Here is a 121,896-nt window from a genome sequence, read left to right as displayed (position 1 = left end):
CTATGCTCCATTTTGTGTTAATTTCTGTGAAGGATGTAAGGTCTGTGTCTAAATTTGTGGTGTGTGTGTGTGTGTGTGTGTGTGTGTTTGCACGTGGATGTCTAGTTGTTCCAGCACCATTTGTTGAAGAGACACCTTTGCTCCATTGTATTGCTTTTGCTCCTTTGTCAAAGATCAGTTGACTAGGAGGGGGAGTTAAGATGGTGGAGGAGTAGGGGGACCCTAAGCTTGCCTCATCCCTTGAGCACAGCTAGATAAATATCAAATCATTCTTAACGCCCAAGAAATCAAGCTGAGGACTGAGAGAACAAAACTGCAAGTCCACAGGTAGGATCGTGGAAGGTAGGAGTTGCGGAGAGTTGATCTGGGGGAGATAAGAACTGCAGGTACCGTGGGTGTTGTGGACGGCAGGGAGCCCTGCTTACAGAGACTACCACAAGGTATTATATGCAGCAGGACGCAAAATCTGGAGCGTTAGAAGTCCTCCACAGCCAGGGTCGTGCCTGGCGTAGTGGTGTTTCTGAGGGGAAGGAGGGAAGAGTCCCGTGAGCAGACAGCATGGTCTGAGGATCCCCTGGGTCACTAGGGGAGAAACAGGTCCTCTGTTTGAAGTGCATTTGGGAGTGGCAGCAAGGCTTCTCCAGGGACAGAACAGGTGGTGCCAGGTGCCACACTGTTCCCAGGCATAGGAGCAGGGATGCCGGCTGAGGGCATTGAGACTTGGTGCCAGCTCTCCGCTCCACTTTACCATAAACTCTGAGCCACTGAGCGGTTGTGGGACCACTTGCCTGGGACCAGCCCGCAAATGGCTAAAGCGTGGGGAGACCCTCCCCCAGAGGATCCGCGCGGGGACCCGCTGCGCGAGTCCCTAAAATTTGGGGTTTAGAAACCCAGCTGTGTGCTGAGATAAAACAGCTTGGACACCAATAGGGGGTGAAGGCAGGGATCTGATGGAAGCTGGGGACACAGGAGGGGTGACTGTTTGCTCCTCTTTGAGGACTTCCTGAGGAGTGGCAGGTGCGAGCTTTCTGCTCTGGGGATGACAGAGCAGGGTGAGGCCAATTTGCCCCCTGGCCATCAGCCCTGACGGACCCCAGTGAGCTAAGCAGCACCACCGAGTGGAGACTGGGGCCTCTTACACCAAGCCCAGCCCTCCTGCACTCTGCGGGGGCATCTCCATAAGGGCAAGTAGGGGTGAGAATCAGGACAACGGGTGCATCTTCCAGAAGACCACCACAGACCCCTCACATGCACCAAGCCTACTGATCACAGAGTGCTGCAAAGCTTCAGCTCTAGGGGAAAAGAGGATCTAGCTTCCTTTTTGCTTTTATTTTGCAATATATCTTATTTTTGATTAAAACTTTTTTTTCTTATCTGTGCTTTTACTTTTAATTTTTAGATCTAGCTTCTTTTAGCAAGCAGACCAAAACACACCTAGGATATCCCCCCCCCTTTTTTTTCTGGACAAAATGACAAGCTGGAGGAATTCACCCCAAGAGAAAGAACAGGAAGTAGAAGTAATGGCCAGAGATTGAATGAACACAGTAATCAGTCAGATTTCTGGACTAGAATTTAAAACAACAATTATAAGGATACTAGCTGCTTGGAAAAAGTACAGAAGACCCCAGACAATCCCTTATTGCAGAGACAAAAGAGGTAAAATCTAGCCAGGCCAAAATTAAAAAGCTATAACCAAGATGCAAACCCGAATGGTATTGGATCACAAAGGTATATGTAGGGAACTCAGCGACTTCTTAAAACATAATAATATTTATATCATAGGAGTCCCAGAAGATGAAGAGGGAGAAAGAGGGGAAGGAAGTTTATTTGAGCAAATTATAGCTGAAAAGCTCCAACTGGGGAAAGACACAGACATTGAAATTCAAGAAGCACAGAGAACTCCATTAAATTCAAAAAAGCCAGCCATCACCTAGACATATCATCGTCAACCTCACAAAATACACAGACAAGGAAAGAATCCTGAAAGCAGCAAGGAAAAAAAAGCTCTTAACCTACAAGGGAAGACCGATCAGGTTTGCAGCAGATTTGTCCGCAGAAACTTGGCAAGCTGGAAGGGAACGGCAGGATATATTCAACGTGCTGAATGGGAAAAATATGCACCAAGAATCCTTTATCCAGCAAGGCCATCATTCAGAATGGAAGGAGAGATAAAGAGTTTCCCAGACAAAAAAAACTAAAGGAATTTGTGACCACTACCCCAGTCCTGCAAGAAATATTAAAGGGGACTCTTTGGGGAGGGGGAGACAAAAAGCAACAAAGACTAGAAAGGAAGAGAGAACATCACCAGAAATACCAGATGCCATTAAACTCATATCTTTCAATAACCATTCTGAATGTAAATGAACTAAATGCTCCAATCAAAAGACATAGGATATCAGAATGGATTAAAAAAAACCAATACCCATCTATATGCTGCCTACAAGAGACTCATTTTGACCTAAAAACACCTGAAGATTGAAAGTGAGGGGATGGAGAACCACCTATCATGCTACTGAATAATGTCTTTCAAAAGAAAGACAGAATAGCCATACTTATACCAGAAAAAACTAGATTTTTAAAACAAAGACTATATAACAAGGGATAAAGAAGGGCATTATATCATAATTAAGGGATCTACCCATCAAGAAGATCTAACAATTGTAAATATTTATGCCCCCAACTTGGACACATAGATCAATGGAACAGAACAGATAACCCAGAAATGGACTCACAACTATATGGTCAACTAATCTTCGACAAAGCGGGATAGAGTATCCAATGGCAAAAAGACAGTCTCTTCAACAAATCGTGCTGGGAAAACTGGACAGGAACATGCAGAAGAATGAAACTGGACCACTTTCTTATACCATACACAAAAATAAATTCAAAATGGATTAAAGACCTAACTGTGAGACAGGAAACCATCAAAATCCTAGAGGAGAATACAGGCAGCAACCTCTTTGACCTCAGCGGGAGCAACTTCTTCCTAGACATGTCGCCAGAGGCAAGGGAAAAGCAAAAATGAACTATTGGGACTTCATTAATGTAAAAAGCTTCTGCACAGCGAAGGAAACAATCAACAAAACTAAAAGGCAGTCTACGGAATGGGAGAAGATATTTGCAAATGACATACCTAATAAAGGGTTAGTATCCAAAATCTATAAGGAACCTATCAAACTCAATACCCCCCCCCCCCAAAATATGCAGTTAAGGAATGGGTAGAAGACATGAATAGACATTTTCCAAAGAAGATATCCAGATGGCTAACAGGCACATGAAAAGATGCTCAACATCATTCATCATCAGGGAAATGAAAATCAAAACCACAATATGATACCACCTCACACCTGTCAGAATGGCTACAATTAATAACACAAGAAACAATGAGTGTTGGTGAGGATATGGAAAAAGCAGAACCCTCTTGCACTGTTGGTGGGAATGCAAACTGGTGCAGCCACTTTGGAAAATAGTATGGAGGTTCCTCAAAAAGTTAAAAATAGAACTCCACTAAGGTCCAGCAATTGCACTATTAGGTATTTACCCAAAGGATACAAAAGTACAGATTCGAAAGGGCACATGCACCCTAATGTTTATAGCAGCATTATTACCCATAACCAAACCAAAGAGACAGCCCAAATGTCCATTGACGGATGAATGGGTAAAGAAGATGTGGTATATATGTGCAGTGGAATATTACTCGGCCATCAAAAAGAATGAAATCTTGCTGTTTGCAATGACATGGATGGAGCTAGAGAGTATTCTGCTAAGTGAAATAAGTCAGTCAGAGAAAGACAAATACCATATGATTTCACTCATATGTGGAATTTAAGAAACAAAACGGATGAACATATGGAAGGGGAAAAAAAAGACAAAGGCTAACAAACCATGAGAAACTCTTAAAGATAGAGAACAAACTGAGGGTTGATGGAGGGAGATGCGTGGAGGATGGGCTATATGGGTGGCAGGTATTAAGGAGGGCACCTGCTGTGATGAGCACTGGATGTTATAAGTGAGGAATCACTGAATTCTCCTGATACCTGTATGGCATTGTATGTTAACTAACCATAATTTAAACAAAAATTTGAAAAGATAAAGATCATTTGACTATTTTATGTGGGTCTATTTCCAAGCTCTCTATTATGTCCCACTAATTTATTTGTCTATTCTTGCACCAATACCACCCTGTCTTGATTATTGCACCTTTATAGTGAGTCTTGAAGTTAGGTAGTGTTAGCCCTCCAACTTTCGTCTTTGTTTCTTATTGCGTTGCCTCTTCTGGAACTTCTGCTTCTCTATATAAATCTTAGAATCAGTTTATCAATATCCAGAACATAACTTGCTGGGATTTTGATTGGGATTGCATTGAATCTGTAGATCAAGTTGGGAAGAACTGACATCTTGACGATCAAAGACTGGAGTTTTTAACTCTCAGACTTGTGCACACTAAGCATCCAGAAATTTGTCAATCATAGTTCAGGTTTTTCTACCCCATTCTCATGGTGGTTTTCTATCATTAATCTCTGCTCCAGCAAGCCATGCCTCGCTGTTATTGACCTATGTCTCGCTAATCTTGGGGGTAGTGGTTTGCCCTGTGTCCTCCCCTCACTTATAGATCCAAGAAGAGTTGTTGATTTTTCAGTCTGTTCAGCCTTGTACTTGTTGGGAGGGAGTAGCAACTTCCAAGCCATGCGGGACCAGAAACCAGAAGTCAATGATCTTTTTTTAAAGTTATTACACTTCTCAAAAAATTTAAAATAAAATTATCATATGATCCAGTGATTCTATTACTATTCTATACTATTACTCAAAGAAAACAAAAACACTAATTGAAAAAGATATACACTCCTATGTTTCCTGCAGCATTATTTACAATAGCCAAGATATGGAAGCAACCCAAATGTCCATCGATAGATGAAGGGATAAAGAAGATGGCTATGTGGGGGGCGTGTGCATGCGTGTGTGCAATGGAATATTTTTCAGCCATAAAAAAGAATGAAGTCTTGCCATTTGTAACGACATGGATGGAGCTAGAGAGTATTATGCTAAGGGAAATAAGCCAGTCAGAAAAAGACAAATATCATATAATTTCACTCATATGTGTAATTTAAGAAATAAAACAAATGAACAAAGGCAAAAATACAAAGAAATAGCCACTCATTTTTTGGTTTATTTACTTTGAGAGATTAAGAGAGAGAGAGAGAGCAAGGAAGGGGCAGAGAGAGAGATAGAGAGAGAGAGAGAGAGAGAGAGAGAAAACAGACTCTTAACTGTAGATAACAACCTGGTGGTTGCCAGAGGTAAGGTCAGAGGGGGATGTATAAAATAGGTAAAGGGCATTAAGAGTACACTTACCATGATGAGCACTGAGTAATGTATAGAATTGTTGAATCACAATATTGTACATCTGAAATTAATGTAACACTGTGTGTTAATTACACTGGAATTAAAAAAAAACATGACACTTCATAATTTTGCATGTCAGGAATTTGAGCAGGGCTGAGATGGCAACCATTCTGCTCCATATGGTATCACGTGGCATCAGATGGCACCTGGACTGCTCCAGAGCATTCTGTTGTTGCTGTTGGTGTTGTTGCAAATTACACGTAAAATGTACCACTTTACAATTTCCCACTCAATGGCATAAAGTTGTGCAACCCTTAAGGAGCTCTCTGGTTCTAGAACTTTTTTATTCTCGCAAAAGGAAACTACACTGGCAGTCATTGCCCATTTCTTCCTTTCCCCACGCTCTCAAAACCAGTTATCTATTTTGTGTCTCTATGCATATGCCAGCTCTTGATATTCCGCACAAGTGGAATCACACATATGTGCCCTGTTTTGTCTGGCTTCTTTCACATTCTTTCTTCCACAATGCTTCCGATGTTCATCCATGCTGTGGCACGTGTCAGTACTTTATTCCCAGCGATGTATGAGGGCTCCAGTTACTCTCTATCTTCAACACACTTATTTCCTTTTTGACGATGACCGTCTTGGTAGATGTGAAGTGTTCTCTTATTGTGGTTTGGATTTGCATGTCCCTGATTACATGTTGGCCATCTTTTCATGGGCGCGTTGGCCATTTACACTTCACGTGCTCCTTTGTGTGTGTTCTTTGGAGATGGGTTTTTTCAAAAGTTTTTTGGCCTATTTTTCCTTAGATTGTATCTTTGTTGTTGAGTGGAAAGAATGCTTTTTATATTATGGATACTGGACTCTTATTAGATGTATGTGTTACAAATATAAAATACTCCCATCTTATGGATCATCTTTTCACTCTCTTGATAGTCCTTTGAGGTACAAAAGCTTTTAATTTTTATTTATTTTGAGAGAGACAAAGACACTAAAAGAGGGGGAGGTGCAGAGAGAGGGGGAGAGAGAGAATCCCAAGCAGGCTCTGCGCTGACAGCCTCACAAAGTGTGAGATCATGACCTGAGCCAAAATCAAGAGTCGGACACTCAACCAACCGAGCCATCCAGGCGCCCCTAAAAGCTTTTAATTTTGATGAAGACAAATTATCTATACTTTTCTTTTGTTGCTTGTGCTTTTGGTGCCATATTCAAGAAACTATTGTCAAATGCAAGGTCATGAAGGTTAACTCCAAAGTTTCCTTCTAAGAGTTTTAGGGATTTAGCTCCTATTGATTTATTGTTCATTGATTTTTGTGTCTGGTATGAGATGAGTATCCAACTTCTGTTATTGATTTCTAGTTTAATTCCATTATGGCAAAGGAGCTACTTTGTATGATTTCCATCTTTTAAGATTCATTGAGACTTGTTTTATGGCTTAGTATACGGACAATCCTGGAGAGTACTTTGTGAGCACTTGAGAATATGTACCCTGCTGTTGTTGGGTGGGCGCTCTACAGGTGTCTGTTAGACCTAATTGATGTATAGCATTGCTCAAGTGCGCTCTTTCCTTACTGATCCTCTGACTAGTTTATCCACTATGGTGCTGAGCCTAACGCTTCACCAGAGGTGAAATCTTATGGTCTTCTCAGGTCTTTTCGACTCTGAGCCCTGCCCCGGGCATGCACATGGTTTTCTAGATATCCAGGTACACACACAGGAGCATTTCAAAGCCCTCATTCTTCAAGGTAACTCATTCCCCAGTTTCTCCTTCCAGGAGTTGGGTGAACCAGAAGCAATTGCCCCCCTTGTGTCAATCCTTCAGGGAGCTCCAGACAGGTTCAAACAGACAAACATAATTTCTTGGGACTGAGGTCCACTCCCCTCCCTCCAGAAGCGAGAACCGACACATAGAACGTAAGCTGTCATCCTCAAGACTGGGGGGGGGGGGCAAGAATACGTTCAAATGCCACAAAACTCTCTTATGTTTCACTGGCTTTTCTCCTGATTCAGTGTTCGCTTGGTTGCTATAAACCTTTGCTATCTTCCAGAGTCCTTCATTCTGACAGGTGTCTTTTTCAGTGTTTTCAGTGTTTCTGGAGAGAGACTGACCCCCAGAATACCCTGCTCTGCCATTTCCCCCAACATCGCTGGGTTCTGTGAGTGATGTTTTGAAGTTTCAATCCTTATGTTAACATCTTCACTTTATAATGTGCACTCTGTTTTCTGAAAGGAGTAACAAGTCACAGGAAAGATCAAACTAGAAATGTCTCCAGCATTAACAAACTTGTGAAAACCAATAAAATGATTTATTTTATATATGCAAACTCAAAATCTCTTTGTACACTTAAATTTCTGCAAATTAATCCAGACAAAACAATACTGCTCCATATAAACCTTTGTATAAACCTTAAAGGAAATATATACATTATTTTTTTTTCTTTTAGTGCTCCCAAAGCACAGAACGTACAAGTCTGCCTGAAGCCTTTCGGTCATCACACGCAAGAACAAATGTCAGGGTTGGGGTAGCCTCAGGTGCACTTTGTAATGTCTCTAGACAAAATAGAAGAGAGTTGGAGGTAGATCATTTGTGACTCACCCTGCCCCCTCCCACAGAGAAATAAGTTACCCGAATAGCAGCTTTCTTACTCTTTGTTTCAAACTGTCCTGAATATTGCATGGTTTAAAAGGCACAACTAGGAATTGTTGAAAACTCTGTTCGGCACACACAAGATGACCACCAAGCAGTGCTCCACGTTACAGGTGGCTCTTAGTCACTCTGGAAATGCCCAGAACAGCAAAGTTCATATGAGGAAACCCTTGTCACATCTAGAAGGGGCGACAGCGGGGCGCCTGGGTGGCTCAGTTGGTTGAGCGTCCGACTTCGGCTCAGGTCATGATCTCGCGGTTCGTGAGTTCGAGCCCCGCGTCAGGCTCTGTGCTGACAGCTCGGAGCCTGGAGCCTGCTTCGGATTCTGTGTCTCCGTCTCTCTCTGCCCCTCCCCTGCTCACATTCTGTCTCTCTCTCTCTCTCTCTCTCTCAAAAACAAAGATTAGAAGGGGTGACAGTGCTTACTGAAGTTGACCTGCTGAATTAATAATATCGTCTTCCTCAACTGGGAAAAAAAAAAAACCAACAAAACAACAAATTAATACTTTCAGAAAAACCCTTAGCCAGCTTTTACTTCCAGAGAATCAAAAAAAAAAAAAAAAAAAAAAGCTCCATGGCTTTTTCTTAGCTTCGGGAAGGCAATTCCCTTGCCTAGAACATTCTAGGAAGCTTTGACAATATCATCTTCCACCGTACAGCATAGAAAACTTGCCCTTTTTTCTCCTTGGTCTTTGCATTAACATGATGATCTTCTGTTGATGTGATTAACGTTGTTGAGGTGGTGGTGGGAGTCTATCTTTTCTAGTACCTTCTCAAGGTACTGGATTAAGACTCGTCTTTTAAACCTAGAAATAAAGAGAAATTTTATTAACCAAAAGATACTCGAAGCCTTTCCAATGTGCAAGGCACTGTGCGGGGCACAAGGTGGAACTGGTGGTCTACGTGCGGCTTAGCAGGGGCGCCCGGGTGGCTCAGTCGGTGGAGCATCCGGACTTCGGCTCAGGTCGTGATCTCGCGGCTCGTGAGCTTGAGCCCCGCGTCGGCTCTGTGCTGACAGCCTGGAGCCTGCTTCGGATTCTGTGTCTCCCTCTTTCTCTACCCCTCCCCCGCTCATGCTCTGTCTCTCTCTGTCTCAATAGACACTCAAAAGAAATTTACCAGAAACAAACAAAAAAAGATGCGGCTTAGCAAATACTGACAGTGCCAGCTTGAGGGCCTGAGCCCACCTCAGGCTGTGGTGAGCTTAGAAGATTCCACAGACGTGGATGAATGAGTTGGACTCCGATAATACCAATCTCAGTGCCTCTGGAGACAGCCTTAACTACGAGAGAGGGCCAGGGTTTGAGAAAACCGAGGGACAGTTCATTCCGCCCCCCGCCCCCCATTCTGCATTGGGCCCTACCGCTTAACGACAAGCGGAGACGAAGGTCTCCACTTTACACCCACCTTGCAGCTTCCTTGATGGTAAACTCAACAAATTGTTTCTTGACTGCAAGAGACCCTTGCACTTCTTCAAGCAGAATGAAAATCCTTTCATACTCTGAAGATATTTAAAAAAAAAAACAACAAACCCCAAACCTCAGTATTCTTAAAAAATACGAATAGGAAATAAAATTCAATCCTTACACATCCTCAGTAATCAATCCTCACAGGTGGAAAGTTACCATTTGTGTTTTAAACACTCGAACCCAAACATCCGCGCATCAGCTACTAAGGAAACTCTTGTAAACACTGAACAAACGTGGCAGACTGAATAATGGCCCCCAACGTTGTCCACATCTTACCTCCTGGAACCTGTGAATATGTTGCCGTATACGGCAAAAGGGACTTGACTTTGCAGATAGAATTGAGCTGTGGATCTTGAGATGGGGAGATTATCCAGGCTTATGCATCAGTGTAATCACAAATATCCAAATAATAGGAGGCGGGGAGTAGAATTGGAGCCAGAGAGAAAAGACGTAAGGATGGGAGCGCGGCTAGACAGGAGAGAAGGCCCTGACGTTACTGGCTCGAAGCCGAAGGAAGGGGCCAAGAGCTAAGGAGCACAGACAGCCTGTAGGAGCTGGAAGGGCAAGGAGACAGATTCCCCCTGGAGCCTCCAGAAGGAACACCTTTCTGTTAGCCCGGTGAAAATAATTTCAGAATTCCGACTTCCATGAGTGTAAGGGGAGTACAGTTTTGAGCCACGTGGTTTGTGGCAACTTGTTACGGCAGCAAAAGGAAACTATTACGATCAGTAAGGTGCAAAAAGAGGAAAGGGTGTACTGGGTCCTTTTATTTTTTTTTTTTAATTTTTTTTTCAACGTTTATTTATTTTTGGGACAGAGAGAGACAGAGCATGAACGGGGGAGGGGCAGAGAGAGAGGGAGACACAGAATCGGAAACAGGCTCCAGGCTCTGAGCCATCAGCCCAGAGCCCGACGCGGGGCTCGAACTCACGGACCGCGAGATCGTGACCTGGCTGAAGTCGGACGCTCAACCGACTGCGCCACCCAGGCGCCCCATGTACTGGGTCCTTTTAGTTAAAGCAAGAGGAATCACTTTAAATTATGTGAAAACCCAGGGTGCTGGGTGGCTCAACTGGTTGAGCGTCCAGCTTTGGCTCAGGCCATGATCTCATGGGTTCATGAGTTTGAGCCCCACGCACGTCAGGCTTTGCGCTGATAGTGCGGAGCCTGCTTCATTCAGATTCTCTGTCTCCCTCTCTCTCTCTCTGCCCCTCCCCTGCTCGTGCTCTCTCTCAATCTCTCTCAAAAATAAACATTAAAAAAATAATAATAAATTATGTTGAAAACCCAATACTTCCCCAATACCTCCAGAGATAGCATGAATCTATCCTGAATCATAGAATTATGAGAAGGACCTCCCATTGTATTATTGATACTTGTGCTTTCATTACTTACTTCGTCCAAATTTTCGAACTTCCTTCATTAACTGATGTTTTATATCAGCATTGATTCCTTGCGCCATAGCAGGAGTTATTTGCAAGGTGTTTGGTACAGTTCCCAAAGTGGGTGTCACCGAGGCTTTTCGATCATCTACAGAGACACTGCAGTGTTTGCCTCCTCCTAGAAGTGCATGCGTACCAGGTTTGTGAATCAGGCCGTCTTTCCTTAGACTAGTGAAGTCGTCAGATAGAGAATCCAACTGGTGGTGGTGTGGAATACCATCTCCTGCCATATTCATAAGCTCTGGGGGAGCAGATTTTGACAAGAAGCCATCGGGTGGGATCTGACCATTTTCCCTCTTCTCCTCATGGACATCAGGAATGACAGTGACATCTGGAGGCCAAATCAAGAAGGTAAACTGTGAGATGGGTGCGTTATATCAACCCCACAGGCAGATCTTCACGTTTGAGGAAATCATTTGTCTCAAAAAACAAGAAGGTGTACAGATGGGAGGCTGAGACCCCTCAAACCGAGCCCAGGAAAATAATACAACAAAACCACCTTCTTTTCTTCACGACACTCCCAATACATATGGAAACCGAGTCGGGCAAGACAACTACTGAGCGTTCTCAGGTCCCTGGCACCCGTGGTTTAGTGGCTGCTTGTGCTTTACAAGCTTAAAGGCAGCAAGTCTCACTTGATGTCATGATTTCTGTCATTTACATATAAAATGCCATGCTTAAGAAAATAAAGAAAATGCCAGGCTTCACCGAGCTTGGCACCAGACTACATGGGCCCCCTTCAATTTCTCTCCTATCTCAAAAGTTCTAAGAAAACAGAGGTGGCCGTTAGGCCTCGAGATTCTACATGTAGTCCGTCACCAAAAATCTTTGTATGTGATTCTCATCATTCCCTTCTGTGACAAGGAAATGGGTTTCCTTTTACTCCAGGCCTGACACCTCTACTTCATATGCTCTGCCTCCTTCCTGCCAGGCACTGAGACAAAGCTGGAGGATCGGCAGTGAATGAGACAGACAAGAACAATCCCTATCCTTACGGAACTTACATCCTCATGGGGAAGTCAGATGGTATGCGTAATTTGGGCAAGGGGAATAATACAGTTTGAATTCTTGTTGGGAAGGAAGGTATCAGGGATGTGACAGGGAGCAGGAGGGGGAGTGTCCGTGACCCCGGGGTCGGGCAGGGCCCTCTGAGGAGGTGAGCCGTGGAGCAGGAGACAGGGCGGCCTGTGCATGTGAGGAGGACTTCTGGCTACCGCGAGGGCCAGTGCAGGGCCCTAGGAGGGGACGAGCCGGGGCCGTGGAGCAAAGAACTGAGGCAGAGAGAACAAGGAGGACACCCAGAGGACGCGTGCAGGAGAGGAGGGCAGGCCCGGGTCCTGCAGAGCATGTAGACCAGCGTCGGGAGCTCCGATTCTGTTCTGAGCGCTCGGGGGAGTTGGTGGCGGGTTTCGGGATGGATGTGGCAGGATCGGATTTCCGTGCGCACGGGGTCAGTCGGGCTGCAGGGCGGTGATGGGTCAGGAGGGTCAAGTGGGAGAGCAGGGAAATCAGATGAGAAGCTGTTGTAGCAGCTTGGGGACAGACGGTGGCAGCACAGACTAGAGGGATAGAGACACAGGGTGATCCAGGAATCGGACTGGGTGTCAGAGTGTCTGCACTTGCTAAGGGATGGAAGTGAGAGAAGAATAAAAGAGAAATCACGGTGACTCCGAGGATCTTCACTGAACCCCTGGGGAAATAATGGTGCCAGGAGTGTGCTCTTCCTGATCTGGCCCAGTGACCTCACGTTGATGGCCTGACAGCGATCACGTTGGCATCCTTTACACCGTGGAAACCTGCAAACGTTATAATCCAGGGCTTCACCCCCCCGGCCCCCACACACTCGGACAGCTGGCTGTCGCACCTTTACCAGCATACTGCCGGATGGTGTCACTTAACATTAAGAGTCATGCCTGTGGCAGGCGGTAAGCAGAGCTGTTTTGGAGAGCGCGAAGGTTAGGGGTTCTGATGAAACACGTGAAACCGAATTTTATTGGTCTATGGGGCACCTAAGTGGAAATACCATGTCCATGGTTAAATTTAGGTCTGGAGTTTGAAGCAAGGTGTAAACACCCAAGTTGTTGACATGTAAATGTCCTGGAAAGCCCAAGACTGCATGGGATCACCTGGGGTGGGGGGGTGGTGTCTGGAATCCAGATTTGGGTCCCTACGCTATTTACAGGTGGGAGAGAAGGGGAGAAACCAGAAAAAGAGGGTGAAGAGGAGTTGCCATCAAAGGGAAAAGAAAACTAGGACGTGTGGTGTCTGGGAACCTGAGAAAGTTTCCAGGGAGGAGGGAGTGAACAACTGTGACAAGTGACGCGAAGAAGCAATGGCAACACGCAACAGACCCTGGGGGCCGTGATGACGCCTGTCTCGGTGCGGTGGGGAGACAGAGCCAGACCGCACTGGGCTAGAGCGGGAGCAGGAGTTGAGGACACAGAGAGCCAGTGCAGACCCAGCCTCGTATTAAGCTGGTTTGCTCTTGCTGCGTCGAGAACTTGCTTCCTCGTTCTGACTCACGCAGCAACACGCTCCTATCCCCATGTCTCCCCCTTGTGCTAGTTACTACATAAGTATGGATCTTCTCGCCTCAGACAGTGACTCTGCTCCCCACGGGGCCCTTTGTACCTACCACATTGATGATTTAATAATGGTTTACTTAACGAACAAAAAGCGGATACAAAGGAAATGAACACAAAGGAAAATAAGGCTGTTTAGTGTTAGTCTTCTAGGAGCCATAAGGAAATCACAACCACTACTCTATACCTGTATGTACAAGGGTGGGTTTTATGAGGTTTGGATAAGATGGGAACCACGAGGCTGAGGGTGGTCCCTTTCCGCCCACATGGTTAGTTACAGTGGGTGGTGTTTGTGGTTTCGCCAACAGCAGGGACATACTCCGCCTTCTCTTAGATGACAGAGGACTGTTGGGTTCTCCGGGGCGCTTCACTTTGTTCTGTGGCCCTGCCACGAATTCATCTGCTTCATCAATCATCATTCCCTAGAAAACACCAATGAACACTCTCCATTAAAGAGCACAGCGCCCGCACGCGGCACACGCACACTCAACCAAACATCCTGTTACCAACACACGTCTTCATCACGGGCCAGAGATTTACCGTGCCCCACCTAGACCCTGTTCTCAGAAAGTGCTACTCCAGTCCAATCTTGACCTAGTCTCGGTGGAACAAGGAGGAGATGAAAAGATAACGTGTTGCCAAGGTCAAACACAATACAATCATGATTAACCAGAAAGCTTGAGAAATGAGCAACTCGCATCAACCGAAGAGGTTACTTTTCGGAGGAAGTACAGACCATTCGGAAGCGACCCTTGGCAAGTGAACCGATTCCCTTTTGTGTGCTTTTGTGCTTTAAATGCATCATTAAGAAATATTGACTATCACTGTACAGAACGCTGCATGTGGACGGTAGAGAGCAGGTTGACAGAAAATGTCACTGCCCCAACAGCAACCTCACGGAGGTTCAAATATGTCCACCTTGGGGGCTTCTCATTCTTGGGGGTAGGTAAAGGATGACAGCCAGCAGTGCAGAGGGTTAGCTAAAAGCTGTTCCCATCCAAGGATAACCCGAGAATATGAAAATATTTTCATAAAATCATGATAAAAGACTCTTCCAAGGCATTTTCCAAAGCAACACGGTACAGAAAGGGGAAACCATACACCCTGAGCATTTACTGCATGTAGGTCATGTTTGAAATGGGTACATGCACTAACTCAATACTGCACAGGACTCTGGTAAGTGTAATCATTATCCCCAGGGGTTCAAATGAGGAGCCCAAGGCACAGAAAGATTAAGAAAAAGTCCAATTAATTGAGGATTGGGGTGAAGTGGAATATCTCTCAGTCTAGTTTTGTTACCAGACAGATTATTATATGGTCTGCATAACACCAATAGTCTTCTCCATGTGTGCAAAGAGAATCCCCATTTGTCTTCATCCTTAGATGGTCAAATCGGCATCTCTCTCTCTCTCTCTCTCTCTCTGTCTCTCTCTCTCTCTCACACACACACACACACACACACACACACACACACACACCTCACATTTAGATCTCTACTAGGACAATCCAAAGAAAGCAGCATCACGTAGTACTTCCTATTTCAAGATGAACACTTCATCACCGTCTGGCTAGAGCACTAGAGATCCGAGTAATGGAAACAGGAAATAACTGGTGATCTCAATATTAAAGGAATTAGTGTGCAGAGGTGGGAATGAATACAGACTCTGGAGCTGGAAAGATGTGGGTTCAAATCCTGGCTCTTCTCAGCTGTGCTACTCAGAGCACACCACTTGACCACTGTGAGCCTTGATTTCTTCTTATGAGAGAACAGATGGTAACACTCATCTGCAGAACCGCTGTGGCCATTAAATGTGATCGCGTAAAACAACAGCTCCTACCAGGTACTCAGTAAATGTCACTTATTCTTTTGTTCAAGCAACACACCTTTGTATCAGGAGGCTCCCACTTTCCATTTATGGAGAGCCCTGGAGTCCTATTTTATCTTGCCAACCAACAGAGGGAGAACCTCTGACTTATATTCACCTTGCCCAGAAGAAAGGAATTATAGCAAGACTATCACAACTTGGGCAGACTTAGAAATAGGTATCTTACCTTCTTATCTTGTTTGAATGGATTGCCAAAAGTATGTAGTCTTTTTGGTTGATCTGGATCAATCTCTCGAAGCGGAGAAGCCAGCGTCTTTAGATATTCCTGATAGTTACCCATTTGTGCGACTGGAACACTATGAAGGGAATCTGTGAAACCACCGGCAAAGAAACAAATGGTACACAGCTGCAGTGTATGCATCAGGAGGACAAGGGGACACGATCAGGGACTCAGTAGGTTGAGCATCCTATTCTTGATTTCGGCCCAGGTCATGATCTCACGGTTTGTGGGATCGAGCCCCGTGTCAGGCTCTGCGCTGACAGCATGGGGCCTGCTTGGGATTCTCTCTCCCTCACTCTCTGCCCCGCCCCTGCTCACATGTGTGCATGTGTGCTCAATAAATAAATAAATAAAACTTTAAGAGGGCATGATCATAGTCTGGTTTGGCAACGTGTACCTTGGCATCCAATAGTCTAAAATCTCAAATTTTGGGGGCACCTGGGTGGCTCAGTGGGTTAAGCATCTGACTTCAGCTCAGGTCATGATCTCACGGTTCATGGGTTGGAGCCCTGCGTCAGGCTCTGTGCTGACAGCTTGGAGCCTGGAGCCCGCTTCTGATTCTGTGTCTCCCTCTCTCTCTGCCCCTCCCCTGCTCGTGCACGCGCTCTCTCTCTCTCAAAAATAAATATAAACAGGGGCGCCTGGGTGGCGCAGTCGGTTAAGCGTCCGACTTCAGCCAGGTCACGATCTCGCGGTCTGTGAGTTCGAGCCCCGCGTCAGGCTCTGGGCTGATGGCTCAGAGCCTGGAGCCTGTTTCCGATTCTGTGTCTCCCTCTGTCTCTGCCCCTCCCCCATTCATGCTCTGTCTCTCTCTGTCCCAAAAATAAATAAACGTTGAAAAAAAAAATTTAAAAGCACTTTTAAAGTGCTTTTTAAAAATAAATAAATAAATAAATAAATAAATAATATAAACATTTAAAAGCATCTCAAATTCTAAGATCTAAAATTATCTCTCTTCATCCCACTCACTACTCAGGGTACCATCACTACTCCCTACAAGCTCAAATCACTAGGCCAAGTACAATGTCCTTAGGCCTCAAACCAGGTTTGAAAATGGGCTGACATCCTGTATGTCACCACCCAGCCTGAAACACCATATTTGTGCTGCATTTCAAAGAGCCTGGCCTCCATGGTTCTCTCTTATCATCCAGAGACCTTGGTTAGTAGGCCTTCCATTCTTGGGGAATGTGACTAAATCTATAGGCTCCCTTCCTAGAGAAGCTTCCCTCCTCTCCACAGAACTCAGTATATAATTTTAGGAGGTCGACCAGGCTAAGATTTAACTCCTCTTAATGCACAAACGACCCTGTTTCAAATGAACACAATGGAGTAAAGGGGAATTGTACACCATCACCAACTGTCCCACACACTACCAGCTTCATAATTTTCATGTAAATGAGGAATTCCGGACTGAATTCATCACGACAGGCTGGGTTGTGCCATGTCCAAAATCTGACAGACCTAGGTCCCGCCACTTTCCAGTTCACTAAACCTGGAGTGGCTATCAAAATGCTCGCCCTTGAGAGAGATATACCAAGAAACAGACTCTTAATCACAGAGGACAAACCGATAGTTACCGGAGGGGAGGTGGGTGGGGGGAATGGGTGAAACAGGCGATGGGGATGGAGGAGGGCACTTGTCACGAGGAGCACCGGGTGAGGTAGGCAAGTGTTGAATCACTGTATTATACACCTGAAACTAATATGACACCGTATGTTAACTGTACTGGAATTCAAAGAAAAACTTTAAAAACTGCTCACGCTCAGTGAGCCAATTAATGCACACCTGCCCTACAACCTGAGAACAGGTGAAAATGAGCATTCTAAGCCTGAAAGTCTTACAAAATAACCTACCCGTTATGCAATAAGCACTTTCATGTAAGTCAGGCTTGATATTTTCCTAGTCAACAAAAAATCCTTCTTTGTTCATTTACCTTCATCTTGTCCAACAATAAACTTGTGTGTTTTCAGCAGATTGGATCTCATCCTGGTTAACTGGTCTAAAAGACCTCTACGTGGAATATCATAAGCATTTCTATATGTCTGAGGTTTCAAATCCTGTTTGAGACGGAACAAATAGTTTCAGTTACTCCTGAGGCTTTTAATATAGAAATGTAATTCTTAATGCTGCAGTGTGTGCAAAATCGTAGTGAAGGGAGGGATATTCAATACAATAGCTACCATAGAATTTTGCCAGTGGAAACCTCGCCTTTGCTGGCCTTGTTCCAAATTCTAATATATCCACAACATGCTCAAACCACTGAGAATATCCTTTCCCAAGTATGTCAACTGGCCTGGCCACCTCTGCCCAACGGGGACCTCCTCTATGGGAGATCTTGGTGTCAGAGGTCCCTGCTGGGCTGGCCAAGACTTTCTCGAAGCTGCACTCCTGCCTGAGACCCTTCACACCCAATTCTCTTCCTCGTCCCCTCCTCTCACAGGTGCTAGATCAGCCGTGTGGCCTGAAGGTTCCCCCGCCAACGCCTGTTCTCTCTCCCCTTTATCCTTCACAGACATTACCCCCAAACATATCTTGCACATTTAATTCCATATTGGCGTCTGCGGGCAGGGCAGTTCCTAAACTAAACCGTTGATAAGTATGGAGTCCAAAACAGGGTCGCAATTATTTCAAAACTAAAATACTATGGCATAAATGCATCAGACAAGCTCAAACAAATACAAAGTATTTATGTCCACAATTTACCTTGTTTAAGAGCCCTACTTGGAAGCCAGCAAATTCTTTGGTATTCAATTCTGTCAGTCTTGGTGCACTTTCCCCTATGATTTCTTTCAATAGTTTTCTAAAATTTTTACTGTGGGTAAAGGACACGCCACCTCCAGAATGATTTTTCACTTTGATTCCAATTTCCTGGGGAGGTTTCTTCCCCACGGATGCTAGTATCCGTTCTGACTCTAGTTTGGTCTAAAATGAAAGTACATAGTATGTTATGAAAAGATCTATATTATCACTGCTGTTTTTACTACTTAAGAAAGGGAACACTTTAAGAACCCCACAGAACACTTTTCAATTGTAAATCACAGAAAAATGGGTAATTAAACATTTCCCTGTGCTTCTCTGCACTATCACAGCAAACAGGGAGGTGGGGGTGAGAAAAATAACTTACTACATTTTTTCTCTTGTCTAATGGCAAAATTATGATTGGATCATGGAGAGAATGGAAACCATGGGTAAGAATTACATTCATAGACATTTAAAATCACATTTTGTTGCTGTAAAATCTAGTCTAAGTCAGTATATTTATTTCAGACCCAGACATAAAGGTTTAAATTTAACAAACGTTACCACGCAAATGATTTGTAATATCTGCTCAGTAAGTTTCTAGCTAACTTACAAAAAAATCCTAATGGACGCTATTAAACCGCATTGATAAATAGTGCCTGACGGTGACTCGTAGCAATATATTGGGCATATCTGGTGATTCACATACATGGTTCAAGGAACACTGGTGACACAGTTGTTATTAAATTAGTAATTAAATTAGTGATTAGAGTGATTACAAATTAGTAATAATTTTTTTCTTTAAAAGAAGGGATTCCACCAGTGCCCAGTAAGCCCAAAAGGATTTTTCATTTCTTACAGTTAGGTCGGAGAGACTCATTAATTCTCACTATGATTGGAATTAAGTATGTTTCTTATCTTTGGCACAAAATTAAGTCATGAAATAAGGGATAAGAGCAAATGAAGGGTCTGTTTCCAGAAAGGGTCCCGAAATCTCATTTAGGAAACTACACAAGCAACGTGTTCCAGAAGGTCCCAGAACTTGCACGACTCAACTCTGCTCACTATTCTTCCCGGTGGCCATACCCTGCTGACACAGCCTTAAAGGCCTAAGGTAGACATCAAATAAAAAAATATATGTAAATCAATAGGTCAATCAATCAATAAATAACCAAAACAAAACATTCACAACAACAACAAAAATCTATTGGCGGAGAGGAAAGGGGGTCACGGGGACGCTCGGTGGACCAGAAATCTAGGTCTGCCTGTGCTTTCTTTTGCATTCATGAGCACACTGGACCGGCAGGAGCTGGTAAACTCCAGACCATACTTCTGTTTGTGCCGGATCCTAGCAAGGTGTGTCAGCGTCCCCAACTGCGGAGTCATTTCAGTTCTTTAGTGAAATCTGACACTCTTTTGCTTACGGCTGTCTGTCTTCTAAAGGCCCAACTTCCAGACATATGTGACTTAAAGCCTGACTGCCACTGCAGACGCTACCGCTGCCCCCTACCTGGGAGCACCCTTGTGCACAAGAAGAAAGTAAACAGGCTGCATTAATTTGTCATAGAACGTAACACATTCGTATGGCAGTAACGCTCTACCTCAGTAGCTCTGAAACACTTCCATCCTGCAAGAATGGGCTAGGTAGAGGTGAGAAGTATGGTAAGTAAGGGTGAGTGGAGGATGAGGTACTAATAGAGGGGCAGGCAAGGGACAAGGTGAATAATGGTAAATGAGGTGGGGGTATAAAGGAACGGACGGAGGGCAAGAAGAGAGGAGGTTGAACTCCACTCTTCGGGTCCCCAAGGGGCCTATCACCCTCCAGCGTGAGGAACACTGGTCTCATCTCCCCCTCGCCAAGAAAGAGCGTGTGCATATGTTTATTGCCTAAGAACTAATTTCAGGCCAGACGTTGAGGCACACCATGCCTCAGTGTGCCGACCTAAAGAAGGGGGATGCGCTAGCCCAGTGTGATTGGAGGAGAAACTAGGTTGAGGATAGACAACATGTGACCCATGAGATCATTCTCTTAAGCCTCTGCCCCTCTTAGGCCACAAGATGTCAACCAGCTCGTGGGTAGCACAAACTGACAGACCCTTAGCTGCAGCTTAATGGTGAAGCTAGAAGCCATAGAGAATCACATTATCACTAATCCATAAAGTGGAGAGATATATACACATTTAATTTGAAAAATGACAATTACACTAAAGAATAAGGAAATGCACTTCTGAGGGCAAAGGATTTTTGTTTGTTTGTTTTTACCAATACTACCTGTTGGCTGAGTTTTTTAAGGTAAGAGATAACACTGTAACTAAGTCCACAATCTAAATTATCTGATATCAGATTTGGAGCTCCCATCATCCTTAGTGCTTTCTTTAATGGCTATAAGGAAACAAAATACACAACAGTAAGAATAGAATAAATCTTAAAATACTCAAAGTTCAGTTATAAGGGGCAAAGGGACATGATTCATTTCTTAGAAGTCAAGGTGCTGCACATAAAACCAAACATGGAACATTAAAAAGTGGCAATGAAAATAGCAGAGGAGTAAGGAGCAGAAAGTAAAAAATAAAAAGTAAAAATAAATAAATAAATAAATAAATCAGAAGAGAGTGGGATAAGAAGATCAAGAAACAGCATATTCACACAGGTAAATTGCTTTCAGTCTTAATTCCCAAGTCATAAAGTCATTTCATATTGCATTTTATCGTGCACCCCATTCCTGCCATGGTAAATACTAACGCACCCCAATTTCTCCTTCCAGTGACACCAACAGTACCATTTAAGATTCTGCCTTTTCACCTCTAGAAACTTGGCTTAAGGTTTGCTACATCCGCCTCTGAAACGATTTTGGCAATCTGGATTTCGATTACATGACCAGTTCAAAAGCATCACGAAGATTTTTCTCAAGTTGTAAACACCCAAATGAGGCCAAGTAACTTTTGATTCTTTTTGGATTCCCCTCCCCCAACCAGCGGCCCTGCTTCCTGCTGTGTCTAGAACACATTTGACAGGCAATTGGCACATATGCCGCCTTCCAGAATTTCTTCTTTCAGAGGGAAACCCCACATTGAAAATTTCTAGAGTTAAAAAGGGAAGTTGACATTCATACACGAATCCAGACATATTTTTCGCAAATTCCAAAATTCCAATTTCACAAGGTTGCTTTTGCTAAGAGAAACAGAGATGTGTTTTTATAAAAATAACCATGGCAGTTAAAGGAAATAAAATAAGCAATTCTCTTTTGTGCCACCATGACATCTCCAAGGTCTTACGCATAATTCGCGAAGACGGTGGCGATACAGATATTTAGAAATTAAAAAATCTGTCTCATTTCGGGGGTCAAGTTTTTGGCTCACTGACATTTCTTGCAACAAGAATCATCACTGATACAGTTAATGCACATATACGCAGAAATACATACTAATAAGTAGTATGGAGGCAGAGTTTTTAAGTAGCTGTCAAAAGCCTGTCGCCACTTCAGATTTGGCTTAAGCTTGTGAACTTTAAACAAGTCATCTGCAAGAGAAAACCAAACAAAATATTACGTTATTCCAATCCTAAATTCCAAGATCTAAATCAAGCGCATCCGTTATAGCATTTCCTAGAAATCTCAGTGTAATTAAAACATTACATTAGACGAACCTTTCTTTGGAACTTATTTGATTGTCTTTTTTTGGGGGTGCTCTTTGCCAACATTATATATAGCATTTTTCTAGCAAATAAAACAAATTCTCAAGTTACCTACGCCTCTTCCATGTGTGAAGCTACATAAAATCTAGTCTTAAAGCACCACCTCTGAGCCACAGGAAATATTTTTCTGACCTCCTACATGCTGGTAACACTACTGTAGTTATGTGCACTGAGGGGGAATCCACGGACATTGGTTGATAAATGGAGGCTGTTAAGGTGCGCCTGGGTGGCTCAGGTTGTTAAGGGTCTGACTCTTGGTTTCGGCTCAGGTCATAATCTCACATGAGTTCAAGTCCCGCCTGGGGCTCAGCACGGAGCCTGCCCAATTCTCTGTCTCCCTCTCTCTCGGCCACCTCCCCCCGGCTCTCTAAATAAATAAATAAATAAATAAATAAATAAAGGCTGTTAACGCAACAACAACAAAAAAATTAAACTCACAGAGAACAGATTGGTGGTTGCCGGAGGCTGGGTGGGGGAGAAGGGGGCAGGCGAAATGGCTGAAAGTGGTCAAATGATACAAACTTCCACTTACAAAATAAAGTCCTGGCGACTACAGTTAATAATACTGTGCATATTTGAAAGTTGCTCAGTGAGTAGATCTTCAAAGTTCTCATCACAAGAAATTTGTGACTCTGTGTGGTGATGGATGCTAACCAGTGTTCCCAGTGTTCTTTTCACAATAGGTATACAAATATTGAATCATTATGTTGTACATGGGAAACTAATATAATGTTACATGTCAGTTATATCTCAATAATGAATAGAGAAGTAAACAGTGAGTGTTACACTTTTGGCTGAAAGGTCAAGGTAAGAAGCTTTACAAAGTATATGAGAACAAAAGCAAAGCCTCTAACTTTCAGACAGAGACCGCAAACTCCAAATTATGCTTTGGATCCTCTTTAATAAGTCTACACTTTGTATAGTCCCTCCCCCCCCCCCCCCCGCCTTCTTCATTTCTTTCATTTCCAAACTTTGGGTCTGTCAAATGCTAGTTACCAATTGGGTCATGGCACTAGCAAAAGCTAGTAGAGATGTTAGGTTGTAGTTCAAAACTCTGTACAACTAAATATATTCTCTTGAATACCGTGTGTGTTAATACCACTAAAGACACTGTCCTTAAGTAAGCAGATCTATCTTTCCACACTTAAATTTAATTGTTTTAATAATCTAAATGCATTCTATACACTACAGGAAAATTTTCAAAATTTGTCATTATTCCCTTCTGAGGGAAAGAAAAAATATATTTTATATAATAATTCAAAATCAATAGCCCCACACATCAACAGGAGCCTGCCACGCTTACTATAAATACCAGAGATATTTCAAATCCATCGTCTATTTTGTTTTTTTCAGGTTTCATTGGCTCTTATCCAACAAAAATCCAAATGCTTTACTTCTAGGGACAAAAGCATCCCAACGCCACGTGCATAACTTCTCTACGATTAGGGCTATTCTTTGAAATTCTGAATTACTACACTTAAGGAAAACAACTACACATTTTCTTCCTTTTACTGCTATAATAAATGATTCACCCCTGCCGAAACTAATTTAAATGAATTTACAAAGTCATAAAATGTAGGTCTTTTGTTCTTTTGGTGCAGGGTAGAAAGAACAAAGAAAACCATATCTTGACAGAAAGGAATGAGAGACTGTGGAAATATCCTGTTACACTTGGGTCTTTATGTGGAGTCTGTTGGGAATGAAGCAGAGTTTTGGAAACTGACACATTGAAAGACCACAAGACTGGGGAGACATCTAGATATAAACAGATTAGATAGTGAAACGAGAATCAAGAATACTCTTAACATTTCTAGCAATGCCGACTGCAATGATTCCACCAATTAGTCTAATTCAGTCTAATTATTTCTTGCCGGAGTTTTTGAAAGGGGGGAAAGAAGAGAGAGAATGTTCCGCAATCTAGATTAAGGGTAGAGAGCCACTGGGGTAGCACCCCTTTAGTCACATTCTCCGCAGTTCAGTGAATGATTTCCATGGCATGAGGTCGCCATTCACACGGAGTCTCCACAGTGGGACCCCGAAGACGCCATAAACAACCAAGCCTAACCCATAAACAACCAAGTCGTCAACATTTGAAAGACGAGGAGACCAGAGGATAGGAACGTGAAGTGATAACTGCTGACACCTCAAAGACTACTGACATTTTCTCTTCCATTCCTTTCTCCCCATTTCCGGCAGAAAAAAAAAAAAGGGGGTGGGGGTGGGGGGGAGATGTGGGTTTGAGCTCCAGGCTCAGCCACACGCTTGGCAGAGTAAGCTTTGAGAAATCGCTTCCCTTTCTGGGCCTCCATTTCTTGTTCTCCTGATCACAACTGGTCTGAATCTGAATTTTACTTTTGGCACAAGTCCCAGTTCTTAAGTTAAAAGACAAAGCTACAACAAGTGTCTTCATTTCTGTAGTTGTTGGCCTTCGATAGAAAAAATAATTTCCTGGGGCGCCTGGGTGGCTCAGTTGGTTAACACGACGGACTTGGGCTCAAGTCGTGATCTCACGGTTCGTGAGTTCGAGCCCCGTTGTCAGGCCTTGTGCTGACAGCTCAGAGCCTGGAGCCTGCTTCAGACTCTGTGTCACCTTCTCTCTCTCTGCTCCTCTCCTGCTCGTTCTCTCTCTCAAAAATAAAAAGATTTTTAAAAAAAGAAAAGAAAAATAATTTCCTTAGTGAGAGATAATCTCACTTACCCATTCCAGGTTAAGTTTTAGCGCTTCGACAATTAAACCTCGATTAACTACTTCTGATGGAAATCTTGAATTAATACAGAAAAAAAACCAAGGGTGACCTTAATGGACAGTTATGCAACTATGCAGTAATACAGTGATGTTCCTGGGCATTAGGAGGTATATGTGACTTAACTCGCCCTTTTCCTCAATGCCCTGTCCACCAAACTGCAAAAAAGCCCTATGTCTTTATATAATGTCCTTAATATGGACTAGCAGTGCCTTTAAGAGCTATGAAGATAACATAGATATTAATTTATTTAATCCCAACTAAATGCCTTTGGGGTACCCCCCACTATCATTACCCCCCCATTTTACAGATGAAATGCCTAAGGCACAGAGAAGCTATGTATCTTATCCAAGATCACAAAGCGAGCAAACAGCAGAGCCAAGATCCATACCAGGGCAGCTATGCTCTGTAGTCCATACTCTTAACACTATGGGGCTGCACAACCCAGAAAGCGAAGTCACGGTGGAAATGCTGAGAGTGTCCATTTCAGAACTCCACATGAAACTCAAGTTTGGGGTTCGGGGGCACAAGGACCTCCAGCCTCAAATGGTGTGAAAAACCCTGTGCTCCTGGGAAGACACAGGTTACAGAAAAGCGTGGGAATGGATATTTATTTTTTAATGTTTATTTATTTATTTTGAGAGAGAGAGCAGAGAAGGGGCAGAGAGAGAGACAGACAGAAAGAGAGAGAGAGAGAATCTCAAGCAGGCTCCACGCTCAGCACAGAGCCCAACTCAGGGCTCAATGACCATGAGGTCATGACCTGAGCCGAAATCAAGAGTCAGATGCTTTACCAACAGAGCCACCCAGGCGTCCCTGAAAATGGATATTTAAAGCCAAAGGGCAGAATGGGAACTAAGTCAAGGATGGACTGACCTTCAGATGGATGTGTGGGGTTGGAGAAGGGGGAGGAATCAAAGGTGCCTCTGGGGATTCTGGTTTGAGATGTTTACCGAGAGATGGTGACGCTCTAGGCAGGGTGGGATGCTCCGTGTCACAGAGTAAGGAGGACCAGGGACAAATGAGGCACGCGTATCTCTTGGGACAGAAGCGTTTCATGGAGAAAGGGAACGTGACACTTGGGGAAGAGAGTAATACAGCCTGACGGGGGACCAAGAACACAGTGCCAGGACCTCACGTAGTACTGGGGAGTGAGAGGGTGCAACATGTGGCAACTTAGGTGCGACAGGTTTTAGACAAAGGAAGAACAACTCAACCGTTATCCCACGTCCACATCTGACCTCTGCTACCTGCAAGACCACCAAAGGCCAGGCCTAGAGGGAGGGGCATCTTGTGAAGTGCAGCACATCTCAGTTTCTAATGGGAGACCAGCTCCTCTAGTTAGGGGCACTTTCATATGATACTTTGGAAGGCAGGCTGAGCTTAGGCCAAAGATGAGGTCCTAAAATTTGGCCCAGAATAGTTCTATAGAACTTTTCCACTGCCCTCCGGTGATAAGGCCACCCCCACCCCTGCGGTGTCCATGTAGACCACGTGGGGAGGAGTAACAAGGAATTCCTAATTCTTAAGGTATTGTTCTAGTGAGGATCCAGAACTCCCACCCCCCACAGCAATAACAAGGAGCCCCTCCCTTTGAATGTCAACAGACGCCAAGTGGGGAACCTGGACTTCTACCCCCTCCTGGCACTGAGGAGAGTCAGTACCTACAATCTCTGCCAGGAGTGTGACAGGAAGCTAAACCGGAAGGCTTAAATAAGATAGAGACTCGTAACAGAATACTGAAAATGAACAGGATTCAGCTGAAAATCACTCATCATACCAAGAACCAGAAAGATCTCAAATTCAAAAGACAATCAAGAGATGCCAACGCCGAAATGACAGACACATTCAAAATGTCCGATTAAGATTTAAAAGGAGCCATCATAAAAAACGTTTCAACGAGCAATTATAAGCAGGCTTGAAACAAATGAGAAAAACTGAAAGCCTCATCAAAGAAAGAGAAAGTAAAAAGCAGAAGATGTAAAGAAGAACCAAATGGAAATCTTAGAACTGAAAAATCCAATAACCAAAGTAAAAAGCTCAATGGAACAGCTCAAAAGCAGAATGGAGGGGGCAGAGGAAATGATCAGTAAACTGGGAAAGAGAACAGTAGAAAGTACCCAATCTGAATAACAGAAAACAGAAAACCTACCCCCCTCACATACACACACACCAAAAAATGACCGGATACATGATTTGAAGAATTTCCCCCATTCCATAGCTCGCCTTTTCACTCTGCTGATTATGTCCTTTGATGCACAGAAGTTTTTAAGTTTGATGTAGCCCCACGTGTTTATTTTTGCTTCTGTTGCCTGTGCTTTTGGTGTCATCTCTCTCTCTCAGTATTATTTTTTTATTGTAAGTTTTTATTTTAATTCCAGTTAGCATACAGTGTTATATTAGTTTCAGGTGTAGAATTCAGTGATTCAACACTTCCATACATCACCCGGTGCTCAGCACAAGTGCCCTCCTTAGTCCCCATCACCAACTTCACCCATCCCCCACCCACCTCCCCTCTGGTAACCGTCAGTTTGTTCTCTATGGCTAAGAGTCTGTTTTGGGGGGGGAGGGGCGCCTGGGTGGCTCAGTTGGTTAAACATCCGACTTCGGCTCAGGTTATGATCTTGCGATTCGTGAGTTCGAGCCCCACATGGAGCTCTGTGACGACAGCTCAGGGCCTGGAGCCCGCTTCAGAGTCTACATCTCCCTCTCTGTCTGCCCCTCCCCTGCTCACATTCTGTCTCTCTCTCTCTCAAAAATAAATAAACATTATAAAATTTTTAAAAAGAGTCTGTTTCTTGGTTGGTCTCTCTCTTTTTATTTCCTTTTGCTCATTTCTCTTGTTTCTCAAATTCCACATGTGAGTGAAATCATTTGTCTTTCTCTGACTTACTTCGCTTAGTATTATACTCTCTAGATCCATCCATGTTGCAACAAATGGCAAGATTTCATTTTTATGGCTCAGTAATATTCCATTGTGTATATATACTACATCTTCTTTATCCATTCATTGATCAATGGATACTTGGGCTGTTTCCATATGTTGGGTATTAAAAATAATGCTGCTATAAACATCTAGCGGCATGTATCTCTTTGAATTAGTGTTCTTGTATTCTTTGGGTATGTATCCAGTAGTGTGATTATGGATCATATGGTAGTTCTATTTTTAACTTTTTGAGGACCCTCCATACTGTTTTCCACAGTGACTGCACCGGTTTTCTCTTATTATTTCTTACAATTGCATGTGAATCTACAATTATCTCAAAATAAGATATAGTCTTAAAAGTAGAAAAATAGGGGCGTCTGGGTGGCTCAGTCAGTTGAGAATCCGACTTTGGCTCAGGTCATAATCTCGAGGTTCACGGGTTTGAGCCCCACCTGGGGCTCTGTGCTGACAGCTCAGAGCCTGGAGCCTGCTTCCGATTCTGTGTCTCCCTCTCTCTCTGCCCCTCCCCCACTCTCGCTTTGTCTTTCTCAAAGACAAAATTTCAAAAAGAATTAAAGTTTAAAAAATAGAAAAATAATACCATAAAAGTCTACGTGAAGATTATCTAGTCTAATCCTTCCCTTTATAGTTGTGAAAACTGAAGTCATAAAGGATGAGATTGTGACATGGATAGTTTTCTGCTAAGTGAAATAAGTCAGACTGAGAAAGACAAATACCATGTGATTTTGCTCATATGTGGAATCTAAAAACACAAAACAAATGAACAAACAAAAAGGAGCATCAGACCTATAAATACAGAGAGCAAACCGGTGGTTGCCAGAGTGGGGGGGGATGGGCAAAATGGGTGAAGGGGAGAGGGAGGTGAGGGCTTCCAGTTATGGAATGAATAAGTCACGGGACTAAAAGGCACGGCATAAGGAATGTAATCAATGGTATTGTAATAGCGTTGTATGGAGACAGATGGTAGCTACCCTTGTGATGAGCACAGTGTAACATACGGACTTACCCCATCACTATGTTGTACGCCTGAAACTAACGTACCATTGTGTGTCAACTACACTTGTTTTTAAAAAATATTTTTAAGGAAATAAGTCACTAATAAATAATAAACTTATTTATGAATTTATACATGTTTGAATTTATATTTGTTATATTTATACTTGTATGAATTTATATTTGTTTATAATTTAAACAAATCCACAAAATATAGGTACTTTTTATTGGTACCCTTATTAATAGCAAAGACATAACCTATATTTTATAGCAATGACAATCACCTTTCAAACTTTTTTTAATGTTCATTTAATTTTGAGAGAGAGAGACAGAGACAGAGCAGGAGTGGGGGAGGGGCCGAGAGAGAGGGAGATACAGAATCTGGAGCAGGGTCCAGGCTCTGAGCTGTCAGCACAGAGCCCGATGCAGGGCTTGAACCCATAAACTGTGAGATCATGACCTGAGCCGAGGTCAGAAGCTTAACCGAGTCAGTCCCCCAGGCGCCCCAATGACAATCACCTTTTAGAGGATATTTTTAGATTAGACTAAGAAGTGAAGTAGACTATGTACAAAACAACCATGCTAATACATTTACGACGGCCCGTTCCTAACCTGCAACATTTAAAAGAATTGCTTTTTCAGTACATTTAGTACAAATAGAGTTCACCGCACTAAAAATCTTATGCTTTTAATGACTAGGTTAAACTTAAAGGTTGACACTTTTTGCAAAAACCCCACCAAATAAATATGTTCGCAATTCACAGCTAGGAGGACACCACGTGGTACTCTATTACCCTCAACAGATGCGGCTCTTTCAATGAGAGAAAAAAAAAATCTCTACTCGCATTTTCAGTGATATCTCAGTAACAGCTGCCGAAGCTGTTCCTTGTAGAATTGTGCCATGGGAACTGCAGCTTCTACAACTACAGTCATTACAGAATTTACCCTTGTACCTGTTTCCTTAACTTGCCTGAAACAGATGCCTCCAGAGCATTTAAGGCTCGTTTGTGGAGGAACGAGTGGGAGCCAAAACCCGCACAGAAGGCCTACTTCCTGGAGAGGTTCTTGGAGCATTAACCCCAATCAGTGGAATTTTGTGTCCCAAATTAGTCTACGAAAAAGCCAAGCGCACTTTAAGCCGGGGGCGCAGAGGGGGGCATGGGGAACGGCAGTATTAGAGCTAAGCGTCCCTTCTGTCGGATGTGAAAAAAAAAAAAACAAAACCACAGCAAGAATGAACAGAACAGAAAACAGTGTGTAAATGCTATCCTTCCAAAGCAGTTTTCAAACTTTTCTATATCCTGCTATCGCTCTTGGACTACATTTAAAATGCTTAGGCCATTATCCTATTTTTCATTTCTGTTGTATTTTAAAGATGATAACGTGGGAGCGCCTGGGTGGCTCAGTCAGCCGAGCATCCGACTTCGGCTCAGGTCATGATCTCACGGTTCGTGAGTTCGAGCCCCGCGTCGGGCTCTGTGCTGACAGCTCGGAGCCTGGAGCCTGCTTCGGAGCTCTGTGTCTCCTTCTCTCTGCCCCTCCCGCCTTCTCTCAAAAATAAAATAAAACATTAAAAAAGAGTTTAAAGATGATAAAGTGGCACATACTTTACTTACCTAAAAGAGGGAGTAAAACTGGGTAGTTGTACGGCATCACAAAGAGGTTTACACAAGTTAAAGTCGTACTGGCTTTTAAATAACCAAATGGATAACCAAGTTCATTGTATTTTCCACTGCTGGTAACAAATACCTAAAAACATGAAGTAATATATAGTTATGACAATAAGGATTTTATGTGAAACCAAACTCCCAGCAACATCTAAGGCACAGCTAACTTATGTAATTTAAAAATGGCAATAGTGCTTCTAGCCTATGGTTATGCCCAAATATGTCATACTAAATCACATCGCAATTCCTGTATACATTATATTAAGAAATGAGGGGCACCTGGGTGGCTCAGTCGGTTGAGCATTCGACTCTTGGTTTCAGTTCAGGTCCTGATCCCAGGGTTGTGGGATTGAGCCCCATGTTGGGCTCCGCACTGAGCATGGAGCTTGCTTGGGATTCTTTCTCTCTCTCTCTCTCTCTCTCTCCCCCTCCCTCCCTCTTCCCCTCTTCCTCGCTTGGGCACTCTCTCTCTCTCTCAAATAAATAAAATGAAAAAAAAAAGTTTTTAAGAAAAAGAAATGACACCGTACTGTGCAATAACCGCTCGGAGACCACAACGTCCAAATATTTACTTGGTTAGCACAATGGCAAACAAGGCTGAAATAGTGCTAAGTGATAACCAGCCATTAAAACAAACTGACTTCTCAAAAGAACAAGTGGTGACTGGAGTGGAGGCTTTAGAAAAATGGAATATGGCCCCATGCCTAAAGCATGCGATTACAAAAGCAAAGCCCGTTTAAAATAGTATGCTAACACTCCTCACGTGTACGATTATCAGTCTTGCTCTACTTCCTTTTGGTACCCCCATTCCCCTACCCATTTATTCATTTTTCATCCAATAATTTTTTTAATGTTTATTTACTTTTGAGAGAGAGAGAGAGAGAGAGCGTGAGAGGGCAGGGCAGAGAGAGAGGGAGACACAGAATCCGAAGCAGGCTCCAGGCTCCGAGCTGTCAGTGCAGAGCCCGATGCGGGGCTTGAACTCATGAACCGTGAGATTATGACCTGAGCTGACATCGGATGCTCAACCGACTGAGCCACCCGGGTGCCTCTCATCCAATAAACATTTATCAAGTAGCCTATTATAAGCCAGGCACTGGTGCTAATTCTTTTGAGGCAGCAAGGAGATGCTTTGGTTCAGTCTGGAAGGCATTTTTGTCTTATAAATTATGCTGGTAGAGCAAACATTCACTAAAGATCAAAACATTAATCTTTATTCCGTGTGACTCCATCTTCTCCTTTATTGATATTCCTGATTTGCTATATATTATATTGTCAGTTCCCATACACTCGCTGTGCTGTGCTGAAGTCCTCTGGCTACCGTGCCTTCTCAGTGTTCCGTGTTTGCTCTTTGGCCCAAATCAGGGCACCAACATATACTCTTAGGGACCTAGACTTTTGTCTTTTCCAAAGTCCTTCAGCAGGATCATTTAAGACAAAAGTCAAACCCTGGTGGTAAAGAGAATCCATCTACCTTGCTAATTGCTGGTACCAGCAATATCATCTACCAGTTGAGTAAATTCTTGCTATGTTTAGTCATAGCTAAGAATAAATCTTTCCTATGCCATTTATGACCCCACATACAATGAGTTGAGCTGTAAAACAGGACTCATCTAGACTTTGTGTCATAATCTGAACCTTAATAGAAACAAATATCTGTAATAACACATGGTAGGTTTTGCCCTATTTCCTAAGTGTGTATAACAGAAGAGGAAAAATCATCATAAAGGATCAAAAGCATTACACACACTGTCAAGGGTCAGACCTATGATTCCCATGAAGGGAGAAACACTGTTTTGTTTCTCTCTCTCTCTCTCTCTCTCTCTCTCTCTCTCTCTCTCTCTCCCTTTTTCCCCTCCTTCCTTTCTTTCCTCCCTTCCTTCCTTCTCATAAGCCCTTCGAGTTCTTCCAAATTCCTTATCACTTGCAGATTCAAAGAACTTGGGGGTTCAAAGGGATCATTAGAGACTGTCTAGAGAAAGTAAGTATCTGGCCCAAGACCACATAAACTGGTGGCAGAGTTAAGGGTTGGAATCCAGTCTCCATTAGGAATTAGCCAAATTTCCTGGCTCCTGGTTCATCTTATTCTTGTTCATCCCCACTAATTCATTGCATTAAAACTACTCTAAATCAAAGTAACGTAAGGTACAGGAGATAGGCATGTGACATAGTTAAGGGGTGGTGCAGGAAGCCAGGGCAGGATTTAAGTTTCTTTGGATAAGATTTACAAGAAATGTGCCATTTGGAAAAGAGGGCTTATGTTAGGGGAAAGCTATAATTTGTATTTGCTTTTATTGCGAAATTTTTGTCAACCCATGAAGTCAAACCTCCTATCTTGATTTTAACATTCTACTATCCATAGCTCTACATTTCTAGCACATTTCCAGTGCACTTAACCGAAATATAAACATACATTCAGAAAAGTGCATGAATCATAAGCATACAGCTCAATGGGGGCTCCTGGGTGGCTCAGTCGGTTGAGCGTCCGACTTCAGCTCAGGTCACGATCTCGCGGTTCGTGAGTTCGAGCCCCGCGTCAGGCTCTGTGCTGGCAGCTCGGAGCCCAGAGCCTGCTTCGGATTCTGTGTCTCCCTCTCTCTCTGCCCCTTCCCTACTCATGCTCTGTCTCTCTCTGTCTCTCAAAAATAAAAAGAAAACATTAAAAAAAAGTATACAGCTCAATGAATGCTCACGAGGTGACTGAACATGTGTACTTGGCACCCAGACCAAGAAATAGAACGATGACCAGAAACCCCCTCATGTCCTTTGCTGGTCACAACTCTGCACCCACAAGAAAAACCACTATTCTGGCTTCTGACAGAGTAAGCCAACTGTACCTTTTTTTGAATGTAGACAAAATAGAATCATAGGACATGGGATCTTTTATGTCTGGCTTCTTTTGCTCACTATTATATTTATGAGATTGTTGTTTCTTGCACTCTTACATGCTTGCTTTAAGCTTGCTCCTTTTTTTCTAACCAGTTTTAGCAGCTTTGGAGAATTTAAGTGGCTTAAAGACAGCTAGTAGCAATAATCGCACATTTTCGGATGAAACAGACGGCAGTCTAAAAATGTTTCCTGTGTAAATAGAACCTAACAATCACTGATTTGCTATATGGTGCTGTAGTCTAGAAATAGAACAAACATACTTCCAGCGTGGGGCCTCCTTATTATATCCAAATAAAAAGGCTGTGACTGCCGTGTCTGGATTTTTACAAACTAATATCCAAAGGTGAATCTATTAACGAATCAGCAAGCCCTTCTGGCTGGAGTGTAACACCTGGAAGAGCCAGCCTATGTGCATCTGCCTCGTCCAAGTAAAATCCACATTACACACGCCATTGTGCTTGGTACAGGAAGAGAAGTTTGGTTACATTACACTAATCCAAAAAGTAGTTTCAGGGCTTAAGGTTTGTGTGTGTGTCTGTGCCAAAAATATTTTGTACACATGAAACTAATATTACCCTGTATGTTAACTAACTGGAATTTAAAGAAAAGCTTAAAAAAATAGATCTTGTGGGGCGCCCTAGTGGCTCAGTTGGTTAAATGTCCGGCTTCGGCTCAGGTCAGGAGCTCGCAGTTCATGGGTTCGAGCACCGCTCGGGCTGTGTGCTGACGGCTCAGAGCCTGGAGCCCGCTTTGGGTTCTGTGTCTTCCTCTCTCTCTGCCCCTCCCCCACTCACGCTGTCTCTCTCAAAAATGAATAAACGTTAAATTTTTTTTTTTTAAATAGATCTTGTACTTCCAATCTGTCAAGTTCACGCTAAGGTTCAGCTGCAGAAGCCACAGCTAAATAGAAGGACATCCTTTAGGTTAGGGATGCTTAACCTGGGGTCCCTGAATAGGCTTCAAGGGGTCCGCCAAATCCTCAAATACACAGGTGTCATCAGATTCCACTCCCTTAAATGGCAATGTCAGGAGGCTAATGATTCCTATCACACTGAAATGATTTGCTTGGCCCTGTTGCTTATTTGATAGGATTTGTCAGAAAAGTTATTAACAGATTCAGTCTAATTATTCCTAGATTAACCTTTGCAACTTCTCAAAACAATTCCCCGATCCCAGAGTGATTACAGACATTGGGCCAACAGGTAAGGGGTAGTACCTGCCAGCAGGTATGGGGAGACTTTCGTTCCAGGATGTACTGAGTTAAGGGTGAAGGTTCAAGTTCATATTTGTCAAAAGGAAGTTTGTCTATTACCATTGGCTCACAATCTACACAGGAGAACCTCACAACAGGATGAGATGTTCGTGGAGGCTAAAAGACAAGAGGGGAAAATACGGTCCGTTAGCAAGTGAGCTTATATTTCTGACAAATCTGCAACCCCTTTCGTGTTTTTGTTAAACCATCGCTGAGATAAAACCAGCGCTTTGAAAAAGAGGGCATCACCAACGGCTTCCATCCGGGAAGGGCCCACAGATTCTTTATTTCTTCCATGTACTTGGCATTGGGAGGAGGAAAGGTAAATTCAAACACTTGTAACTGCCATTTCAGCGAAGTGAAAACTACAACTGCTTTGAATACGGTTAGGAAGTCACCGATGATCCATAGGATGAACCCTGATTTTCAGATCCACTGTCGCAACCTCCAAGCATGACCCGCCCTTCATTCCTTTATACCCAAAAGGTTACGGATGGGCCAGACGTGGCTAGCAAAGAAGAAATCCATGAAGATTTCTGATGAGTTGATGACAGACCTAGAGCCACTAACAAGCAAATGAAAAACTGTAAAGGCATGGGAAGGGCAAGGCAGGTGCCCCCAAATGAGCCAGTCACAACACCCAGGACTAGTGGAAAATTTTTTTTTCAACTGAAATTTTTATAGCACTCCTCACACGCACACGCTTGCCTTGAACAGCTAGGGCTGGGTATGCTTTGGACTGGGCTGCAAAGGCCTCTGTACCTGGGGGAGCAGAGCAGATTGGTGGGGCAGCCGTTCCGTTAACAGGTTTAGCTTGTGGGGATAGAGAGCGCCCGGGAGAGACGTGGCGGCAGCAAGAGAAATCCCAAGAGATGAGAAGACAGGACCGAGTCCCGGGGACAAGGGTGAGATGTGGCGGCACCTGTTCTCGCCGAGAGCTCTCTAAGCCGAGCATGAATGTGACAAACCATCTCTGTTTCCCCTTTAAAGGGGAAAAACATGCTCCTCTGCCTTTATGGTTTACACACCTACAAGATGTGTTGGGAGTCGAAACAAACAGCCATCAGATGTGCTTTCAGAGCTGGAGGGATGGTAGGTAACACGGGTGATATGGGAGTGAGCTGGAATTTCTTTCATTCCAGTTTTTTCCTGATTTTCATTTCAATTAGACTCGAGAAATATTTCTGGCTTTTTACATTTAAACCGATTTAAAAAAAAAAAAAAAAAGAAAGGCCGTAAAGACCCAAGTGAAGCCCCGTCACTGGCGACAATGAAGTAAATTCGTGACCGAAACATTCACTCTCTCGGGTTTGGAGCTGAGGGAGGGCAACCGGGCACCGGGATCTGACCAGTGTGTCACCTTGGAGCCCTGAGGGAAGGTGGAGGAGATGTACCCTCACTCCCAGCCGGGGTGGAAGTGGCCCTTCAGTCCTATAGTCTCATGGCCTCTCCTGAAAACAGGAGCCTAAAAGGAGTAAGCCAGGAGAAAATGCAGCTCACGTCAGAAATTTCTAAAACGTACGCAGAACAGAGACGGGCTGAAGCAGTAAGGGGCTAAACGGAAGGCCTTTTTACAGAGGCTGCGGGGAGGAAGAAGGGGGAGTGGGTTTCGTGCGCTTTCCCGTGTTAGCAGATACCTGTCTCCCACAAAAGTCCACTTCATCTGGGACTAAAAAGGAGCAACTACACTATCAAACCCTCCTCTCCTGAATGCAGTGAAGAAAAAGGAAAGTCCTCCTTGAGAGATAATTTTTAAAAGATCGCTTGGTTACGGCGCTTGGGTGGCTCAGTTGCTGAAGCGTCTGACTCTAGATTTTGGCTCAGGTCATGATCTCAGGATGATGAGATCGAGCTCACCATGTGCCAGCCATGGAGCCTGCTTGAGATTCTCTCTCTCTCTCTCTCTCTCTCTCTCTCTCTCTCTCTGCCTCCTCTCGAAATATCATTGGGAGGTACATTGCCAAGGAACACAAGTCCATTGACTACAAAAAGATGAAAAGGAGGTCCACAAAGTTCCACTAGGTGTCTAGTGACTCCCTAGAAAGATGTAGAAGAGCTTCTGTTTTGAATATGTTTCTAGAACCTACACAAGGTGCAAGCTAAATTGTAATTCCCTGAGGGTGTACATGAAAATCAATGCTAGCACTCTTCAGACATTGCGTCTGCCATGTAAATCAAGTCAGCCACTCTGAAATAAGAGCCAAGCCACCGATCGCAACACCATCAAAAATAGCCATGCCCTAACATCCAAAGTGGGCAGCTCAAGTGGCAAAAGCCACTGAAAGGAAGAATGCCAGAATAGCACGAAGTCCTCTCTTGCTTTTTGGTACAAGCTTAGGCTCCCAGCAAGAGATAGAAAGCACGGCTTAAAATCCTCAAAGTAATTTACAAGGGTCACCGTAATCAGGAAACGGAAAACCCAAATGATGTTTACCATTTTGTTTTATGCTACTTACTAGTGAAGGTAAATTCTGATCTGGCCAAAAAGATTCTGGAATTGGCCAATGTCCAACAGGAACACCAGTTTTAGAGTTAGGCCGTACATAAATCAGCTTATGGCAACTATGCCAGGGTTGAGCAGCAAACGAGTTGCTTGGCCTGGATGAATCCGTAAGTCCATCTACAAGTTAAACAAAGACAGACACTAAGGCATACGGTTCTTTTTCCAGCTGCTGATCTTGTACAAAATTTTCAGCTAAAAGCAAAGTACAAAACAAACCAAAACACCCCGATCCTTAACTATGCCCCAAATGCGTAGTTACATCGAAAACCATTATAAAATTAATTTTCAATTTGCTGAGATTTGGACACATAAATTAAACACAGCACACCAACTAGAGTTATTCTTCCAAATCAGGCAAATGAAATCGCTCATCCCCTGGTATAGTTTTTACGTCTGTGGAATCTGACAAAATAGGTCATAAATTCCATTTGCCTTTTCTTTCTAGTCCCCATTAAGTGGCAAAAATATGCTTGACTAAACCCACCCAATGACTACAAAAGCAAAATGAAAACGATCCAGATTCACTCCAAGATAGAAGGAATGTAGGGGCGCCTGGGTGGCTCAGTCGGTTAAGCGTCCAACTTCGGCTCAGGGCATGATCTCACGGTTCAGGGGTTCGAGCCCTGCGTCGGGCTCTGTGCTGACAGCTCAGAGCCCAGAGCCTGCTTCGGATTCTGTGTCTCCCTTTCTCTCTGTTCCTCCCCTACTTGCACTCTCTCTCTTTCTCTCTCTCAAAAATAAACAAAGATTAAAAAAATTTTAACATGGAAAAAATTAAAAAAAAAAAGAACCGTAGACAAAGGAGAAATGGAGCTAGAAAGAAAACTCTGAGCTATTTACATGACACCAAATCCAATAGGCTTCCAGTATGACCATCCCCAGTTCACATTAAGGTAACTGAACACAAAAGTATGGATGAAGCAGTGAATCGTTAGCAATACATAACATGTCCTTCCTTTACAATTACGTTAATGAATTTAAAACAGACTGTGAGGCCTCAGTCTTCTGTGGTGGGTGTTCTTAAACTGGAGTCCAAGAAACTCTAGAATTAAATACAAAATTGTGTTTGTGTGGCCTATGTCCGTTCTTCTAGGGAGAGAGGTCTCTATTTTTCCAACAGCTTCTCAAAGGGTTCAAGGCACTAAACATCAGAAAGGTCAGGAGCCACAGGATCCATGGCTTCCGACAGAGACGTATGTCTTTCTGAGCAGCTATGACTGATTGTGGCCACACAATTAAAACTCATGGATCAGGAGAGCCTCGCTGAGTCAGTCGATAGAACATGCGACTCTACGTCTCAGGATTGTGAGTTCAAGCCCCACACTGGGCATGGAGCCTACTTAAAAAAAAAATGTATGGATCAGGTCAGACAGGCACGGTGGTAATGATGTGTGCGAGAGCACAGGATCGAGGTGAAGCGCACAGTGCTCCAGGGCTTGCGGTGCAGGGATGATTTGCAGGAGAAGACCCTTCCCCTGTACAAAAGGACCTCTGCTATCATCCACTGCCATAATCTGTCTGTTTTGAGATGTGGAACGTTCTGTGAGATGTCATTTGAAGAGAAAAGGTTCTGCAGTTAAACAGTGGCCAGGAAAATACTGGTGTAGGATCTTATAGGATATCAGCAGTTTCCGGATAAAGGTTCACGATCTCTTGCTGACATACGGTACCGAACACAGATTTCATAAAGATAGCGTGGCCCATTTGGCACTCACAAGACCAAAACCAGATTACTAGTTAAGTGGCACTCCTCCATGATTCTCCAGGTACTTCGTTCATAGAGAGGTGAATAATGCAGGGTATCCCAAGACTGGGACCAGGGAAGATGAAATGGGTAAGAAAAAGGAAGAATTTTCTTAAGAAGGTTTGCCACTGGATTAAAGTTGTTAGCATCAGACCAACTGACACGTGAACGCATGACCATTGTTTGGATGGATGTTTGCAACCACATGAACGTGTGTGTGGATAGTACAGGCTGTGTCTATTATCAGTTTACTGTCTTCCCAACCTCGGATCATTCTCTGGGGTGCAAAAAAAAAAACACAAAAAAGTCACGTACTGTACCTTCTCCAACAGGAAGTGGATCTGGTCCCGTTTTTTCAAAGTTAATAACTACACCACTCTGAATTTTCTGAACTAGAGATTCTAAACACTGATTCAACATTCTTTGTGTTCTAACACAGTAGGAGCGACCTATACCAGAAGGAAAAGCAAATAGTGTCAGTTTGAGCAAATAAAATACTACTTAACAATGTAAGCATCTGAAATCGTAGAGTATATCTTGAACCAATCATAACTATGTTGGCTGCAAACATCACACTCAGGATGAGCTTAAGCAGGAGAGCTGAAAGATTCTGAAGGAAAACAAGACAAGACAGGATACGGCATTTAAGCAAAACCATACTCTGCTGCTCTGAATTCTTCCTCTAGAAATATGAAATATTGCCAATACCTCCTGTGACTTCACACATCTGTGTGATGGCAGACTCATCAGTTGGTACACTCCCTAGATGCTCTGGTTCCGTAGAAGCCAATCCAGGCAAACGCAACACCAGGGCAAATAACCTTTGATCCCAACGAAAAGGTTCTTTGGTTAGTTCACTTCCAGGCAGAGGAGAATTCAAAGGAAGATGAAGCTGATAAGGCAAAAGTTGAAAAGTTTCATCATAACAACCCATACAAAACTGAAGAGAGAGTCAAAAGGGTCATTTTTCTTTCATGTACTCGGTAATCTTTCAAGGATTGTGAAGACGGAAGGTCTGATCAAACTTATTCTTAACTGGAAACGTATGCCTCCCACAGAAATAGCTGCATGTTCTCCGCCATTTAAACGAAATTTACAAAAAAACATGAAATCTCACCTCTTCCTGAACACCAGCAGTACTTGTTAACTTGTTTCCATCTGTGATGGTAATTAAAATAGATGGTTCTAAAAAAAATGGATTTCTCCCCTAAAATACATTTAAAAAGTATTAGAGCCATGTAAAGTAATAAAATGGTATTTAAACTTTTACATCTGCCTGGCCAGTGATCTCTCAAGTGTGTGATAAAATTTGCCTGGATAAACAAGAAGGAAAAGATTAGGGATTGAAACGGGTGGGAAATCCAAGTAACAATCCCTGCAGAGGTAACATTCAGAATGGACTGAGGGATTCTTATCAGTCGGGAACTCCCCCAACTCGCATATCCAAAAACTCCTCTCCCTCTGCGGTCTAAGTAATCATAAAAGAAAGAGACTGGCAAATTCCTGGCACAGGTAGGGGGACATTAGTGACTCATGCTCTGCAATCTGGACTCTACTCTGGTTACTGTGAGCAGAGTTTCTAGGGCAGGAAAGGACACCACTATTTCTTCATCCATTTATCCATCAATGGACACTTCTAGAACTTTTTCAATTGAATTGGGAGAGGCAAGAGGGAGCTAAGGACACTGAAATTTTCTCTTCAAATACCTTGTTCCAACACTTGTCAGCAATTTATTCACCCCATTCTCAGACACCTGATGACCTGAGGGGGAGGCAATTGGCACTACACATTTTATGATCAAGCCACATACAAGACCCCCCAAAAGGGGGACATTTTTTTAAAGTATGTGTTTAAAAGATATGGACTTCCTTTGGGCAGTTGTGAAAAGTAGCAGAAAACTTGGTAACCACGCCCAGTTTTAAATTCTTACCCCAAGTCACCAAAATAAATTAGCTGTACTCACTCAAAAGTTTTTTTACCTGTCCATAATTGTCTATTCCAGATATTAATCTATTGAGATTTAACAAATCAAATGAGGATCTTAGAGCCTGACCAAGAGTAGTCAGTCCAGAAGCCTGAAGATTTTTTAGTTCACTCATGAATGTTGCGTGATTTTCCTTCCAACCAGCCTGAAAACCAAACATTTACAAAGAAATTCCCGATTACACAATGAACAATATATAAAGTGCAAACAACCACTAAACAGCAAGTATCCAACCTCTAACAGATTCACTAGTCCCTCGATCTAATTCTAGTCTAGATCTTGGCTGATCGGAAAGATCTGTCGGCGTTAACGACCAAGAGCAAAGAGGCAAACGGTGCATTCGTCCATTATGGCTGGAAGGCTCTGGCTCAAGAAGTCCAATCTTCTATTCAGGTCCAATCAAACCTACCCAAACACCTCAGTATTTACCTTAGTTTGACACTGATGATGAGCATGAAGAAAGGAGGAGGGGAGGGGCTATTTTTAAGTGCGCTGTCCTTGATAGAGACAATTCGCTACTGAGGGGCTGAACTGCATGAACTTTTCTAACCAAGATTCTTCCCCCCAAACAATATGTTCACTTTAAATAAGAGTCAAGGGGGAATTCTAGGAATAGAGCCACCACTATTCGGAGACAACCTTTCTGGCATCTTCAAACATTCAGAAAGCCCCACGTCTAGAAAAAGGGGAGAAAGAAAAGAAATTTAAAAAGTTTTGGCAAAGAAGCAGCCCCCAGGCACTCCCAGCAGAGCAGCAGCAAAGAACCAAAGACCCCAGGCCAGCAGCCAACATGCTGTGGTCGAATGGTTTGGAGACCAGGAGGAAAAGATCACGTTGACTGGGGGCCAGTAATGGCTATAAAAACAAAGCAGCACCAAACGCAAAGAAGAGAAGTCAAAAGAAGAACTGGCAGTTGACAGCAGGTCACAGAGGAGAAGGCCAGCAAAGGAGAGAGCAAACAGCACAGCCTGGCAACTGGGCGGGACAAACAGCCACCTTAGTGTTGGTGACACTGAGGGCAGCAGTGTGATAGGTTGAATGCTGAAGTCATGCCAACCAGGCCGGTACAGCTGGAGGTGGAAGGCGAGAGCAAATAATAAGAGATCAACCAAATCATTTCAATTTCATGTCTGGCCGAAGGCACACTGGCCATTATCCATACAACTACAGCAAACGTTCTCTCTTCCAGTTTCATAGTCTCCAGAAGCAGTTTGGGTCAGAATGACTGAGATATCTGCATGACCCTGAGCGAGCCTGTTGGCCCCAGGGACCGAGATGGTATTCTCTGGAATTGGAGAGGATTAGGCAAGCAGGGACACTGTGCGAGGCTGTGCGTAATATAAGCAGCGGAAGGAGTCATTCACATTGGAATCCGACAGAATGGCGCCCCCTTCGGCTGAACCGTCCAGAACCCGCATAACCATACAGGGTGAAGGTCCTGGTTAATACCCATTCCAGTCCAATAGCCTGAAATTCTGTGAAATTAAAGATGTCCTTAGCCGTTGGGTTTTTTTTTTTTTTTTAATATTCCTGACATATCCTACAGATCGAAGGGTCTAAAGGTAAAACCTTTCCACGTGTCCCTTTGGCCAGATTGTATATATGACTTTTAGTACCTAGGGAAAGCAGAGCATGAGAATTCCTTGTGGCCTAAGAAAAATCTTAGGCCACAAGCAATTATGGCCTTTTCACTAAAAGCGTAGTTACAAAGAAAGCTTGTGTGGAAATTGTCCTCCTCAAATACCTAGAACTATCAGCACGTTGCAAATCACACTGAATTAAAAAATGACCTTTCTTCTTTGTGGTGGAAGAGAAAGGTATGCATTTGGGAGGGATACTAGCAATTCTTTCCTTTCTTCAACAAATTTGCACGGGCCAACTATGCCGTACCGGACAGAACACTGCACGCTGGAGATCTAGAAAGGGATCAGCCCTTGAGGAGTTCCTGTCACAGAGGCATGAGAAATGTATTTATGGGCACTAAAAGGACAAGTGACCAGAAGGTTAGGGAAGGCTCCTCACGGAAGATGGGGCATCGGAAGAGGAGCAAAGGACATCCTGCACTGATGGCAGGCGTGGAGGGGCAGGCCAAGGAAGAGAAGGAGAGTCCACAGAAGGATAGGGCAGGAGGCAAGGCTGATAAGTGGGCTTCTGGCTGTATAATGCTTTGTAGTTTGGATTTCATCTGTTGGCTCTGGGAATAACTTGAGGTTTTTAATCAGGGCAGCGGCTTGATCAGATTTGTGTTTTAGCAAGATCGTTCTGCTGGGGAGTTGGAGAACAAACTGGGGGGTGGAGGGGAGGCTGAAGCTTGAGGCAGGAAAACTGGTTTGGAAACTGTTGCCATAGCTTATGGGAAGAGCAGAGGGGAGGAGAAGGGGCTGCCGATGAAACAAGAATTTCAGAGGCGGCATCAGAAGGATTTGGGAGCTGATCAGAAGGGATGGGCGAAGGACCCAGGTCATCCATTAGGTCGAGCTTTGTGGCCTGGGCAAACCTGAGAATGGTGGGCCCTTCCCTCACAATCCACTTTACAAAGTTGACTGCTTTCTCGGAGTTACTTCACGGAGCAATCTTACTTCCACACTGTAAATTCCGCATTATACCCACAGCGAGCACTGAACTCCTGGGAGCCGCAAAGCAGTCCGCGGCATGACTAAAGAAAAATGAGCAGACAGCTTGGTTTGGTAAAGGGCTGGGGTAAGATGTGGGTACCACTTAGGCAAGCACCCTGTAACTCCTCCATATGGAAAATAACGTGTCCCGATTGTTCAGAGTCTTGCTAATTAATCTGTCGGAATAATTGCTCTTTCGATTTCTCTTTAGCCTATGGATTGGAAGGAAGCATTTTACAAATCATTCCTGCACTTGAATCGCTGGCATTCTGTTATCAGGTCAATCCCAATTGTTTGCAATGAACTGAACAACGCAAGAACTAAAAGCCCCTAAACGCATTCCTCACCATGCCGAAGGGGAAAGAGCCTATGGATTAATCTCACTATCTTGAGAACTTCATTAATGTGACAAATTTCTTCCCAAAAGATAATCATGAAGGGCTAGTGGCAGAAAGTCCGTGTTTCTATTTCTCGCTCATTGTTTGGAGTTGATTTTTTTTTTTTTTTTATAGAAATGAATTCAGGACAGCCCGTTTCCTAATACAGTCTTCTTAACACAGTCTTTTCTTCCAAATTACTCCACAGGTACGCTACTCTCAGGTCAGTAAAATCTTGACTCACGATAATGAGTTCCATACATTCTTATGGAACCTTTACAGCTTACCAAGTACTTCCACATTTCACATTTGGTTAGGACAACCCTATAAAATAGGCATGGTATTACTGTCCCTATTTTGTTTGCCGAAACCAGGAAGAAGTAAGACTTAAGTCGGTCTTGTTTGTGGGGGTGATAGTGGCAGGATTGGGGATCGAGCCTCGCATCGGCTCCACACTGAGAGCAGAGCCTGTTTGGGATTCTCTCTCTCTCCCTCTGCCCCTTCCCTGCCCTCTAAAAAAACCAAAAAACAAAAACAAAACCCCCAAAACACGGCTAGTCTGACTTGAGATGTGAGGTAAGTGTAAAATCCATGCGGCGTTTGGAGGACTTAGAAGAAAAATAAGAATGACACTATCTCAGGATTTACTTTTATATTGGTTACGTGCCGAAGTGATAGTGTTTTAAATTTTCGCAGTTAAATAAAATGTATTACTAAAAGTTCCACCTGTTTCTTTTTACTCCTTAACGTGGCTACTAGACGAGGTTACAATTTGTGTATGGCTGGCATTATATGTCTGTTGGATAGAGATGTGCTAGAAGGACCTGGGGGTCAGGCAAGGGAGCTCGGCCTGGCTTCGGCAGACAATAGACTCATTACAGATTCCAGGGGAGGGGGAAACAGGATCAAAGCAGTGTCTCAGGAAGGTCAGTCTGGCAGTGACACATAGGACAGATTGGGGAAGGAAGGCAGGCTACAGATTTCTGTCCATAGCCAGGAAAAAGAAGCTAGGAGCCTTGACTAGTAATCCCAGCCTGAGGGAATCAGGACCTGAGTTAGCCTGGGAATGAAGAGGAAGGCAGAAACATTTTAAACCAACAAGACAGGACTTGGTGACAGACCGACCATGAGCGTGAAGGAGAGAGCGCAAAGATGGTTACAAAACTTCTAGCCCGGGAGACCAGAGGGACAGAGGTTTGGGATGAAGGAGCAACCTGAGACGAGTGAACTCCTGAACTAAGGGTTTACTTAGGTCAAGTTGTAAAAGTCTCCCTGGAGTAAAGTCACAACGATGATGAAGACGGTAATGGTGGTCAGTAATAATCATAGGTAATGTGCATCTGTGCTTATGTGTCAGGACCTCACTTAGGCTCAGCATACCATTCTATCTGTAGCCTCATCTGGGCACCTTCACCACCCCACGAAGTAGGTGCTGTTATTACTTCCATTTTATAGATGAGCACACTGAGGCTCAGAGAGGATAAGCAACTCGTCCAGGGCGAACAACTAGGAAATGACACGGCTGGGATCTGAACGCAGGTAGCCTAATTCTAGAGCCCACCAATTTAAACCACTATACTCGAGAATCTTCTAGGTAGTCCACATCCTCACCTTGTAGACAAGTCTTGTTATAGCTCCAAAGTCATACACTTAATGGAACTTCCAAATTTCCTTTCAGTGAAACTTCCTTTCCCTCATGTCTAAATGCAGACCAGTTGCGTGGTGTGGGGAGCAGTGACCTAGGACTTGGAAGACCCTGGTCCATTCGTGGCTATAGCCAACTAGCAAAGCAACTGGTCCAGAGTAAGTCGTTTATCCCTTACTGGGGCTGTTGTCTCATCTAAGCAACGAAAAGGTTGACAACCCAACTGGAAGGTCCCTTTGGGTTTTTGTATCTTGTAATTCCATACCTTTATATAAATCTGGCTTACGGAAAGAAAACCACTCACATCTGAATCAGTACGTTAGTTCGGGCCTGGTTGAAATGTGTATTGGCAACTGAAAACGTCTTTGAATGCCAACAGAAGAAGTATGGGCTTTTCAGTCTACCAGTGCCTTGGGTTCTGTCCCAGCTCCAGACTAGCCACTAGCCATTTATCGTCCACTCACATCAGCACAGAAAGGAGAGAATCTGCCCAAAAGAACTATGTCCTACTATCCTCTGCAACCTTATTAAGGCCCTGCTCCCATCTCTAAAGGTCACTCGTAATCCAATTCCAAAATACAAATGACCTTGTTAGGCTCAGTGTCATGTGCAAATTTAAGGAACACGCTACGAATCTCCTCATCTAAGGTAACTGAGGAACACATTTAGGGCAGCTACATCTAACTTTCCACAAGAGAAGTGCCCCTTAAAAATGACATGAATGGAATAACTTGCAAATCGAGAAATAAATGAAGGGGTGCCTGGGTGGCTCAGTCGGTTAAGCATCCAACTCTTGATCTCTGCTCAGGTCTTGATCTCAGGGTCGCGAGTTCGAGCCCTGCGTTGGGCTCTGTGCTGGGTGTGAAAGGGAATCACAGTGAATCTTTTCAAAGAGCACAAATAATCCTTCTATATTATAGGTTGTCACATGCCAGGCTCTCTCTCTGTCCCTCTGACTCGGTGCTGAGCCACTGCACTGACCCATTCTGGGCACACACGCCCGAAAGCCCATTTGGATGCTCCCCTGAAAAGCTCCGCCCAAGTCTTCCTGGGATCCAGGGAGAGAAAATACAAGTTGCTTCCCTCTCCTTGACAAGACTTGTGTAAAAAAATCTTTTATTCAAGGAAATGAAATCAGGCTGGCAACATTTGCCCTTCAGAGTCCCATACAGAGGGGACTATCCTGGACCTTGGGCTCTTCTTCGAGGTGATTACAAACTAGATGATTAACGGATTTGAGTATTTTCCCAGATGTCGCAAGTTAAAGCCAAAGAGTTTAAATTTAGCAGGGCCACCATTTCTCTTGTTGAAAGATAAACTATTTTCCTTTTTCCATCTGTTCTCCACAAGTTGGGGATGGGGGCGGGGAACTGGTTCTGCAACAACTCAGACAACCTGACTAAATCGACTTCAAGAGCATTTTTCAACCAACTCACTTTCTTCTGCAACCTGACATTCTATCGACTTTGTCACGGCATATCGTCCTTGCACTGGTAACCGGACCAGTGAGACAGAATGACATGGAAAGGAAGAAGCCCTGCTTTTCCAATCAAGTCTGCCTCCCAAGGAGACACATGACTTTTCCCTCGAGCCTTATACGGAATATCCGTGTGAGTTAAAGCTTGAAAGGCTTCTGGAGTTTTCTCCTCACGACTGAAACAGACTCTAATTCGGAGAGGAGACACGGTTTACTTGGCCTCCTACGTAAACAGAACACTGTGACAAGCTGAATCATCTTAAACTGTTCAAGCATCTTTTTCAATTGTGTTTACCTGCAGCACACCTACAAAGGAGGGTGCTAACATGATGAACGCACACATTAGGAAGACGCTGTATGGGTGAAAGAACAGAACTGTCTTGCTTCTCGTATCTCTTTTAAAACTTCCTTCCGGCATTGCATTTTCTGACCCTGACACAACTGTTTTCCCCCTTAAACCTCCAGCAATTTGGACTGGTAGCACTTTTTTGTGGTTTTTCTCCCTTGGCTCAAGGTACTGGTTCGCTTCCAGGTTCGACAGGGGCTATCTAGGATTCTGTGTTTGATGTGCACTGACACAGCTTCTTCTTCTAAAATTACTTAAGACCATCCAGTTCTCTTGGGTTCCTTCTTGTCTAAGTTACTTCCCCAGGGGCGCTTGGTGTCCTGAACTTGCTAAAAGCCTCAAAGTCCATTTGATTTGATTGCATCAGTTCTCTCCCTGAGACAACTGAAATAATACCAGTCAAGACCAGGCAAAAGAATTCTAGCTTACTTGAATCTCCTAGTTTTTAAAAGACATTCTTAAGAAATTGACTCCCTAGCGTTATGCTAAGCAAAATTAGTCAGAGAAAGACAAATATCATATGACTTCACTCATATGAGGCCTTTAAGACACAGAACAGATGAACATAAGGAAAGGGAAGCAAAAATAATACACAAACAGGGAGGGGGACAACACAGAAGAGACTCATAAATATGGAGAACAAACAGGGTTACTGGAGGGGCTGTGGGAGGGGGGATGGGCTAAATGGGGAAGGGGCATTAAGGAATCTACTCCTAAAATCATTGTTGCACTATATGCCAACTAACTTGGATGAAAATTTTAAAAATAAATTAAAAAAAGAACATTAAAAAAAAAAGAAATAGACCCCCATACTACACTGCAGAAATGTATTTGACAGTCTATGGCCTGCAGGATTGTTTTTCCAGCAGATGGTTAAAGGCCCACATCATGAGCACCTATGTTGAAGTAAACTGGGCAAAGAAATGATCCACAGTTTGAGTCTACTGACACAGAGTTCACGATTTTGCATCATGGGTCTCTAGAATACCTAGTATGAGGGATTTTTTAAGGGGATAAACAATCCTAGAGGTAAGTCTAAAATATATGCAAAATGCATTGTTGAGTTTTCAAAATTTCTCTTGCCCCAGAGAATCAGGAAGAAATTATGAGATAGAAGCCACATTTTAGAAACTTTTCTCCTTTGTCCAAGAGTCAATTATATTGTTAGTGAAAGAAAAATATCTTAGAGTAGCAAAGACTTTGCCAAACTCGGTCAGATACAGTGTTAAATGTTTCCTCTCTCACTCTCAGACCATTTCAACTGTGGCTATTGACCTATTATCAGGAAAAAAAAAAGCTATTGTGCAGATCACATGCTCAATTGTTGAGACTTTGGGTTCGGATAGGAGACATTTTATTTTTATTTATTTAAAAAAATTTTTTTAATGTTTATTTTTGAGAGAGAGAGATAGAGTGCAAGTGGGGGAGGACAGAGAGAGAGAGAGAGGGGGACATAGAATCTGAAGCAGGCTCCAGGACCTGAGCTGTCAGCACAGAGCTTGAACTCACGGACCTCGTGATCATGACCTGAGCTGAAGTCGGATGCTTCACCGACTGAGCCACCTAGGCGCCCCCAGATAGGAGACATTTTTATGAACACATACGCAAAATAAAAATGAGCAAAGATGGCCTTGGAAAAACGCAAGGACCGGAGTGAGAGCCACCCAAACACTGCAGAAAGAACTGAACAGAGGAGGCCCCAGAAGGGCCATTCATTACTTTCCAAAGTATTACATGGCATCTCTTTCTTCCAATTTTTAAAAATTATTTTCTCAAAAAAATTTATGACCATTTTTAAATTTTATTTTTATTTTTTTAATGTTTATTTTTGAGAGAGAGAGAGAGACGGAGAGACAGAGCGTGAGCAAGGGAGGGGGGCAGAGAGAGAGGGAGACACAGAATCTGAAGCAGGCTCCAGGCTCTGAGCTGTCAGCACAGAGCCCGACGCGGGGCTTGAACCCATGGAGGTTGAGATCATGATCTAAGCTGAAGTCAGTCGCTCAACTGACTGAGCCACCCAAGCGCCCCATGAGCAGTTTTTTAAATGTTTATTTTTGAAAGAGAGCATGAGTGGGGGAGGAGCAGAGAGAGGGGGGAACCGAGGATCTGAAGCAGGCTCTGCGCTTACAGCAGAGAGCCTGATGTGGGACTCGAACTCACAAACCATGAGATCATGATCTGAGCTGAAGTCGGCTGCTCAACCAACTGAGCCACCCAAGTGTCCCTATGAGCAGTTTTTTACATTATGCAAGTAACATACATTCAAGGTTAAAAATTCCAACAGAAATATGAGGCCAGTCAATACCTTCCCCAAACTCCCAGGGCCACCCTCTTGAGAGGTAACCATTGCCAGGAATCTGTCTTGATCATTGAACTGTTATAGGCAAACAGAAATGACACCAATGAGATGGAGTCCCATTTACCAATGAAAATGGAGTGACATTCATCAACATAATGAGTAAGTGTCCAAGAAAGCACAGTAAGCATGGCCAGGAACCGTTTTCTAAAATTTAAAAAGCAAGTTTGAAATCACCCTGAAATCCATACCTCAATTATTCGCCTTCCTGCCTTTCAGTTATACCGTTCTCGCCTATACATTTTTTGGAAAGAACACTGGAAATAACCTAATCTAATCTCTTCATTTTACAGATAAGAAAAAGGACCACATAAAAGGTAAGTGACTTACTTGCCCAGGGTCATGTATCTATCTAATCAGTGGCAGACTGTGGCTAAGAGTCGAAGTGACACCCCTTGGCACACGTACACGACAGTGCGTGGGGTGATCTACCAGACAGGATGTACCATGACCAATTTTTAAAACCTGATTTTTGTAAAAGTACCTAGATTTAAACAGACTTCTAACACACAGCTTGAAAACATCACTATGAAATGGAGGTTACAAGTAAGCTTTTAAGAAACATGGAGAGCTTTGCCCCGCACATCTTCAGCATTCTTCCATAAGAAATAAAACAGGAGGGCCCCCCACTTCCCAATGCCATGGCTGGATGAAAGCCTAGATTTTTTTCCCCTGGAACCTGCAGTCTACTGTCTAGTTATGCGGGCTCCCTTTGGCACAGACAAATGCAAAGAGAGATGGGGCTCCAGATTAAACCGTGCCTCCAGGCAACTTCAGGCCAATTTAAATCACAACCTATTGGTCTAGTTCAGACTAATCAACCTCTAAAGGTCGTACTCCAGCCTCTTCCCTCTTCCTTTTGCAACTTTTCTTCATTATAATAAAGCACCTTTGGTCACATCCTCCTCCTCAAGTCACACCCTCACTGGAACGCTGCCAGTTCACTCCTCCCTCCCTGCCACCCCCCCTTCAGCTCTCTGTATCTCCCTCCTTCTTTTGGTTCACTGATGCTCTAAGGGAGACCAACTCAGGGGGTGGAAGAGACAGGTCTGGCTGATGCAGGGAACTCCTGTGGGCAGATGACGGGGAATAAGTTTCTATGCACTCACGGAGCAGATTGCAGAGGGCTCAGGATGGCATCCATAGGCCTAGGGAGTCTTTGGAGGCTTGGTTGCGGGGACAGGGGTCGAAACCATCTTTTTTAGAAACTTGGCGGTTGGTGTGGGAAGAGTAGGAATTTGGGGGGTACTTTGGAGAACCAAGTCGAAGGTTGTTAACAGTGGTCAAAGAACCAAATTTCAGGATCTGGACTCAGGTGATGGCAGCAGAAATTGTGATGAAGGAACGTATGTAAGAAGCATTTCCCAGGGATGATGGACAGATCTCAGAAGAAACGGAAGGACAGGGTCAAAGGTAAATAATGCCTTGCTTTCAACCCTGGGTGACTAAAAGCTGGGAAATATGGAAAAGGGGATAGGTTTAGAACCACAGGGTCTTCTTGACATGGTCACTATGAGCTGATGGCAGGACAGACAGCCAAGTGGAGATGCCCTGTAGTCAGCTACAGGTGCCTGGGTAAGAAACCGAAGATGGGGAGCCATCGGTGTGGAAGGAATACTTGAAACCACGAACAAGGCAGTCGAGGGCAAAGAGAATAAACATTAGTAACTCAGCCCTTTCTCATTCATACTGTTCCTTTCTTGCACGAACATAAATGCGTTCTGCCTTTGGTTCACTCGCATTCGAGTCCAAAATGTGGCTCTTGGTACTAAGTTTACTGAACTATTTGACCTATGGGGCAGGATATGAATAACAACAACAACAACAACAACAACAAAAAACAACTGCCATTAACGACTCATATAATCAGGAGCACATGGTTTAAGCAACAGAACCCCCACTTTTTCTCCCAACATCTGGCACATCAGTACAAAAGCCTTCATATCCCTTTTCTCTGGTTAGGACCCCAGTGGCTGAGTGGGCGGCATCGCTGTTCCTTCTCGGAAATCCACCCTTCCCAGCTTAACTAAGCAGGAAGGAGAAATAGGTATCTGGCTCCGGAAGGGGTCGGGGACTTGGGGAGACCGGGAGATGTGGAGGGAATGAGAATGGTACCATCAGGTAAAGGCACAGGCTGATACATAAAACTCCGTAAAGGTGCTTATGGTGCCTTCCAGCCTTTTCCAAGCCACTCTGCCTCCCCACAGGTTGTGGATTGGAAGAAAGCAACGGTTACTGTGAAGTATCCCGAATGTCTTTCTTTTCCTTACCAGAAACACATTTGTCGGGAGATTGATAAAGTCAAAGTGGCAAAATTAGATCCTGGCAGCCACTAGAAGGCCAAAGACTACCCTGCTGCTTTTTCAAGCCTACCGCTTCTCCTATAGGGTCTACTCAGCCCAGACGAACCGTCCTCAAACTCCACCCCCGACATGGACACACTAACCAATCTCAATCCCCACCACCAGCTCCACACGCTGCCAGGGTAGGGGCAGAACTGTGGCCCATCAAAAGCCAAACTGTTTCACAAACGAATGCACTGTGATACTCGCCTAGAAATCGTCAGAAAAAAATAAAACTAGTGACTCTGGCAGTAATAATGTTCAGTCGGTGAGTGCTTGCTATGGTGCCAAGCACTGCTATACCAAAAACAAATACAAGTGAGAAGTTATTAAAAGGAATGTTCTCCCATGACTGATAGGAAAAGTAAAGCGGCTCATTACCGAAGCCTCTGGAATAGAGACAGACCCGGGTCACTATTTGGCTGTGTTACTTAACCTCTCTGGGCCCCGGTTTCCTTATCCGTTGAATGGGGATAATAACAGTACCTCTGACTTAGGCTGGCTGGGAAGATAAATAAAAGAAGTACCTTATATTCACTGGCACATTGCCCGGTGCATAAGCATTACTCAATAAATGTCAGCTGCTGTTATTAGAAAGCTTTTGTATTATTGTTCATTATTACAAGAAAGTAGTGATATGTCCAATCCTATCTGTAAAAGTCGGATAACACCTTCGACTACAAGGGAGGGTTTTATTTATTTATTATTTTTTTTATTTTTTTATTTATTTTTGGGACAGAGAGAGACAGAGCATGAACGGGGGAGGGGCAGAGAGAGAGGGAGACACAGAATCGGAAACAGGCTCCAGGCTCCGAGCCATCAGCCCAGAGCCCGACGCGGGGCTCGAACTCCCGGACCGCGAGATCGGGACCTGGCTGAAGTCGGACGCTTAACCGACTGCACCACCCAGGCGCCCCAAACAAGGGAGGGTTTTAGAAGGACCCCAAACTATGACATGTTATATGCAAAATACGTGCCATTCAGTACTTCTGTCCAGACTCAGGATTAAACATTGCTTTTTCTTCCTTAAATGGAAGTCATTACAGTAACAAAAAATAATGTGGTCACTTCTGTAACCCCCATTAGGAGGACTGAGGTTAGAGAAAGTAATCATCATGGGAGTTCTCCCATCGTGTGAACCTGGACCCACCCCACCCCCCCTTTCAATGCTACTGATGACATCCCATGATATAAGACAAGGGCTTGCTAGGGAACATCCAGAAAGTCTTCAGTAAGAGCAGTGATACAAACCTCCCTTTGTTTCTTAGGTTTTGTACTATGCCAAGCTAGAGAATTTATCCTTTATCCTACTTTTATTGATGAATACTGTTCCTAAGAATTCTTGGGCCAAGGAGCTCTCTAAGTCAAATGAGGGCTATGTCACATATTTCTAATAACACTAAAAGCATGGAACATTTCGAGCCACTGGCGAGCACACATTACTAACAGAATTCTGAATTCCCGCATTTACATTAGGAGTTCACACATATATTCTATTGTACTTAGCCTAGGAAAACACTTCTAACCCAACCAGTTAGATCACCAAACTGGCTTCCAATACAAACAAGAATGGGATGCTTTCATATTTTGCCCCAGGGCCAAGGTTATCAACCCATCAACTCTGAACCGTATGATAACCTTTCATACACAAATAAGTCCATTATGGTGTTAATTTTAAACAGAACTTGAAGAGAAAGGAACTTCCTTGGCAAATAATTTCTAGGATGCGAAAGTCGGAAATATCTTAAGAAAGAACAGAAACTAACACCGCTGTCCAACGGAAGTATATAGTGCATGCCACATATGTCATTTTGTATTTTTAAGTAGCCACATTTTTAAAAACTGAGGTAGGTGAAATTGATAGTATATTTCATTTAACCCAATATATAAAAAGTATGGTTGCTTAAATTTGTAATTGATCTAAAAGTGGTTAATGAGATGGTTTATACATTTTTGTACCGAGTTTTCAAAATCAAGTGTTTAAATTACATTTAGAGCACATCTTTTTTTTTTTTTTAATTTTTAATGTTTATTTTTGAGAGAGAGAGAGAGAGAGACAGAGAGACAGAGCGCGAGCTGGGGAGGGGCAGAGAGAGAGAGAGGGAGACACAGAATCCGAAGCAGGCTCCAGGCTCCGAGCTGCCAGCACAGAGCCCCACGCGGGGCTCCAATTCATGTACCGTGAGATCGTGACCTGAGCCCAAGTGGACGCTTAATTGACTGAGTCACCCAGGCGTCCCACAGTTACAGCACATCTCGATTCAGACAAGTCACCTTTCGAGTGCTCAAAAACCACATGTGGCCAGTGGGTACTGTTCTTAACAGGGTAAATATAGCCAGCCAATCTAAAACATGAATGGTATATTTGAAGAGCTGTGCCTACTCTCACCAACACCTCAGCCCTTCACCCTCATCACTGGAGCCTTTACAATGTCGCCCCCCGCCCCCACCATCCCTGAGTTGTGAAAAAGATGTGTTTTTAACAAATCACCTTGGAAACCCAAATCCATTTCCCCCGTGGAAACAATAACAAACACAATAGTTCTCTGGCTAACTGACATTAAGGGTTAAGAAGGCTTTCCTGGGGAGGAAGGTCTGGGAACCTAATCACCATTTAGAACATCGTATCCAGGAGATAGTGTGGTCCAGCTCACAGAAAGTACTCACACGAAGGGACTGCCTGGATCTCTCACTCACACTCTCGGTGAAAGGGAACCAGAGGCCCTGTTTACAAAGAATTCTTCATTTAAGAACTTAAGCCAGTGGGGGTCCCGTCTTCATACCTGTCGCTCCCCCCATACAGAGGGTCCTTCGACCCTGCCTTTCTCTGGGAAGCGCATCTCTCCCTGAGTCGTGGGAACTGTAGCCATGTTTGACCACTCGGTGCACCTAAGAACCCTGTCTCATGAGCCGTTCTGATTATCTTCTCGAAGCACAGGCAAACGGAGGACAGTATCGGCCCTGGCCTGACATGCGCCCTGCCCTTCTGCCATCCCGTCCACCCTGATCCCAACCTCCAGGCCAAAAGCTCCCACGCGATCCGCACTGATGCAAAACGAGGCAACTGCAACTCCATTTTGGGGGTCGCCTCCCCCTTTCCTTCTGCCCACTCCCTAGCCCACCCCAATGCAGGCCACTGCGAATAAGCCAACCAATGTACAGACAGCAAGCTTTTGCCTCACTTCTCTTCAAACCCACTTCACAGCTCTTCATCCCAGGAAAAACGTACAAACTCTAGCTCAGAGGTTTCAAAGCCCTTTTGTGGTCTCGTCTCGGCTAGTTACAATCCTGACTGGATGAACTGAATTCATCCTGCTGTGTCCTGCCCACCCTCCTCCCTCACTTCCAACGTGTTGGTTAAGAGTCCACCGTTCTTCGGGCGCCTGGGGCGGCACAGACAGTTAAGCGTCTGACTCCTGATCTCAGCTCAGGTCAGGATCTCACAGTTCAAGAGTTCAAGCCCCACATCGGGCTCTGTGTTGACGGTGTGGAGCCTGCTTGGGATTCTCTCTCTCCTTCTCTCTGACCCTCCCCCGCTTGTGCTCTGTCTCTCTCTTTCAAAATAAATAAGCAAACTTAAAAAAAAAAAGAGTCCACTGCTCTTCACACACCCCATACCTGAATCCACTTTTTCCAGTCACCTTTTTCCAATGTCCATTCTCAAGAACTTTGATGACTAGGACTGCGTCTTTTACTCTGCTGGTCTCTCCCTGGGCCAGGACTTTCCGGCCTATGTCATAGGCCCCTGTAACAGACCTGGTCCAGAGAGGGTGCTCAGTGAACATATGGCAAATGAACAGCTAGACTGCTACAGTAGCAATCCACTGGCAGACTTCTCGTCAGGAAACACCATTTTGATCATATCACCACAGTGGTGACAAAGGTCAGACCAACAGTTACCTGCAGGAAGGAAGGGATCACAGGAAGAAGCATTTTCTGAGTTGACGGAAATGTTCTGTATCTTGGTCTGGGGTGGAGGTTACATGAACGTATAAAGGTGTAAAAATGCATTGAGTTGTTAAGATTGCTGTGTTTTAGTATATCAGTTATACTTCGACAAAGAAAGGGGATGCATATACATTGGTCTTGTAAAAAATACAATTCTGCTACATTACTTTTTGTCTATTTACTGACTACCTGCTAAAATCTAGGCACTCCCTTAAGTGCTCAGGGTTCAGATAGAAGTTCAAGTATGTGCCCTTGAAAGAACTCACATTAGGGAGGCCAACATGAACACCGGGAATCACCACATGACACGCTAATTGCTATAGTGAAGGTCTGGACAGTGTCAGGGGATCACAGTGGGAGTCGTCACACTGCTGGGAGTATGGGTGGGGCAGAGGGGCAGAATGACTTTTGAGAATGTAGGATCAAGAGTTGAGGCACGTCAGGTCAACAAGTGTGTCCCCGGCGCAGGGAACAACATATGCGATGGCACAGAAGCAAGAGGCATAGTAAGTCTGGGGAAGACAGCCTTCTCGCTGTGGCCGGAGGCTGAGGCCCAGGAGAAGGGAAAGGAGTGGAAAGACACAGTTGAGAAGGTGAGCTGGGGTCATGGAAGCCTTGGAGGAGTCTGGCTTTTACTCTGAAATGTACTGGGGAAGCCACTGAAGGATTTTAGGAGGGGGGTGACTTTATTTTACTTTTAAGAATGACCGATTTAGGGGCACCTGGATGGCTCAGTTGGCTGAGCATCCGACTCTTGATTTCAGCTCAGGTCATGAGCTCAGGGTCCGTGAGTTTGAGCCCGGAGTTCGCCTCTGTACTGACATCGTGGAGCCTGCCTGGGGTTCTCTCTCTCTCTCTCTCTCTCTCTCTCCCTCTCCCTCTCCCTCTCTCCCCCTCTCTGCCCCTCTCGCGCGCGCTCTCTCTCTCTCAAAATGAAATAAACTTAAAGAAAAAAAAGAACGACCAATCTGGTGGCAATGAGGGGGAGGAATCAGTGAGGGGCAAGACCAGACCAGAAGCAGGGAAACCAATGGAGTGGCTGTTGCAAAAGCAGTCCAGGTGAGGAAGGACCAAGAGTGAAACAAGGGAGAAGCAGGTAAGAATGAATGGCTAGAGGAGAGATTTGGGGGTACGGAACACACAGGACTCTGCAATTCTGCCAGCACTCCCCGTCACCTGGCAGCGGGTGCCCAGTCTGGAGACAGCACTTACTCCCCTGGCCAGAGATCTAGTCTTTTATCGAAAACTTTGCTTGTTTTTTTTTTTTTTTTTTTTTTGGAAGAAATATTTTATTCACTGTAGCACAAAATTCATTGTAGCTACATTTGTAGCACAAAATGCTTGCATTCCACATGCTTTCTATATGGTCCCCAAATCAAACCGAATTCCATCCACGCCAGACTGCAAGTAAGCAGAGGTTCAGATAGAGTGGCATATATGAGTGATGAAGGGTTATTTGTACAGGCTTTTCACTAAAGTTCTAATTCCTGGCATGGAAAACTGGTAAACTACATTTAAATCATAGGTTGGACGAAAGTCTGTAAGCATTTACTTCGTAGGTATGTGTGTATAACTGACATATTGTTATATTAGTTTCACGTATACAACATACGGATGTGATGTTTGTATATATTGCGGAACGATCACCACATTAAGCCTGGTTAACATCCACTGCCATGTGTAGCCACAAAACGGTTTTCTTTTTTTCCTAGGATGAGAACTTTTAAGATTTACTCCCTTAGCAACTTTCAAATATGCAACACAGTATTTTAACTATCATCACCATGCCATACATTACAAAAAAAAAAATCCCCATGACTTATTTATTTTATAACTGGAAGGTTGTACCTTTTGAGCCCTTCGGTCATGCTGCCCACCTCCCACTTCCCGCCTCTGGCAACCGCCTATCTGTTTTCTGTACCTGTGAGCTTGTGTGTTGTTTTCGTTTTTTGTTTAGATTCCACATATAAGTGAGATCAGATAGTATTTGTCTTCCTCTGTCTGACACATCACTTAGCATGATCCATGGTTTGCAAATGGCAAGATCTCCTTCTTTTGTGCAGCTGGATAATATAGGTATCACTATTTCTTCATCCATTTATCCATCAATGGACACTGATGTTGTTTCCATATCTTAGCTATTGTAAATAATGCTGCGATAAACGCAGGGGCCTGGGGGTGCAGGTATCTTTCTGAATCAGTGTTTTTATTTTGAGATAAATACCCAGAAGCAGAATTGCTGGAGCATAGGGTAGTTCTATGTTTAATTTTTTGAGGAACCTCCACACTTTTCCAGAGTGGCTGCACCAGTTTGCATTCCCACCCACAGCACACAAGGGTGCCTTTTTTTCCACATCCTCGCCAACACCTGCTATCTCTTATCTTTTTGAAGACAGTCATTCTAACTCGCATGAGGTGAGACCTCATTGTGGTCTTGATTTGCATTTCCTTGATGCTTAATGACCTTGAGCATCTTTTCATGCACCTGTTGGCCATCTCTAGGTCTTCTTTGGAAAAAACGTCTATTCAGATCCTCTGCCCATTTGTAAATCAGATTGGTATTTTGCTACTGCGTTGGAGGAGTTCTTTACAGACTTTGGATATTAACCTCTATCAGATACATACGTGGTGGGCAAATATTTTCTCCCATTCAGTAGGTTGCCTTTTCGTTTTGTTAATGGTTCTCCTCCCTTTTCTAATTTCAAAATAACTATCATCGCATGCGTTGAAGGGCCAGTGAGGAAGGTGAAAAGGAAGCTAGGTCAGGGGAGACACAATTCATCATAAAAGTCAATGCACCGCCTTTGTGGCATTTTGCGTGCAGAGTGCACCCTCTACTCTCATGCTGCTCTCACAGGCCGTGTGGCTACTGTTTCACCCAAAAGCACTTCCTTAGCTTCCAACCACAGTGAAAGGCTCCCCTAAAGGTCACTCTTCTGTCCAAATAAGGCCCATAAAATACACTTGTGGGCATATGAAAAAGTTATGCGTTCGTTACAATACCAATAAATGCTGGGAACACAGGTCATTTAAAAAGCCCAAGTTTAGGGGCGCCTGGGTGGCTCAGTCAGTTAAGCGTCCGACTTCGGCTCAGGTCATGATCTCACGGTTCATGGGTTCGAGCCCCGCGTCGGGCTCTGTGATGACAGCTCAGAGCCTGGAGCCTGCTTCGGATTCTGTGTCTCCCTCTCTCTCTGCCCCTCCCCTGCTCGCACTCTGTCTCTCTCTGTCTCTCAAAAATAAATAAATGTAAAAGAAAAATTGTTTCAAAAGCCCAAGTTTACTCCCTAAATCTGTAAGCCAAAATACTGCCTTTGCTGATACATGTTGATAAAGGCATACAGATACCAGTAAACACAACTAGCTACAGGATGTGAAAAAAAGCAACACTCAAGGGAAAGTTTCACTTTTTCAAATGCTCTATGTTTTCAAATTACAGACTTGGGCTAGTTCTTTGAAACATCTCTTCCTATTTATATATAAAAAAAAAAAACCACTTCTGCCCACTATTTATACATGTGTTTCAGCTATTTCTAGAAAAGTGACTCAGGTTTATATTAAAAAAGCATTTCCTTCAATAAAAAAGATATCATTTTAAGAAGGTCACTTCAAACATCAAACTATTTTGAATATTTATTATGTTCCCCAGTCTCATGGTTCACTTTCTTCTTGGTGCCCTCAATTTGCTGGGAGCTGGTAGTACCCACAGGCTTACCTCAGCTATCTTTCACTGAATAAAAGGAAATTGTGATTCATGGCAAAACAACACACACAAGGCAGCGGAACCTCAGCCAAAACTATTAGGAACTAGTATGCAAAACAAAGCCCACTTTAAAAAAATTTTTTTTACTGTTTATTTATTTTTTTTTTGAGAGAGAGAGAGACAGGGAGTGGGTGGAGGAGGGGCAGAGACAGAGGGGAAACACAGAATCCGAAGCGGGCTCCAGGCTCTGAGCTGTCAGCACAGAGCCCGACACGGGGCTCGAACCCACGAACCCAGAGTTCACGACCTGAGCTGAAGTCAGACCCTTAACCAACTAAGCCACCCAGATGCCCCTCAAGCCCACTTTTTAAAATCATGTATTAGTCTTATATGGATATACTCGAAATTTTAAACTATTAAACAGGGTTTCATCCCAGCTGTATAGATACCTTTGTATGAAAGTAGTGTCAAGCCTTGTGACACTATGTATAAAACGTGTCTACAAAGCAAAGCTTGAAACAGATGTAGCACAACATGCTTGCATTCCACATGCTTTCTATATGGTCCCCAAATCAAACCGAATTCCATCCACGCCAGACTGCAAGTAACAGGTATGACGAATTTTAAAAGAGCACATAGCCATCCCTAAGTGCAGTAAGAATCCACTAAGCCCTACGTGAAATACTATATTCATGTACACAACAGTATACATCAGAGAAAAATTCCAGTCACTGTAACTTTTGACAAGATTTATTGTCAGAGCCTGTAAGTGGATATACTGGGAAGAGTTCCACGCCTATTAGAAAAAAAAAAAAAACCCTCCCAAATGCACAACTCAACTCATGCCTGTTTACACCACCAACAGCCCTGAATCTTCCAGTAGCACACACACACACACACACACACACACACACACACACACACACACACAAATCGTTCGGCAGTGTTTGGAGCTGGATATAACCAAGACCTGAGAAATAAGTAGTTATTTTGAGAAGAGATAAACAATGACCCTCCAACTGGAGAGCAACTGAGAAATACAGTTCACACTATTCTGCAGAAAAATAAGCTACCAGCAAAGCCCTATGTAACATCACTTGGCTGAAGGGACCCAGACTCTTAACGGAGAGTGAAGTTTTGAGTAGGGACCGAGATGCCTGCTGACAATCAAAGAAAGACCAATTTGATAATCGGTGTGACAGAAAACAGACCTTTCTGGCTCCCAGCTATTAGCTAATGAAAGACTCAACTAACTTTTAAGAAAAATTCACCAGACGTTCTAAAATTTCAGGCCTTCCCAAATGCCTAGATCCTAAAAGCCAAAGAACAAATAGTTACCACATGCTGAGGGGAGGGGTGGGGGAGGCAGAGGACTGGCTGCGGAGACCCAGAAAAAGAAAATGCTACCAAAGATGTACATCCTTAGTGATTCAGGTACGGACAGCAACATGACGAGAACATCATTAAGATAACTAACCGGTAACCGTTTTCTAGTGCATGTAAACACGGCGCCTTCTCCTTTCCCATCTACAGAAGAAAACAAAGATCAAATTCAACTTGGAAGGATGCTTTTTTTTCTAAAGGGGAAAAAATGTGATATATAACATGGCAGGATTAAGAGAGCCGAGAGATGAAATTTCCACTAAAAACAAAGTCCGACTTTCCCCCTCTGTTCATAGAACTATCTGGAGCCTCTAAAATACCATGGATAAGTTACACAGCCACTAAAAATTTTAAGTATGAAGACTATGTGGCAACCCAGAATAATTCATGGGACAAAACAGGCGGGAAAAGCAGGACATAAAGTAACATGTATATACCATGATAAAGATGCTAGGTAAAAAGATGTCACCATGGTTGTTGGGGGGGGGGGGCTGTGGGATGGGGTGGGAAGTGAGACTTTCTTTTTCCTTTCCAAAGATTCTGTAAATATTGCCACGAAATGTTTCTAGATCAAAAACAACAACAACAACAACAACACTTTTAAATGGCAAGTCTTGGCATTTCAGAAAAATGTTAAGTAAGTTATCCTTTAAAGAAAAAAAAGCCACACGGCTTTGTGGCTTATCCTTTTTCCTCGTTCAAATTAAGGAGAATTTCAAATGGCCACCCTACAAACGGTGGGTTCTTATCTGTATTAGTACTCAAAGGGTGTAGGCTTTCAGACTCAGGACGTACAAACATCTGCTTTTCTATGTGGAAAAAAAATGGTCACACCCTTTTGGGAAACTGACATTTTTTCAAAGCTTGTGGCATTTTGGAAGCGGTCTACTTGCTGCAGTTTTTAACACAGATAAATCACAAACTGAAAACAAAGCCCCCAAACCAGAACAGTTTGAAGGGGAACCTAATAATCCAACTGTGAACCCAAGCTACGAGTTACAAAATTAAAGCCTCCCTTTGGCCTTATTTCTGAAGGCACGCTCTCTCTGGCCAACTCTTCAGTTTGGTAGGTTCCATTCTTTGAAACACTTCCCTCGGCTGAAACGGATTACAACATGTCCCGACTGCAGCTCCCCAGCACAATTAAGATAATTCTGAGAAAAAGAAGGCGTCTAGCAAAAGACGTCAAGGATTATGGTAATATATTTTTGAAATTTCAACATGCAAGCAGGACTCTCAGGCAGGTTGACTTAATAGTCTGAGTTCTAGTTTATCGGGCCACTGCAGGCAAGGCAGTTCTTTATCTCCTCGCCATTAGGAACATGAATTAACTACCCCACGGAGGTTAAATCCTCCCTACTTTTCGCCTGTAGGTCAGAATCCCGTGGATCGAATCATCGAATTGGACTACCGCAGCCTCGCGCAGTCGAGTCCTCCCCCTTCCTTCCTTTCTTCTCCCCGGACAAATCCCTGCGTGGCTAACAGCAACCTAATTTAGGATGTAAATAGGTAGGCCAGGTCCTTAAAAAGCTCGGGCCCCCAGTGAGTTCCGATCCGCACGTCCCCGCCCCAGCCCGTCGCGGCTTCGGCGGAGTCTGCAAGGAAACACTAACAGTCGCTAAGGTGCCCGAGAGCGGGCTGGAGCGGACCGATCCAGGGGGAGAAATGAGAAGTTTCTCCGGGTCTAGGGTGGGGGAGGCTAGCTCCGCGGGCAGATCTGCCATCGGGTGGGGCGGGGTAGAGACCACAGACGTGCACGGGCTCCGGCTCCACTCCGAAGGCCGGCGGCTGGCTCTGCCACGCTCTCAGCAGGAAGGGGAGGGGAGCGGGAGGAAGAAGGGGGAGGCGCGGGGGGGGGGGGGGAGGGGAGGGGCGGGCAGAGGAGGGGGGAGGGGGAGGAGGCTGGGCCGGGAGGAGGAGGAGCCGGCGCCGGGAGAGCCCGCGCGCCGGGCCCGCAGCACCTCGGGGCGGAGTCGCCCAGCCCGCCCGGCCCCGGGGCCGCCGCCGCCGCTCCCGGTGCGCCCCGAGGGGGCGGGCCCATCCCGCAACCTCCCTCCCGGTGTCGGGTCTTCCTTCCCCTCCCCTCCCTCCCCTCCCTCCTTTCCATCTCAGCAGCGCCCTCAGTCTCCCTCTCTGGCTCATACAAAAGCAAAATGTCCGCCATGTTCCGAGGCCGCTGCGGTCGGCGCCGCCGCCGGCTCGGCCTCCGCGCCGTTCGTCCCGGGGCCGCCCCTCCGGCGTCCCCCGGCCCCGGCCCCGGGCGCCGCCGCCGCTCCGCCCGCCTTCCGCGCGCCCCCCCCCCCTCCCCGCCCGCCGGGCCCGCGCGCCCCGCCGGGCGCCGCAGCACCGCCTCGGGCGGGGGCAGGGGCGGCAGCCCCGGGGAGCCTGGCTCCCACTTCCCGCCCGCCCACTCCCTCGGTGGCCCCTTTACCTTGATGCAGTACGGGGGTTCGTCGTAGGTGACCAGCATGTACCTGTCTCCGCGGCTGGCCGGGTCCCGGGCGCGCAGCTGCGGGACGAGGGATGACGGAGGGGGCCGCGAAGGGAAGGAGGGAGGAGGGGGCGATACAGACGTTACAGAAGCACCTAGATCCACCACCACCCCCATCCCTCGGGAGCTCTCCCCAGCTCTCCCCTCCCCTCCCTTTACCTTCAAGAATAACTCCACAGCGCCTTTGGCAATGTCCAAATAGGAGGTGCCCAGGTCAGTGCGCTGGTTCATAGAGGCGGACGTGTCTATGAGGAACAGCAGGATGGGCATCTTCCCCCGCACCCCTGGCTCCGCTGCCCACTCTCCTGGCCCTCTTGCCCTCACTGCCGCGGACTGCCACCCGAACCCTCAACTCTCGCAGAGGCAGGGTGCAAGGAGCAAGAGGAAAAGGGGGAGACGGGACGGGACGGATGGAACTGCTCCTGGCCTCCTCTTTCTGCAGCCCCACCTCCTCTCCCTCCAAGGGAACTTGAAAGTGGGAGCGTGTGTAGCCCTCGGGGCCCTCCCCCTTTCCCCTCCCCTGCCACCACTACTGCCGCCGCCGCCGCCGCCGCCGCCGCAGGGACTACTGCCCAAGCATCCGTCCACGCTCACTCAAGCGCTCGCCCCAGACTGAGAGCTGTCTCTGTTCACCGACACACAACTTCTGTCCGCTCACCTACCATGGGCACCATGTGACCAGAAACCACGCCATTGGCTGCCAATTATGTGGTATTTGCATATTCATTAGATGACAGGGCAAGGGGCGGGACTTGGGCGAACCCTGGGAGTTGAAGTTTGAACCCAAGCAGGGGGTAAGTGAGGGGAGATGTTAAGGACCCTCCTTTAAACGACTTGGAAGCCGTTAGGATACTTAGGGTGGTTTGGATGTATATTCTCTTGCTCTTCAAACACGATGGCTCAAAGGAAGAGTGAATTTGAGCAACAGTTGCGCAGCACTACAGAAGCAGATGCTTGGACTGGCTGCACAGAAAACGCTCTGCTAACTGCAATCGATCAATCCTGCCAGTGGCTAAGACCAAAACATTTCAGAAGCAGCAAACTTCTTTCCTGGCAAGACCTACTCGCATTCCTTTCGATGCCTCCCCACTCTCGATCAGTATTTGTAAGGCGGTTGCTGGCCTTGCATTCCACATATATCTACTTAGAAAGAAAACTAAAGCTTGGAACAAACACGGTTACCTAAACTGGCCTTTTGTATCCACAAGCTTCTTCAGTTTCATTGAGCTTTTCAAGTATTGGCTTGCCTGTGATACTTCCACCCATGGTTGTGCCTGCTACAGCCTTTACACATGGGAGGTTTCCCACCCTAGGTTCGGATTCAACTCTCACTTATTGAGCACCTACGATGTGCCGGGCACCCACGTTGGCTTTATTTAATCTTTGAAATAATTGGGCTAGATGGCATTATATTTGATTTCCAGTAAAGGAAAGTGCAGCTTGCTAGAATTAGGGTAACACTGAGGGATATTCTCAAGTCTGGTTCCATGGAGAGGCTCAGTAGAGGGCCAACCGTGCTCGGCTGACTACTTGGTGTAACACAACTTTTAAATATGGAGGTGTGATCCCAGCAGTATGCTATGCATAACATGGAATCCTGAGCTTCAATGAGCTTACAATTCATATGTGCTTTGTAATGTAATACATATATACGCACACACGCACATGTATACATATATAGTACATGCATACACATTCAATAACATTTTCAGAAAAAAAATAAGATTTCAGAAGAGGTGCCATGGCAGCATTTGAACCAGAGACAAACAAGCAATGCAAATAAAGAGTGCAATGAAAGCAATGGTCTAGTGGTCTGGAAGTTCGGAAGGTTTCATGGAAGGGGCACAGAGGCAGAAGGGAGGGATTCTGGGTTGGAAGGAATAGGGTGAACAAAAATTCAAACCAGTAACAGTTATATGCGTGGGGCGTTCCAGGCCAGTCTGGTGGGATACACCTGGTGGGAATTAATGAGGAAATCAGGATGAAAAAGGCACTAGAAGCTTCCATTTCCATTCTGATACAAATATGGTTAGAGAAGGGCAAGGTTCACATGGGCCAACGAGCTGAAAGTGCAGGCCTGGTTGGGGCACTGGTGTGTTAGTTTTCTACTGCTGTGTAACAAATTATCACAGAGTCAGCAGCTCAAAACGACATGCATATTTATTACCTCACTGTTGCCATGAATCAGGGGTCTGGGCATGGAGCGGCTAGATTCTCTGCTCAGTCTCAAAGGCTGCAATCAGGATGTCGGCCAGGCTGTGTTTTCATCTGGAGACTCGACTGGGAAGGAATCAGCTTCCAAGGTCAGTCAGCGTGTTGGCAGAATTCATTTCCTTGTGGCTGTCTTTTTGCTGATGGCCACCTTCAGGTCTCCCTGCACTTGCAGTTCCCTGCCATGTGACCGTCTCCGGAGGCTGTCCACAGCATGGCTATCTGCTTGCTCAGGGCCATCAGGGAAACTGCTTGCTCCCATCTGCTGAGATGGAGCCTTATATGACGTAACTTAATCTTGAGTGACACCCATTACCTTTGCCGTATTCGATTGACTAGAAGGAAGTCACAGGTCTCATCCCCACTTAAGGACAGAAGATTATACAGGATGTAACATCGGGGGGTGGACATCATGGGAGTCATCTAAGAATTCTGCCTAACATTAGGTGGGGGTGGGATTATTACCTAGAAACAAACTTTCCCTGGCTCACAGCTTTTGCTAAAGTCAACTCCAAGTAATAATATGCCACTTTCATTCCATGAGATCAATGCATGGGGATGATTGGTTGATTTGGTTGAAGATGTACAAGATTTCCTATCAGGAGTTTATATCATATATATATATATATATATATGATCATAATATATATAGGAAATATATATATGATATATATATTATATCAAGATTTCCTATTAGGAGTGTATATAATATTATATGTATTATATAATAATATATAATATATATAATTTAATAATATGTAGTAATTTAATATATGTCATATAATATACATAAAAATACCATTTGTGAATTGAGGCAGATCACACTCCCTATTTATGCATTTATATCTCTATAAAATACTTATTTATAGTAATAAATATAATAAATATTTAATTATAAACATTTATATTATATTCTATTATATTCTATTCTATTATATTATAGATGGTAGGTAGGTAGATAGAGGTATGCCCCAGTTCACAAATGGCATTTTGAGATGACATAAAAAAAATCTTTATACTTTCCTCCCAACTTTTCTACAATGAGTGCCCTACTTTTATAATCAGAAAAGAGATTATGTTACAAAATTGCATACAAAGTATTCAAAACAATCCCTCCAAGGTGAATACTATTGAAACAGTCTTCAAAACGGCTTCAGCAGTATTCCAGAAGCACACATGGTTTCAGTCAGGCAGTGCTCCCTGTGTTGAGGGCAGGCGGGCCCCTCAGGACCATCCTTAGGATGTGCTTCCCATGCAGGTAAATGCCTTTTCATGGTTTTTTCCCCCCTAACAGGGCATGTTATTGATCTTTCTCGGCATAAGGACAAATGGAATTGAAATGATATAAATATAGAATCTGAAATATATCTGTGTCTCATTATAAAACTATAAAAGTGACGATATATAAAAAAATAGCCATCTAGTGGATTTATTGGCTTCTTCAGATCGCACCAAACCCCAAGCCCACAGCATACAACCTCTCTTCTTCACTTCCTGGAGGAAAGTAAACCTTGCATTGTGCTTGAGTGTGCATATATACCTCTTTATTGCATTTCTCTGGCACACATCAACACTGAACCCCTCAGAGCACTTCCTTTTTACATCTGTTTCCACTCTGGACCACCAGTCCCCTCTGTTATAGGTTAAGTTGTGCTTTGGCTTTGCCTCCTACTGGAAGGTACTCTCCTGGAGAGCAGGTAGAGCCTATAAGCAGTGCCTGGTGCAAAGAGCCTGCTCAGCAAATGGTTGTTGAAAGAAATTGCTCGCGGCACTATTTTTCATTGTCTTCCTGGGTGCTGCTTTCCTTGGGTTCCCAGCCTGCCTTGTTGGCCCCTGCCTGCCACCCCCCCCCCACCCCCGCTTAAGCAGGATGGCTCCCTGTCTCTTTGGGGTTTGAGCACCACTGGGCTTCTTCAGGCCGAGCCCCTGAGCTGATGATCCCCACCACGCCCCACAAAAACAAAATAAAACAAAACAAAAACAAAATCCTGCTGCTTCCCTGTGGTTCTACTCATGCTTCCTTCCGAAATGACTCTTCTTTGGGCCACTGCTCACTGTTTACCGCCCCCCCCCCCCCCCAGCCAAACCCTGTGCCTGACTGCTTTCCCATTTTCACTGCCAGGCCTCTGGCCAGGTAACAGGATTCTTTGTTCTTTGCAGCTCTATGCCCTGCACTGACCGTCCTGTCTTCTTTCTGGTTTCCTCATGCTTTTTGAACTCGTGAGCTCTTGAAAATAGTTTCCTCTTTCCTCTTCATGTCTCTGCCCTTTATCTGCTTTTCTTTCACCGGTAGCTTCTAAATCAATTTGCTTTAATACTTCACCATACTCCCCGATTCCAGATCTGTCTACCTTATGGCTGGGGTTAGCAGACATCTCTCAGGAAAAAGTTCCTACCAAGCACTGCCCTCCTGGCCTTCATTCCCTTCACAACAAATGTTAGCATGCTTTGTCCCACGTTTACACTCCCTGGCATTGGCCGTGGTGGGGTATTTTGGTGACGGCTGGTTTGACTTCTCACTTCCCAAAAATGTGTGACCCCCTGCCTTTAAGTGGACCCCGATCACTGCATGTTAACAAAAAGACCTGACTTAACCTGATTGTTCCCCCTTCCGGAGTCGCCTGTCGTGGCTCGGAGGGGAGTAAAATTTGTCTGGCTTCTGCAGCACCTACTGCCTCCTCAGCCTTGCAGTCTGGCTTCTCTTCCCAGCACTCTTTGGAAACTGCTCCGATGTCCCCCAGGGCCAGCTCCTGGCCAGATCCCATGGTCTGGTCTAGATTTCCTTTGTCGAAGGCAGAGCTATCTGTCACTGGCCATTCTGAGCTCTCCCTCCCCGGCCACCTTTTCTTTCATCACCTGCCACTTCTCTGGGCGTCTTCCTTACCCTTTGGACTATTTGCTTTCAACTCCTCTGACTCCTAAACTTACTCTCTGTCTCAGTGTGTGGCTACCTCTTTTCCCTCTCCTACTGTTCCACAAGAGACTTTGCCATTCCCATGGTCAGTATCCATTTAGTCATTCTTTTTTTTTTTCTCCAAATATTTCTTGGGTGCACCTGCTATGTGACAGGCAATATCTTGGTGAGGGGCACCTGGGTGGCTCAGTGGGTTAAGCATCCGACTCTTGATTTTGGCTCAGGTCATGATCTCACCATTTGTGAGTTCAAGCCCCGCGTTGGGCTCTGCGCTGTCGGGGCGGAGCCTGCTTTGGATTCTCTCTCTCCCTCTGTTTTTGCCACTGCCCCACTCACAAGCGCATGTGCTGTCTCTCAAAATAAATAAATAAACTTAAAAAATAAAGGGAGAGAGAATACTTTAGTGAACAAGGGAACTGGTGTATTATAATGGTTGAGAGCTTGGATTTGGGGGTTCAAATCCCAGCTCTGCCCATTACTAGCTCTATGACCTTGGGCAAGTTCCTTGACCTCTCTCTGCCTCAGCTACCTTGTCTGTATAATGGTAATAACAGTATTGCCTCATAGGACTGTTATGAGGATCAAAGGAATTAATATTTGTAAAGAGTTTCTAGAGGTGCTTAGCACAGAGTCAGCTCTAGGTCAGTGTTAAACCAAAGCAAGAACAGATATCGTCCGTGGCCATGGAGATTATATTCTATTGGGGAAAATAATTAAGAGAGTAGATGCAGTGTATATATGAAGTGCTGTGAGAGAGGCAATGCATTGTGTTATGGGGACACTGGGAAGGAGCATATGCTCTGCGGGGTGTGGAGAGGTCAAGGGGACACACAGAGAAGGTCTCCTGAGGAGATGACTTTGAAGCTGTCACTCAAGAGGAACGAAGGGAGTAGCCTGGTGAAGGAGGGCTGGTGCAGGTGAGGCATGGCTCAAGGAGACGAGGGACAGTGTTCTAGACAGGGAATGGTGAGGTGGGCAAGATTCTGAGAGACATTAAAAGAGACCTCGTAGATGAGCACTGGGTGTTGTATGGAAACCAATTTGCCAATAAATTATATTTAAAAAGAGAGAGAGAGAGAGAGAGAGAGAGAGAGAGAGAGAGAGACCTAGTAGAGGGGCACCTGGGTGGCTCAGTCAGTTAAGCGTCTGACTCTTGACTCCAGCTCAGCTCATGGTCTCGTGGTTCGTGGGTTCGAGCCCCATATCAGGTTCTGTGCTGATAGCGTGGAGCCTGCTTGGGATTCTCTCTCTCTCTCTCTCTGGCCCTCCTCCACCAGATAAATAAATAAACTTAAAAAGAAAAAGGGGACCCAGGAGAAAAAGGAAAGTTTTGTATTAAAGGGGAGGGAGGGCAGAGGAGCAGGATGGGCACAGAGGTGAGCAGGGGCCACGCCATGAGCACCTAGCAGGCCCTGCTAGGGAGGGACTTTTATTCTGGAGGCAGTAAAGGACCAGTGAAGAATTATTTGGGTAATATCAGTCCATCTTCAGCATAGACCGTGGGTTAGGTGTGGGCAAACATGGAATCCAGAAGACAAATTAGGAGTCTCGTTGTTTATTCTGAGTGAGCCAGGTTGTCATGTTAACAAGGGGATGAGGGGAAGTGCCTGGGTGCCAGGGACCTTTAGGTGGTAGGACAGTCAGGTGTTAACCCTTGATTGAATGTGGGTGTGAGGCAAGGGAAGGAGCTGAGGAGGACCAGCGCCCTGGCTTGGGCAACAGGGCAACTGCGGGGCCACACGCATATTGGGGGGTGGCTCATGCAACAAGTGTTTATTAAGCATCTACTACACACCGGACATTGTTCCAGGAGCTGGAGAAACACCTGTGAACAAGACAGGCTGAGCTCTCTGCCCTCAGGAATGGAGGATAAGTAAACAAGCAAATATCTAGTGCGGGAGATGGTGACAAGTGCTACGGAGAAAATAAAGGAAGGAGACCCAAGTATAAAAGAAGTCAGAGGTTGGGGCGCCTGGGTGGCGCAGTCGGTTAAGCGTCCGACTTCAGCCAGGTCCCGATCTCGCGGTCCGGGAGTTCGAGCCCCGCGTCGGGCTCTGGGCTGATGGCTCGGAGCCTGGAGCCTGTTTCCGATTCTGTGTCTCCCTCTCTCTCTGCCCCTCCCCCGTTCATGCTCTGTCTCTCTCTGTCCCGAAAATAAATAAACGTTGAAAAAAGATAAATAAATAAAAGAAGTCAGAGGCAAGCTGGCCGGGTAAAGTATAAGAATAAGCCTCCAAGGGACGAGAAGCCACCCCGTTCTTGCAGAGTTGGGGGGAACACATCAGACTTATGGGTGCGTCGTTACTTAAGCGCGAACTATGTGCAAAGCAAGGTGCTTGGCGCTTTGCACACCTAATTTCAGGGCGAGAGTCCTGTGAGGTGAGGCCTGTTCATCCCCTTGTGCCGGGGCCGGAAACTGCGGGCCCTCAGGTGCTCAGCTGCCTGAGTCCGGAGCCCCAGCTCTCCTTCCCCACTTAGCAGGAACATTAGCGGGATGAGAGGGTACGTGCAGGTGCCCGAGAGCCCACCCCCGGATTCAAGGCAGCCCAGCAGGAATCAGCTCACCAGCAGGATGCAGAGGGGCCTGAGAGAGGAGGGCGTGAGTGGTCCACCAGCCCCAGGTGGCACCACGGGCCCGTAGACTGCCATCTCATCCCCCAGGGGTAGGCCTTGGATAACCCATCCTGCGAGGTGGTGTGGGACCTGGGTTTGCTGTGACCTGCCTGCTGGCGGCTGTTGATTTACCTGTGCCCAGGGAACCTTCTTTGTGAAACCTGATAGGAGGAGGACTGATGAGGTAACCCGAGGGGTGCTGAGGTCCTGGGATCCCAGTGTTTCCCCTTCATATCTTCTGCGGTGCTCACCTCCTTCCTCCTCACTGCCCTGAGGCCACTGCCCCATTCCCCATCGTGTGGAGCCTCAGTCAGACACCCACAAGGCTTGAACACCGGCACTCTGTGGCGCTCCAGGGGTGTACGTCAAACGCAGAATGATTCCAAGCACAGCAGCAGGGAAACCGGCCTTGGCCTTGGCCTTGGCCTTGGCGTGTCTGGCCTCTGGCAACCTGGAGCCCTTTTCCTCTGCCTTCCCCCACATCCACCAGGTCACTGAGTACCCAGGAGCCTTTATCTTGTAGGTATTACTCAAATTCATCTCCCTCCTTATCCCTGGATTCAGGCCCTCTGTGTCTGAGTTGCCAATGGCACTGACATAACTTTAGTTTCTCTTTGTACGTCCTAGCAGGGATTAGTGCTGTGACAAACTCTCCCATAGCTTACACCGAGCCACAGCTGCTAAAAAAAAATCACTTCTCTTCCTGTGAAAACATAGATTTCATCATCTTTCCCTCTTCACCTTAACACTGTTGTTTTTTTGAGTTTTTTTTAAATGTTTATTTATTTTTGAGAGAGAAAGAGAGACAGAGCATGAGTGGGGGAGGGGCAGAGAGAGAGGGAGACACAGAAGCGGGCTCCAGGCCCCGAGCTGTCAGCACAGAGCCCGACGCGGGGCTCGAACTCACGGACAGCGAGATCATGACCTGAGCTGAATGCTTAACTGACTGAGCCGCCCAGGCGCCCCTTCAACTGAAAATGTAAAGCCAAACACTTATAGACAGAATCCCCATGAGGCCACCCAGGCACCTCAACACTGTTGTTTTTTAAAGTGACAACATTTAAACCATGTTAGAACATATTCTTTAAAATGTGACAATAGGGGGGCCTGGGTGGCTCAGTTGGTTGAGCATCCAACTCAGGTCATGATCTCACGGGTTCGTGGGATCGAGCCCCATGTCAGGCTCTGTGCTGACAGTGTGGAACCCACTTGGGATTCTCTCTCTCTCTCTCTCTGCCCCTCCTCTGTGCACGAGCGCACGCTTTCTCTCAAAATAAATAAAGAATTTTTAATGAGTAAAAAAAAATTAAAAATTAAATGTGACAATACTAGGACAGTATTTGTACTTAGGGGTGAGGAGAAACCCTTTAGCTAGTTTATTTGTCATAATCACTTAATTTGTCACAAATATATTAACTAGATTTCCCACTCTCCCTCCTACTACATGGGGACGGAAAAGCTCTTGACAGCAGGGCTGGCTGGCTGAGCACCATCACCTTAAGAAGCCACTTACCTGGTGTTCAATTCACCAGCTATTTATTTAGGCCTGCTTCACCTGGCACTCTGCCAAGCGCCCGGGGCAAAAAGATGAATTGATGTGGTTCCTGCCTTGGTGTCTATCCGTAGGGGAAGTCTAGTTATGTAAGCAGATACTTTCAGTACCTGGTAAATGCTGAGCTCTGGGGAGAGTCTCACAGGGTTCTGTGTGAGCACAGAAGGGTAGGGTGTAGTCAGCTAGTTATCAGGGAAAGCCTCCTGGAGGAGGTGATACCAGTGAAGAAAACAAGAGGCAGTCGTATCCCAGGATAAAGGACTAGTACGAGCCAGAGTCTGAGGGCTTGAAACGGATTGACGTGCACGATGGCCTTTGCTGGTGCCCTGCCCCAAGTCCCCACAGCTGCTGTGAATGTGGGCTGCTAAAAGCTCACAAGTTCTCTCCCTTCTCTGGAAAATTGCCCTGAGGTGTGAGAGCTGCCTTGGTCCAGAGGTCAGGCACCATGCCACGTGGGCAGCCTGCCTGCCTGCCTCCCCTCCTCCAACCTGCAGCCAATGACTGATGGACACAGTTCCCTTGCCTTAGAATGGGATCACTTTGTGGTATCAAACATCCTTCATAGGGATCTGGGATCTGGCCAAAGCTAGACTCCAAATGGGACCACATCCTTCCCCAGCTCCGTTCCCTGCTCCAGGGGACATCCCGTATTCCCTTCTTCCTGGGAGCTCTCCCTCAGTAAATTACAAGCACCCAGATCCTTGTCTCAGGCTCTGCTTCTAGGGAACCCGACCTGAGATGGTATGTTTGATGAACTTCTAGAAATTTGGCCTATCTTGTATTTAAGGTATGAATCTAAGAATAATTGGAAGATTAAACCAGATTAAACCCAAGAATTAGGCAAGAGCCAGATCATAGAGAACCTTGTATGCTGTGTTCAAGACCTTTGAGTCTTTTTTATTCTTACATTAAGCCTTTTATATTAGACTACAGCACTCTTGCTCAAATTATGCCTCCCACTTTGATGACATAGCCTCCCCACATTCACTGACTTATTCATTTAGGCCAAGGCATAGGGGACTACCGGAGTCCTTAGCTAAATACAGATCTCTCTGAAAGTGATAATCCATTGAGACATTAATAGTGTAATTCACCTTAAGGTATGATGTAGGTGTGAGAGATTGTATTTTCCAAAGATAGTCACACCTATGGATCTTGCTCATGTGCTCTTACCATGTGGCTTTCTTCCCAAAGTGAGGTCTGTTCTTCCTGCCCTTGAATCTGGGGATAAGGGCTTGAGACCGCACTGGCCAGTGCCGGGGGACGTCCAAAGCAAGGTCACAGAGGCAATATGGCTTCCACCTGGGCCCTTCTTTCTCTCTTGCTCTCTTTCTTTTTTTAAAAAAAAATTTTTTTTTCAATGTTTATTTATTTTTGGGACAGAGAGAGACAGAGCATGAACGGGGGAGGGGCAGAGAGAGAGGGAGACACAGAATCGGAAACAGGCTCCAGGCTCCGAGCCATCAGCCCAGAGCCTGACGCGGGGCTCGAACTCACGGACCGCGAGATCGTGACCTGGCTGAAGTCGGACGCTTAACCGACTGCGCCACCCAGGCGCCCTCTCTTGTTCTCTTTCTGTCAGGATGCTCATTCTTGGAACTCAGCCACCATGCTGTGGGGAAGCCAGGCCACCTGAACAGGCCGTAAGTTGGCATTCTGGTTGATACCAGCATCAATCTTCAGACACTCGAGTGAGAGAAACATCAGATGATTCCAGCCCCCATATTCTGGATCTTCCAGCAGAGGGCACAGATGTCATGGGGCAGAAACGAGTTTTCCTCATTGTGCCTAGTCTGAATTCCTGACCCACAGAAACCATACAGATGCCGTGTGATTAATGTTATCTTAAGTCACTACGTTTTGGAGGAACTTATTTTGCTGCAGTAGAGAACTGGTACACTTGTCTAGACTCTGAAGTTACGATAGCACCTTTAAAATTCTTCCTTTAGGGGCGCCTGGGTGGCGCAGTCGGTTAAGCGTCCGACTTCAGCCAGGTCACGATCTCGCGGTCCGTGAGTTCAAGCCCCGCGTCAGGCTCTGGGATGATGGCTCAGAGCCTGGAGCCTGTTTCCGATTCTGTGTCTCCCTCTCTCTCTGCCCCTCCCCCGTTCATGCTCTGTCTCTCTCTGTCCCAAAAATAAATAAAAACGTTGAAAAAAAAAAATTAAAAAAAAAAAAATTCTTCCTTTAGCTTCCCCATCCAGGGAACTGGTATCCCCAGGTTCTTTCAGTGACTGAGCTCTCAGTTTGCATATAATTAGTCACTAAGTCCTGTAGATTTTCCTCTATAGAGTATGTCTGCCATCGGTCCTTTCTCTTGGTGCTTGTCTCTCTCCAGACTAAAGCCCTGCCTGAATCATGTTCAAATGTCTCCAGAACTGCCAACTTTCACAAAAGCACAACCTCCAGGTGGAATTGTACGGTTCCAGCTGCAATTTATATATTCCATATATATATACGTACATATATATATACACACATACACACACATAAATTACACTTTGCTTGTTCATTGTAATAAATTTAGATTTGTTACAATACAGATGTATTTTTTAAAAAAATGAACATCTCACTCACCAAAGAAGTGTGGGGGGAGCCTCAGGGCCCCTGGCCTGAGACCCCTCCTCTGCAGGGACGCCCCGCCCCGCCCCGTGGGTCCCCGGTCCCGGTCCCGAGGGCGCAGGAAGTTCTAGTGCAGACATTTTTCTAGGGGGGTGTGTGTGTATAAAAATGTATATGTTATATACACATACACAATAGATATGTTTCAGAAACATTTTTTTTTTTTACAAAACTAAGATCACAGCACACACGATGTTCTGCAATTTCGCTTTTTTTTTTTTTTTGCAATTTTGCTTTTTTACCTAACATTACTTCCTGCTTCTCTTTTCATGACAGCACATGTGGATCTGCTTCATTCATTTTAAGAGTTACACAGTATATTGCACCATCATTTATTTAACCATTTCCTTGTTGAAAAACATTTGGTTGTTTGTACATTTCGCTACCAACTGGTGCTGCAGTGGGTACCGTTGTGCAGATGTCCTGATGCCCTTGTGCCATTTCTGTAGAAGTGGTTGGAGTCCTGGAAATGTGACCACTGGATCGTAAGGTGTTGAAAATTTAAATATTTTTTACAGTTTTTTTTAAGAGAGAGAGAGAGAGAGAGAGCGTGAGTGCAAGGGTGGGGGAGAGGGGCAGAGGGAGAAAGAGAGAGAATCCTGAGTGGGCTCCATGCTCACACATGCAGGACTCAATCCCACGACTCTGGGATCATGACCTGAGCTGAAATCAAGAGTCAGATGCTCAACCCGCTGAGCTACCCAAGCGCCTCGACAATTTAAATATTGATAGGAAATGCAAGATTGTCCTAATGGGGTTGGACCAATTGTCATCCACATAACACTTTAGCCAAAACAGGGTACTATTAAGGTTTGCTAATCTTTGCCCTATACAGTCATTAATATGGACAAGGTAGCTCTTGAAAGTACTGTCAGGAGAAGGTGTTCGCCAAAGTAAAGGGAAAAGACAGAAGGCACAGTGTAATTCCATTTTTGTGTGCATGCAGAAAGTGTCTGAAGTATATGTAACACAGCATTAACAGAAGTTCCTTCTGGGAAGTAGGCGAGTCTGTGGAGAGCTTTAATTTTTTTTCCCCTTATAGTTAAAAACAATTCTGTTTAATACTGTCAGGAAAGATCTTTTCCATTTTGAGAAACACTGCATAAATAATGTAAATGTTAGAAACGTGCTACGCATGGCTAAAAGAAAAAAGGAACAAGACGGGGAAACAATGAGCAAGCAGTTAGAAATCTACAGTTGACATCAATTCCCTTCTGCGAACTGTGGGAACCGACTACAGAGACATAATTAGACTCAACATCAAATGGGCTTTATAAATACACAGCCCGTATCCCATTGTTTAACATAGCTCACGTGTAAGGGCGCTGAATGGCTCTTTGGCAAACGTGTGGTAAATCAAAATTCTCATTAAATTAACTCTATTCTAATAAGCTGCTGAAACAATGAAACATTTTGGAAAATAACAATCCCCAATTAAAAGAGAATAAACCTTCAGTGGCTTCCCTTCACTTAAGATGCTGTTTTTTTTTTCATTGTGGTGAGCACAGCATAATGTATAGATTTGTCCAATCAGTATGTTGTGCACCTGAAACTAACGTAACATTCTGTGTTAACTGTACTTCAGTTTAAAAAAAGAAAACAAAAACTTTTAATCAAAAAGAAATCTTTATTCGAAAAAAAAAACCCCCAAAAGATGGTGTTTCCCAACTTTACTTGCATGTCAAAATCATTCCAGGTATTTTAAAAGAACAGATATTTAGAGGCACCTGGGTGGCTCAGTCTGTTGAGCATCCGACTTTGACTCGGGTCATGATCTCACGGTTCGTGGGTTCGAGCCCCACATCAGGCTCTGTGCTGACAGCTCAGAGCCTGGAGCCTGCTTCGGATTCTGTGTGTGTCTCTCTCTCTCTGCCCCTCTGTCATTTCTCCATTTCTCTCTGCCCCTCCCCTGCTCTCTCTCTCAAAAATAAATAAACATTGAAAAATTTTTTTGGAAAAAAAAAAGAAAGTACAAATGTTGCACCTGGACGTTTACAAATTTCCATGACTCCTGGCAGCATATGTAACTCAGTCTGAGGCATGGTGCTGCATTGTTCCAGTTGTTGGACCATTCAGGATATCACCTAGGAGGAATTTGTTTTAATCAAGGTAGAATTCACATACCATAAACTGCATCGTTTTGAAGAGTGCCATTCATGGGTGATGGGCATTGAGGAGGGCACTTGGGATGAACACTGGGTGTTGTCTGTAAGCCAAGTTGATGATAAATTATATTTAAAAAATAAAAAAAATCAAGAGTGCCCTTCAGTGGCATTTAGCATTTTCACAAAATCATGCAACCATCATCACTGTCTTATTCCAGAACATTTTATCATGCCCAAAAGGAAACCCCATGGCCATTAGCAGGCACTTCCCATTTCTTCCCAATCCTACCAGCCCTGGCCACCACTAATCTAAGTTCTGCCTCTATGGATTTGCCTGTTTTGGACATGTCATATAAATGGAATCATAATATGCGGGTGGCCCTTTGCATCTGACTTCTTTCACTTTACATAAGGTACTTCATTCGTTTCCATGGCTGAATACTGTTCCATTATGTGGGTATGACACATTTTGATTCTCCATTCTTCAGTTGATGCATGTAGGGGTTATTTGCACTTTTTGGCAATTATGAACAAGGTCTGGGGAGCTTTTAAAGCTACAAAATTTCCGGGGCTCACCTCAGACCAATGGAAAGAAAGTACCGGAGGGGTGGGGGATAGGTGGTGGCTGAACATTTTTGTTTTAAAAAGATCGAACTCACTGGACTAGCCTAAGGAGAAGCCAGAGTTGAGAATCACTACAGAGATATCCCTAAGGGAGTGATCTTAAAATGTAGTCCCTGAAGCTGCAGTATTGGCATGGACTTGTCAGGTGCATTTCCAACCCCCATCCCACATTTAGCCAATCTTAATATCTGGGGAATGTGTGCAGCAAATCGTGCTTTTAGCAAGCCCTCCAGGCAATTCTTTTTTTTTTTTTAATTTTTTTAATGTTTACTTATTTTTGATAGAGAGAGGGAGAGAATGAAAGCGAGCACAAACAGAATAGGGGAAGAGAGTGACGGAGCCACAGAACCCGAAGCAGGCTCCAGGCTCTGAACTGTCAGCACAGAGCCCGACGCGGGTCTCGAGCTCACGAGCTGCGAGGTCATGACCTGAGCCGAAGTCCGCTGCTTAACCGACTGAACCACCCAGGAGCACCCAGGCAATTCTGATGCAGGCTCAAGTCTGAGAATCACCGTGCCTCACACTGTCACCTTCAAATCCCCCCAAATTCAGAATTTCAAAACATACCTGTAGACTTCCATTTCCAGAAGGATGGAGTAGATGTGCTTCCCCCTCGTGCTCCCACTAAGTACAGCTAAAACCCCTGGACATTACTTATGAAACAAACCCAAGAAGGCACTTAAAGGTGGGAAGAAAAAGGCAGGTGGAGGAGAAAACACGGGATGCAAAGAACTAAACAGTGAAGTCTCTCCAGACTGGGTTCTGGAGAGGCTGGCGACCCCGAATGCCAAAAGGCACAGACAAAAAAGCTCCAAGCTCTCTCTAGCCAAAGACCAAGGAGAGAGGCAGCCTAGCAAGACGGAAATCTTTTAGACAATAACCACTCTAGCCAAACCCCACGGAAAATCCTGAAGCCTCAACCCAGCCATTCTCATGGGGTCCTGGTGCAGAGCCTATACTCCGCCCCCAAGAGGCTGTCCCAGAGCTGTCTCCTCCCCCTGCCAGGGTGGAGTTGAAAAGGCCTAATGAGGGGTCAGGACCTCTAGCGGAATATAGGTCACCCCACACCACCCACAGTTCCCGAATATCAGCGAAGGCCCTGTGAGAAGTAAGCAACAAAGCCTTCCAACGTTTTCCACCCGAGCGGGTATCAGTGGAGACCATACGAAGAGCCAGGCAGAGACTTTGCTTCCCTTTACCTTCCCCCATTTATAATGTAATTGTCTTCATAAATGACGACCGGGTCAAGGTAGTGTTTTCGTCTTCGCTTCAATTGTCAAACACCATTTAGAAAACGTGTCTCCTTTTCAGTTCTCTCAATTATGTTTTCTACACTCACCCAAACTGGGAAAATGATGGTACCAGTAGACTGTGATGAGTTCTATAGGCATCAGGCCCAGAGCAGCCACTAAAAGGCTGTAAAAGAAGATACACTAAAAAAACACTATGTTTACATCAAAATGGGATTCTAAAAAAAAAAAAAAAACACACAAACATTCAAATAACCTACAGGAAGATAAGAACCGTAAAACAGAGAAAAGTATCAGGGACAGAGGAGGAGCATTACACAATGATAAAAGAGCCAATCTGCTAAGAATCCCGAAATGTGTATGCACCAAATGGCAGAGCTGAGGAGTTTGTGAGGCAAAACTTGATAGAACTGAAAGGAAAAAGAGATCCACAATTTTAGTTGAAACATCAACACTTCGCTCTCGACAACTGATAGAACAACCAGGCAGAAAATCAGCAAAGATACAGAGGAACCAAACCATCTACCAAAAGGATCTAATCAACATTTATAGAATATCCCATCCAACAACAGAGGAATGCACATTCTTTTCAGGCCCCCGTGACACATAATACCAAGAGAGACCATACACTGGGCCATACAACAAACCTCAACAGATTTAAAAGAATTGAAAGCACACAGTTTGTTCTCTGACCACAATGGGATCAAATTAGAAATTAGGAAGAGAAGGCTAACAGAAACATTTTAAAACACTTGGAAACTATAGAACACACTTCTAAATAATCCAGAGATCAAAAGAAGACGTTTCAAGGGAAATTAAAAAAAAATACATTGAACTGAATGAAAATTAAAATCTGACATATAATTTCTGAGACCCGGATAAAGCAGTGTTAGAGGGGAAATTTATGGCACCAAATGTTTACAATAGAAAAGAATCAGGGACGCCTTGGTGACTCAGTCGATTAAGTGTCCGACTCTTTTTTTTTTTTTTAATTTTTTTTTCAACGTTTTTATTTATTTTTGGGACAGAGAGAGACAGAGCATGAACGGGGGAGGGGCAGAGAGAGAGGGAGACACAGAATCGGAAACAGGCTCCAGGCTCCGAGCCATCAGCCCAGAGCCTGATGCGGGGCTCGAACTCACAGACCGCGAGATCGTGACCTGGCTGAAGTCGGACGCCCAACCGACTGCGCCACCCAGGCGCCCCTAAGTGTCCGACTCTTGATTTCAGCTCAGGTCATGATCTCACAATTTCTGAGTTCCAGCCCCACACTGGGTTCTGTGCTGACAGCGAGGAGCCTCCTTGGGATTCTCTCTCCCTCCTTCTCTCTCTCTCTCTCTCTCTCTCTCTCTCTCTGCCCCTTCCCCACTCTAAATAAACAAACAAACAAGCAAGCAAGCAAACAAAGAAACATTTTTTAAAAAAGAAAAGGATCAAATCAGTAATTTAAGCCCCAACTTTAAGAACTCAGAAAAAGAAGAGCAAAATAGATCCAAAGCCAGGAAAAGGATGAAAATAATAAAAAAAAAAAAAAAGCAGAAATCAATCAAATTGAAAGTAGAAAAAAAATTATAGAAGATCAATGAAACGAGAAGCTGGTTCTGTGAAAAAGTATATAAAATTTACAAAGCTCTCGCAAGCCTGAAAAAGGAAAGAAAGCGAGAAGACACAAACAACTAACATCAGGAGCAAAACAGGGGACGTCACTACAGACTCGGCAGCCCTTGAAAGAATAGTAAGAAAATACTACAGGGGCGCCTGGGTGGCGCAGTCGGTTAAGCGTCCGACTTCAGCCAGGTCACGATCTCGCGGTCCGGGAGTTCGAGCCCCGCGTCAGGCTCTGGGCTGATGGCTCGGAGCCTGGAGCCTGTTTCCGATTCTGTGTCTCCCTCTCTCTCTGCCCCTCCCCCGTTCATGCTCTGTCTCTCTCTGTCCCAAAAATAAATAAATGTTGAAAAATTAAAAAAAAAAAAAAAAGAAAGAAAATACTACAAATAACTCTACACATGGAAATCTGAGAACTTAGATAAAATGGACCAATTGTTGAAAAGCACAAACTACCAAAACTCACCCAATATGACATAAATAATTTGAATAGTACTACAACAATGAAAGAAATTGAATTCATAACTTTAAATCTCTGTAAAAAGACATCTCCTGGCCCAGTTGGTTTCATTAAAGGATCTTACCAAACATTTAACAGACAATTAACATCGATAATCCACCGTATCTTCCAGAAGAGGGGAACACTTTTTCAACTCATTTCATGAGGTCAGTTTTACTTTAATATCAAAACCAAGCAGAACACACACACACAAAAAAAAACCAAAACAAAACAAAACAAAAAACCCGACCAAAAAGTATAGACTAATATTCCTCATGAACCGAGATGCAAAAATCCTCAAGAAACTATTAGCAAATAGAATCCATCAATATAACAATTCTACTGCATAACCAATTGAGTTTTACTCCAGAGATGCATGGCTGGTTCTGTAGTTTTAAAAAATGAATCAATAAAATCCACGATAATAACTGGCTCGAGAAAGTCACATGATTTTTTTAAGTTTTTATTTATTTACTTTGAGAGAGAGAGAACCAGAGGGGCAGGGGTAGAGAGAGGGGGAAAGAGGATCCAGAGTGGGTTCTGCACTGACAGCAGCGAGCCCGTTGCAGCACTCAACTCACGAACCCTGTGATCATGACCTGAGCCGAAGTTGGACACTTAACTGACTGAGCCACCCAAATACACCCAACCACATGATTTAAATTTTTTTTTATTTTATAGGGAGAGAGAGAGAGAGAGCTCGAGCAAGGGAGAGAGGCAGAGGAGACAACAGAGAGAGAGAGAGAATCCGAAGCAGGCTCCACGCTCAGCGGGCCTTAATCCAATGACCCCAGGATCATGACCTGAGCCAAAATCAGGAGTCAGACACTCAACTGACTGAGCTACCCAGGTGCCCCCAAAATCACATGATTATGTCAATCCATGCAGAAAAAATATTTGACAAAATTCAACATCTAATTATAATTTTTAAAACACTATTAAAAATAAGAATAGAGGGTAACTTCCTTAACCTGATTAAAAAAAAAATCTGCAAAAATCCTTCATCTAACATCATGCTTCATGGGGAAAGAATGGATGTTTCACCCCTAAGACCGGGAACAAGGCAAGGATATCTGCGCTTACCACTGCCATTCGACATAGCGCTGGAAGTTCTGTACGGTGCAGTAAGACAGGTTCATGGGTCTCATCTCCAACTCTGGGTGTAGAATCTGGGAGTTCGCATTCAACAAACTCCCCAGCAGATTCAGGCAATGAGAGGACCACACATGAGAACCTCTAGTTAGGGTTAACGTGCTCGGCCAAGGGCCGAGAAGATCCCAGATGGCCAACCTTGTTGCGTCTTGCACTATTCTTTCTAGTTCAGCATCTCAACCTTGGCTACACATTAGAGTCATCTTGGGAACTTTAAAAAATCTGCCTGTCGGGACCACGTACCAAAACAATTAAAACCGAATATCTAGGGGAGGGGAGCCCAGAGTATCAGTCTTTTTAAAGGCTCCCTAAACAATCCCACTGTGTAGCCATGGCTGGGAAACACAGTGAAAACAGGAAAGGCAATGACCTGGTCAGGATGTAGTCTGACATAGGGAGACAGCAGAGAGAGGCAAAGTGATCAGGCTAGGGTGGTACTTCTTGGTCCGTGGACTCCATGGGGGCAGGGACTATCTATCCTGTTCTCGGCGGTATCCCCAGCACCCAGTGCTAATGAAGTATTTGTAGCATCAACTAAAGCATGAGTCTCATTTTAGGACCATCTGCCTCAGAATCACCTAGGGCAGTCATTGAAACAACAGATGTCCTTCATTGTGTCACGACTGCTCTTTCTATTTTGCGTGGAATACTTCTAATGCTCCCTTGTTTTCATTAGGCCAGTCTTCCCAGCAGCTTCCAAAGTATTCCATTAGAAGACTTCCAAGGTCATTAGCAGAATGAGAGCATTCGTTCATTCACCCAATATTTATTGGCCAGTGAGCACTGCACTCTGGAGGCAGCAGCCTTCTAGTAGGGAATATTACACAATAAACATACGAGTACACTAGGAAACATGTAACTATCAATCACCAGAAGCTCCATGAAAGAAAAGAACATGATGTGCTCTGTGAATGAATAACAGGGGAATCGAACAGACTGGTGAATCAGAAAAGGCCTTTCTGAGGAAGCAACATTCTAGCAGATTTGTAGGATGTGTGAATTAGTCAGAAGAAGGACAGAGATGAGCTCTCTGGGCAGCAGACATGGCCTGGGTGATTGTCCAGAGTCAGGAAAGAACTTGGTGCTTTTGGAGTGAAAGAAAGCCAGGGTGGGCAGAGCACAGTAGCAAGTGGCAGAGTGGCTAGTGAGAAAGGCAGGAAGAGCTCATTCAGGGATTTGTCGGAGAGAGGGAAGAGCTTGGATTTCTTCCTGGATATGGCAGGAAGCCACTGGAAGGCTTGATCAGGGGAGTGGTACGTATGATCCGGTTGACCCAGCTGCTGTGTAGACAAAGGATTGTAGCGGGGCACCACTGGAAGGAGGGGGTCCACATGGGAGGATCCCAGGGTACTCTGGGTGGAGTAGTGGAGGCAGGAAGGAGTAGATGCGTGGGATGTTTTTGCTGGAGAAATGAGCCTTTTCCCCCATTCTGGTCCTTTCTGTCTCTGCAAGCGAGGAATCACATAGAGCTCCGTGTTAGGACACAGGGGCACACACGTGTAAGGCTAGAGATACTCTGGGAGGGAGAATTGTCTCAGTTGCACAAGAACAGACCACGGGTGGTGACGGCCTTGCTTCAACCACTCCAGTGGGAAAGGAAGGCATCTCAGGAGAGATCAGTGACCCACAACAGACTCTTTTGAAATGCGATTGAGCCATTGGTTCTCGAATTTATTTGTTTCACTGAGGCACAATTTAATTCCATTGAAGGCACAGATCTTGCCTGCCCAGTCTTATGATCTTTGCAAGACGTACACAGCCATGTTACGATTACCCAAGTAATCCCAGAGAGCGCCCCCCCCACAACCCGTGCCTATTTCCAGTCGATGCGTACCCTCTCATAGGTACCCGCTATTCCAAATTATATCACCATCAGTTATTTTGGCCTGTTCTTTAGCTTTCTATAAATGGAATCATACTGCATATATTCCTTCATGCCTGGCTTTTTTTTTCCCCCACTCATCATAATATTGTTGAAATTGTGTTGTGTGTATCAGCAGAACATGCCTTGTCACTGCTGAGTAGCATTCCATCGTGTGAATACATCCCAAATGGTTTCTCCATCCTTCCGCTGATGGGCATTTGAAGAGTTTCCCAGTGGCTAACTGTCAGTCTGAATTTCATTAAAGTTTTGTTACGGGGCAAGACGCAGCTTCAATTCACTTTTCACTTGTTTACCTCACCACGTTCTACCTCAAAGTATCTACTCATCCATCCATCAGCTCCCTCCCTTACCATCCATCATCTAACCTTGTCAGTGAGAATAGTCTTCTGTTCTTACTTTAGTTCCAGTTACACTTTTTCCAGGAGTCCATGGATCCTCACTCCAGTTGTGTCTATCCCTAGAAACCAGACGAGAAACGTCAGCTAGATTCTTACTTAGAACACCTTTCCTCGCAGGGAGAAGATTCACAGTTGTGATAGGAATCCAAGTAGGTGATGAAGGCTGTGTCCCATTTGCTATTTTAATCTCGTATTGAGGATAAGCGTGTCTCAGAACTGGCAACATGAATTTTTTTCCCCCAAAACCTTACACTTTCCAAAACAGAAAGAACTAGTGAGAAAAGTGGTGTTGGCTTGCATTTTTGAAACTCTCTTTAATGTCTGGCATAATAAAAGATGGCTAGATCCTCAAATTGGCTTCTGTGGTCAGTCGGTTGCCATATGCTGTTTTGGTTACAGGATGTAAAGAGAATCAGGCCTCATATAGATATGTAGTTGGAAAAAAAGATTAGTGTTTTAATAACTTTTTCAGATAACCAGGGATATTTTCCTTTGCTACTACACCGTGTATTCTGCTAGATCTGGAGACTGGAAGATAAGAGGTTGGAATAATCCAGTGTTTGAGGTGTTGAAGGAGCTATACACTTTCCTTTAGATGCCGTAGATGGTCCAGGCTCCAACCAGGGCAAGGTTTCTCAACCTTGGCTCTACTGACATCTTGCATAGGGTCATTCTTTGTTGTAGGTTGGAGTGGGGGAGCATTCTGTGCATAGTAGGGTGTTTACCAGCACCCACTAAATGTCAGTAACACCTCCCCCACAGTAGTGACAACCAAAGATGTCTCCAGACATTGCCATTGCCAAATATCGCCTGGTGGGGCAATGTCACCCCCCATTTAGAACCACAGAACAGGCGCCCCAGAAAGACCCTTTAGGCTGGACTAAACAATTCCAGATAAAAGCTATGTAAGCAACTTTACTTTGATCATTTTTCTTAAATTTCTGTGTTGGAAAGACAATTGAAAGCAGCTATCATTTACTAAGTGTCATTAGGCACTTTGCAAACATTAACTAATTTACTCCTCACATCGACACTATGAGGTAAGTATTAATATCCCCATTTTACAGATGAGGCCATCAAAACTCAGAAAGATCATCATGTGCCCAAGAGAGGGGGAAGAACTGGGATTAGTATCTGTGTCTAATTGATTCCTCTGCTTATGCTCTGAACCACCATAGTGTTTGTTTTGTTAGAAATGTAGTTTCCTCTGTGGATGTTAATATCTGGCACGCATTGCATAATTATGTCCAATGACCTTATTGAGATAATGCAGTCGTGTATGGTTTTAGATGGGAAGTAGAATCGGGGGTGACTTCTTGACCTAGTACCTGGAATGGCTTTGGGATAAACTTAATTGAAGCATTACTTTGATGGATTGCAGAGATTTCTGGGGTAAGATCAAAGAGACGTAACTATAAGGCCTTGAGGGAGCAAATTACCCATCTCATTGGTTCTAGAAGCCAGGGCAATAATTAATCAAGCAGTCTTGTGAAGGTGCTGGCAGGACTTTTCTGATACCTCTGATTATCTCCCCCAAGGGAGGACATTACCGCTTCTGATTGACCCCAGGCCTGGCTGTTAAGCTTTTTGCTTTAGCGGAGGAGAAAAATGTTTGGGGAAATGGTAACCATGCACTCTAACCTGTAGGGCGGTGTTCTTCCAACTGTCCATCACAACGCTTTCGGGGTCATAAAATCAATTTAGTGGCTCATGAACAGCGTTTAAGAACAAATAGAGAAGACCAGAGCAGAAAGCATCCCAGCCCCCCCTCCCCACATTACAGGCGGGACTGGCTACAGAATATGGAAAATGTGGGGTTCCTCATCAAAAGGCGGGACAAAGGTGGTATGAAAGGCATGTAAATATAAAGCTTTTCCCCTTCTTCTGCAGTCTTTGTTTTGACTTATCACAGAATTTTTACATGCTCTTTATCTATTTGTTATCATCCTAAGGAAACAAAACTTTGGTCATTAACATGAGTTTTACCATACGTTTTTATGTTTTGCAATGCCAGGTTAAAATGCAAATGTAAATAAATAAATATATAGATAGATGCATAGATAGATAGATAAAATGCAAATGTAACAGGGCACCTGGGCAGCTTAGTTGGTTAAGCGTCCAACTCTTCATTTGGGTTCAGGTCATAATCCCAGGGTGTGGGATAGAGCCCCACGCTGGGTTCTGCACTAAGCATGGAGCCTGCTTAAGATTCTCTCTCTCTCTCTCTCTCTCTCAGGGCACCTGGATGGCTCAGGCGGTTCAACGTCTGACTTCAAATGAGGTCACGATCTTGCGGTTCGTGAGTTCGAGCCCCACATCAGGCTCTCTGCTGTCAGTACAGAGCCCGCTTTGGATTGCAGTCCCCCTCTCTCTCTTCCCCTCTCCCCCTCTCTCAAAAATAAGTAAACATTAAAAAAATTCTCTCTCTCCCTCTGCCCCTTCCCTCCCACTTGCTCACACACTCTCTCTCTCTCAAATTAAAAAATAAAATGTAAATGTAAGAACATCTAACCAACAGGCCGAATCACCATGCATGCACGTATACTAAGTATTCAGTTCTTACCAGAATAGTGACCACACTTCACAAAGCTCATTCGGCTGTTTTGATTTCATTTCATTTTCTAAATTTTTATTTCGCGTTCTTTAAATGTTTGGTGGGATATAATTGACATATAGCCTGATACTCGTTTTGGTTGTACAACACCATGATGTGCTATTCTCATCCCAAGGGAAAAAATGTTATTTCCTTTCTTGATCCATGTCCATGTCACCAATAGTCTCTACCTTCAGCTTCCCGATGAGTAAGGATGGATGAAAGGGAAAGGGTGGGTTTCTCTTTGCCTCCTGTGTCATTATGTCCAGCATCAAGGGTTAGCTAATACAGGAAAGTAACTCACTGGGGTATGCTGGGGTTCCTGGGTCTCCATGCTTCTCAGAATGCCACTGACTTCTTTCTGTGCTGGAAACAAGCTCTGGTTCAAAAGGAGAAGTGTGGCCTCTGGTTTGTCACCACCAACTTACTCAGTTGTAGATGCGACGCGCTCACTTTGTCCTGGCCCGGAGTCTTGCTGAACCCCGCTGCACCACGGCCCGACGGAGTGCGGCGCCCCAGAGCGGGGTGTGTGTGTGTGTGTGTGTGTGTGTGTGTGTGTGTGTGGCGGCATCCACAAAGCCGTGGGCAAACGAGCAGCGAGAAATGACAGCAGACACGCATGTTGCCCGAGTTTCATCTGCGCATGGGCAGGCGCCACTGTTCCACCCGACTTCACCTGCAGGTTCTCTCTGTATCCTTTTAACCCCTGCGTCTCATGTGGCTGTTATGACAAGACAGACCAGGGTCACCTCCTGTGATGGGCAGGCACCCTTGATCTCACCCAAAGAGGAAATCATAGTGGGCCAAGGAGAAAAAGGCAGGCCTACCTCTAGCCTAAATTCCTTTAAGCTCAAGGACAAGAGGTGTCCTTTCATGGCACTTACACTTCGGGCCAGTTTACCAGGAAATTTAACTACTTAGAGACTCAGTACTACGTTGGCTCTTTCCTGGGGCATCTTTGGGATTAGGGAATCTGCAGGGTTTGGCCAGCAAGACGGCCTTCAAGGATCCGGAGAACTTTAGCCATACTTGTCTTTTTCATTGTTCACATAATAGGCCTTGACATTAGGGGCGCCTGGGTGGCTCAGTCGGTTAAGCTTCCGACTTCGGCTCAGGTCACGATCTCCTGGTTCGTGGGTTCAAGCCCCGCGTAGGACTCTGCGCTGACAGCTTGGAGCCTGGAGCCTGCTTTGGATTCTGCGTCTCCCTCTCTCTCTCTGCCCACCCCTCCCCCGTTCTCGCTCTCTCTCTCTCTTTCAAAAATAATAAACATTAAAAAAATTAATAGGCCTTTACATTAACTTTATGTTTTACGTTGTAAAAGTTTTACAAGTTCTGTAGAGAACTGAGAAGACACAGAAAATTATACAGAAGAAAATAAAAATTGCTTACTGTCATAACCACTATGAATATATTTTGTGTGTTTTCTACCATTCATTTTTTTCTTTTTTTTCAAGTTTATTTATTTAAGTATCCTCTACACCCAACTTGGGGCTTGAACTCACGACCCCGAGATCAAGAGCCACATGCTTTTCCAACTGAGCCAGCCAAGTACCCCTGCCGTTCATTTTTCTATGTGTGTGCACTACAATTAAAGACAATGGTACACTGAAACTAATAAAATGTTATGTCAATCATACCTCCAAAAAGGCAATGGATGCTCTTGTGTAGACAGGTTGAAATCCGGTATTCCACTTAATATTATATGAGATTCAGTTTGTCTCTCCCTTAGACAATGCTGCACATGCACAGATAGAATCTCTTTCTCTCTCATACTGTTGTCTACATATTATTTCTTTAGATGCATTAATATCATTGGTTCAGCAAAAGTTAATTTTTAGTTGTTCCTCGTAAACTAGGAAACATTCTTTCCACCTGTTAATTTCCCTGTCCAAATTTCATCTCTGCTCTTGTAATTTGCACCCTCTGCCACGAGATAATGGGGAAAGGGAGAAGATTTTCCCTTGGAGCTAGAACCAGACTTCTACACCAAGTTCAACTTTTCATCAAAAAGTATATCCTTGTATTACAGTTTTATGAGTACCAAAACTTTGAATGCAATACCCATTAAATCTGTTGGTCAAAAATAAAATATTAATTAGGTATGTCTTTTTTTTTTTTTTTTTTTTTGTTCTGAGTACCTCGGCAGCTCTGTGTCCTTTCTCACATTTAAAATCTGACTTAGGGGCGCCTGGGTGGATCAGTCGGTTGGGCGTCCGACTCTTGATTTCGGCTCAGGTCATGATCTCACGGTTCATGAGTTCAAGCCCCACATAGGGCTCTGCACTGTGTCACGCCGGAGCCGGCTTGGAAGTCTCTCTCCCTCTCTCTCTGCCTCTACCCCATGCTCTCTCTCTCTCTCTCTCTCTCTCTCTCTTTCTCTCTCTCTCAGTCTTTCAAATTAAACCGAAAAAAAATTTTTTAAATAAATAAATAAATAAATAACCTAACCTAAGTGGGAAGAATTTCTCTTGTCCTCATGCCTGCCTGCACTCGCCTTGGCCTCTAGACTCTAACCTTCGGCTGCACCATTTGGGTCCCTGGCTTCAGGTGTACTCCCCAATTGGGAAGGCAAAGACGGTGTTTTACTGATAAATCCAGAACTGTGGTTTTAAAATTTTTTAAATAGCTGGAGCACCCGGGTGGCTCAGTCAGTTAGGCATCCTGCTCTTGGTTTTGCCTCAGATCACGATCTCATGGTTCGTGAGTTCAAGCCCCGTCTCAGGCTTTGTGCTGCCGGCACTGGGCCTGCTTGGGATCCTCTCTCTCCCTCTCTCTCTCCAAAGAAATAATTTTTTAAAAATTTTAGTAGCTGAATTATAATAGTAATTATAAAAGGTCAATACGTCTTTCCCCAGAACATAACTTTTTAAACACGTTTATGCACAAGAAAAACCGAGGTTTCAAAATAAATACAGCAAGAGTTCCTCCCTGCTGTTAGAGGCCTTGGCTGATCTCACGGTTCTTGAACCAAATTTCCTTCCCCTCATCCTCCTCTTCCTCCCACTTCTGAGGAGTGTTACCCAGAGTCCTCATTCAAGTCAACACTAGTCAGAGAAGGTGGGATGGTCAGGCCCCAGTGTATCCCGTTATGTCTAAACAAGGAAAGAGCATTTGAAAAGAATTTCTAAGGAAATGCCTCTGTCCCTATTGTGATAATAAGTCTGTTCTAGAATAGATGAGAAATGATGGTGGCCACTATCCAAGGATCTCATAGCTCTAGTTATCTGGAGTTTGCGGACTATGAACATCATAGAGTGTCCCACTCTGGAAAGCATCCCATTCTGTGGTTCGTTTCAAAGACACAGAAAAGATTCAGAAAGCGAAGGAAATGGCAAGCCACCTATCTAGTTAGTGGCAGATCTGAGGCCACGAGGCCATGTTGCCTGATTCTGAGTTCAGCACTTGCAACTCTGCCAAATTGTCTTACCCCTGCATAAGGACTTTTAGATTTTATTTGATTTTAGGATTTTAGGCTCTGATGAGCAGCAAAGTGCTGAATGGCAGAGGAGCTGGCGACATATGCAAATTGGTGGGGCCCTTGTTAAAAGGGAAATCGATTTATTTGTTCGTTCAATTCCACAAATATTTACTGTCGGCCTGGCACGTGTAAGCAAAGTGCTGCACTCTATGGGGGAGTTCAGACCTTCATGCGGCTCATAGCTTCTTAGGGAGGTCATAAAAGAAAAACCACGTTGTAAGAAAGTGTCAGTGCCACGGAGGCAGAAGTGACCCAACCCCGCCGGAGTTTCGGGGAAAGACAGTTTGGTGCTTTCCAATAGGGATCTGGAAGGAGGGGGTGATGGAGAAAGGGCAGGTGAACTTGGCTTTGCAAGACAAATGGTTTAGGGTTTCTTGAAATGGAGACGAAGCAGAAAATTCAATATTAGATCTGGCTAACGATCTAAAGCCTGAACTCTTAAACATTTGCTGTCTAAGCCCTTTGACAAGGTTGGGACTGAGGGCTGGCAAATCGCATAGGGCCTTTACTGCCATGCTAAATGATGTGGACGTATTCTGCAGGCAACTGGTAGCCATGAAAAGTTTTAAAGAGTGTGGTCTGATGAGCACTGTGGTCTCATCCCCAAAGTGCTAAGCACTTAGAACTGTGGGTCTTGAGAGCAGATCAAAGACGACAGTGCAAAGGCCAGGGTTCCATCAGAAGCTCTGGTAGCTGGGAATTATTCTGCAACTTTAATTGCTCAGAGCCTTTTGCTAAGCTCCACTCTGTTACACTTGGCCGGTCAAGTTAAGAGCTGTCACATCTATTCCCTGAGCTATGGAGTGAACCAGGATTGTCTCAGAAGTCGGGTTTTATTCAAAGAATTTTATTCTAGGTTTTCTTGGAGAAAGGTTTTATATCCTTTTTTAGATGAGAAAAAAAAGTAATGTCGTTTCCTGATTCCAAAATTTTCTAACATTATGGAACTCTGCAAATATTATAGAAAGTGAAAGTGTCCCATCATTCCAGCCCTCGAGAGATAACAACTGTTAAGTTAGTATCTAGTCCTCCAAACATTTTTTCTTGTATGTATAATAGCATTTATTAAGAAAAAAAAAAAAACCATTTCTAAACAAACTATTCATGCGATTTGTAAACTTTCTTCACTGATCTATATGGCATGGACATTTTCCCATATCATGTAAACCTATCTAATTTTTAAAAAATAATGCACCATTGTATATTTTCTCATTTCTTTTATGAATAGACATTTGGATTCAACATCTTGTATATAAATCTTTGCAAATTTGTGGCAAATTTCTTATCATATTTGTGGTACATTTTTAGCACTGGAAATGTGGATTCACTGGGTCTGAAAAGTTATCTTTTTTTTTTTTGAGAGAGGGAGAGAGAGACAGAGAGAGACAGAGAGAGAGAGAGAAAAGTTATCTTTTTTTGAGAGAGAGAGTGGGGGAGGGGCAGAGAGAGAGGGGGACACAGAATCTGAAACAGGTTCGAGGCCCCGAGCTGTCAGCACAGAGTCCGATGAGGGGCCTGAACCCACAAACCGTGAGCTCATGACCTGAGCCAAAGTTGGACGTTCAACCCACTGAGCCACCCAGGTGCCTCTGAAAACTTATCTTTCAATAAATGCTATCCAATTACCCTTTGAAAATGTTATACCAATTTTCACTTTCAGCCAGAGGCTGCCGGTTTGTTCACATCCTCTTCAATATCATCAAAGTTTTAAACCTTTCCTAGTATGATGGACAAAAAAAAAAAAAAAAGGTATCTTATTGTTCCAATACTCCATACATGCTAAAAATCCCTATTTAGGGTGAATTAGGAAACATCACTATTTAGGGGGTTAACTGGCCTCTGTCATTCTTCCATATAACCTGCAAACATCTTCAGAAAGTTATTAGGGCCATTTCTCAGGGCCTGGCATGTCAGATGTCCACTCTGCGAACACACTCTAAGACAAATGTTTGGTAAATATTACTTCATAGAGTTTCTAGATAGGAAATATAGACGGAAATGGATAATAGGTGTAACTCAGGGTGTACACTAACCTAATCCAAGGAGATAGCCGAATCACCCATCAAAAGGCACAGACAAAGAAAATCTTTATCGGGGAACAGCGACCTAGAGAGCATAGGGGGTGTGCCCCCCGGGTCCGCCACTTAGCGGTTTGTCTCGTTTCATTTACACCGTGTACAAATCACACTTTCCAAGTGGTGACAACAGCATCGCTCACACTGCGGCTCAAGGAGCGGGAATCCCTTTGCCAGATGATTTAGCGTTGTTGGCTCAAACCCAAGAACAGATGATGGCATAATCTCCAGTCAGGAAAAACGACTGTAACAAAACCATTCGAGCTCAAACATTTGAGTGTTTGGCTCTCTAGATGCAATAACCGACAAACGAACTTGGTGTACAATAAATGTAAGTGGTATCTGCTTAGGAGAAGTCTAGTGCTCACCCAGCTGGTGTCAGTCTAACTGGTCTTCTTCTTCTGAGGGAGGGCCCTGGAGGATTCCAGCTCCCCACGCCCCTTGGTTATTGGGAGGAGCCAGGGGCCTCAGTGTGGCCAATGAATTGTGAGATGAAGAGATGTATTTCATGACCAGGGCCCTGAATTGCCTGTGTGAGACCCTATGCTTTCTGTCTACCTGCCTGTAGTGATTGTAGAGGCACATGTGGAGATGTGGGTACCACAAAATGAGAGCAACCGGTGTGACTGAGTCACCACATGGCGGAAAGCTGCCCCCACGTGTCACCTAGGCTAAATTAGCCACTGAGATTTGGGCATTGGTACTACAGCATGATGAATACATCGTCTGTTGGTCACAATGAATCCGCTAAATGGCCTAGCAGGTGGAGAGGCAGAAGGGTCAAGTAAGGATCATTCACGAGTGTTTCTCGTGCGCCCAGGAGGCTGTGTGGTGCACATGCACGACGCAAAATGTCTGAAACATATTCAGACCCCGCTGTCTCTGTTTGTCTTTGATTCCCTGCTTCCCAGGTGGGTTCCTATAACACTTTCACCTTCCTACTCTCAACCCTTCGGCCGGAACTGAGGTACCGGCAGTTCTGTGGACAGGTCCACATCTCTCCCCAGGCCTTTGTCCATGCCGTTCGTTCGACCAGGGAATGTCACTTGTACTCTCTAGCCCCTTGCCCAGCTAGCTCTGACTCATTCCTCACGCCTCAGGATTATTACACCACTTCTTGAATCCCTCCTTGCGGCCCTGGGTCTGGGTCAGGTGCCTCTCTTCCGGCATCTCGCTGCTCACTTAGCATGGTGCCGAACGGTTGCCTTTTTGTTCACCTCTACCAGATGGCGAAGGACCGTCCTGTTCACCTTTGGGATCTAGCACCTCATCAAGATCCTGGCACAGAGTAGGTCTGTAAGACATTTTGAGTGACGCAAATACGGTATTTCGTCATATGATACGACCGTCTGTGAATGAATGAGCTTGCTAGGTTCACGGGGGCACCGATGGACAGGGAAATAAGGGCACGGCGGCCTGATGGGGGGTGAGGGTGGCGGAATCTTGGTGGCTAACGTAGAAGTTTCGACTTTCTGCTACCGGAAATCTGAAACGTTTAGCCCGGGGGAGTGAGTGTCACATGTGACATTGAGGGATCATTACTCTGGCATCCGGTACTTGGGATGGACCGAAGGTGGGAGTCATTGGGATTATCCAGGTCAGCTGGTGACCATTCAGGTAGGAGAAAATGAGAGCCTGAGCTAGGTTGGCAGGGGTGGGGCTGGGGAAGAATAGATGGTGCTAGAACATTTTAAGTCATCAGGCAGAGGAGCCGGGAAAATCACCTCACAGTGCCTTCCCTGATGATTGCAATCTATGTTTCAAATCCAGAGGCAAGCAAGTTAAAATGCACATCGGGATAGCTTTAGTGGGAAAAGGAGTCAAAGAGCAGGGTGACTGAGTGGCCGCCAGGGAAGCTAGTCTCTCACCACTTTCTAGACTCTCAGTTTATAAGCCTCAGGTAATTTTATTTTTCTACGTCAGGGACTTATTATCTCTCCCAGCATGCCCCTTACATAAGCTCCAGCACGTTGGGCCCCCAAAGCCATCTCCCCAATTGGCCTTAAGGTAGGGATGATTTTGTTGACTTGACCCAACCAAAGTCGTGTGTGTGTGTGTGTGTGTGTGTGTGTGTGTGTGAGAGAGAGAGATAGGTCTCTCACAGCAAAAGTATCTAGAAACACAAGGGTTTTGGGTCCTTAATTTAATAGATCTTCTTTTTTAATGTTTAATTTTTATTTATTTATTTTTTTATTTAAAAAAAATTTTTTTTAACGTTTATTTATTTTTGAGACAGAGAGAGATAGAGCATGAACGGGAGAAGGTCAGAGAGAGAGGGAGACACAGAATCCGAAACAGGCTCCAGGCTCTGAGCTGTCAGCACAGAGCCCGACGCGGGGCTCGAACTCACGGACCGCGAGATCGTGACCTGAGCGGAGGTCAGACGCCCAACCGACTGAGCCACCCAGGCGCCCCTAATGTTTAATTTTTAGAGAAAAAGAGAGAGAGAGAGAGAGAGAGAGAGAGAGAGAGAGCAAGTGGGGGAGGGGCAGAGAGAGAAAGGGACAGAGGATCAGAAACAGGCTCTGCACTGACAGCAGCGAGCCCGACGTGGGGCTCAAACTCACGAACTATGAGACCATGACCTGAGCCGCAGTCAGATGCTTAATTGACTGAGCCACCCAGGTGCCTCCGTTTATAGATCTTCTGAGCTGAATTGTTGCTCAATACACACTCATACGTGTGCACATGTGCATACATACACATGCATGCACATATACATGCGCAGTCCTAAATAAGAAGAGTGGATGAATTAATGAGTTAGCTCAAATTAGAGAAGTTTGCCATACAACATAGAAATAGAGGAATTCTGGTTTCTCTGCAGAAATTAATGACAGGGGGTCCTAAAGCCATTTAAAATAAGCTAAGAAGAGGTACCCAGAATGAACATACAAATACGAATAGGAATATACAACAGCATAGTCAACTGACATGCAGACATAATGTTCTCAGTCAATATTGCATGGAACGCATTAGGGTGCAGAATTTAAGAGACTAGACCCCAGCTGGTCAGATCTGGTCCCCGCCACCACTCACTAGCTGTGTGTACTTTAACCAATACGCACCTGTTTCCTCAGATGCCAAATGGCATAATAATAACACTATTTCCATAGATTTTTGGTGAAGATTGATATCATAGACACAAACAGGCTGATATACAGTAATACTACACATGAGCTATTGGGGTGCCTGGGTGGCTCAGTCAGTTGAGCGTCCAACTCCTGATCTCAGGTCGGGCCGTGATCTCAGTGTCGTGAGTTCAGGCCCGTGTTGAGCTCTGTGCTTGGCATGGAGCCTCCTTAAAAAAAATACAAGGATACTTGGGTGGCCTAGTCAGTTAAAGGTCCGACTTCAGCTCAGGTCATGATCTGATGGTTTGTGAGTTCAAGCCCTGCATCGGCCTCTGCACTAACAGCTCAGAGCCTGGAGCCTACTTCTGATTCTCTGCCTTCCTCTCTCTCTCTTCCCCTCCCCCATGTGTGCACTTTCTCTCTCTCTCTCTCTCTCCCTCAAAAATAAATAAACAAACATTTAAAAAATACATAAGAGCTTTTCTTCTTTAAATACAAATGTAAGGTTGTATGTCCTTTATAAGTCATTATATTTTGTCAGCTGGCCATATGGGAGACCACCACAGTGGAGTCAGAGGAAGTAATGAAGGCAAGAAACCAGAGAAGAGAAGAGTCTCCGCTGAGGTATGAATGACCGAGAACCTTCCCCACCCTCACCTGTGTCTGGAGAATTTTTATAATAATTGATTCATACTGGCTGTCTGTAATAACCTAGTGTACTTTGAAAAAGCCATCCACATTATTAACGAGGGTCTGGAATGTGAAATTACGTTCAAAGGCTTTTCTCTCTCTCAATTGTCCTAGCTCAAGACTTGGAATACCTGAAGGGCTGCCATTCAAAGAGTGTTTCCTTTTCACTCGAGTGTAGTCTGAAGGGTATGGACTCTGAAACCAAACTACCTGGACTCCAATACCCCAGAGGTACCATTTGATAGCTATGTTGTCTTGGGCAATTTATTTAACCTGTCTGTGCCTTGAATTCCTCATCTGTAAAATGGTTAAAATAATACTACCCCCCTCACAGGATTGTTATAAAGATTAAATGAGATATTCCCCATGCTACTCTGTATTATTATCTTTCTATTTACATTTACTGCCAGGACCTGTGTCCTAATCATCTTTGAAGATGATGGCCAAAAGACATTTCTTTTTGATTATGAGGAGACCTGAAGTAATATGTTTCCTTGATGCGTCAATATTGAGGAGCGCCTGGGTGGCTCAGGCGGCTAAGCGTCCAACTCTTGATTTAGGTTCAAGTCATGATCCCAGGGTCATGCGATCAAGCCCTGAGTTGGGCTTTGCGCTGAACGTGGAAACTGCTTGGGCTTCTCCCTTTCTCTCCCTCTGCTTCCTTCCCCCTCTTGCACTCTCGCCCTCTCTCTCTAGAAATAAAATGTAGAAATACATCGATATTGAAAGACAGATCTCTGCAACTGACATGAGGTAGGTTTTAGTTGACACTTTCTACTTAAACTGAAAGTAGGTCAACGAAATGGGTCACCGGCCACCCTCGCTTTATGGAACAAAACAAGACGTTTCTCATATGGTAACGACTGTCTGCACTACAACTTGGAACCCAGTATATGGCATGAAATTCTGGCCTCGTTTTGAAGCAATTCCAAAAGGTCAAAGTGTTCTTAGCAAAGTAAAGGATTTCTGCTGTGGTTTTGGTAATCTAGGACTTTTAGTTTTGCTTCCTAGAGAAAGTGTGCTGTTCTGGAGAGCATGTAATTGGCTACAGATGGATCTATCCTGATTTGTTGCCTAGTGACGGCCATTACAGCTTCACACAAAATGGCCTCATAGCAATGTTTGGTGAAGGCAGTGCAGTGCTCATTTGATCTCAAAATGGTTACCTTGGGGAGGTCTTACATTCTGAACCCCTGGTTTGCTCCCTAGGACCCCCACCGAGGCTTGAGATGACATAAGAAAGAGTCCAGTGGCTCCAGCGAAGCCCCCTAAGTTACTCAGCATCAGACCCTACAAATCTAGGTCTTTCAGAAACTCCAGGGGACTGATGAGTCTGTACACCCCCTCCAGATTATCCAACTGCCGCAGGGGTCTGTCCCCAATTAGAATGTACTCTTTAATCAACTCTCATCCTAATTGGGGACAGACCCCTGCGGCAGTTGGATAATCTGGAGGGGGTGTTGGCAGGGTCAGGCTCCCTCTGAAACCTCTATGGGATTTCTACCTTGCCTCTTACTAGCTCCCAATGGGTTGCCAGCAATCTTTGGTTTTCCTTGGGTTATAGATGCATCTCTAATACTCTGTCACATGGCATTCTTCTTGTGACTTTATATTGCCTTCCCTCTATACATGTCTGTCTCTGTGTCAAGTTTCCCCATTTTATAAGGACATATAACATCATATTGGTTTCGAGTCTACACTAATGATCTTGTTTTAACTGGATTACCTCTGTAAAGACCCTATTTCCAAATAAGGTCACATTCTGAGGCACTGGAGGTTAGGACTTCAACATCTCTTTTTGGGAGGGGGAACACAATTCAACCCATAACATACCATTTGTTGTTGTTTTGGTTTGGTTGTTTAATCTCACCAGATTCCAGCTCCCCGGTTCGTCCATGTTCTCCTACTCAGTCAACCCCTTTCTGTCATCAATTCTTTCCCAATCCAGACTAGACTGGCAGTACATCATGTGATAACTCCCTGTCTTATTCCCCTTATATTTCCATTCCATTTCTCCAGAAGTCCGATCCTGGATCAATCTAACTACATCTGCCTTATTTCTGCCTCCTTATCTAGAGCTGCTGAGCACTTCAAGAGAAAATCCTGCAACCATATGGATGGGTAGACTGCAAATTCACGGTCTCAAACCTCAACCGAGTCCTTGATGCCATCCAGCAACCTTTCTCTGTGTTCCAAGCCAGCAGACTCAGCCTCTGACTGTAGGTTCTGTCAGAGTTCTCTAGAGAAACAGAACCAATAGGATGTATCTTGACCGATCTATCTATCTACCATCTATCTATCTATCTATCTATCTATCTATCACCTAGGTACCCATCTATCATGAAAGAGAGATTATAAGGAATTGACTCACATGGCTTTGGGGCTGACAAGCTGGAATTTGACAGGATCGGCCAGCAGCCTGGAGACCCAGTGAAAATTTGATGTCGCAACTTGAGTTCTAAGGCAGTCTGTGAGCAGAATTCCTTCTTCCTCCGGGGACCTCAGTCTTTCCCTCTTAGGGCCTTCACCTGATGAGGCCCACCCATATTATGGAGGGTAATCTCCTTTACTCAAAGTCTACTGACTTAAATGTTAATCTCATCTGAAAAAAAAAAAGTCTTCACGGCAACATCTAGACTAGTGCTTGACCAAATATCAAACTGTGTCCTAGCCAAGTTGAACCATAAAATTAACCATCACATTTTTCCATGCCCCATAAAAACTATTTGAAACCTTCTCCACTTGTAACCCTCGGTGGTAATAAAAGAAGTTTGCTTCCCACTCCTCAGAGAAAATGGACACTGTTGGGCAGGAAGCCCCTTAGCTTCCTACCTCCCCACCACTAAAAACTCACCCATTTCAGCAGGCCATCCTTGCCTCCTCTCGTCTTGTCATGTTGGAAGAGAAGTTGCTCCACCTGAGCCCAGTCTGTCTGTCCATCTGTGCTCTGGGTCTGGATTACCACTGCATTTTCAGGACCTATATAACGCAGGGAATATGGCAGCCCTTAAGCACTTGTTGAGACTGAATCCTCACTTGTCCCCTCTCCTTGGTTTCCACCCTTTCCCCCATTTTCTTTTTTTTTTAATTTTTAAATTTTATGTATTCTTTTAAGTAAGCTCTGTGCCCAACATGGAGCTTGAATTCATGGTCCCGAGATCAAGAGTCACACGCTCCCCTGACTGAGCCAGCCAGGCGCCCCTTACCCTCTATTTTCGATCTCTTCTCCACTCCTTAATGTGTCTCACCAGCATTTAAACAAACCCAAGTCTTTCCCATTAAAACAACATCAATGTAACCAACACCTTGACTCTGGCCCTCTCTAGCTGTTGTCCTTTCTTCTTCCTTCACAGTCATGCTTTTTAAAAGAATTGTCTGTATTTGCTGTCTCCAAATCTTGCTCTCCTATCCACTCCTCAGCTGCTGCAATATGGCTACCACCCTTATCACTCAACTGATATCGGTCTTGACAAAATTCAGACATTTTCCTTCTGGTCATCTACCTAGTATTGAATGCTGTTGACCACCGCCCTCCTCCTCTGCACCCTCAAATTTCTCTTTCTGTGACGTGACTTCTTATCCAGGCTGGACTGCCTAGACAGAATCCAGTGCTTCTATTACTTTCTTGCTCAATTTCTGCCCCTCCCCTTTACCCTTCAGTCTGAACTACTTGGGAGAACCCCATCACACTTTTGTTACTGACACACCTGAGGTGCTTAGAAAAGGCTGGGAGGATTTCCCCCATGGTGTTTCCCCCATGGCTTCCCCCATGGTGTTTATTTCTCCTCACTGTAATGAGTAATAAACCCAACCTGTTCAACTACGGGTGTACTCCTGGTGGGCATAGGCTGAAGGTCAAGGGCACTTTCAAGTTGCCCAAATATTGGGGGCATCAGAAGCACTGGCAGACATCAGAAAAACTAAAATCAAAGTATGGGAAATGTTCACTCCTCCAGCTCCACCTCACAATCCGACATTATTTGACACCCATTCAGGTGAACTCACAAGAACACAATGATTTGATCTTTCCATTGTAAACAACTGACACTATCCTATACAGAAATTGGTCCCCTGGAAGTGGGGTCTGGCAAAGGCCAGGCTGAACAATGTAGAATTGACTAAGGCAAGGGTAGGTAGATGGCAGTGAAGAGCTCTCTATCCTGTGTTGGGCAATGGGCAAACTTCATTATATGGCTTCAAAGTGGTCTTTTTTATTTTTATTTTTTGGTAAACTGTGTACCCAGCAAAGCTAGGGCCTTATAGGACTTTGTAGAGGGTTGAGATATAGGTGTTCTTTTGGTTGCTCCTTGTGGCATTCAGAAAGGTTCTACAGGGAAGAGACAAGTTTTGGATGGTGAAACTGATCCATCTGAAAGCAGACAGAGAAGAAAATAGGACCCTTGCAGCCTACATTCCAAGATGGCTGAATCAGACAACTGTGCAAAGTGGACCAAGCCCAATTATCTGCCCCAGGGTGAAGGTGGGACCAGTTAAGGCAGAGACCTAAGAGGAGCCAAGTCTAATCCTCCCAGCCTTTTCTAAGCACCTCAGGCTGGACATTCCTTGTCCGGGAAAAATACCAATTATTCCCATAGACCCTCTCCATCTCAGGCTATTGTTTAGAATTATCCTAAAACGGAAGCCTCGGAAGGTTCTTAAGCTGAGGACCAGGGGGATTGGACTTAGCAACAAAGAATGATGGTAAGAGACAAAACCACCCAAGCTGAAGTCTATTGTTTGGTGAGTGTCCTCTTGAATCATTAGGCCATAGAATTGGCCAGAAGCAAAGAGATCCCAAACCTCCTAAATTGATAAAAGGGTCATCTTGCTGGAGAAACTTCCAGCCTCACAATCAAGGACCTGAATGCTTACCCCCACCAGGCACCTAACCTATCATCAGGAAGGAGACTGCTACATCCCCCAGAAGGGTACTCTTTTCCCTGTGCCATTCTCAGATGTGGCCAGGACAAGGATGGACAAGGTTTTCTTCCCAGAGAGCAGAAACCAAGAGCAGCAGAAATGTGGCCCAAGCAACTCATTCCTTCATCAGAATGGGGAGCCCCTGCTTTTCCCTGTCTAGCAGAATGCGAGATACGTGACATTTCGGGGACCACCATAGGTGATTTCTTCCCTTCCTTTTCGAAATGGACATCGTATTACAGGTTTTCTGTTATCTTACTCTCATCTTGTATTGGGACTCTTGGGGGTAGGTCATGTCCTCTTTTAACTGCAGGTGAAATTATGAATTAAGAAGCGCCACACCTAGACATGAACAAAAGGAAAGACCATCACCCAGAGGTACTGTGCTTGAGGCTTGATGTAAAACAAAAGATGAGATTATGGGTTGTCTCCTTTGAGAAGGGGGTGAGTGCCTTTGGCACAGTGCATGTGACAGTGACGCATTAAGGGGTATTTTTGCGAATAAACGAATGGCAACTAGAGCGTGTGTGCACAGTGCTGGGCAGCTGGTGGGGACTGGGGAAGTGGGGAGGGGGTGGCCTATAGTACATCAGTTATTTTGCACACCTTGTGCACCATTTCCCTGTATTCTGGTGAGAGTGGTGGCACTGGGATGACAATCTGTGCACGATGAACTTTCAATCATCTGGCTCATTTCGGGAGGACAAAGTCTCCAAAATGGAAATTGCTAGGTCAGAGGTTACACTTTCATGGCTCTTATTGAATCCTTGAAAACTGTTTTCCTAAAGGGTTAAAGCAATTGACACGCCTACCAGGAATATGGGAGACTGTTAGTGGATATTTCATCAACTGCTTCTGAAGTTTAATGCTCCATGAGTACATCCTTCAGCCCCCAAGGTGTAGGTGAGCCTCTACGGTGATGATCGTCTACACAGACTAAGAATTGTCCCCCAAAGGTTTTTTTGATTCATTTGGTAAAGTTGCACCCCAAACGGGATCTTCTCCTAGTTTCCCTCGGCTCAATTCTGCTGCCTCCACCAGAGGCATTAATGCATTTCTCTCTCCTCTCCTTTCTGGCTGAAGCCCTTAGGATCATTCTACTTCCAGCCCTTCCCTCTCAAGCGTTTCATTCAATCAGAATACTCTGAGATGGCACCTGAGGCATCAAAATCTACCCAACTGTGGCACGAGGCATCTCAGGGCCCCAGGGAGGGGCACTACATAGACGACATCTCACTTGGCAAAGTGATAGACATCTCACTTGGCAAAAACTAGCTCCTAAGTCACACTTTGCTGAGTTTGGAAAAACGTAAACAAAGGTTTAAATCCTAAAAGATGCATGCTTGGGAGTGTCATTAGGCCAAAGCTCATAGTCTGCAGGGAAGCAAATGAGATCTCAAAAGGCTTAAGGGCCAAATGCACATAGCTAGTGAGCCATGGACGTGGGATGCTGGTCAACTCTCCCTATATGTTATGCTTCTGCCTTGTTCTGGCCCATTTCACTTCAGGCTGGGCTGCCTATCTCCCCCAGTCCTGGCCCTTGGTCCTATCTTGGCTGGTTCCAGGGGCAATTCCTCTGAATCCAGTAACAACTGAATCTATGAAGGTTCCTAACATAGCAGTTACTCATTGGTCCACACATCCAGAAACATCCAGCTACCCTCTTCTCGAGGCTCCACAGCCTGGGGAAGACTGGGGTTACTCTCAAAACTGGGACAGATCCTTCTCCTTGAAGACCCTTCCAGGTCAGGAGCTTGGAAGCACCCTTCTGTTTTGTCATGTTTTCCCACCGCCAGCTCTCCCCTCGGTGCTCCATCTGTAAGGAAGGAAAAATTGTCCCTCAACCCTTCAAGGTCTTCCAGCTGGGCTAAGAATTAAATCAACGTAAGACAGATAAACAGGAGACAAAACTAAAAATTTTATTACATGTGCACGGAGACTCAATAATGACACCGAGATCTAAAGAAATGACCAACACAGGCAGTTTTTATCCTTTTTGGTCAAAGAGACAATAAATCTGTGAGGAATTGACAGGACAAAGACAACTTAACTTTGGGAGCTTTAGGTAGTAAGAAATTCTAAACAGAATTTGGGCTGGGGTAGTACAACAGTAAAAAGTTACAAGGGTTGTTTCTATAGCCTTCTGGGCTCTCAATTTCCCCCCTCTGGCGATAAGTATGTCTCTTTACCTCCTGGAATGGGAAGGGCACCTTTCACATGAGAAATTTATTTCCTGCTTTGGGGGAGACAGAGGAGATTCTGAGTGTCCTTCTTGCATAGGCTGTCTCTTAAGCAACTTTTGTTGTAAATAATCAGATGCCAAAGTGGCACGTCTTGGGGCAGCCTGCCCTTGGCCCCTACACGTCCTCTGACTGGACATAGTGTCCAAAAAACTGCAGGTACGGGGATTGCCCTAGACTCAGAGCTGTCTTTGAAGAATCTCGGGGGAGGTGAGGGAAAGGAATGCCTTTCATCGGTCTGGTACTTCCTAGTCTCAATCCAGCAAACCCTTAGATCAGTGGATTTTATATTTCTTTTGGCCACAAGCCACCTCAGGAAGCTGATGAGAGCAAAGGACCCTCTCCCAATTAACATTAGCACAAAACTGTACCTACAATTTCAGGGCCATCAAAGACGATCTGAATCCTATCCATGGTCCACAGATAATTGGGGGGGATTTTATCACAGTGCTTACTTCCTGGTCTTAAGCAGAGATACTTTCCAATAATTATGGGAGAATTTGAACCCTGCAGGTTACTTCCTGGCCTCAAACAAAACATGAATAATTGTTGTGTCTGGAGTGGGAGGTGGGGAATTTTGTTCATGGCAGGTTTTTTTCCTCAGCTCATTCACACAGATGGCCTCCTAAATAATTGTGGGGATGTTATCACAGTAGGTGGCTACCTAAAGCCTTCCTGCTAATATACCTCTTGGGCACAGCAGGCATTATTCTGCCCTGTCAAAAATAGTTTCAGGCTTCAGACTGGCCTATAACAGTGGGTACAAAAATCTGCTTATGATGGTTTCTGGTTGAGCTGTTAACCAGAAACTTCTGGTTAGCTATTAGGATTATAGATGAGTTAACTCATAGTGATTTTTGCAAAGAGTAGTAGAGTCAGCTTGCCCAATAAACCCCTATACTGTAGTGTTTCTCCACTTGCTATGGTTATGTCTCTGAAAACCACCATGGGAAGAGAATTTATAGTTGACAAACTTAGAACTTTGTGGGGAAAAGTAGAGTCAGAAACCAAAGGTCAGATGTGAATCTGTAAAAGCTCTTCGAAACGTTTTTTGGATGTTAGTAAAATGAAATGTTAAAGATGGCTCATCAAATACAAGGAACGTCAATGTATTATACAGGTCGTAAGCTAGAAATAGTCAAAATAGTTCTGTACAATTTCTATCTATCATCCCTTAATCACTAGAGCATTTTCAGGAACTCTCTCTTCCTGTATTCGATCTTTATTTGTATTATTTGTTTTTATTTTTCATGTTTATTTATTTATCTTGAGCGAGAGAGAGAGAGCAGGGGAGGGGCAGAGAGGGAGAGAGAGAATCTCAAGCAGGCCCTGCACTGTCAGCACAGAGCCTGATGTGGGGCTCAATCTCATGAACTGTCAGATCATGACCTGAGTGGAAATCAAGAGTCAGACGCTTAACCAAGTGAGCTACCCAGGCGACCCTGATTTATTTTTTTTAAAAATTTTGATGTTTATTTATTTTGGGGGGGGGGGAGGAGCAGAGAGAGAGAGGAGAGAGAGAATCCCAAGCAGGTTCTGCACCATCAGCACAGAGCCCCATGCAGGGCTGGATCTCATGAACCCTAAGATCACGAGCTGAGCCAAAGTCAGGTGTTGCACGCTTAACCGACTGAGCCACCCAGGAGCCCCTGTATTATTTATTTTTAAAGTAACACTCTTGTGGGGCGCCTAGCTGGCTCAGTCAGTAGAGCATGCAACTCTTGATCTTGGGGTCATGAGTCTGAGCTTCACATTGGGGGTAGAGTTTACTTAATAAAAAAAATTAAAGTAATATTCTTGTAACAATTTAATTATATAGAAATGCTATAAAGTGAAAAGCAAAAGTTGCTCAAATTCCCGCTCAGATCATCAATCAGTATTCATGGGAGGATATTCGGACTGTTTTCCATTGTGGCTTTTTTGGTTTTAGGCTTATTTTTTAGGTGCCTGGTTTTTATAGCTACGGTGATTGCAAGGTGGGTTTGAAGACTCCTGTGAAGCTGGGGAGAAGGGGATGGGAATAGTCCAAGTTAAAAAGCCATAAACCCTCCGTTGTTACTGAGATTCAGCTGTTTTTTCTCAAATCAAAGCTCCTCAGGTTGTTGCAAGCCTTGGGTTAATATCCGGAGTTCTGAACACGATGACTTTGACAGTTTCATTGCTTTTCTGGAGGAGCAGGTTCACGAAGGTCCTCGTGCTGCCATTCCAGACTTCCTCTCACCTCGAGCCAAGCCTGATGCACTTCTCTCTTTTTAAAAAATATGGGGGCCACTTGGCAAGGAACTGTGGACAGCCTCTAGAAGCTGAGAGTGACCCCCAGCTGACAGCGAGAATGTCCTGAACCCCCGAGGAAAGGAATTCCGTTAACAACCAGTGAGCTTGCAGGAGGGTCCCGACCTTCAGATGAAAAAGTGCAGACTGGTTTGGACCCAAAGCAGAGGAGCCAGCTCACCCGCTCCCAGACTCCTGACCTCTGTCCTTTTCATCCTTGACCTGCCCCCTTCCCCTGGCAAGGCCCCAATTCAGAGCCAATACCATTAATCCAGAATATTTAAGGGGCTTTGCAATAATGGGGCTAGTTTCCCCAAATATCTCCTACGACCCATGCAAACCAGAAGTCTTTCATTCTTGGTACTTTCTGGGAGGGGCCAGACGGCAAGGAAAGAACTCTTTCTTCAAAGCAGTGCTTCCGACGCGCCCCCCCCCCCCGCGCCCCCGGATACTAATAGCCGCCCGTAACTTACAGAGAGGCCTGGAGAAATTACTCTGGTTAAGGGGGCTTATTGATCCCCAGCTTCACTCAGCTGTTACTTCACTTCAGGTTATTCCAGGAACCTGACACAGAGAGCTCTGTGCAGTCCCTGTCCCCAGACACTCTCTGCTTCGTGTGTTGACATCTAACAGGAACACCTGAGACATCATGAGATGTACCTCAAATTCTTAAAACCCCAGCCATGGGTGGCTAGTCATAAGCCACTGGCCAGAATGAGAGGGCTCACGCAGCAGCCCTGAATGCAAGACGCACTACCCGGCAGAAGGACCTCAGGCACATTCAGACCTTGCCAGCCTTCTTTCTTACGTCTGCGGTTGAAGACATGCATGGACTCGAGTTTGGAAATGTTCGCAACAGCCTCTTAACAGAAGTCATTCACCCCTAGCAGATGATGCCCCAAGTGCTTCAAGTCATTTCAAAACGTAGTGGGCTCCTGCCCGATCCATCAACCCCACATCCCCTTCCTGCGCTCCTGCCCGATGGGTTCAGACCAAGCCCAGGAGGAGGGAAGAAGGTTCTAGGGTTTGTTTTCTTCCCTCCTCACCTCCATCTGCTGGTAGACTGTTGCAGTTCAGGTGTGTATGGAGAGTGAGTCCAGTTAAATATACACTACCAGCCTGTTGGTGGCAACAGGGTACCAGGACTTTATAGAGGGAGCCATTCTTGCAGTCCTGGGTCAGGACGCACCAAACCATAGCCTCCATGAAGCCCTACTCTTCGTTTTACCCAGGCCAGGGGGGCCCAAGACCAGGGCTACATTAAGCATTCCCAGCCTCATGGGAGTGCTTCAGGGATCAGAAATAAAAAATCTAAAGCTTTCTTTTTAAGAATATTCTGTGTATCCACTGTGATTTAAAATGGCCTTGGGGCACCTAGATGACTCAGTCCCTTAGGTGTTCAACTCTTGATTTCGAATCAGGTCACAATCTCACGGTTTGTGGGTTCGAGCCCCGTGCCAGGCTCTGTGCTGACCGCGTGGAGCCTGCTTGGGATTCTGTCTCTCTCCCTCTTTCTCAATAAAATAAAATAAAATAAAATAAAATAAAATGTTCTTTAGAAGGAACAGGGCTGAAATGTCTGTTGTCGGTGGCAAGCATCCTGCCTAACAGCCTTGGCAGAAGCAGAAGCAAACGGTGATCACGTGGCCAAGGAACTGGATATCAGACTCCCCATGGCTCATCCCAGAACCTGCCAGAAATTGGAATCTTAGTCTTGAACTCCAACCTACTTGGGGACACCCTGATGCCAAATGTCTACCTTCTTAGACCTTTTCCCATTAGACTGCTCGACTCGTCAAAGACAGTTTCTAGCAGGGACTGGGATGAGGAATGTGTTGGGAGGGGCGAGTAAGGGGGGGATATTCTTGAACCCAGCTCTGGAGGAACTTAGGTAAGGAAGTAAGTTACAGATTTAGTTTCAAGGACATGGGACAAGGGCCCTGTTATCACCACCAGGCAGAAGGCTGGGGCTCGGTGCAGAAACAAAGCATCAGCCTGGCCACTGGGACCCAATGAGAAATCTGCCACAGGGTGTAATGTGGGGGCCTCAGAGTCACAAGCCCCCAAGTGGTGCTGTTGCTACTGGTCCCTAGACCACACTGGAGTAGTGTGCCAGCATAGAGGACCACAGAGTGGCTCAGGGCTGGTGTGGGTAGAAGGCCAGAGGCAGAACTCTAGTTACCAGCCCCCAAGCTTCAGCCAGAGCAGCTCGCCTTTGATTTGATTTGCATATTAGGGTTCCACTTTTAACATCTTATTTGAAAAATAAAAGGGGTCTTTTTGTTTGTTTTTTTAAGCTCATTTATTTATTTTGAGAAAGAGGGGAGGGGGAAGGGGCAGAGAGAGAGAATCCTAAGCAGTTTCCGTGCTGTCAGCACAGAGCCCGATGCGGGGCTTGACCTGAGCCCAAACCAGGAATCGTAGGCGAAACCGACTGAGCCACCCAGGTGCCTCTGTTTATTTTTTTAAAGAGCTTGGAAACCATTGGATTACAGCCCTTTGGGGGGGCAGGGCTATTTTAACCTACTTTTATTCTGGAAAATTTCAAACACACACCAAATTCAAAAGGGAAGTATAACAAACTCGCATGTACCCACTACCCAGCCTCATCAAGTACCACCATTCTGTCAATCCTGCTTTAAATCCAACTGATAAGAACTTTAAAAACCAGGGCAGCCTCTCTGTTCTGGTGTCTGGTGGCCAGCTCTGTTAAATGAAACAACTTCTACGGTGGCGGACTGGACACTCATTCACGCTATAGGAGAATGAGTTTAGACAACATGAGCTGTAGCGTCTTAAGGACACTCTCCAGAATTAAACAGCCACCTTACACAGCCAAAAGGCAAAGACCGAGAACACCAAGAAGTGGCCTCAGAACACAACATCCAATGTTTGCCGTGTTTGGCCAGCCACAGATTTAGGAATTCAAAGAGGTCTTTGACATGATTGATCCGAACACAGATGGCTTCATCAAGGATAATTTGCGTGATATGCTTCTTCTCTAGGGAAGAATCCAACTGATGCATACCTCGATGCCATGATGAATGATGCCCCAGGGCCCATAAATTTCACTTCACTCCTCATGATGTTTGGTGAGAAGTTGGACGGCACAGATCCAGAAGATATCAGAAACGCTTCTGCTTGCTTTGATGAAAAAGCAACAAACACGATTTGAGAACATTATCTGAGAGCTGTTGACAACAACGGGAGATTAGTCTCCCAACAAGGAAGTACATAAGCTGTACGGAGGCTATTGACAAACAGGGAAATTTCAATGAGCATCTTTAAACATGAAGCAATAGAAAAAGATCATTGAAAGAACTTCAGATAGAAACTTCCAATTTCTGTGTCTTACTCTGTTACATTTCCCAGACACTTGCTCCCACCCTCATAAGAACGTGATGGATGCGACTTAGTTTCACAACTTTGCCTTTTTATTAATTAATTTTTTCATTTAAATCCAAGTTAGTTAACATTTAGTGTAATAATGATTTCAGGAATACAATTTAGTGATTCATCACTTACATGTAACACCCAGTGCTCATCCCAACAAGTGCCCTCTTTGATGCCCATCACCCATCTAGTCCACCCCCCCCCACCCAATATCCCACCAGCAACCCTCAGTTTGTTTTCTGTACTTAAGAGTCTCTTATGGGGTGCCTGGGTGGCTCAGTCGGTTGAGCGTCCGACTTCGGCTCAGGTCATGATCTCACAGTTCGTGAGTTCGAGCCCCGCGTCGGGCTCTGTGTGGACAGCTCAGAGCCCAGAGCCTGCTTCAGATTCTGTGTCTCCCTCTCTCTCTGCCCCTCCCCTGCTCATGCTCTGTCTCTGTCTCAAAAATAAATAAAACATTAAAAAATTAAAAAAAGAGTCTCTTATGATTTGTCTCCCTCTTGTTTTTATCTTATTTTTCCTTCCCTTCCCGTATGTTCATCTATTTTATTTCTTAAATTCCACATATGAGTGAAATCATATGATATTTGTCTTTCTCTGACTGGCTTATTTCACTTAGCATAAAACCCTCCAGTTCCATCCATGTTGCTACAAATGGCAAGATTTCATTCTTTTTGATCGCCAAGTAATATTCCATCGTATATACCACATCTTTATCCATTCATCAGTCGATGGATATTTGGGCTCTTTCCATACTTTGGCTATTGTCGATAGTGCATTGGGGTGCATGTGCCCCTTAGAATCAGCATTTTTGTATCTTTTGGATAAATACCTGGTAGTGCAATTGCTGGATCATAGGGTAGTTCTATTTTTAATTTTTTGAGGAACCTCCATACTGTTTTCCACAGTTTATTCCAGATCTTTCTGCCACTTAGCACTTGTATAATGAGACTGGAAAGGGAGGTGAGGTTGTAAGTTGTACTGAAAAAGAGATTGCAAATAAAAATCAACAAATCAACAAATATGAAAGCCCAGGAAAACCTATCTGTATTTCTGGTTTTGCTGGATTGTTATGTTTTTATATACTGAAAACGATCTTTTGAAATAAAGATTATTCTGACTCAAATAGAATGTAATGGCAAGTTAAACAAATGGGTGGTAGTTGGGGATAGTCTTTGGGGGGGTTTCAACTTCATATAATTCATACTTCATGGTAAAATTGATTTTTCACATATGTGGGACATTGTCCTTCAAAACTTCTAAGTACACTTTCACATTATCATGCAGTGAAAACTAGTTATGCCTTTGTGTTTTTTTCATGCTTCTAATAAGTCAGATGTTTGAACTACTGGATGATAAATATGGAATGTATCTGAGAAAACATTCAACATTTTATTAATCTAAGATTCTAAGAAGTGGCAAAATTCTGAACATTTACTATGTGTAAGGAAATGTACATACACAATTTTTAAAAATTTTTTTCAGTGTTTATTTATTTTTGAGAGACAGAGTCAGAGTGTGAGTAGGGAAGGGGCAGAGAGAGAGGGAGACACAGAATTCAAAGCAGGCTCCAGGCTCCGAGTTGTCAGCACAGAGCCCGACACGGGGCTCAAACCCATGAACTGTGAGATCACAACCTGGGGCCGAAGTCAGACGCCCAACCAACTGAGCCACCCAGGTGCCCCATTGCACATACACAATTTTCATGGACTCTTCCTGACAACTTTGTAAGATAGATTTTTATTAGCTCCATATTTTAAATGAGGGACTTGTCTATTATATATATATATATATATATAGAGAGAGAGAGAGAGAGAGAGAGAGCGCACACAAGCAGGGGGCGAGGCAGAGAGAGTATCTTAAGCAGACTTCACGCTCAGTACAGAGCCCAACATGAGGCTCAATCCCATGACCTTGAGATCATGAACTGAGCCAAAATCAAAAGTTGGATGCTCAACCAACTGAGCCACCCAGATGCCCCTATTTCTTTTGTTTAAAGATTGTTTTTTAAGTTTTAAGTACAATCTACCCTCCAATGTGGGGCTCGAACTCATGACCCCAATGTCAAGAGTCACATGCTCCACTGGCTGAGCCAGCCAGGTGCTCATTAAATGAGCAACTTATTTAAATGAGTCCTGAGTAGTTGAATAATTGATCAGCATCCCTATTAGTAAGTGAGAGTTGGAATTTCCACCTAGAGCACCTGACTCCAGAGCTTATGGTGCCTGAGTGCTACGCTGTCTCTATGAAAAGCCCCCAAATGCCAAGAAGTGTCAAGACATTTCCGCTACATTATAAATATGATTCGGTAGTCACTATAGAAACTTAACATAACCGGGGTAATTCTTTGAATAGAATTTCAGAAAATTCTATCCCAAGTCAAAAAAAAAAAAAAAAAATAGAAGACCAAAGATGATAAGCACTACAATTGTATGTTGAAAGGAAGTGTATGTAGTGTAGTTTGAAAAACATATCGACAGGGGCGCCTGGGTGGCTCAGCCAGTTAAGCGTCCGACTTCAGTTCAGGTCATGATCTCGAGGTCCGTGAGTTCAAGCCCCGCGTCAGGCTCTGTGCTGGCAGCTCAGAGCCTGGAGCCTGTTTCAGATTCTGTGTCTCCCTCTCTCTCTCTGACCCTCCCCTGTTCATGCTCTGTCTCTCTCTGTCTCAAAAATAAATAAATGTTAAAAAAAAAAAATATCGACCAAGGTGCTATGAGCTTATTTAAAATCCTCAAGGCCAAGCAATGTGAGAAAAAGAAGAGAAACATTTGAAAAGGGGAAAAAATCCATTAAAGTTTTCCACTGTTGTTCAACATCTAGTCCCTCTTCTACAAGTGTTGTGTTGGTATTTTATTTGCTTAAAGTCAATTCATTTGCATATCGTTTAGTATTTGTGCTTTATGGCGGGGTGCAGTGGTCACATCTCTGCTTACTTACTTAGTTTTTCTGGGCTTCTTTTTCCTCACCTCTCTTCTCTTGTGGTAGAGACAGTGCTCTGTAGTTCATCAAAGCTTTCACATTTATTATCCAAACTCACAGCCCAGGAGGTAAGTAGACTTAAGTCGAGCTGAAGTATAGATTAGCTGAAGCACTTAACCAAGATTCCTCAAGTACAAGAATCCATGTCTGGTCCCCTTGTCCACTTACAAGCTTAAAGTCACCATGAAGTAGCATAATACCAGGTGGAGAATCATTGTGTGCCAGGATCCGTCCTAAGTGTTGGGAGTAAATGGGGGGCAGGCCAGACAAGGACATGCCCCCCTGGGGTTCACATTCTCTAGCGAGAAACGGTCAATATGCAGGTGTGGCAGAGGGCGGTCAGCAAAGGCCTCTTGGAGATGTCATGTTAAGCGGAGGTCTGAATGACAAGAAGAGGGTCCCATGACATGACCAGGGTGAGGCTTTCCATTCAAAAGATTCAGCTCCTCCCAAGGCACATGTGGCAGGATCCTTGGCAGAGCTCAAGAGAACAGCAGAAGGACAGTATCTGCTGCGTGGCCTAAGTGCCAAATCGTAGGACTTTAGGAAGGGGAGAAACATGTTTTATGTCTCAAAAAAACCCAGACTTTCTGCTGTGTATGGAGCAGCTTCCAGAAGGCTGTTGCTGCCCCCCAAGCAAGACATGAGGGCAACTTGGACTCAGGAAATGCTTTGGGACATGCCTATAAAATGCCTTTCCTTGTCTGACCCATTTCTGTCCCTCTATGTTTTGTAACCATCTTTCTCGCATAATTTTCACTGCCTTTATTCTATTGCTTTGCTTCAAGCCAGATTTGAAAGATTGAGGGGGAAGAAGCTTTCGAGATTGAAAACAAAAACAACTTAATTGTTTTTTGAATGCCTTATGTTTACCTGACATAAGCTGTTCCATTTCCCCTATATTGCCTACAAAGAACATTGTGGAATCACGTACTACACGGTGCCTAGGCCAGGGGCTTTATCCTCCTTAGTGTCCAGTGAATATTAGTGATGATGATGAAATCAAAGCAACCCAAACCAAATGTAAAGCAACAACAAAGAAACATAAAGACTATCTTTGGTTGCAAAAATGCTGGGCTTCCAAATTCTTCCCACTCCCAATGAGTCGGGCTGCAGAGCTTCCCTGGCTGGGCTGAACACCAAAGTGGGGAACAAGTGGGCCCAGTTTGGAGAGCTCTCAGGAAGCAGGGACAGGAAACTGCGCAAAGCATTACAAGGCCTGCTTCTCCCTGGCAAGGGAAAAGGCGAAGTCACAGGAAGGAATGGAGTGGGGGCAGGAATGTGGCCAGGCTCTCACCCTTCAGTTCTCCCAGAGGCACTGGCGAGAGAGATGAGAAATGGCCCCAAGAGTCTTGCTGCTGTGGCTGCTAGGACTCAGGACGTTTCCGGCAAAGCTGGGAGCCAGCAGAGGAAAGCTGGGAGCTTCGGGGATCTCACTGCGGGCTGAAGCTGCAATACAGCCATCAAAGGCACGGATGGCTGTCCTTTCCGAAGCTGGAAACATGTGGATGGATGGAATCCCCTCTGTTTTATGTTTTCCTGTCTCTCCTTGTCCATGTCTGCTCCCCGCCCCCACGCGTCTGAGTGCTGGCGGAGGAGACGTCATGGACAAGGTGTAGACAAGGCAGAAGGAAGGAGTTGTTCCCGTGGGCCGGTGCGCTGTGGGTGGTGCTCCTGGCGTGCAGGATGCCACAACAGCAGCCGTGACCCGTGGGGCCCTCCCTATGTGCCAGGCACCTGCCAGCGCCGCGGCATCTGGTCCCCATGACAACCTGTGAGGAGGATGTTGCACATGCGAATTTTATCAGTCAGGACGCCAGGGCTGGTGGGGGAGTGGGGGGAGCGAGTGCTGTTCCCACGGCCCCTGCGAAGGGGCACGGCAGCTTTATCTAACGACGAAGTTTGTGGCCTTGACACAATGCTGCCTTTTGGCGTCCCTGAGACTGAACAGCTTGGATGACTAGCTACGAATAAGGCTAATAGCTGATAAAGACTAGTCCTCATTCACTGACCCCTTCCACGAGGCAGGCACCGGGGCTCAGTGTTTAGTCGTTGATGCGTATTATTTCACGGATTCCGCACTGAACCTCCGAATTACGAATCCTTGTGTAGATGAAGGAAGTGAAGGTCAGAGAGTGAGGGGCCGGGCCATACTCATACCCTGAAGACGTTACCTCTTCCAAACCCGCTCACAACCTGAAGAGCCAGGGTTCAGGGTTCAGACCCAGCTGGCTGCCCCCTCCCAACCCTGCTGGAGCCACACTGCGCCTGGTGTCCACATGGGACTGACCATCTCCCAATGTCAACGACGTTCTGAAAAGACCCTGAAGACGTGGGGGTGCCCTGCTCCCCACACCGTGTTTGAGAACCACGGTTGTAGCGTGCATGCAGTCGGAAGCACATAATCCGTTTGTGGCTTCTTATTTGCTCAAGATCATGCACCTCGTGTAACTCGAATACCTATGTATCTCGTCCATATGGTGTATTCATTTACAGGAAGCTAATTCTGTCAAGGCTGCACGAAATGCTCTTGGCCGCAGCCCTATTCTGGCTTGTGCTAACAGAGCAGCGCCATCTAGTGGTGACTGCCTTGAACTACATCAGAAAGCCCTTGGGGTGTTGCTATGGCCTTCCGCCAGAGGGACAGTCAGGGTGCATGGCAGATTTTGGTCAGGGGAAGGGAAGAGAGGTCTCGGGACACAGGAAGGGCGTGGGGTACGTGGGTGTCAGTGTGAGGCTGCAGAGCGTCTGCCTTAGCCATTGCACTGGGATTCCCAGGGTGATGTGGTCTGACTTTTCATTGAATTTGACATCGGGGAAAAGCACCCCCAGCAGTGCAGCTGAGAACGGAGGTACCCTGCAGGTGGCATGTATTACGGTTTGGTCTCTTACATGTATGTCCTGACTTTGAGCTAATTTTTGTATATGATGTAAGGGTCAAGTTTCGTTTTTACAGATGAGCTCTTCCAGTGTTTCCAGTACTATTTGTGAAAAATATCTTTTCTCTATAGGATTGCCTTGACACCCCCGTCAAAACTCACTTGTCCACAGAGTTATGAGTATATTGTGAATTCGGTGTTCTGTTCATTGAGCTCTATCTTTCTGGATGATTGCTGTTCTACACTAAGCCTTGAAACTAGGTAGTGAGGGGGTGCCTGGGTGGCTCAGTCAGTTAAGCGACTCTTGATTTCGGCTCAGGTCATGATCTCACGGCTCCTGAATTCAAGCCCCCGCATCAGGCTCTACAGTGACAGTGCAAAGCCTGCTTGGGATTCTCTCTCTCCCTCTCTTTCTGTTCCTCCCTGCTTGTGCTCTCTCTCTCTCTCTCTCTCTCAAGAGAAATGAACTTAACAAGAAATTTTTTTAAAGAAACTAGGCGGTGAAAGTCCTGCAACTCTGTTCTTTTTCAAGATCATTTGGCTCTCCTAAGTCTTCTGCATTTCTGTATAAGTGTTGGAATCACCTTAGTAATTTCTTTAAAAAGTCCTGCTATGCCAGGTCGTCTGGGCGGCTCAGTCGGTTGGGCATCTGGCTCTAGGTTTCAGCTCAGGTCATGATCTCACGGTTCGTGAGTTTGAGTCCTGAGTGGGGCTCTGTGCTGACAGTGCTCGGAATTCTCTCTCTCTCCTCCTCTCTCTCTGCCCCTCCCCTGATCTCTCTCAAAATAAACACACTTTTAAAAAAGTTCTGCTATGACTTTAGTGGAAATTCGCGAATCTATACATCACTCACATTGTGTGGACAGCAATACGGAGTCCTCAAATCTGTGAGCACGGTGTAGTTCTGCATTTATGTGTATTCTTTAATTTCTTCTGCAGTTTTCAGGGTACAGGCCTCGCATAGCTTTTGTCGAATTCATCCCTAAGTACTAATCTTTCTACAAAGATACACAAATGGCCAAAAGCACATGAAAAGATGCTCAACAGCCTTAGTCATTAGGGAATTGCAACTTAAAATGACTACTTCACACCCACTAGGAGGACCATAATTTACAAAAAGAAAATAATAAGTATCGGAGAGGATGTGGAAAAATTAGAACCATCATATGTGACTAGTGAGAATATACAACGGTGCAGCCTCCATGTGAACCCGTCTGGTGGTTCCTCAATAAGTCAAACATAGAATGACCATGTGATCCAGGAATTTCACTCCTAGATATGCACCCTCCAATTCAGAATCAGGTGTTCAAACAGAACTTGTACCTGAACGTTCATAGCAGCACTTTTCATAAGAACCATAAGGTAGAAACAACACAAATGTCCATCAACACGTGAACGGATAAACAAAGCGGTGTAGCCACATGATGGAATATTATTCACCCCTGAAAAGGAACAGAGGACTGACACGTGTAACAATGTGGAGGAACCTCCAGAACATTATGCTACGTTAAGAAACCAGACATAAAAGGTCACCAATTGTATGATTCCATTTTTATAAAATATCCAGAAGAGGCATATACACAGAGACATACAGCATATTTTTGGTTGTTAAGGGCTGGGGTAGGGAGGGAACGGGGAGTGATTGCTTAATGCTATGGTGTTTCCATTTTGGGGTGATGAAAATGTTCTGGAACTTGATACTGGTGACAGTTGTACAACATTGTGAATGTACTTCATGCCACTGAATTGTATCTTTTAAAATGGTTACGATGGTAAATGTGACATGCACTGTTGATATTATATGTATTTTGTCCACATGTATTTGTAATTTTTTACATATTATCTGTATTTTGCCAGAATTAACTAATCAATGGATCATAAATGTAGGGATTTGTTTACAGTCTCTCAATCTGTTCTGCTTATTTATGCACTTATTGTTTCATCAATACCACACTGTCTTTATTACTGTGGTTTAAAATAAGTTTTGAGGGGGGCGCCTGGGTGGCTCGGTCAGTTAAGTGTCCGACTTCAGCTCAGGTCATGATCTCACAGTTCCTGGGTTCGAGCCCCATGCTGGGTTCTGTGCTGAGTAGTCAGAGCCCGGAGCCTGCTTTGAGTTCTGTGTCTACCTCGCTCCCTGCCCTTCCCCTGATCACACTCTGTCTCTCTCTCTCCCTCAAAAATGAGTTAACATTAAAAAAAAAAAAGAATAAAATAAAATCAGTTTTGAGGAGTGATCATGATCAGAGCCAAAATCAAGAGTTGGCCGCTTATCCGACTGAGTCACCCAGGCGCCCCAGGTTCTTTTCTTAATTTCATGTTTTGAGTTTTTGTTGCTAGTGTATAGAAATACAATTGCTCTCTTAATATTGATCTTGGGTCCTGTGGCCTTGCCAAATGTTTATGGATGTGGTAGCTTTTTTCTCTGCATGCATTTCTTGGGATTTTCTCCATATGGGATCATCCGTGAATAAAGATAGCTTTATTTTGTCCTTTCCAATCAGAATGGTTTTATTCCGGTGGGATGGGGAGATTATTCCACTGGCCAGAACCTCCAGTTTTATGTGGAGTTGAGATGGCAAAAGTGGACATCCTGCACTTTCCCATATGAGGGAAAACCTTCATTGTTTTTTAAGTTTATTTATTTATTTTGAGAGAGAGAGAGAGACCAGGGGAGGGGCACAGAGAGAGATTGGGAGAGAGAGAATCCCATGCAGTCTCCATGCTGTCAGCGCGGAGCCTGACTTGGGGCTTGATCTCACCGACCTGGAGTGAGACCCTGATTCTAAACCAAGAGTTGGATGCTTAACTGACCGAGCCACACAGGCACCCCAAAACTTTCATTCTTTCACCATTCAGTATTGTGCATATGATTATGTAGGTATTCTTTAGTAGGCCGAGGAAATTCCTTTCTACACCAAATTTGTTGAAAATTTTTATCATGTACGGGTGTCGGATCTTGTCAAATTTGCTTTCTGCACCTATTGCAGTGGTCATGTTTCCCTCCTTCCTGTATTAATATGGACTATAACATTAATTGATTTTAAGATGTTAAACCCACGTTGCATTCCAGGGAAAAATCTCACTTGGTCATGGTGTATATCTCTAGGGTGTTTGGACCAGGCCTTGCCTGGTCTCCCTACTTACCATTCACACAGGGTGTTGTCCATGAGGCAGAGAAAACAGAATCACGGTGACAACAGTGACATGCTTGTGCTCCACCTCTTAGTGGCTACAGGAGTTCCCATTGGCTGGACGGCGCTGGGGGCGGACCCTACGCGAGGAGCCTCAGGGGCACCCAGCTTGGGGCACGTGCCTGGTCCTGGGATGGCAGCAGTGTTCTGAGGTGGGTCCGGAGTAGGAGGTGTGGTGCTGAGAGGCTGCTGTGAACTTAGGGCAACCATGAGGCCGAGGCTTCGAGAGAGGCAGGATGTGTGCTTTGTTTTGTGTGGCGGGCCATGCAGCTGGTGGAGACGATGGGGCCTTGCTCAGGCTTGAGACCAGGTCTGTGGTCTTCTTCCACAGGAGGGTGCACTATGCGGAAGGGGACTGCCTGAGGCAGGCCGATGCCCTGGCAGGGACTATCTCAGTTCCTTTGTCCCCCATGTAAGGATCCTCTCTAGAGGGGCTCCCTCACCCCTGGTCCAGGCTGCAAGGGTGGGTCTGGCTTGTGTGCATGAGGGGTATGTTCCCAAGTCTGCCACCGCTGGGCCTGCATCCACCTAAGCCCCAAATGGCACCCGTGAAACCCGAGAGGGCACGCCGGGGTGGCCGGCGTCCCTGCTCCGCAGCGCGTTCATCGGCCGAGCTGAGCGCTTGTGTGTGCCAAGCGCTGGGCTCGGGGCCTTAGGGGGCATTCGTGCCATTGGATCCTCGGAAAGCCCTCACGAGGGAAGTCAGAGTATTGTCCCGTCCGCTTTACAGCCGGGTCAGGGAGACGCGAGCAGGGGAGAGAGGGGGCCCCGGCTGGTCTCCCCCAGGCCCGGAGGCCCAGCAGCCACCCCCTGACGTGTGTGCCCGGGCTCGGAGGCACTTCCTTCCACGGGGTGAGTGTGTGTTTGGTCAGCGTCATCCTCCCAGCTGGGACCCGGCCTTCCTGGTGCCCGGATGTCATGCAGCTTCTCTGCCGGCGGAGCGTGAGCCCTGCAGAGTGGTGGAGTCTCAGCTGAGTCGGCCACAGAAGCCTGCGGCTTAGCCCTTTTCTCTCCCTTTCCTGCATTGGAGGGCAGGGCACCGAGGGTAGGCTGGGGGGACTGCAAGCCTGTGCAGAAAGGGTACAAAGGTGGCACCAGAAGCCAAGGCCGGGGTGAGGAGCTGCCCGGCAGCGTCACAGTGCACACAGCGTGACTCTGCAAAGAAGCCAACAGACCAGACGGAGGATATGGCGGAAGCGCTCCCCAGGTCGGGAGCCAGCTGCAAACACAGAGAGGTGGAGAGAGAGGGAATGCTGGGGTGACCCCTGGGCCCCGGACGGGAACTGAAGGTATTGTGTAATCTCCTAGTTTTCAGTAGAGATAGGGATAAGTCTTTTAAACTCTCCACTCAAATTTCTCCAAAAAAGGGAACCATAGAACCCTGAGAAATGGCGGAAGAAATGGCCTTTCCAATGTCCAACCAAACAAATCAAACAACCACACATTGAACATGACAAAGAGAGGCTGTTGATACTGACAGCGCATATGTGTCAGGACGATGTACAGTCCAAGCCACATGCCCAGAACAACCACCACAGTGAGCTCTGGGGAGGAGGACATGGCTGGGGGCACATGTGCGCTGGGGGCAGGCAGGTGTCGAGCACCAGGGAACTCACACACCAGAATTGTCTTGGCGCCTGCAGCGGGGGACATGTCCACATACGCACCTGCCAGAGTCCCAAGGGTTGTCGTGAGGCCTTCACTGGGTTTGGCCACAGATAACGTCCAGGGAGGCCCGGCAACACCTCAGTCATGGAAGGCTATGATCCAGGAACACCTCCCAGGTGGAGGGGACAGTGGGTGCAACGGGCACTCCAAGGACAGGAGAGGAGGTGAAGAGCCTCCGATTCCCCGGCTCAAGCTCGAGGGTCAACCAGGGACCACATCCTCACCATGACCTCCTCGAAAGACGGCCATGGGAATGATGGGAAGATTAGGGGGACAAAGCATCCAGCATGGAACCTGGTGCCGGGCAGGCTCTCGCAAACTGTCACCAGGCAGTCGCCTTCACATCCTTTCTTCTACTCATAGTGACAAGGGTGGTCCAGGTGAGACCTGAGGTCAAATGTTGAATAGCCAAGAACCCGATGAAAGCTCAGAGCCACCATGAAGGATCTCTACTGATGACGCATGAGTACACGTGGCCAGATTGGGGCCAGGGAAGAGCTGGGCTCAGGGGGGAAACAGTAACCAGAGAAGAAGCACTCTCCACGTGCCCTCGACTCAGCCCTTCGGGGATACCACTGCACTGGTGTGGGTTCAGCTCCTGGGGACTCCTGGGACCTACCCCTAACCTTAACCTTACCCCTAACAGGAACCCTCCACGGAAAACTAGGCCAGCCTCGAAAACTAACCCTAAACTTGAACCCAACCATTGCATGGGCCCTCACTTGAGGCCTCGAGGGAGATCACGAGACTGGAGTCTCTTCGGCCCTGGCGACGTCTATGGACTGAACGCTAACCCTAGCTAAGGCTCACTCCCCATGGGGACCCAATCCCATAGTCTGAAAACACAACGTGCCTGGGGTCCACAACCTATGCAGGGTCACTCAGCTTGGAACCTGGAAGCACACCATGTCGTTTCCAAGGACTGCCTACAGCTGCCCGAGAGGATTCCTGACCTACCTGACCAGGGGCCCACAGAGTTGTGCGGCCTTGGAAGTCAGAGACTGATGCTGACAGGCACCATCTCTTGTGCCCTCAACTCAGGCCTTCGGGGAGACCACTGCACTGCTGTGGATTGAACGCCTGGAGCCTCCTGGGACCTACAACTAACCCTACGCCTAACTGGAACCCTCCACCAAAATCTAAACAGGCCTCGAACTGTAACCCTACACTTGAGCCACAACGTCTCATGGGCCCTCACTTCAGCCCTGCACGAAGATCACAAGACTGGAGTCCCTTCGGCGCTGGCAACGTCCCTGGAGTGAACCCTAACCCTAGCTAAGGCAGTTTCCCCAGGGGTCTCAATACCGAAGACTGACAACACCACGCGCCTGGGGTCCAGAAGCGGTGCAGGGTCATTCGGTATGGAAACTGGAAGCTCACCCCGTCGGTTGCCAGGCCTGACTGCAGATGCCCGAGAGGTTACTGAGGCCTCCACGACCAGGGGCCCATAGAGTTGTGTGGCCTTGGAAGCCACAGACTGATGCTGACCGGCACCCTCCCTTGGACCCTCAACTGAGCCCTTCGGGGAGACCAATCTACTGCTGTAAGTTTGGCGCCTGGAGCCTCCTGGGACCTAAACCA

General features: G+C 45.1%; 1 protein-coding gene and 1 long non-coding RNA gene across 13 annotated transcripts; both read right to left on the bottom strand.

Moving 5' to 3' along the window:
* Window positions 1-7,633: 7,633 nt before the first annotated feature.
* Window positions 7,634-64,079, bottom strand: INTS6L (integrator complex subunit 6 like). 12 transcript variants are annotated; one of them, XM_045050439.1, is made up of 19 exons: window positions 64,026-64,079; window positions 63,591-63,676; window positions 63,372-63,449; window positions 40,744-40,893; window positions 39,881-39,970; window positions 39,472-39,655; window positions 39,084-39,212; window positions 36,973-37,136; window positions 34,481-34,633; window positions 30,325-30,457; window positions 21,756-21,850; window positions 20,603-20,713; window positions 18,296-18,514; window positions 17,526-17,649; window positions 15,539-15,681; window positions 13,674-13,908; window positions 10,858-11,235; window positions 9,401-9,494; window positions 7,634-8,799 (listed from the first exon to the last, which is right to left on the bottom strand). In XM_045050439.1, exons 2-19 carry the CDS (start codon window positions 63,660-63,662, stop codon window positions 8,691-8,693), a joined length of 2,661 nt encoding a protein of 886 aa, XP_044906374.1. In that variant the 5' UTR covers window positions 63,663-63,676; window positions 64,026-64,079; the 3' UTR covers window positions 7,634-8,690. The 12 variants fall into 12 exon arrangements, 11 of the variants coding, with proteins under 11 accessions (XP_044906374.1, XP_044906373.1, XP_044906377.1 ...); XM_045050438.1 differs by lacking the exon at window positions 64,026-64,079 and having other exon boundaries at window positions 7,634-8,459; window positions 8,667-8,799; window positions 63,591-63,961; XM_045050442.1 differs by lacking the exon at window positions 64,026-64,079 and having other exon boundaries at window positions 11,041-11,235; window positions 63,591-63,963.
* Window positions 42,250-47,807, bottom strand: LOC123383303. The gene is made up of 2 exons (XR_006592861.1): window positions 42,539-47,807; window positions 42,250-42,498 (listed from the first exon to the last, which is right to left on the bottom strand). It is a non-coding gene; the product is annotated as an uncharacterized LOC123383303 (long non-coding RNA).
* Window positions 64,080-121,896: the final 57,817 nt, after the last annotated feature.

Source organism: Felis catus, chromosome X (genome assembly GCF_018350175.1).
Source record: "Felis catus isolate Fca126 chromosome X, F.catus_Fca126_mat1.0, whole genome shotgun sequence".
Taxonomy (NCBI): Eukaryota; Metazoa; Chordata; class Mammalia; order Carnivora; family Felidae; genus Felis; species Felis catus.
Note: the sequence above shows the minus strand (reverse complement) of the source record. Positions and strands in the feature narration are given on the sequence as shown.

Coding starts and splice junctions, on each gene's coding strand:
- INTS6L (XM_045050438.1), bottom strand. CDS start 63,701: ATGCCCATCCTGCTGTTCCTCATAGACACGTCCGCCTCTATGAACCAG. Junction 20,714..21,755: donor TGCCTCCATACTACTTATTA/GTATGTATTTCT, acceptor GTTTCCTTATAG/CCATTAAAGAAAGCACTAAG. Junction 9,495..10,857: donor AGTTCGAAAATTTGGACGAA/GTAAGTAATGAA, acceptor AAATATCTTCAG/AGTATGAAAGGATTTTCATT.